Source organism: Papio anubis, chromosome 1 (assembly GCF_008728515.1).
Source record: "Papio anubis isolate 15944 chromosome 1, Panubis1.0, whole genome shotgun sequence".
In the NCBI taxonomy this organism is placed as follows: Eukaryota; Metazoa; Chordata; class Mammalia; order Primates; family Cercopithecidae; genus Papio; species Papio anubis.
In genome coordinates, this window is record NC_044976.1 from 411,599 (window position 1) to 548,135 (window position 136,537).

General features: G+C 57.8%; 6 protein-coding genes and 2 long non-coding RNA genes across 21 annotated transcripts; 4 read left to right on the forward strand and 4 right to left on the reverse strand.

Moving 5' to 3' along the window:
- The first annotated feature begins 13,474 nt into the window (after positions 1 to 13,474).
- HES4 (hes family bHLH transcription factor 4) lies at positions 13,475 to 18,413 on the forward strand. Its single transcript, XM_003918858.5, has 4 exons — positions 13,475 to 15,228; positions 15,315 to 15,410; positions 15,490 to 15,577; positions 15,671 to 18,413. Exons 1-4 carry the CDS (start codon positions 15,121 to 15,123, stop codon positions 16,042 to 16,044), a joined length of 666 nt encoding a protein of 221 aa, XP_003918907.2. The 5' UTR covers positions 13,475 to 15,120; the 3' UTR covers positions 16,045 to 18,413.
- Positions 18,414 to 32,238: 13,825 nt separating this feature from the next.
- PERM1 (PPARGC1 and ESRR induced regulator, muscle 1) lies at positions 32,239 to 37,834 on the forward strand. 2 transcript variants are annotated; one of them, XM_003918863.5, is made up of 4 exons: positions 32,239 to 32,422; positions 33,307 to 35,400; positions 36,419 to 36,544; positions 36,773 to 37,834. In XM_003918863.5, the coding sequence occupies exons 2-4, from the start codon at positions 33,450 to 33,452 to the stop codon at positions 36,856 to 36,858; spliced, it is 2,163 nt and encodes a 720-aa protein (XP_003918912.2). In that variant the 5' UTR covers positions 32,239 to 32,422; positions 33,307 to 33,449; the 3' UTR covers positions 36,859 to 37,834. The 2 variants fall into 2 exon arrangements, with proteins under 2 accessions (XP_003918912.2, XP_009197411.2); XM_009199147.4 differs by having other exon boundaries at positions 32,239 to 32,412.
- A 104-nt stretch (positions 37,835 to 37,938) lies between these two features.
- PLEKHN1 (pleckstrin homology domain containing N1) lies at positions 37,939 to 47,300 on the reverse strand. The gene is given in 16 exon segments (XM_031663466.1): positions 37,939 to 38,570; positions 38,648 to 38,696; positions 39,019 to 39,237; positions 39,430 to 39,570; positions 39,744 to 39,881; positions 40,057 to 40,206; positions 40,808 to 40,944; positions 41,084 to 41,159; positions 41,816 to 41,896; positions 42,019 to 42,150; positions 42,221 to 42,397; positions 42,399 to 42,542; positions 42,625 to 42,705; positions 42,808 to 42,954; positions 46,352 to 46,451; positions 46,536 to 47,300. Coding segments are annotated over 16 exon segments (1,989 nt in total). The 5' UTR covers positions 46,619 to 47,300; the 3' UTR covers positions 37,939 to 38,436.
- A 120-nt stretch (positions 47,301 to 47,420) lies between these two features.
- Positions 47,421 to 52,447, reverse strand: KLHL17 (kelch like family member 17). 3 transcript variants are annotated; one of them, XR_001898974.3, is made up of 12 exons: positions 52,102 to 52,447; positions 51,353 to 51,612; positions 51,155 to 51,276; positions 50,835 to 51,056; positions 50,420 to 50,536; positions 49,976 to 50,189; positions 49,640 to 49,784; positions 49,317 to 49,484; positions 48,811 to 48,899; positions 48,652 to 48,712; positions 48,289 to 48,470; positions 47,421 to 48,149 (listed from the first exon to the last, which is right to left on the reverse strand). XR_001898974.3 is itself a non-coding variant. In XM_003918855.5 (12 exons), the coding sequence occupies exons 1-12, from the start codon at positions 52,209 to 52,211 to the stop codon at positions 47,921 to 47,923; spliced, it is 1,932 nt and encodes a 643-aa protein (XP_003918904.2). In that variant the 5' UTR covers positions 52,212 to 52,440; the 3' UTR covers positions 47,421 to 47,920. The 3 variants fall into 3 exon arrangements, 2 of the variants coding, with proteins under 2 accessions (XP_003918904.2, XP_021789118.2); XM_003918855.5 differs by having other exon boundaries at positions 48,639 to 48,712; positions 52,102 to 52,440; XM_021933426.2 differs by lacking the exon at positions 50,420 to 50,536 and having other exon boundaries at positions 48,639 to 48,712; positions 52,102 to 52,441.
- Positions 52,448 to 53,596: 1,149 nt separating this feature from the next.
- Positions 53,597 to 68,938, forward strand: NOC2L (NOC2 like nucleolar associated transcriptional repressor). 2 transcript variants are annotated; one of them, XM_009199144.3, is made up of 19 exons: positions 53,597 to 53,692; positions 53,825 to 53,977; positions 55,569 to 55,743; positions 55,817 to 55,945; positions 56,540 to 56,660; positions 56,772 to 56,862; positions 58,928 to 59,006; positions 59,119 to 59,229; positions 59,716 to 59,829; positions 60,396 to 60,584; positions 60,857 to 60,996; positions 61,779 to 61,890; positions 64,570 to 64,683; positions 64,938 to 65,039; positions 66,606 to 66,749; positions 66,862 to 66,975; positions 67,518 to 67,656; positions 68,032 to 68,109; positions 68,359 to 68,938. In XM_009199144.3, exons 1-19 carry the CDS (start codon positions 53,667 to 53,669, stop codon positions 68,463 to 68,465), a joined length of 2,238 nt encoding a protein of 745 aa, XP_009197408.1. In that variant the 5' UTR covers positions 53,597 to 53,666; the 3' UTR covers positions 68,466 to 68,938. The 2 variants fall into 2 exon arrangements, with proteins under 2 accessions (XP_009197408.1, XP_009197409.1); XM_009199145.3 differs by having other exon boundaries at positions 68,032 to 68,094.
- SAMD11 (sterile alpha motif domain containing 11) lies at positions 68,575 to 88,141 on the reverse strand. 7 transcript variants are annotated; one of them, XM_031663475.1, is made up of 15 exons: positions 87,506 to 88,134; positions 86,358 to 86,449; positions 81,892 to 82,073; positions 81,165 to 81,215; positions 77,300 to 77,424; positions 74,259 to 74,348; positions 73,985 to 74,125; positions 73,352 to 73,450; positions 72,132 to 72,294; positions 71,182 to 71,297; positions 70,959 to 71,037; positions 70,377 to 70,888; positions 70,044 to 70,168; positions 69,334 to 69,444; positions 68,575 to 69,234 (listed from the first exon to the last, which is right to left on the reverse strand). In XM_031663475.1, exons 1-15 carry the CDS (start codon positions 88,020 to 88,022, stop codon positions 68,989 to 68,991), a joined length of 2,649 nt encoding a protein of 882 aa, XP_031519335.1. In that variant the 5' UTR covers positions 88,023 to 88,134; the 3' UTR covers positions 68,575 to 68,988. The 7 variants fall into 7 exon arrangements, with proteins under 7 accessions (XP_031519335.1, XP_031519334.1, XP_031519331.1 ...); XM_031663474.1 differs by having other exon boundaries at positions 68,575 to 69,444; positions 73,985 to 74,122; positions 87,506 to 88,141; XM_031663471.1 differs by having other exon boundaries at positions 68,575 to 69,444; positions 87,506 to 88,140.
- A 515-nt stretch (positions 88,142 to 88,656) lies between these two features.
- On the forward strand, positions 88,657 to 95,467 carry LOC103881261. Of its 4 annotated transcripts, none has more exons than XR_642655.4 (3): positions 88,657 to 89,194; positions 89,628 to 94,295; positions 94,622 to 95,467. It is a non-coding gene; the product is annotated as an uncharacterized LOC103881261 (long non-coding RNA). The 4 variants fall into 4 exon arrangements; XR_002519828.2 differs by lacking the exon at positions 88,657 to 89,194 and having other exon boundaries at positions 89,205 to 94,072; positions 94,202 to 94,295; XR_002519829.2 differs by lacking the exon at positions 88,657 to 89,194 and having other exon boundaries at positions 89,205 to 92,982; positions 93,422 to 94,295.
- Positions 95,468 to 104,132: 8,665 nt separating this feature from the next.
- LOC116273792 lies at positions 104,133 to 105,965 on the reverse strand. Its single transcript, XR_004182198.1, has 3 exons — positions 105,659 to 105,965; positions 104,324 to 105,400; positions 104,133 to 104,168 (listed from the first exon to the last, which is right to left on the reverse strand). It is a non-coding gene; the product is annotated as an uncharacterized LOC116273792 (long non-coding RNA).
- Between the last annotated feature and the right edge of the window lie 30,572 nt (positions 105,966 to 136,537).

Here is a 136,537-nt window from a genome sequence, read left to right on the forward strand (position 1 = left end):
CTTTTTTGTATTTTTAGTAGAGATAGGGGTCTCGCCATGTCGCCCAGGCTGGTCTCGAACTCCTGGGCTCAAGTGATCCACCTGCCTCGGCCTCTGCAAGTGCTGGGATTACAGGTGTGAGCCACTGCGCCCGGGCCTCAGACTGTTTTTTAATAAAAGAGACCTATCTTGTATTTTCTACAAAAATGAACTCTGGGACACTACTGAGAAAGTGAAAAGACAATCCACGGAATGGGAAGAAATATTTGCAAATTATCTATCTGATGAGGGCACAGCATCCAGGACATATAGAGAACTCCTACAACTCAATTAAAAAAAAAAAAAAAAAAGGCCGGGCGCAGTGGCTCAAGCCTGTAATCCCAGCACTTTGGGAGGCCGAGACGGGCGGATCACGAGGTCAGGAGATCGAGACCATCCTGGCTAACATGGTGAAACCCCGTCTCTACTAAAAATACAAAAAACTAGCCGGGCGAGGTGGCGAGCGCCTGTAGTCCCAGCTACTCGGGAGGCTGAGGCAGGAGAATGGCGTGAACCCAGGAGGCAGAGCTTGCAGTGAGCTGAGATCCGGCCACTGCACTCCAGCCTGGGGGACAGAGCGAGACTCCGTCTCAAAAAAAAAAAAAAAAAGCAACTCAACTTTCAAATGGCCAAAAGACTTCAATAGACATTTCTCCAATGACATAGCAACGGCTGTAAAGCGATGCTCAACATCATGAATTGGGGAAATGCAAATCAAAACCCCAGTGAGATGCTATTTCCTACTAGTATGACTGCAATAATAAAAATAAAGGACAGGCCGGGCACGGTGGCTCATGCCTGTAATCCCAGCACTTTGGGAGGCTGAGGCGGGCAGATCACCTAAGGTCAGGAGTTCAAGACCAGCCTGGCCAACATTTTTAGTAGAAACCCCACCTATACTAAAAATACAAAAATTAGCCGGGCGTGGTAGCACACACCTGTAATCCCAGCTACTTGGGAGACTGAGGCGGGAGAATCCCTTGAACCCAGGAGGCAGCGATTGTAGTGAGCCAAGATTGCGCCAATGTACTCCAGCCTGGGCAAGACAGTCTCAAAAAATAATATAAAATAAACATAAAGGACAGTAACAAGCATTGGAGAATACACACAGAAGTTGGAATCCTGGTACGTGCATTGCTGTTGAGAATGTAAACCGTGTGGCCACTGTGACGCTCAAAACGTCAAACAGAATTATCGGTAACCCAATAATTCCACTCCTAGGCATGTGTGCAAAAGAATTGAGAATAGGTGTTCAAATATTTGTATACAAATGTTCATGGCAGCACAGTTTACAATAAACAAGTAGTGGAAACGGAGCACACGTCCATCAGTGATGGACGGAATATTACGCAGCCATGAAAAGGACTGAGGCACTGATTCGTGTGAAAGAACCTCGAGAACATTATGCTGAGTGGAAAGAGCCAGACACAAAGGCCACAGAGTGTTGGTTCCATTCACTGCAGGGGGAACGACCAGAACTGGCAGATCCACAGCCACAGGACACCGACCCCGTTACCGGGGGCCAGGAAGGGGGAGTGGGGGGTGATTGCTCCAGAGCCACAAGCCCCTTTGGGGGTGCTAATGCTTCCGAACTCCACAGAGGTGATGGTTGGACAACGTGGTAAATAACTAAACGCCACTGGATTACATTCTTTAAAATGGTTGGTTTTATGTTATATGAATTTCACATCAATAAAAAGCAAAGGTGAAAAGGCCTCACCATACTTTCACCATTTTGTAACCCACTTCATTCATGCAACAGCGTATCATAAACATCGATCCAGGCCAGGCAGCTCATGCCTATAATCCCAGCATTTTGGGAGGCTGAGGTGGGCGGATCATTTGAGGTCAGGAGTTTGAGACCAGCCTGGGCAACAGGGTGAAACCCTGTCCCTGCAATACATAAAAAAATTGGCCGGGCGTGGTGGCTGCCACCTGTAGTCCCAGCTACTTGGGAGGCTGAGGTGGGAGGATCACTTCAACCCGGGAGGCGGAGCTTGCAGTGAGCTGTGATCGCACCGCCGCACTCCAGCCTGGGTGACAGAGCGAGACCCTGTCTCAAGGCCAAACCAAACCCAAGCAAAACAAACAAAAAACCCAGGATTTTCTATTTCTTTTTATCATTTTAGATGCCCTATTAAACATGGCATATGTTTTCTGAACGTGGTATATGTTTTCTGATTTCCTTTTTTTTTTTTTTTTGAGACGGAGTCTTGCTCTGTCGCCCAGGCTGGAGTGCAGTGGCGCAATCTCCGCTCACTGCAAGCTCCGGCCTCCGGTTCACACCATTCTCCTGCTCTTCAGCTCTCCCAAGTAGTTAGACTACAGGCTCTCTACCCGCCTGCTAGTTTTTAGGCTTTAGTAGAGAAAGGTTTCACAGTGTTAGCCAGATGGTCTGATCTCCTGATCATGATCCGGGCCTCCGCCTGGCCTCCCAAAGTGCTGGGATTACAGGTGTGAGCCACCAAGGCCCGCCCCCGCTTCTTGATTTCTTTTTTTGAGACAGAGTTCATTTGTGTGCCTCAGGTTGGCAGGAGCAGTTATCTGGAAGCCACTGCAAAGCCGCTTCTCTCGGAAAATACTTATTCTTCACCTGCCTGGTTGGGACTACAGCCCACCACCTCACCGCTAATTTTCTTGGTATTTTTAGTAGAGACGGGTTTCACCAAGGCCAGGATGGTCTCAATCTCCTGACTGATCCGCCTGCCTCTGCCTCCCAAAGTGCTGGGATTACAGGCTTGAGCCACCGCTACCGCCTCGCTTCTTGATTTCTTAATGCTGACATAATGGGTGTTGTGAATCTTCTTTTTCTTTTGGTTGGTTCATCCCATCTCTGCCAATACTCTGTTTCACAGAACCAACCCAAGGCACAGGCACCTAGGAAGGCGACCAGACCTGCAGTCACTTGCTTTAGTTCCCTGGGTTATTGAACAAAGTACCACAAACTGGGTGTTAAACTGCACATCACAGAAATGTGTTTTCTCATAGTTCTACAGGCCAAAAGCCCAAAATTCATGTGGACTAAATGACCAAGATTATCAGCCCAGGATGGTCCTCATCTCCTGACCTCATGATCCGCCCGCCTCAGCCTCCCAAAATGCTGGGATTACAGGCGTGAGCCACCTGGCCCGGGCAGATTAACTGGTTCTTTAAAGTCTGATTCATTCTTTCTACTTTCTTTGAAAATGGGTGATTTCCTAGTAAAAATACACATTAACAAAATGTACTCTAAAATAAGGAAAATTTAAATACAGCAATTAGCACAGAAAAGCTTGGAGTGACCCTTAGAGATCCCCCATTGAAAAAAGACCCCAGGGGCCGGGCGCGGTGGTTCACGCCTGTAATCCCAACACCTTGGGAGGACAAGGCGGGCAGATCACTTGAGGTCAGGAGTTTGAGAGCAGCCTTGCCAACATGGTGAAACCCCACCTCTACTAAAAACACACAAAAAATTACCTGGGCATCATGGTGCCCACCTGTAGTCCCAGCTACTTCAGAGACTGAGGCAGGAGAATCACTTGAGTCCAGGAAGGGGAGGTTGCAGTGAGTGGAGGTCGTGCCACTACACCCTAGCCTGGGCAACAGAGTGAGACTGTGTCTCAAAAAAAAGAAAAAAGAAAGAAAAAAGAAAAATACCGCAGGGCCGGGCGCAGTAGCTCACACCTGTAATCCCAGCACTTTGGGGAGGCTGAGGCTGGTGGATCACTTGAAGTCAGGGGTTCGAGACAAGCCTGAGCAATATGGTGAAACCCCGTCTCTACTAAAAATACAAAATTAGCCACATGCCTGTAATCGCAGCTACTCAGGAGGCTGAGGCAGGAGAATTGCTTGAACCCGGGAGGCAGAGGTTGCGGTGAGTCGAGATTGCGCCGCTGCACTCCAGCCTGGGCAACAAGAGCAAAACTCTGTCTCAACAAAAAAGAAAAGAAAAAATATATTCCCAATAAAACATGTTCAACTCTCCAGATCGTGGTGACATTTCCAGCTTGATATGGTCACGTAGTTGTGACCTTCAGCATAAATATGTGTGCCATCCCGCGAGCAATTCCTTACAGACCCGGCTCGGCTCTTCTCCAGCGTCTCCTTTGGGAGTTGTACCTGATTTTATTACCAGTTTTCCTCTGAATCCACTGGGGAATGGGACAATTTTGCTTTTGTTTCTTGGCCAGGAGTCACTTAATCCTAAAGTCTGGTGAGAAAACACAGCGAGAAGCAGAGTCAAGCACAGATGATGGCAATGGCAGAGCAGGGAAGGGAAGGTAGGGGAGGGGGTTCAAGCTTTTATCGTTACAGGACCTCCTGTGTCTCTATCATGCTTTGTTCCATGATCTTTGTTAATCTGTTAATGACATTGTTAGTATGTCTACACCGGCCGGGCGCGGCGGCTCACGCCTGTAATCCCAGCACTTTGGGAGGCCGCAGGCAGTGGATCAATGCAGGTCAGGAGATCGAGACCATCCTACACGGTGAAACCCCGCTCTCTACTAAAAATACAAAATTACCTGGCTGCTGTCGCAGGCTTCTGTAGTCCCAGCTACTCGGGAGGCTGGAGGCAGGAGAATGGCGTGAACCCGGGAGGCGGAGCTTGCAGCGAGCTGAGATCGCTGGCCACTGCACTCCAGCCTGGGCGATGAGCCAGACCATCCCAAAAAAAAAAAAAGTCTACACCTGCTTCCTTTACTTAATATTTGTGTGGTACGCTTCTTTCCATTGCTTGATGTTGAAACTTCCTGTGTCTTCAGGTTTCAGGTGATTCTTGTCTCTGGAAGCCACACAGAGCCAGGTTTTTGTTTTCCTTTCTTTTTTTCTTCTTCTTTTTTTTTTTTTTGAGATGGAGTTTCACCTGTTGCTCAGGTGCAGTGGTGCGACCTTGGCTCACTGCAACCTCTGCCTCCCGGTTCAAACAATTTTCCCACCAGCCTCCCAGTAGCTGGGACTACAGGCACTCCGCCACCATGCCTCACATAATTCTTTGTATTTTTAGTAGAGACAGGGTTTCACTGTGTTGGCCAGGCTGGTCTTCAACTCTTGATCTCAGGCGATCCACCTGCCTCAGCCTCCCAAAGTGCTGGGATTACAGGCGTGAGCCACTGCACCTGACGTTTTGTTTCATTTTTATTTTTTTATTTTTTATTTTTGAGATGCAGTCTCGCTGTGTCACCCAGGCTGGAGTGCAGTGGCACGATCTCGCTCACTGCAAGCTCTGCTCAGGGTTCACGCCATTCTCCTGCCTCAGCCTCCCAAGTAGCTGGGACTACAGGCATCTGCCACCACGCCCGGTGCCCGGCGAATTTTGTTGTATTTTTAGTAGAGATGGGGTTTCACCGTGTTAGCCAGGATGGTCGTTTCATTTTTATTTTTGAGACACGGTCCTGCTCTGTCACCCAGGTTGGGATGTCGCCTTATCTCAGCTCACTGCAATCTCTGCCTCCTGCGTTCAAGCAATTCTTGTGCCTCAGCCTCCCAATTAGCTGGGACTGCAGGCGCACGAAACCATGCCTGGCTTTTATTTTTTAGAGGTGGGGTCTCACTATGTTGCCCAGGCTGGTCTCAAACTCCTGGGCTCAAGCAATCCCTGGGCTCTTCCTCCCAAAGTGCTGAAATTACAGATGTGAACCACTGTGCCCTGCCTGATTGTTTGTTTGTTTGTTTGTTTGGTTTTTACCAGCCTGATAATCTTGGTCATTTAGTCCACATGAATTTTGGGCTTTTGGCCTGTAGAACTATGAGAAAACACATTTCTGTGGTGTGCAGTTAACATTTAGTTTGTGGTACTTTGTTCAGCAACCCCAGGGAACTAAAGCAAGTGACTGCAGGTCTGGTCGCCTTCCTCGGTGCCTGTGCCTTGGGTTGGTTCTGTCGAAGCAGGAAGACAACTGGCAGAGATGGGATGGAGTAACCAAAAGAAAAGGAAGGGCCGGACGCGCTGGCTCATGCCTGTAATCCTAGCACTTTGGGAGGCCAAGATGGGCGGATCACGAGGTCAGGAGATCGAGACCATCCTGGCTAACACGGTGAAACCCCGTCTCTACTAAAAATACAAAAAATTAGCCGGGTGTGGTGGCGGCGCCTGTAGTCCCAGCTACACAGGAGGCTGAGGCAGGAGAATGGCGTGAACCTGGGAGGCAGAACTTGCAGTGAGCCAAGATCGCGCCACCGCACTCCAGCCTGGGTGACAGAGCGAGACTCCATCTCAAAAAAAAAAAAAAAAGAAAAGAAAAGAAAAAAAAAAGGAAGATTCTAGCACAGTACGTCAGCGTTAAGAAATCAGGAAACAGGGGCCAGGTGCAGTGGCTCACACCTGTAATCCCAGCACTTTGGGAGGCCGAGGTGGGCAGATCCTGAGGTCAGGAGATCGAGACCATCCTGGTTAACAGAGTGAAACCCCTTCTCTACTAAAAAGTACAAAAAATTAGCCGGGCGAGGTGACGGGCGTCTGTAGTCCCAGGTACTCGGGAGGCTGAGGCAGGAGAATGGTGTGAACCTGGGAGGCGGAGCTTGCAGTGAGCCAAGATTGTTCCACTGCATTCCAGCCTGGGCGACAGAGCAAGACTCCGTCTCAAAAAAAAAAAAAAAAATTATTATTTTTTGGCTGCATGCAGTGGCTCACGCCTGTAATCCCAGCACTTTGGGAGGCCGAGGTGGGTGGATCACCTGAGGACAGGAGTTCAAGACTGGCCTGGCCAACATGGTGAAACCCCGTCTCTATGAAAAATACAAAAATTAGCTGGGTGTGGTGGCATGCACCTGTAGTTCCAGCTACTCGGGAGGCTGAGGCAGGAGAAATGCTTGAACCCAGGAGGCAGCAGTCGCAGTGAGCTGAGATCTCACCATTGCACTCCAGCCTGGGCAATAGACCAAGGCTCAAAAAAAGAAAATTATTTTTTGAGACAGGGTCTTGCCCTATCACCTCGGCTAGAGTGCAGTGATGTGATTATGGTTCACTGCAGCCATCTGGGCTCAAGTGATCCTCCCCCATTGGCCTCCCAAAGAACTGGGACGACAGGCATGAGCCACTGTGTCCAGCTTTGATTTTATTTTTAAGCCCTTTAACTATCTGGCAACAACAAAAATCGTCCCAAGACTGGTCCTCACCACTTATACCTGTGTGCCCTGGTCCAGACCACAGTAGCCCTTCACGCGGGTTTCTGTGGACACGTCCGGGTAGTCCTGCTCCCGTGCTGACCCCACAGCCTGCTTTTCACCCAGTCGCCAGGTTGATCTGCACAAAACCTCCCATGGCTCTCCTTACCTCTCAGGGCGACCAGCCAGGCCTCGGTTCCCGCATGGTGGCCTCTGGCCCCTCCCGGTGTCCCCTCCGGTCACCCCACACCTGCCCCCCATCCCAGGCTCTTGGCTCCAACGCCTGGGCCTCTGGGCCATGCCTGGCACACACATGCACGCTCTCACCCCAGCCCTTGAGACCCATCCTCAGCCCTCCATCCTCCACACATGCCCCACCATCCTCCATCCTCTAACAACCTCTGCCGGGATCTTTCTTTCTCACCAGAATGTTATTCGCTGCTACACCTGCCTTGTATGTTTAATAAAACTAAATTGTAAGATGGAAACATGTGCTGAATCTTAAGTTCCCAAACATTCTGATTTTTTCCCCCTTTCTTTTTTTTTAAATAGCAATGGGGTCTCACTAGATGCGACCACTTGCCCAGGGTGGTCTTGAACTCCTGGGCTCAAGTGATCCTCCCGCCTCGGCCTCATTCTGATTTCTTAAAAAATTCAATAATATCCTTCAGTCTTTCTCCTTAAATGATAAACCTAAATGGTTTGCTTGAGACGGAGTCTCACTCTGTCGCCAGGCTGGAGTGCAGTGGCACGATCTCGGCTCACTGCAACCTCTGCCTCCCGGGTTCAAGTGATTCTCCTGCCTCAGCCTCCCGAGTAGCTGGGATTACAGGCTCCTACCACCACCCCCAGCTAATCTTTGCATTTTTAGTAGAGAGGGAGTTTCACTATGTTGGCCAGGCTGGTCTCCAACTCCTGACCTCAGGTGATCTGCCCACCCCGGCCTCCCGAAATGCTGGGATTACAGGTGTGAGCCACTGTGCTTGGAGATAAACCTAAATGTTTTATTCAGTGTGCATTTAAATTTAGAATCTTGAGGCGCATCTGATAAAACACTCCCAAGTGTTAAAACTCTGAGTCTAATTTTTTACAATTTGAATTAGGTGTGATTGACACACAGCAAGCTACATCTATTTAATGTGTAATTTAATGAGCTCTGACGTAGGCACCTGGCACCCTGTCAAACACCGGTTTTTGTGCTTCGTCACGTCTCTACGTAATCCTCACCCGCGAAGGATCACGACAAAGCTCCCTGCAGAGCCAGGGTGATCTCAGGTGGGTGAGCCCCATCAGGGTCCGAGGCCTGGGCCAGGTGCAGGGCTGACTTGGGGCCCTGGACTTGGCTGTTGCAGGGGTCTGGCCTCACAGAGGCCAGAGGACGGGGCTCATCCATCTGGAGGAGTCTACCAGCCTTTGCACACATTCAAATCTAGACCCTTCCCCGCCTTCCCATCTGGTCAGTCACCACTCCTCAGCCACCGCCCTGGATGACATCTGATTGACTCATGGCTCCTGCTCACACGTGGCCTGTGGTCAGAGCTCGAAGGTCACTCCGACAACAGGGCTGGGCCTCCACCTGGTCCCACTGGACAGGGTAAGCTGGGAAACCCCACAGGTGTGCCACAGCACTCTGAGAAAGTCACACCGAGTCTGTGATTCCCTGTGGCCTTTCCTAAGAAGCATGGATTGCTGACGTCCGAGGCTGGGCTGATTACACAGGCAACCCCTCCCCTCCAGGTCCCACCAGGAGGAGCCTCACCCTGTCTCTCCACCTGGGACCAGGAAGGCCGAGCTGCCACCACCTGCCCTGGGTCACAGTCTCACAGTCCTGGATCCCATCTTACCGGGCTGGAGCCTCCCCACCCACTTGGCAGGCATGTCACCCCCCAGCTGCAGCCCCATGTAAGAGCCTCCTGGGAAAGCAGGACCTGGGACAGGGCAGAGGGTCCCATTCTACACAGCAGGCCCAGTGGGCCATTTACAGCCGCCTGGTGTCTGGTGGGCTTGGCTGCGGGGAGAGGGTGTGCAGGTTAGAAGCATGGCTCTGGCTGCGTCAGGGAGGACACAGTGGAGAGGCAGGCCCATGACCAGGCAGGGCTGCTGTTCCAGCCAGGGGGAGGCACCCAGCTGGTGAGGGGTCGGGGGAAGGTGGAGCCTGGTGCGCTGGACAAGAGGGACCCTCTTAGACCCAAAGGACCTGGCAGGGGATGCAGGAGCTGCACACCTTTGGGGAGCAGGGGACCCAGAAGCCCCGAGCCGGACACCCGACCCCACACGGCCACGGGCAGGGCCCCCGCGCTGGGCCACGCATGCCTCACCACCTGGTGCAGTCACCGGGTGCGAGGTCGACCCACAGCCGCCTTCGGAAAACTCCGACCCACTGGAGACCCAGGCCCAGCCGTCCTGGGGGCACCGCTGCAGGGAGCTAGGGCTTGGCCATACCAGGCTCCCTAAAGTCTCTGCCACTAAATGACACTTTCGTCCTTGCCTTCCCAGAGCCAGCAGGGCAGAAAAACCCAGGGGGTTCATCAGGTCCTGCGAGGGGAGGGCAGAGGCAGGTGGTGGAGGGGAGGGGGGGGGCAGTGCATTTTTTGACTCCTCTGGAATCTGGCTGCTGTGACCTGCTTTGGCCGAGGGAATGTGGTGGAGATTTCACTATGTGCGTTCTGGACCTCGGCCTCAAGAGACCCCAGGCTTCCACTTTGCCCTCCTGGAACGCTGGCCGTGTGCCGTGTGTTAGGAGGAAGCTGACCGAGGGTGGGGAGGATTCCAGGCTGCACGGCTCTGGCAGAGCGCCCGGCAGCCGAGGGACAGCAGCCCCGGGTGTCCAGCGTGATGCCACGTGGGCCCTTCCCAGCCAGCTAACCTTGGCCCAGGGCCGCAGCCTGTGTGAGGCCCCAGGAAGCCGCTGGCACTGCCCTGATCCCCGCTATGAGAAAAGAATAGGCAGGTGGTGCTTAAGCCACCAAGAAGGTCAGGATTCCACATGGGCTGTGGTCTGCCCACATGAACGGGAGGGAGGGAGAGTGAGGGGCAGACACAATGGCCGGCCAGATAGGCTTCCCTTGATAAGGAGAGGAGAACAGACAGAGGGGATGAGGAAGCCGCAGACGCAGGCCGTGCACAAAGACTGCAGATCTCAGGGCTGGTCGACAGCAGAGCTGGGAGCTGGGAGGCGGGCAGAGAGAGTGAAGAGGCTGGAGTGTAGAGGGGTGCAGTTGGGAGAAAGGACCCAGTGGGGTAAGTGGGGAGGGGACAGGACCCCTAAAGGAGAGGAAGTCAAAGTTGGAGAACTGCCGGTGTGGATTTTGAAGGCATGGCTGGGAGAGTGACAGGGAGCAGGTGTCCCCTCCTGCAGGAAAGGGGTGCCAATGACTTCAGCGTGGTGAGGTCTGGTCACAAAGCAGAGGTGGTTTTCATGGAAAAGGAAAGCAGTCTGGGAGTGCCAGTGAGGAAGGACAAGGGCACCGACCTCGTCCTGGTGCAGCGGAGAGAAAAGCAGCACCTGCCGGGAGCAGGAACGGGCTGGGAGGGCATCCCAGACGGGCAGGGTGGGGAGGAGACACCAGCACCATCCCGCCTGGGGACACAGCTCCCACCGCTGCTGAGAAGGCGTGCAGGTGGGGTGGGAGTGGCACCAGCCTGGCGCTCCTGCTTCTGCCTGAGTCCTAGTCTTTCTCCTGCAGCCTGGATTCCTGCGGCCCTGGCCTTCTATCACTGCAATCCCAGCAAGCACCCAGAAACAGCTCTGCGCCCGCCTCGGCTCTCCAGGAGGGAAACTCACGCCGACCCCAGCCTTGGTTCCTCGGTGGCTTTGGTCCCAGCTGCCTGAGTGCACAGCCCGCTGCCCTTGGCAGGAGTTGGGGACCACGCTGATGACTGCCTGCAGGGGGTGGCTACAGGTATCTGATGTCAGGAGCCGGCGTGTGAGGGGGGTGCTGAGGGCCACGGCGAGATGGTAGCTGCCACCTTCAGGTCAGAGGTTGGGAGGGGAGGTCACGGCCAGCACCTCGTAGGCCCTTTGGGGACACTGGCTGGGGTCATGGAGTGCGGCCACAGTGGCCTGATGTGAGGAGACCCCCCCATGAGGCTGAGGCCCCACAGGTCCAGCCTAGAAGACACCCTGGTTTTCCCCACAGGCTCCCCACTGACGTGTGAATGTCCTCATCAGTCACCCCCCTTAGCTAACACGGGGCCATGCAGATGCCCTGGGGCCACTCGCCATTTGGAGCTTGACCCACTCAGGGCCAGGAGGCTGGCTGGACTTCAGGGGTCCCAAGAAGCACCTGTTAGATGGGGAGGGGGTTGGGGAACCCGCTGAGCCTCTGCCTCTGTGGGAGGGGATCCCCGAGGGAGGGAGCAGGGGTGAGGAGGGAAGGGTCACTCTCCCTGGGTCAGGGCCCCGGCCCACCTCCACTATTCCAGTCCTGAGTGCCGCACCACAGATGACCCCAAAACAGCATGCTCAGCAACCACCCTACTGTACGCAGGTGGTCTTGGAACAGGGCACGCTGAGACCTCGGCTGGAAGCTGCTCAGGAGTCTGGAATCCGATGCTGGTTCCTCCACCGGGCCTCTCCTTGAGGCCAGGGTGGGCTCCCTCCTAGCACCGCAGCTGGGTTCCAAGAGTGACTGTCCCAGGACAGTGAGGTGCACGTGGCGTCTTCCAAGTCAGCCTCAGAAGTCATGTCTCGCCGAACTCCCCATTCTTCCTGGCTGAGGCTGTCACAGAGTCTCATGTAGAAGGCATTTCAAGGTACGGGGATGGGAGATACTGTCACGGCCATCTCTGAAAAACGCAACCTGCCTCCAACCCCGGGAGTCACCATCCCCTGCTGCAGCCCAGGGTCCACCCCCACACTCGGAGCAAGGGAACCCCAAGGCCCTCAGGAACCCTGAGGCCCCCACCACAAATCAAGGCCAGATTCGAGAGGCAGGGAGGGGACCGTCACAGGCCAAGGGCACAGACCCCGAGAGGTAGACACACAAACGGGAGCTGTCCTGTGGCCAAGATGGTGGGAGGAACACAGGCCCCGGAGACCCTGAAGTGGGCTCCCTGGCGGGGGCGGGAGTCTCTTCCTTTCCAGCAGAGCAGAGGCAAGTGCAGGTGGCCCCTCCTGCCTCTGCTCAGCGAGGATCCCGCCTGCTTCCCGGGGGGCAGGAACCCTGGCAGATGGGCACCAGTGCTCACTATGAGTTGGACACCATCAGTGGCTTTAAAAGTAGAATCTCCTGGCCAGGCGCGGTGGCTCACACCTGTAATGCCAGCACTTTGGGAAGCTGAGGCGAGTGGATCACCTGAGGTGGGGAGTTTGAGACCAGCTTGACCAACATGGAGAAACCACATCTCTACTAAAAATACAAAAATTAGCCGGGTGTGGTGGCACATGCCTGTAATCCCAGCTACTCCGGAGGCTGAGGCAGGAGAATTGCTTGAATCCGGGAGGCAGTGCTGTGGTGAGCCGAGATTGCGCCACTGCACTCCAGCCTGAGCAACAAGAGGGAAACTCCATCTCAAAAAAAAAAACCAACAAAAAGCCCCCTTTTACAGATGAGGAAACAGGTATACGGAAGGGAAGTGAGCCCATCCAACAACCAGTGAGGGGAAGATCAGCCCCAGCCACGCTTGGCAGGGAGGAGGCTCACGCCTGTAGTTCCAGCACGTTTGGAGGCCGAGGCAGGAGCATCGTCTCAGTCCAGGAGTTCGAGACCAGCCTGGGCAATACAGGGAGATCCCTGTCTCTACACACACACACACACACACACACACACACACAGAAAAGAACGATTCTCAGGCCCCTCCTTCCATCCTGAACTCCCTGCCTGTTTGGGGACTGGGGGAGGCCCAGAGCCCCCCAGAATCCCTTCCCAAGCCCAGGCCCAGAGGCTGGGGAGATTCAGGCGGGCAGCTCCCCTGGCATGACCCCCAGCAGGAGGCGGCGGCGACTGCGGCCACCGGGGGCGCTCGCGGGCTTTCCCGCCCTGGCCCAGCGCTCCCGCCGGGGAGCGGACGCGGAGGGAGGACGAGGGTGGGCGCGGGGCGGGGCCACCATCCACATCATTTCCAGGGCTGCGCGGCCGGTCCGGGCCTTTCCAGCGCCAAGGCGCGCGCAGAGGGGTCGGGGCGGGAGAGCCGGGTTCCACTGGGTGCTGCCGGAGCTTAAGTGCTCGCGGGGCCACCCCCGAGACGCCCGCCCAGCCCCCGCGGCTTTCCCCGGTCGGCGAGGGGCGTGGACAGCGTCTCCGCGGAGAGGGCGCCACCCCCGCTCCGGCCTCACAGCCCCCCGGAGGCGCGCGCCCCTGTGCCGGCGGCGAGGTGTGGGGGGCGCCGCGGGGGGACCGCGGAGGGCCAGGGTCAGCGCCGAGAAGACGGGACCTCCCCGCGTGGGCCGCAGGACTTGCTTGGGGCCAGATTAGACGTGGGGTCCGAGGGGAGGGGAGGCTTCCGGACCGAAACCCCGGGTCCAGGTGCCCCGGCAGGGACGAACCTGCCAATCAGCCGACTCCCTGGCTCAGCAAAGCTCCCCAAAAGGTTCCCCGACCCCTTCCGGGCCAGAAGCTCCCGGTTCCCGCTGGTCCAGCTGTCCCTCCCCGCTTCCCTAGACCCTGCGCCCCTTCGCACCCTGGGAATGCCACGCCCTCCCTTGAGGCTTTGCCCCTGAGGACCCCCCCACCCCGCCGAAGCCTTTGGGACTACCCGGTGGAAAGGGCTTTTCTCCCCCCAGGCCACCCACCCGATTCGGTTCTCCTACAACGGCGTGACTGCGGAGTCTGCCATCGGCCTCCTGCCCGGATTAAAAGCCCGGGAGGGTCCCCACACCCGGGCCCAGGCCCGGCTCTCCAGGGGGCTCAGGAAGCCTCAGCTGCACGGACGCGCGAGGCCGCCGGGGACCCCGAGTACCGAAAGGACCAGCGTACCCCGCAGGGGCGTTGGAAATAAAAACAGCAAACAGGAAAATAGCCACAGCCCTGTTTTACGGAACCTGCCCCTTTGCAGTTACACACATTAACAGTGACCCCTCATTTTCCGTGAACCCCACTTTGCTGCTGCCGAGTTCGCCAGAGGGACACCCGGAAGCAGGTGGCGACAAGGGCCCCATGACATCATCCCAGCAGGCTTGCGTCACCGCCCCGGGGCCCGGTGACGTCACCAGCTCGCTCGCGTCACGCGCACGTCCTGCTCCTCGTGGTCCTGCCCGGCCCGCGCCATCACCGGCCCTGCCCCGCGGGGTGACCCGTGCGCCCCTTCACCGTCCGCTGCCGCCGCCCTCCGGCCTGCCGACCCGGCTCTGCGGTTCCCAAGGCTTTCTCTAGCCCTCCGTGCCCCCGGCCGCACACCTGAGGGTGGGACCCCCGGGGGCAGAGCCGGTGTCGGGTCAAACTCGGAGGCCGAGCAGAGCCCAAACCGGGACCAGAGGGAGGGCGGGCGGAGGAAGCGAGGAGGCTCGAGACCGAGGCTCGCCCACCCCTCGGCGCCGCCGGACCCTGCGCCACTGGGGATATTTCCTTCCCGGCTTCCCGCGCCGCCGGCCCCAGCTCCGTCCCGCCCCGGCTCCCGGCCCCCTGGGCGGGAGAGCGAGCCCCGAGACTCCGCCCAGCCCCGGGGGTCCCGGTCCCCGTTCGCCCCCAGCGGCCCCTCCCGGCGCGCTGCTCGGCCCTGGCTGCAGCGGGGGGCGCGGGCTCACCCGGCCGTGGCCCCCGCGGTGTCGGAGCGGGGCGCGGGCGGGGCGGCCCCGCAAGCCTTTGTCGCCCGTGGAGGCCGCGCCGGGAGCCGAGGCGTGGCTGACAGCGGGCGGGGGAGGAGCGCGGCCGCCGATTGGCCGGCGCGAGTGTGGGAAAGAATGCGGAGCCGGGTTCACACACCCCGCGGCGGCGAGGCCTTAAATAGGGGAGCGGCCTGAAGCGCGCGCGGGCCTGGGGACGGGACCCGCCCGAGGGTCTCGGATCGCCGCGCGCTCGCCGCTCGCCCGCGGTCCCCGGCGGCGCGCTCCAGCCGGCACCGGGAGGCGCGGGGCGCACCATGGCCGCAGACACGCCGGGGAAGCCGAGCGCCTCGCCGATGGCAGGAGCGCCGGCCAGCGCCAGCCGGACCCCAGACAAGCCCCGGAGCGCGGCCGAGCACCGCAAGGTGGGGTCCCGGCCGGGCGTGAGGGGGGCGACCGGGGGGCGGGAGGGACGGAGGAACGCGGGACTCAGCCGGTGCCCGACCCGCAGTCCTCCAAGCCGGTCATGGAGAAGCGGCGCCGAGCGCGCATTAACGAGAGTCTCGCTCAGCTCAAAACCCTCATCCTGGACGCCCTCAGAAAAGAGGTAAGTCGGGGGCGAAGACCCGAGACCCGGACTCTGGGGCGCAGCTGAGCCTGGACCTCCCGCCCGTCCCCGCCCCCAGAGCTCCCGCCACTCGAAGCTGGAGAAGGCGGACATCCTGGAGATGACCGTGAGACACCTGCGGAGCCTGCGTCGCGTGCAGGTGACGGGTGAGGCGCGGGCGGCCGCGGCTTGGAGGCGACGGGAGGGCGCGGGATCCCCGGGGCCCGGCACCGACCGCCCCTCCCGTGTCGCTCCCGTAGCCGCGCTCAGCGCCGACCCCGCCGTCCTGGGCAAGTACCGCGCCGGCTTCCACGAGTGTCTGGCGGAGGTGAACCGCTTCCTGGCCGACTGCGAGGGCGTCCCGGCCGACGTGCGCTCCCGCCTGCTGGGCCACCTGGCAGCCTGCCTGCGCCAGCTGGGGCCCTCCCGCCGCCCCGCCTCGCTGCCCCCGGCTGCCCCCGCAGAGGCCCCTGCGCCCGAGGTCTACGCGGGCCGCCCGCTGCTGCCGTCTCTCGGCGGCCCCTTCCCCCTGCTCGCGCCGCCGCTGCTGCCAGGCCTGACCGGGGCGCTGCCCGCCGCCTCCAGGGCAGGGCCGCAGGGCCAGGGCGGACCCTGGAGGCCGTGGCTGCGCTGAGGCTGCGGCCCTGGGACTGCATCGGAGGCGGCGCCCGGTTCTAGGGCCGCGGCCTTTGCCGAGACTGTAGCGGAGAATACGTATTTATTATCCCAGAGGCCGCGTCACTAGTTTTCCTTCTCTGTCTTGGTGAAGAGTCGACTTTGGGAGCGACCCGCAGCCACGCCGCGCCGGGGTCCCGCCCTCCTCCCAGGGCCGCTGGCCGCAGGTGGCTGGGGGTGTCGGGCGGACCCGGGGGGCGGCTGGGGGCGGGACCGAGGGCAACCCCTCGGCTCCGCGCCCTCCCCTTCCCTCCGCAGCCTCCCTCCCCTCCGCACCCCTGCAGCCCCGCCCGCGCACGCGCCCTCTGCCCTCGCGTGGGGTTTGCCTCGCTCTGCCGTGGCGGTTGTGAGGGTTCCCCCCGGAGGCCCCGATGGGAAGCTGAATGTCCCTGAGTGCCTGGAACCTTCCCAGTGCTGGAAGGCGGTCGCGCAGCATCGCCAGGCAAGTTACTTTCTAGAGGCCCCTTTCCCGCCTCCCGGTCCCCGCACCGCGGAAGGGGGAGGCTGCGGTCCGGGGCCGCGCTGGGGTGAGGGCGGCCGCCCTTGGCCCTGAAGACCCGCGCTGGGTTCCCCTGTTAGGTGCACAGCTGCCCGTGCCCACCGCGGACCCCTCCCCCGGGTGTCTGTGCGGGGAGGGCCCGACCGGAGCGCGCGCGGGTCCGAGCTGGGCTGCGGACACTGAGTGCGGGGGCCGAGGACGTCGCTCACGAGGGCGTGGGCCCAGCCCCGGTAAGGGAGGTTCCGCCTCCCCAGTGGGTGAGGACTGGGGGCTCCTCCCTCATAGCCCTGAGCACATGCCGCTGTCGACCACCGAGTTAACCAGGCAGCGCCGGACGTACCCTGAACCACCAAGGCGGTCGCCATCCCGGGTCCTGTGTTCGGGGGGGCTCGGCGCAGTTCCAGGCACTCAGCCGAGGCAGAGGGTCCCTCTGAGCCGCGCCGAGGGCCATTTCCCAACTGGGGCTGAGTTCACCGGGGCCCACGGGAGGCGAGTGAGCCGTCCCACCAGCGCTGGCCCTCCAAGGCTCCAGTCTGTGCCTCCATCAGGAGCCCCCTGGGCCCTCCAGGACACAGCGGTGCGCAGCTTGCAGGAGCCTCGCAGTCCGGCCACCCCTGGCCCCTGGCTGCCCTGCCCCCTCCCTGAGCTCTGAGGGCCAGTGACCCTGGGCGGAGGCAGCGTTGGGCTGGGGGCCGCACCCTTGGTCCCACCAGCAGTCCTACCCCGGGGGTCCTAGTCCCAGAGGAGCCTCAAAGTAGCCCTTCTCCTCGGGAGCTTCAGACCCTGTGAGGGAGGCCTCCTCAGCAAGGGGAAGGGACCGTCTTCTTGGGGGCAGGTGGAAGCTCAGCGTGGCCAGGGGAGGGGAGCTGCTCAGAGAAGGCATCAGTGCAGAAGGGGAGGGAGGGCCTGGGGCAGCGAAGCTGGGAGTGTGGGGAGGAGCTCAGGGGCAGTTGGGGCACCCTGCAAAGTCACCCAGGCTGTGGGTCCTAAGAGGGCAGCACATGTCTCCACCAGGCCCTGGCCTCGAATGCCCTCTCCACTGTGGCTAAAGCGCCCTTCGTAGCTGCCCAGGGACCACTCCGGCTCTGGGGGAATCAGTGGGGAGGCCCTTCGCACTCTGGGTCCCTCTGTGCTCCGCACCACCCGGCCCCGGCTTCTCCCCCGACTTTCCTCCTAACCTGTCCCATCTGCCGCAGGCTTGGTGGTGTATCATCCGGGCCCAGCTGGACGGGGCTCCAGAGGGCGAGGGCCGTATGTCCGGAAGCTCTGTCCTCAGCACCCAAAACACGGAAATGGACCCACAGGGCCCTAATCCGTCCATTTGAATGACAGAGCTGGGAGGTTTGGGTTAGACTAAGGAGGTCTCAGGAAACACAGCCTGAGGGGCCGGACTGGACGGGCAACATAGGGGCTGTCCTGGGCTACCCCTCAGGCTGCCCCCTTCTCAGAGCCCCCCGCCATGGCCTCCGGGAGCCAGCCTCTGCCTACACCCAGCCAGGACGCCCGCCACAACCTGCGTCCTGTGGCCCCAGACAGGGGGTGCCCCCTCACGCAGAAGTCCTTTCTGTCTTCCCCACCGTCCAGATGTTTCCTGCCCCTCCCCGCCTCAGGTGGTGGCCGCTGGGCAGCTGGGATCTGGCCCAGTTCCCCGCCCCTGACCCTCCCCAGCGATTTTTATCTTGGCTTTTGGTTTTTTGCTGAATAATAGATGAAAGTCATCTTCTCGGTGGAGCGGGTGTGGCTGGTGGCCCCTGGTCACTTCCAGTTCATCTCCCACTGCCTCCTTGATGAAGACCGAGGGTCAATAAATGTTTGCTGAATTCCTTTGCCTCTGTGGTGTCTGGGCTTGTCTGTTGTGGGGGGATCTGGGCAACACAACTGCAGATAACAGGCTTTTGAAATCTGGAGAACCTCAGTCCCTGTGTTGACAGAAGTCTAGGCCAGGCCCGTGAAGTCCAGGCGCTGGGAAGTTAGGGATGGGGGTGGGACTGGGGCTGCCTGGAGCCCGGGCTTGTGAGAGGTGAGGCCGAACTTGCCCTCCCGGGTCCCTGTGTTCACCTGGGTCCCAGCCTCCTCTGGCTCCCCTGGCTCCAGGACTGTCTCCTCACCATGCCTGGCTGCTGCCCCACTGCCCCCTGGAACCCCGGGGCTGTACCCACCTCGGACGCAGCCAGGGCAAGGGGCCTGGGGTGGCAGTCTCCCTGATGTCCCACCGGCCCCTCCTGGCATTCACACCTCAGTGTCCTGAGGGTCCAGTGGTCTGCAGGGTCAGTGGGGTCCTGCCAAGGTGATGGGCTGAGAGTGAGACCCTGTCTCAGAAAGAGAATCAGTTGACCGTAAATGTGAAGACCTATTTCTGAACCCTCAGTTCTATTCCACCGATCAATACATCTATCCTTGTTCTATTATCAATCACACTGTCTTCTTGATGACGGTAGCTTTGCAGTAAGGTTTTTTTGTTAGGTTGGGTTTTGTTTTGTTTTGTTTAGACAGTCTCTGTCACCCAGGCTGGAGTACAGTGGCGCGATCTCGGCTCACTGCAACCTCTGCCTCCTGGGTTCAAGCCATTCTTGTGCCTCAGCTTCCCTAATAGCTGGGATTACAGGCACCCACCATCACGCCTGGCTAATTTTGTATTTTTAGTAGAGATGGGGTTTCACTTTGTTGACTAGGCTGGTCTCGAACTCCTGACCTCAAGTGATCTGCCTGTCTTGGCCTCCCAAAGTGCTGGGATTACAAGCTTGAGCCACCGCGCCCGGCCCACTCTCAGGCGTTTCTTTATGGCAGTGTGAGAACGGACTCACAGTCAGCCTATAAGCTCAGCATAGAGCGTGGAGAGAGGAAACTGGTGGGCAGAGGAAGGCGGTGGCATCTGAGCCATTGGGCTCGCTCTGACCTGGACAGGGCAACGGGTATGGGGGACCCTGGGGGTAGGGACAGGCGGAGCTGGGGCAGCTCTCCTCTTCTGGGACTGACTCCAGGTACATGTATACCAGCTGAACTTGTCCCACAGCTCACCATTCTTCTATTTTTCTGTTGCTTTTTTTTTTTTTGAGATGGAGTCTCACTCTGTTGCCCAGGCTGGAGTGCAGTGGTGTGATTGTTAAAGATGATTCTTTCCTCCATTGAATTGTCTTGGCACCCGTGTTGAAAAATCAGTTGACTGTAGGCCGAGCACAGTGGCTCATGCCTGGAATCCCAACACTTTGGGAGGCTGAGGCGGGTGGATCACCTGAGGTCAGGAATTCAAGACCAGCCTGGCCACCATGGTGAGACCCCGTCTTTACTAAAAATACAAAAATTAGCTGGGCGAGGTGGGACAGAAAAGACCTGGGGGACAGAAAAGAGGCTTAATTGGCTTGTGCTTCTACAGACTGCACAGGTAGCATGGTGCTGGCACCTGCTCAGCTTTTTTTTTTTTTTTTTTTTGAGACGGTCTTGCTCTGTTACACAGGCTGGAGTGCAGTGGCATGATTTCAGCTCACCGCAACCTCTGCCTCCTGGGTTCAAGCGATTCTCTTGCCTCAGCCTCCCAAGTAGCTGGGATTACAGGCATGCACCACCACACCAGGCTAATTTTTGCATTTTTAGTCGAGATGGGGTTTCACCATGTTGTTTAGGCTGGTCTTGAACTCCTGACCTCAAGCAATCCACTCACCTCGGCCTCCCAAAGTGTTGGGATTGCAGGCGTGAGCTGCCATGTCCAGCCCTGCTCAGCCTTGGGGGAGGCCCCAGGAGACTTCCAATCCTGGCAGAAGGAGAAGCGGGAGCAGGCGGGTCACATGGCCAGAGCAGGAGCGAGAGGGGATGGGGGGTGGGTGCCACCCACTTTTAAACACCAGATCTCCTGTGAGCTCATGTACTAACCCAAGGATTGTACCACAGGGGGTGGTGCTAAACCATTCACGAGAAACCCGCCCCATAGTCCATACCTCCCCCCAGGCCCCACCTCCAACACTGGGGATTACAGTTCAGCATGAGATTTGGGTGGGGACACAGATCCAGACCGTATCACTGACCGTGGCTTGTGCCAAACACACCAGATGGCAGGGCTGGCTGCGCTCCAGCATGGTTCCCTCTAGCTGCCAATGCCCCCAACCATGGCCTCTTAAGCCCCAGGCCCAGTGGCACCCTTGGTCTTGTCCCTCCCAGCCTGGGTCAGGGATGCTCTGCTGGCTGTGGCCAAACTTCCTCCTTCACATGCACGGGGAGGCAGCGCGAGCTGTCGGCAGAGACGCCTGGGGGCCAGGACATCATGTTGTGTGCCCATGCGCCTTCTGTTTCTCCAGTTTGGCTTTAGGAAAAGAGGAAGCTCCATCAGCATGTCCCCAGGAAGCTGGTTTGTTGGGGAAGGGGTGACAGCAGCACTCCAGGAAGCGGCCAATGAATCTACCATGCGGGATTTCGGCTGGATTTTTCCTGACTAAGCCAGGGGCTTGCTGATACCAAGCAGGCTGCAGGCAGAAGGCTTTCACTGCTTCACAAAATCCTTGGGGCAAATGCCTTCTCCATGTGGGGGCAGCGATGAAAGCACGAAGGGTCGCAGCTGATGTTACAGTGAGAGTGTCCCCCTTCCTGGCACTCAGGCAAAGACGCTTCCCAGATGATAGATAGACAAAGGGGACCCTCCCCAGATGGACACAGGGACCCTCCCAGATGATGGACACAGGACCCTCCAAGATGATGCACACAGGGACCCTCCCCAGATGATGGACACAGGACCCTTCCCAGATGATGGACACAGGACCCTCCCCAGATGATGGACACGGGGACCCTCCCAGATGGTGGACACAGAGACCTTCCCCAGATGGTGGACACGGGGACCCTCCCAGATGGTGGACACGGGGACCCTCCCCAGATGGTGGACACGGGGACCCTCCCAGATGATGGACACAGGGAACCTCCCCAGATGATGGACACAGGACCCTCCCCAGATGATGGACACAGGGACCCTCCCAGATGACGGACACACGACCCTTTGCACATGGACAGGAGGATCCCAGCAATGTTATAGATGATAGAATTCATAGACCAGGATATGAAAGCGCCTGCTACAACTTACTCCAGATAATCAAGAAGCTATTCCAGGTGTGGTTGCGAGCCTGTAGTCCCAGCTACTCAAGATGCCAAGGCCAGCCTGGGCCACAAAGTGAGATCTCATCTCTAAACAAAAACAGAAACCAGCTAGAAAAGTGGAAGCTAGAGGAAATATCGAATGTGTTAGGGACTTTGAAGGTACGAAAATCCCAACGGGGAACTTCTAGAGATGAAAATTGTGACGTGTGATTTGAGAAGTTCACTGGGTGGAAGTCCCAACAGGTTAGACACTGGGAAGGAAAACAGTAGTCAACTTGAAACTGTAACAATAAAAACTATTTAAAATAAAACATTTTACAAAACAGAGAAATAGAATGGTGAGCTGTGAGACAACGCTGAGTGGCCTCACATACGTGTAATTGGAGTTGGTCCTAGAAGAGGGGAAGAAGGTAAAATAGCTGAAGAAATAATGGCTGGAGTTATTCCGAGCTTGATGAGAACCATAAACCCAGCAGTCCAAGGAGCATCTCAGCACAAGAACCTGGATGGAGACTCCCAGAGTGTCATAATCACGTCAATAAAATGCCGTGATAAAGCAACAGTGCCCACTCCTGCCTCTTACTTTCGACATTCTAGGAAGTTCTTGCCAAAGCAATTAGGAAAGAAAATGAACTAAAAGAGGCCGGGTGCAGTGGCTCACGCCTGTAATCCCAGCACTTTGGGAGGCTGAGGCAGGCGGATCACCTGAGGTCAGGAGTTTGAGACCAGCCTGGCCAACATGGAGAAGCCCCAGCTCTACTAAAAATATAAAATTAGCCAGGTGTGGTGGCGCATGCCTGTAATCCCAGCTACTCGGGAGGCTGAGGCAGGAGAATCACTTGAACCCAGGAGGTGGAGGCTGTAGTGAGCTGAGGTCGTGCCATTGCACTCTAGCCTGGGCAATAAGAATGAAACTCCATCTCAAAAAAAAATATATATATATACACATATATATATATGTGTATATATATATATACATATATATATATATGTGTATATATATATAGAGGAAAAGAAAACAGAAAATAAAATGAAAATGAAATGAAAGGCATCCAGGGCCAGTCACAGTGGCTCACACCTGTGATCCCAGCACTTTGGGAGGCCGAGGTGGGAGAATCGCTTGAGCCCAAGAGTTCAAGACAAGCCTGAGCAACATAGTGAGACCCTGTCTCTACCAAAGGAAAAAAAGGAAAAAAATGCAAAAATTAGCCGGGCATAGTGGTGTGCACCTGCAGTCCCAGCTACTCTGCAGGCTGAGGTGGGACGATTGCTTGGGCCCAGGAGGCAGAGGTTGCAGTGAGCAGAGATTGCACCACTGCCTTCCATCCTGGGTGACAGAGTGAGATCTTGTCTCAAAAAAAAAAAAAAAAAAAAAAAGAAAGAAAAAGGAAGATGTAAAACTTTTCAGATGACATGATCTCATATGTAGAAAATCCTAAGGAAGCCACTAAAAAAATTATTAGAATGAATAAACAAGTACAGCAAGGTACAGAATTCTTGCAGGGCACAAGATGAGTATTTCAAAAATGAATTGTATTTCTTCATGGGCAACGAGCAATATAAAAATGAAACTTTATTTATTTATTTATTTATTTTTTTGAGACAGAGTCTTGCTCTGTTGCCCAGGCTGGAGTGCAGGGGCGCGATCTCGGCTCACTGCAAGCTCCACCTCCCGGGTTCACGCCATTCTCCTGCCTCAGCCTCCCGAGTAGCTGGGACCACAGGCACCCACCACCACGCCCGGCTAATTTTTGTATTTTTAGTAGAGACAGGGTTCCACCATGTTTGCCAGGATGGTCTCGAACTCCTGACCTCAAGTGATCCTCCTGCCTCGGCCTCCCAAAGTGTTGGGATTACAGGCTTGAGCCACTGCACCCGGCCTACAGTCAACTGATTTTCAACACGAGTGCCAGGACCATTTGACGGAGGAAAGAATCATCTTTAACAAACGGTGCTGAGACCCCCGAACATCTGCATGCACGTGAGGGAAGCTGCTCGCCTCATCCACATCACACACACAATAAACTCAAAATGAATGACAGGCCGGGCATGGTGGCTCACGCCGGATCGCCTGAGGTCCAGAGTTCGAGACCAACATGGTGAAACCCTGTCTCTACTACACATACAAAAATTAGCCAGCATGGTGGCAGGCGCCTGTAGTCCCAGCTACTCAGGAGGCTGAGGCAGGAGAATCGCTTGAATCTGGGAGGCAGAGGTTGCAGTGAGCCGAGATTGTGCCATTGCACTCCAGCCTGGGTGACAAGAGTGAAACTTCATGTAAAAAAAAAAAAAAAAAAAAAGGGCCAGGTGCAGTGGCTCATGCCTGTAATCCCAGCACTTTGGGAGGCTGAGGCGGGCAGATCACTTGAGGTCAGGAGTTTGAGACCAGTCTGGTCAACATGGTGAAGCCTATCTCTACTAAAAATACAAAAGGTTAGCCGGTCGTGGTGGCAGGCAGCTGTAATCCCAGCTACTCGGAAGGGTGAGGCAGGAGAATCGCTTGAACCCAGGAGGCGGAAGTTGCAGTGAGCCAAGTTCACACCACTTCACTCCAGCCTGGGAGACAGCCTGGGAGACAAGACTCAATCTCAAAAAAATAAATAAATAAATAAAATAAAACAGAATGGATGACAGACATAAGTTAAAACTATAAATCTTTTAGAAGAAAATATAGCAGTAAATTGTCATGATCTTGGGTTTGGAAAGACCTTGGGCAAAAACATTCTTAGGTGGGACACTGCAGTGGTTTGGTGTCCCCAGAAGCTCATGGGACACTGCAGTGGTTTGGTGTCCCCAGAAGCTCGTGCTGGGAGCTTGATCCCCCATGTGGAAGTGTTGAGAGGTGAGGCCTTTAAGAGGGGTTTAGGTTATGGAGGCTCTGCCCTCACGAAGAGATGAATGGTTATCGTGGGAGTGGGTTCCTCAGGGAAGGGGGGTCCAGCCCCTCCTCTTCTCCCTCTCTGTCTTCTTTGCCCTTTGCCAGGAATGACACAGCAGGAAGGACCTCATCAGACGCCAACCCCTTCATCTGGATTTCCCAGCCTCCAGAACTGTGAGAAATAAATTTCTGTTCATCATAAATTACCCAGTCTCAGATATCCTATTAGGGCAGCACAAAATAGACTAAAACAGATACCAGAAGCATAAGTGACCAAAGAAAAATATAGATAAATTAGACATCATCAAAATTTAAAACTTATGTTTCAAATGGCATTATCAAAAAGTGAAAAGACATCACATATGGGAGGAAACATTGGCAAAATATATATTGACAAGGAAATTACCCAGAATTCCAAACACAATCAACCCCGAACTCCAGAAACAATCAACCCCAAACTCCAGAAAACAATCAAGCCCGAACTCCAGAAACAATCAACTCTGAACTCCAGAAACAGTCAACCCAGAACTCCAGAAACAATCGACCCCCAACTCCAGAAACAATTGACCCCCAACTCCAGAAACAATCAACCCCGAACTCCAGAAAACAATCGACCCAGAACTCCAGAAACAATCGACCCCGAACTCCAGAAACAATCAACCCCAAACTCCAGAAAACAATCAAGCCCCGAACTCCAGAAACAATCAACCCCAGAACTCCAGAAACAATCGACTCTGAACTCCAGAAACAGTCAACCCTGAACTCTAGAAAAGGGCCAGCCCATGGATGGATGGTCAGCTGCTTTTGACAATGGTACAAAGACAATTCAGTAGAGAAAGGAAAGTCTTTTCTTTTCTTTTCTTTTTTCTTTTGAGATGGAGTCTTCCTCTGTCACCCAGGCTGGAGTGCAATGGTGCCATCTCGGCTCACTGCAACCTCTGCCTCCCGGATTCAAGCATTTTCTCCTGCCTCAGCCTCCTGAGTAGCTGAGATTACAGGTGCACACCACCACGCCCGGCTAATTTTTGTATTTTTAGTAGAGACAGGGTTTTACCATGTTGGTCTGGCTGGTCTCCAACTCCGGACCTTGTGATCCACCCACCCCAGCCTCCCAAAGTGCTGGGATTACAGGCGTGAGTCACTACACCCGGCCAGGAGTGTCTTTTCAACAGTGGTTCAAAAACAATTGGATATCCATATGCAAATAAATTAACGGATTCTTACCTCACGTCATATATACAAATTAACTAAAAATAGATCATAGCCCTAAATGCAAAATCTAACCATAAAACTTTTTGGAGAAAACTTTAAAAATCTTTGTGACCTTTAGGCAAAGATTTCTTAGATACAACACTAAAAAGAATAATACATCAACAAAAATGGGCAAATTAGACTTCATTAAAATAACTTCTCTTTTTCTTTTTTCTTTTTCTTTTTTTTTTTTTTTTGAGACAGAGTCTTGCTCTGTCGCCCGGGCTGGAGTGCGGTGGCCGGATCTTAGCTCACTGCAAGCTCCGCCTCCCGGGTTCACGCCATTCTCCTGCCTCAGCCTCCTGAGTAGCTGGGACTACAGGCGCCCGCCACCTCGCCCGGCTAGTTTTTTGTATTTTTTGTAGAGACGGGGTTTCACCGGGTTAGCCAGGATGGTCTCGATCTCCTGACCTCGTGATCCACCTGTCTCGGCCTCCCAAAGTGCTGGGATTACAGGCTTGAGCCACCACGTCCGGCCCTCTTTTTCTTTTTTAAAAAAATTTTATGTATCCTCGTTGTTAAGCATGAACTGTTTTTCAAAAGACAATGCTAAAAAAATGAAAAGGCTGGGCACAGTGGCTCTTGCCTATAATCCCAGCACTTTGGGAGGCTGAGGTGGGTGGATCACCTGAGGTCAGGAATTTAAGACCAGCCTGGCCAACAGGGCGAAACCCTGTCTCTACTAAAAATACAAAAATTATCCGGGTGTGGTGGTGGGTGCCTATAGTCTTAGCTACTCAGAAGGCTGAGGCAGGAGAATCACTTGAACCCGGGAGGAGAAGGTTGCAGTGAGCTGAGATCACGCCATTGTACTCCAGCCTGGGCGACAGAGCAAGACGCCATCTCAAACAAAGAAAAGAAAAGACAAACCATAGGCTGGAAGAAAATAAATCACATATCTGATAAAAGACTTACATGCAGAATATATAAAGAACTCTGGGCTGGGTGCAGTGGCTCATACCTCTACTCCCAGCACTTTGGGAGACTGAGATGGGTGGATCACCTCAGGTCAGGAGTTTGAGACCAGCCTGGCTAATATGGTGAAACCCCATTTCTACTAAAAACACAAAAAACTTAGTGGGAGGGCGTGGTGGCGGTGCCTGTAGTCCCAGCTACTCAGGGGGCTGAGGCAGGAGAACTGCTTGAACCTGGGAGGCAGAGGTTGCAGTGAGCTGAGATTGTGCCACTACACCCCAGCTTGGGCAACAAGAGTGAAACTCTCAAAAAAAAAAAAGAATTCTGCAAACTCAAAAATAAGAAAAAACAACCTGATTTTTATTTCTAATTTAATTTTTTGTAGAGACAGGGTTTTGCCATGTTGCCCTGGCAGGTCTCAAACTCCTGGCCTCAAGCAATCCACCTGCCTCAGCCTCCCAAAGTGCTAGAATTACAGGTGTGAGCCACAGCACCAGGCCACAACCTAACTTTTAAAATGGACAAAATAGGCTAGCCACAGTGGCTCACACCTGTAATCCCAGCACTTTGGGAGGCCAAGGCAGGCAGATCACTTGAGGTCAGGAGTTTGAGACCAACCTGGTCAATATGGTGAAACCCCGTCCCTACTAAAAATACAAAATTTAGCCAGGTGTGGTGTCAGGCACCTGTAATCCCAGCTACTCGGGAGGCTGAGGTGGGAGAATCGCTTGAACCCGGGGGGTGGAAGTTGCAATGAGCCAAGATCTCATCACTTTACTCCAGCCTGGGCAACAGAGCGAGACTTTGTCTCAAATAAAATAAAATGGACAAAATAGCTGATCAATCTTTTTACCAAAGAAGATATATGGATAACAAATGCACATGTGAGAAGATGCCCGGTGTTATTCACTGTTAGGGAAATGCAAATTAAAACCAGAATGAGCGCCTTCTGGAATGACTGAATTACAAAGCTTTCCGCGCTGACAGCGGGCGAGGACACGGAGCCTGGAACCTCTAGTGGGAATAAATAATTCTACAACCACACTGGAAGATGGTTTGGCAGTTTCTCAAAAAGTTAAATATATACCTATCACATGACCCAGCCACTCCAATTCTGAGTATGTACTCAAGAGAAAGGAAAGCTGTGTCTACACTGCCACCCCCACGTATCTGAGACAGGTCTGACTCCATTCGGAAAGCTGGTTTTGCCGGCCAGGCGCGGCGGCTCACGCCTGTAATTCCAGCACTTTGGGAGGCCAAAGTGGGTGGATCACGAGGTCAGGAGATCGAGACCATCCTGGCTAACACAGTGGAACTCCGTCTCTACTAAAAATACAGAATAAATTAGCCAGGCGCGGTGGCGGGCGTCTGTAGTCCCAGCTATTCGGGAGGCTGAGGCAGGAGAATGGCGTGAACCTGGGAGGCGGAGCTTGCAATGAGCCGAGATCACACCACTGCACTCCAACCTGGGCGACAGAGGGAGAATCTGTCTCAAAAAAAAAAAAAAAAAGAAAGTTGATTTTGCCAAGGTTAAGGACGTGCCCATGACACAGCCTCAGGAGGTCCTGACGACACGTGCCCAAGGTGGCTGGGTACGCTGGGTTTTCTACATTTCAGGAAGACACGAGACTTCAATAATATGCGAGTAATATGTGTAAGATGTATATTGGTTCAGTCCCGAGAGGCGAGACAATTTGAAGAGGGGAGACGGCTTCCAGGTCACAGGTGGTAAAACAAAGGGTCGCATTCTTTTGTGTCTGATTAGCCTTTCCAAAGAAAGCCATCGGATGTTCATTGATCTCAGTGAGCAGAGCAGAGGAATGGCTTGGAATTCTGTCCCTCCTGTGTCTGCAGGGAATTTCCCTGTGAACACATCCTGAGGGAGTTAGGCAGCTTTTTTATTTTTTAAAATCTTAGCTGTCTTTTTAAAGACTAGAACAGAAGGCTGGTTGGCCCTAAGCAGTTGCCAGCTTGACTCTTCCGTTTGGCTCAGTGATTTGGGGGATCCCAAGATTCATTTTCCTTTCACACTGCGAACACTTGTACACAAATGTTCATGGCAGTTTTACCTGTGAGAGCCCCAAACTAGAAATAATCCAAATGTCCTTCAACAGAGGAATGGATACAGAAATTGCAGTGTATCCAGCAATGGAACACTTTTTATAAAAAGTAACAATGAGCATACACCACAGTGTGGGTGGGCGTCTAAGAAACGCTGTCACCGAGGACAGGCGTGTCCTACTCTTCTGTCCTGTACAAAGGAGGGCCCAGTGGATGATTCTAGCCAGCGCGACTTACTATGCCGGAACAGTAGATTCGTGGTTGCCTGAGTGTGGGAAGGGAAAGGGAAAGAATCACCAAGGGGCTGAAGGAACATTTGGGAGTGTCGGAGATGTTTGTGGGGGCTCCCAGGGGTATACGTGTCCAAACCTAGCAAACTGCACACTTTAAATAGTTGAAGTGGGCCGGGCGTGGTGGCTCACGCCTGTCATCCAGCACTTTGGGGGGCCAAGACGGGCAGGTCACTTGAGGTCAGGAGTTTGAGACCAGCCTGGCTAACATGGCAAAACCCCATCTCTACTAAAAATACAAAAATTCTCCTGACATGGTGGCGGGCGCCTGTAGTCCCAGCTACTTGAGAGGCTGAGGCAGGGGAATCACTGGAACCTGGGAGGCGGAGGCTGCAGTGAGCCGAGATGGAGCCACTACACTCCAGCCTGGGCGACAGCGTGGGACTCCATCTCAGACAGTAAATAAATAAATACTTGGAGTGTATTACGTGTTAATTATACTTCAATAAAGCTATAAAAACTGAAAAGGAGGCCGGGCTTGGCGATGGGGCCTGTGGTCCCAGCTACTCGGAAGGCTGAGGCGGGAGGATCACTCGAGCCTGGGAGGTCGAGGCTGCAGGGAGCTGGGATGGCGCCGCTGCACTCCAGCCTGGGCGACACAGTGAAACCCGGTCTCGCTCCCTGACTGCCGCAGGGTCCAGGGCTTCCACCAGGGCTACGTGGCTTCAGGAAGGGGAGCCTAGTAATCCCCCAAGAGGCGCCCTTCTCGCCCCCTGCCCGCCCAGACGAGGGGCAGGGCCCGGGACCCCCTGACCAGGGCAGGAGCCGCAGAGCCAACCCCGTCCCTGCGCAGTGGGGGCCTGGTGCCCTCTGGTGGCCGCTGGGGGCACAGCATGCCCCGTCCTCCCAGGGGACTCGGCCGGGCAGGCCCGGGGGCTCCTCTCTGCCTCCACCATAGACCTGGGTTCTTCTTCCTCCCCGGCCTGAAGGGTGCTGCTGCCTGAAGTGGAGGGGGGCCCTGGCTATTCCTCATCCTACAGCTGCCATCCCCCTGCCGCTCCCACCAGGAAGGTTCATACTGGGCTGGAGCGCAGAGAAGGGCTTCCGGCTGAAGCCTCAGGCCAGCTCCACTGATAGCTGGTGTGAAAAGGCCTCAGGGTAGGGCCCTTCCCTGCGCAGCCCTAGACCTCCTCCCACAGCTCCCTGCCTTGCCATGGGCCTCCCTGCCTTTCCTGTCCCAAGCCCCAAAGCCTTCTCATCTCGTGATGGTCCACGTGGGCCTGGATGCCCACCCAGGATGTGGTGCTGGATCAGCTGGGCGTCCACGTGAAGACAGAGAGGAGCCCCGTGCCCCCCACCTCCCACCGTCCACAAAAGTCAACGCCAGGTGTGTGGCAGAGCCGAGCGTGAAAGGCAACACAATGAAGTTTTTTTTTTAAATGAAGGAATAGACCAGGTGTGGTGGCTCATGCCTGTAATCCCAGCACTGTGGGAGGCGGAGACGGGTGGATCACGAGGTCAGGAGATTGAGACCAGCCTGGCTAACACAGTGAACCCTGTCTCTACTAAAAATACAAAAAAAAATTAGCCAGGCATGGTGGCGGGCGCCTATAGTCCCAGCTACTCCGGAGGCTGAGACAGGAGAATGGCGTGAACCTGGGAGGCGGAGGTTGCAGTGAGCCGAGATCGCACCACTGTACTCCAGCCTGGGTGACAGAGTGAGACTCTGTGTCAACAACAACAACAACAAAAAAAAAAAAAAAAAAAAGAGGGAATAGGCCAGACGTGGTGGCCCACACCTGTAATCCCAGCACTTTGGGAGGCCGAGGTGGGCGGATCACCTGAGGTCAGGAGTTTGAGAGCAGCCTGGGAAACATGGAGAAACCCCGTCTCTACTAGAAACACAAAATTAGCCGGGTGTGGTGGCGCCTGTCTGTAATCCCAGCTACTCAGGAGGCTGAGGCAGGAGAATCTCTTCAACCTGGGAGGCGGAGGTTGCAGTGAGCTGAGATTTTGCCATTTCACATCAGCCTGGGCAACAAGAGTGAAACTCCGTCTCAAACAAACAAGCAAACAAAGGTACCGTTAAGAGGGTGGAAAGTGGAGGCAGAGAGGGAGAAGATTCCCCAGTACAAGAGTTCAATGAAGAGCTCGTCCAAAGGAGGAGGCACAGGGAGGCGGCCAGAGCCGAGAGGCGCCGCCCAGAAGCAGACGTGCAGCTCCCGCACAACTCCAGCCTCGCCTGGCGAACGGGGCGGCACCTTCTGACGCTGACCCCACGCGTCCTGGAAATGCGAGAGGTTTGCTGAAAGGAGCGTTTCCAGACATTCACGGCCACACCGCGTGTGGTAGCTGCAAACTGGAAATTACCCACATCACCACCCACGGGAAACGGCACAGCCGCGTGTGGCATTCACGCAGGACAGCCTCGTCCGCACGGCAGCTGTCTCCCGAGCGCAGCGTGGACCCGAGGACGCAGACGCAGAAAGGGATGCAGGGTGCGATTCCACTTGTGAAAGCTCAGGTCAGGCTGGCCCTGGGTGGCGGGACGCCGTGTCCTGCGGCCTTGTGGTAGCTACTGTCTGGAAAAGCATCGTGTGGCACCAGGCGGCACTTTCCGCACGCCCAGCTCTCGCTGCCACCCCTCACAGTGCAGGCCCCAGTCTCCTAGTCCTGTGCCCTGGACTCCCAAGAACTTCCGGGTCCAAACCCCTCCTTAGAGAGATCCCTGGCCCCCCCAGCCACCCCTCTCCCTACTTCCTTCTCGGGAGAGCTGCCGTCTGAGCTGAGCTCATCTGCCTGTTAGATTGGATGTTTATTGTCGGATCTCTTGCCCTGTCTTCTTGTCCCCTGGCTCGGAACCGGCCTGGGAATGGGCACCGTGAACCCCAAGGTCAGGACAGCCTGGAGGGTGCAGCTGAGCAGAGGGTGCAGCTGGGCATGGGGACACCTGACCCTGACGCTCCCTGGCTGTGTGGCTACACAGGCCACTCACCTTCACATGAGCCCCGGAGGTCAGGACAGGGAGGCACAAGCCCTGGCCAGGACACAGAGGCCATCTCAAAAGCAGGCCAGGAACATTCCAGGGGTGGCAGGGAGGGCAGGTCTGAGGTTTCACTGTGGGTGGCGGAAGCACGGGAACTGAGCGGTGCTGCCTGCAGGTCAGCGTCGTCCGGCCTGTGTCTGACCTCACCTCCGCCCGGCTCCGTGCCAGGAAGTCGTTCTCACGTACTGTAGCTGGAGGGCCCTCAAATGCCATCTATTTGTGGCCTGGACCCTGATGGCTGGCACAAGTCACGTGTGAGACCACAGGGACGTGGTATTTTTGGCACGGGGGTGGAGCCTGTCCAGCCAGCCTAGCACCATGCCGCCCTGGGATGGGCAGCTCAGACCCCCAGCTTGGCCGCCAGGACCCAGGTAGGACAAGGTCAGCTGCTTGCTCCTAACCCAAGGGGTCCCAATGGCAACAACCCCCACAGAGGTTTCTCCAGAGACCAGAGAGGAGGGCGAAGGTCAGTGGGCAGGAAGCCACCATCCCTGGCCTCCGTCTCAGGACTCTGTCCCTGCCAAAGGGACTTCCTACCCCCTGGGTCCAGAGGGGCTGACCTGAGGCCGAGGTCAGTAGGGATAGACCCGACAGCTGGCTAGGCTCTCCTTGCTTCTCTGAGATGGGGCAAAGGAAGGCACCCTGAGCAGCCAGGCAGGCCTGGGTTGTGCTGCAGACCTCGAGGACGGCCTGAGGTGGTTGCTGGGTCAAGAGACCCATTGCACCCTGCACCTCCTGCCCAGGCTCTCCCTGCTGACCGGGGCCAGCTCTGGTGAGCACCACCTGGAGCTCAGAGAATAGCCTGGCCCAGCCAATGCGATCGGAAGGTCATCACCGAGGGCTGGGTACCTGCTGGGCCCTGCAAACCTCTCCTGTGGCCGGCTGCCAGCTGGGGCGCCCTAGGATGGCCCAGGGCCACCCGCCTCCCGAGCGCACTGGTCCCATTGGGTGGACCCTGAAAGGTGCTTTGCCGTGTAAAGTCAGCTCTGGCAGAAGGTGGAGGAAGTGAGGCCGCCCCAGCTAAGGTGTGATGGGAAACTGAGCGTTCGACCCTGAGGGCGGCTGGTTTTATAACTTCACTGGTAGAAAATCATCCTAGATTCTAGAAACGTAACACACTATGTGATATAATCATCACACAGCTATCATTTGGGGTGCGTTGGGAATTAGGGTCATGGGAGCTGGGGATCTTCTAACTTGGAAATCGTCACCACTACGTTTGAGGGAAGCGCGACCCTCCCCTCGAGATGTTCTCTTCCTTTCAGGGCCCAGATGGAGCCCCGAGGCGGTGGAACCCCCGGGTCTCGTGCGGCAGGAGCCGCATGTGCAGTGTAGTGCCTGGGGCCTGAACGCACGAAGACCCCACTGGACCCATTCTGCTACCCTCCAGTGCCTCTGCTGACCCCACATGGAAAATTTCCAGTACAGCGTCCAGCTGAGTGACCAGGACTGGGCTGAGTTCTCAGCCACCGCCGATGAGTGTGGCCTCCTGCAGGCTGGCCTGGCCTCTGGGGACGAGCCCTTGTCCAGTGACATTGACCAAGGGGACAGCAGTGGCAGCAGTCCCCCCAGGCCCCCGCCTCTCCCAACTGGGCAGACAGCTGCAGGAGGGCGGAGCTGGCGGGGCTGCGAGGGGGAGGACGTGGCCACACAGCAGCTGGTCAGCAGGTCTCTGTGTGAGCCTGTCTTGGCCCTGGGGACCGGTCAGCAGACACCCAGCACGTCCACACGGGCAGAGGCTCCACCGTCCCTCGGCCCCGGCGCCAGCCCTCCCGGCCAGTGCTCATCCTGCCCTGGTCCGGCGTCTTCTGGAGACCAGATGCAGAGGCTTCTGCAGGGCCCTGCCCCACGGCCCCCTGGTGAGCCCCCTCGGAGTCCCAAGTCCCCTGGCCACAGCACTGGCTCCCAGAGGCCCCCCGATAGCCCTGGAGGCCCACCACGGAGCCCCAGCCGGAAGAAGAGGCGAGCTGTGGGTGCCAAGGGGGGTGGGCACGCAGGGGCCTCTACCTCTGCCTGGACGGGCTCCCCGCTGCTCCCCGCGGCCAGTCCTGAGACGGCAAAGCTGACGGCCAAAGCCAGGCAGGAGGAGCTGGGGCCAGGCCCTACAGGAGCTCCTGAGCCAGGGCCAGATTTGGGCCTATCTACACCCGTCCCTGTGACTGAGCAAGGCACAGACCAGATCAGAACCCCTCCCCGAGCTGAGCTGCACACGGGGTCCACACCTGCCCAGGAAGCCCACCCAGATGTCTCATGGGCTAAGTCAGACCTGGCTGTGTCCACACCTGCCTCTGAGCCACAACCTGACACGGCTGTGTCCACACTGACTTCTGAGCCTCAGTCCAGTGTGGCCCTGTCTACACCCGTCTCCACGCTGCAACCTGACATGGACACGGTTGTGTCCACACCTGCCTCCGAGCATGGCCTGGACATGGCCTTGCCGACAGCAGGCCCAGTGGCTAAGCTAGAGGTGGCTTCATCTCCACCTGTCTCAGAGGCTGTGCCGAGGGTGACCAAGTCCAGCAGGCTTGTGTCTACCCCTGTTCCCACAGCTGATGCCGCTGGCCCCGCCTGGTCTCCCACCCGCAGAGCTGGGCCTGATGTGGAGACAGAGGTGGTTGTGTCTGCGCCCTCAGCAGGGGCCCCTGGATACCGCTCTGGGGAGCCCACACTGGGTCTCACCCAAATCCCCAAGAAGAAGAAAGTGCGCTTCTCCGTGGCTGGGCCCGGCCCCAACAAGCCAGGCCCAGGAGAGGCCTCAGGCCTAGCCCCATCGGCCACAGCCAGGCCCTCAGCTCCCCGGACAGCAACTGGGGGCCACGGGGGGCCCGGAGCCTGGGATGCTGTGGCCGTCGGTCCCCGGCCCCACCAGCCTCGGATCCTCAAGCACCTGCCTCGCCCCCCTCCCTCTGCCGTGATGAGGGCCCGGCCCGGGCGCAGCTTTGCCGTGACCCTCCCGGAGGCCTACGAGTTCTTCTTCTGTGACACCATCGAGGAGGACGGGGATGCTGAGGCGGCAGCAGCCGGTCAGGATCCGGCAGGCATCCAGTGGCCGGACATGTGCGAATTCTTCTTCCAAGACACTGGAGCCCAGAGGCCAAGGCAGCGGGGGTCCCCGGCGCCACTCCCAAGAGCTGATCCTATACCGGCCCCCGTACCTGGAGACCCTGTGCCCATCTCCATCCCTGAGGTCTATGAACACTTCTTCGGGGATGACAGGCTTGAGGGCGTGCTAGGGCCGGCTGTCCTGCCCCAGCTGCAGGCCCCGGAGCCTCCCAGATCGGCCTTCCAGGGCGCGGGGCCGGGGACCCCCCTCAAGCCAGCCACAGTAGAGCGGCTCCACCTGGCTCTTAGGCGGGCAGGTACGTGTTCTCGGATCCCCGTCCAGGTCCCAGGCAAACACTGTCCAGGGAGCTTGGCCAGGGAGGGGGCCACTGGGGAGGGGCAGGCAGGGCTCAGGTCATCTCCTGGCAGGGGAGCCTGGGGGCCAGCCCCCAGTCACCCCAGGACACAGTCCAGACGGGGCGGCCCAGGCCAGGCGCCCGGGCTGTTCAGGGGGCTGGCTCTGCACTGGCCGTTGCCCTGTGTTCAGGCCCAGGGGACGACAGCGTCCCTCCCCCAGCCTCTGGCAGGGTTCCCGCCCCGGCCTCGCTGCCTTCAGGGTCAGGCATCTGCGAGGCGACATCTCACACTCATCTCCTCTGGGAGATGCTTCACAGACCAGAAAACGGGGGCTCCACGGGCAGGTGGCCCCCGGGGCAGGCAGTTCCCGGGAAGACGTGTCCAGGACAAATGTCTCTTACGACAGACATGTCCCAGGGTGGGTGTGTCTAGGACAGGCGGTTCCCAGGGCGGGCGTGTGCGGGGCAGGCAGTTCCCGGGGTTGGGGGCGGTTCCAGGATTGTGGGGAGGCGGTTCCCGGGATTGGGGGAAATGGACCCGGGGTTGGGAGAGCGGTTCCAGGGTTGGGGGAGGCGGTTCCAGGGTTGTAGGGGAGGCGGTTCCCAGGATTGGGGGAGAGGCAGTTCAGGATTGGAGGGCAGGCGGTTCCAGGATTGAAGTTCCAGGATTGTGGGGAAGTTCCAGGATTGGGGGGCGGTTCCAGGGTTGGGGAGGCGGTTCCAGGGTTGGGGAGGCGGGTTTGGGATTATGGGGGAGGCGGATCCCAGGATTGGGGGGGAGGCGGTTCCAGGGTTGGGGGGAGTGAGGTTTGTTGGGGGAAGGCGGTTCCAGGAGGTTGAGGGAGGGTCAGGATTGGGGAGAGCAGTTCGAAGGAGGTTGGGGGAGGCAGTTCCGGGTTGGGGCGGTGCAGGCAGTTCCGGGTGGGCATGTGCGGGGCCGTCTCTAAGTGCAGGCGTGGGGCTTGAGCTTCTCTCCTAGCGGAGCTCCGGGGGCCTGTCCCGTCATTTGCCTTCAGCCAGAATGACATGTGCCTGGTGTTTGTAGCCCTTGCCACCTGGGCTGTGAGGACATCAGATCTGCACACCCCAGACGCTTGGAAAACAGGTTCGGGTGCTGGGGGCAGAGGGAGCTGTGGCTAGAAGCCAGACCGAGGGGCACTGGCAGGACGAGGGGTGCATGGGGGCCCCAGGGCTCTCCCCTGACCTGCTCCTCCCAGGCTGAGCCGCAGCCCTGGCCGCACCGGCCTAGCCCGCCCTTTGAGGGCTGGGTCTTGCGGGCAGACGGTGGTCACAGCCAAGCTGGCCCTCAGGAGACCCTGTGCTTCTCTTGCAGTCTTGCTGGCCAACATCGGCACCATCTCTGCCATCCGCTACTTCCGCCGGCAGGTGGGGCAAGAGCGCCACAGCCCCAGCTCCTAGGAGCCAGGCCCGGGCCAGGGAGATGCGGGATGAGGAGACGACCACAGGCACCCAGGACGGGACGAGGTGCCACCCTTGCCCGAGCCCTCTGACCCCTGTCTTCTACGGTGTCCAGGAGGGGGGCGTGTCCTGGTGCTGCTCCCTCGGACTCACCTGAGGATCCAGCCAGTGGCCACGGCCACTCCCCACGCCTGGGAGGGAAGGTGCTAAAGTCTGGGTGGGTGGAGGGAGCCAGGTGGCTGGATAGGAGGGTGGCCAGATTCACAGATGAGAACACAGGGCATTCGGTTAATTTCAGACACGCAATAGTGGGGAGGTCATTTTACTAAGAAGTTATTTGTTGTTTATCTGAAATCACATTTAACCACACCCTGCATTTCTTCCGGGATGCAGTGGGGGCTGAGTGGCAGGGCAGGACTTGGACCCTGGAGGGGTCTGAGCAGCGAGAGGCTGTGGCTGGAGCTTTGGGCAAACGGAGGGGCGAGGACACAGGGCGGCCTCCTCACAGGTGGGCCGGGCTGCCAAGGGCTCCAAGGCCCATCACTCTTGATCCTCAAGGGACTGTGGCCGAGGCCTCTCTGAGCTCTGGCCTGAGACAGTGAAGGCAGCCCGGCGGCCCCTGCAGGGTGGGGGTCTGTGGCAGAGCTGTGCGCCCCTCCCTGGGAAGCCCTGGGTGCAGGTGCAGAGGGAGAATTTGTCGGCATCAGACGGAGGGCTGGGCTCCTGGGGTTGTCCCGGCGGCTCCTGTGGGGCAGCTGGGGGCCCACGGCCAAGGGGAGTCAGAGACGAGTTGGGAAGGTCGGTGAGGGGCCGAAGGTGGCAGAGGAAGGGGGCTGCCTGGCTGGGTGCCAGGTGGGGGTCCCCGGGTGGGGGTCCTGCCAAGGCAGTGTGTGCAGGGCCCTCAAGACTGTGGGAGATCCTGGCTGCTGAGCGGAGAACACGTGTACGTGGCACCAATAAAATTCTTTCTTTTCTTTTTCTTTCTTCTTTTCCTCGTTCTCTCTCTCTTTCCTTCTCTTCTCTTCTCTCTCTTCTCTCTTTTCTCTTTTTGTTCTTTCTCATCCGGTGGTGTCAGCATCTCCCGTGCTGCCCTATGGCGCATGCCCAGGCCATGCAAGGACCCACCCGCCCTCCTCCTTGGGACACCCTGGCCAGTGCTCCTCACACCTTGCTGACCTGTGACCCTCATGCCCTCTGACCTCACATACTCTGACCCTGCTGACCTTTCTCTTTCCTCTGACCTTCACGCCCATGTCGCCCCCCTCCCACTCCCAGTGAGTCTCACCCCGACTCCTGGCGAGCTGAGCTGAGGGCCGACCCTGTGGATGGCCAGGACCTCCCTGACCTGTGACCCACCTCGCCAGCCAGGGCATCCTTGGGGTGAGCCCTTCCTGCCCCTCCCTGCCCCAGCTGCTGGCACTGAGGAGCAGGAACCGAGGGACAGGCTCTGAACTGAGGGCCCCGGAGACCCCCTGATCACAGGGTTCAGACCCTGACTTGTAATTTGAAGTGGGTTAGAGGGGCGGGTACCCTGGAGCTTGGTGAGGGTGGTCCTGAGAGCCGGCCTCACCGTGGCCATCAGATCCACTGCACCAGACCCGCACTGGCCTCAGGCCCTCCAAGCTGGGGGCACTTCCGGTGGGAGGAAGACAAAGTCTCGTCCCAGAGGTGGTCGTAGCCGGGGCCCTGGCTCCTCCTGGAGGACCAGCCATCTAGTAGGGAAGGCAGAGATGTGTCAGCCTGTGGCAGGCAACAGGCACTCACCCCAGGAGGCAGGACCCTCACTCACCTGTCAGAGGCAGCCGGGATTCAGGCAAACCTTCCCTGGCAGAGGAGACCTGGGAAGCCCAAACCGCCAGTCTGAGAGCCAGGTACAGCCCCAGGCAGGGAGCTTGGAGACGGCCGGTCGATGTGCAGACCCCCACCCCCCGGGTTGGCATCACCCACGTCCCCCTGCTCTCCCTCCCCAGTCCCGTCTCCCCACCTCCCTGCTGGCGCCCCGGTCTCCATCTGCCCCTGTCCTCCTGTTTCTCTCCCGGTCTCCATCTGCCCCCGTCCTCCTGTTTCCCTCCCTGTTCCCTCAGAGTCCCAGGAGGCCCCACACCAGCGCCCCCAGCACCCCGGAGCGCAGGGCACACTGGCGTGAGGACTGCTACTCACAAGCTGAGGGGAGTCTGGGGGCTGCGGCCCCCCGTCCTTGGCTGAGCCCCGGTGTCTCTGAGAGGCTCTGGACTGCAGGACTCCCTTCTTGGAGAGCAAGTGGGGGCCCGAGGGGCCAGAGGAGCTGGAGCCGGGGTCAGAGGCAGGCACAGACACAGGCACCAAGGGCAGTGGGCTCAAGGGCACAGGTCCAGGTGAGCTCTGCATGGCACTGAGGAACTGCCAGGAGAACCTGGGCTGGGGCCTCAGTGGCATCCAGGGACCCCCAGAACCTCAACCTCCCATCAGAGCCTGAACAGACCTCAGGCTCGGGGCAGCCCCAGACCCCAGGCCGAGAGGCACGGTCTAGACCTCCCCAACCTCAGGCTGCAGGCACCTCCCGCCCTTTCTGTCGCCCAGCAGGGGCCTGACCTCCTTCAGGCCCCGGACATCGGTGACCCTGCGGTGGGAGGTGGCGGGGGGCGTGTAGGGGTCAGCATAGAGGGGTGAGTGTGAAGTTTCCGAAGCGTGGTCAGGGGCGTCTGGGCTGTTCTCCAGGCTCAGCCTGTTCAGCTGCAGGGCAGAGGTGGGAGAGATGGGCTTCTTGGCTAGAAGCAGCCTAGGCCACCCCTTCTCTGTGCAAGACACCTCTGGGTGGCGCCAGGACAACTAGGCCCAGAGACAGAGGCCAGTGGTGCGGAATGGTGGGAACCAGGCCAGGGGCTGGGTGGGTGTGCTGGGCCCACCTGGGTCAGGTCCAGGTGCAGTGGGGTGGCAGGGCCGCGGCCCTCTGCCCGGGCCTTGCTCCTGGGTGACCGGCTGCTGCTACGTCTCAGCTCAGTCCTCCGTCGGCCAATGCTGGTGCGGTCAGAGTTGGCCTGGTCCTGTGGGGACCACAAACCTTCCACAGAGAGCCCCTTGGCCCCTCTCCTGTGCAACTCTCTGAGGCTGCAAGGGGCTCCCTCCAGTCTGAGTTCCCCTGACGAACCAGGGTCCCCAACACACACTTACCCGACAGTCTTCTGCCCCACTTTCATCTGCCACCCCGTAAGCACTCACCGGTGTGTGCTGGGAGGAGCAGCCCACAGTGGATGGCACTGAGGACTCAGGCAAGGAGTGGCTGGTGCGTGTGGAGGGGGGCACCAGGCACCCCGAGTCCCAGCTGGTCCGTCCGCCTGAGGACAGTGAGCCTCGGCTGCTGCCCGTAACCTGGGTGGGCAGTGAGTGGGGGTGAGTGAGGGCTGGACCCCCTCCCCACCTGCCCCTGCCTGGACATACCCTGCTGCCCCTGCTTTTTTCTTTTTGGGACAGAGTCTTGTTCTGTCTCCCAGGCCGAAGTGCAGTGGCACAATCTCGGCTCACTGCAACCTCTGCCTCCCAGGTCAAGCGATTCTCATGCCTCAGCCTCCTGAGTAGCTGGGATTACAGGGGTGCATCACCACGCCTGGCTAATTATTTGTTTGTTTGTTTTGAGACGGAGTCTCTCTGTGTCACCGAGGCTGGAGTGCGGTGGCGAGATCTCGGCTCACTGCAAGCTCCGCCTCCCGGGTTCACACCATTCTCCTGCCTCAGCCTCGGAGTAGCTGGGACTACAGGCGCCGCCACCTCACCCGGCTAGTTTTTTGTATTTTTTAGTAGAGACGGGGTTTCACCATGTTAGCCAGGATGGTTTCGATATCCTGACCTCATGATCCACCCGCCTCGGCCTCCCAAAGTGCTGGGATTACAGGCTTGAGCCACCGCGCCCGGTCTGCTGCCCCATTTTTACCACTGCCCAGGACCTGGGCTGTGGGGCCTGCTGATGCCTCACCTGCAGCCCTGGGAAGCTCTTGGCGCCAGGCAGCGGCGGGGCCCCCTCCCTGTGGGTGACGGCACGAAGGCACAGCAGCCAGTGGCTGTAGTCCTCGTAGCTGGCGCACACCACGCGGATGGTGTTGATGAGGGGGCCTGGCACACAGACGCTGTGAGGGGCTGGCAGGGTGGGGTGTATCCCTCAGCACCCCCACTAAAGAGCCGGGGGTCCCCCAGGCTCCCGCCCCACCATGGCCTGGCCAGGCAGGAGGCAGAACTGGGGTCAGGGCCCCACCTTCGATCAGGAAGGAGTGGATCTGCTTCTCCTTCTCCTCCAGGTTGACGTGGACCGCACGGAGTGGGAGCTCCCCCTGTGGGGGCGGAGACTGAGGGCCAGGCCTTTGTGCGGGCAGCCCCGGGGCCCCGCCTGGCTTCGTCCCACCCTCGTGCCCTCCAGAGCTTGGCTGGGTACTTGGAGAGCTGGGCACCGAGGCCACCACCCTGAGGGAGGCCAGTGGGTCCCATCTGTCCTGGGGCCACTGCTAGCCCTGGCGGGGGGACCTTCGCTGGCTAGGGGCAGACACACAAAGCCGCAGGACTGGCCTCCTGGGGTCCCCAGAGAGGAAGTTGGGCCGGGGAAACCACAGGGAGGGCCCTGTGTTTGTTCCTCAGTGATTGAAGGTTACCATGAGTGCACACCCCCATCCCGGTGCCTGCCCTGGAGGACACAGGCACACACACGTGTGCACACACACCCCTCACGGGCAGGCACACACGAGGGAGTCCCCAGGAGGGGCTCTCAGCCCCGTGCTGCCTGCCCCAAGGTGACGGTCAAGAACCTCAGGGTGAGAAGCTCAGGGTGGGCAGGGGCTCCTCCACGTCACGGGGAGACCAGACTGACCAGGACTGCGGGCCTCGTGCTCTGTCTCAACAGGCCCCGAAATACAGGTTCCTCCTGCACGGCCGCCCCCTTCCACCCCGACACAGGTGCCTCCCTGGGGCGGGCCCACAGTGGGGAGGGGCCCACCTTGAAGCAAAGCTCGTCCAGCTCCTCGGAGAAAATGGCCAGGGACGTCGGGTACAGGACCAAGAGCCGGTCCCACTGCTCCTGAGTGGGGGGCGTCAAACGATGCAGGGGCTGAGCTGCTGTGCACCCAGGGCCAGTCCCTGCCCTACCCAGCACCCTGCACCCCTCCCGTCCCCCTACAGCCCCATGCACCTCCCACCCACCTGTGCGGGCAGGTGCTGCAGCTTGACCCTTGAGGCACAGACAGCGCTGCCGCCGGGTTCGTGCCCTGACGCCGTCCGCAACCGGGTTAGGCGGCGTTGCAGAGTCCAGGGGAGCTCGTCTCCACAGGACCCCTGTGAGGAGGAGGTCAGAGCAGGCTGCGAGGATCTGGGTGGGGAGGGGCGTGGGGTCCCTGGCACTGACCTGTGGCGGTGCCGAGTGGCAGTGTTGCAGCCCCCCAAGGAGGGCCGTCTGCTTCTCCAGGTGGTAAAGCCAGCGGTCCAGCTCGGCCCGGCTGGGGCAGAGCACCAGGAGGGGTGCGGGCAGCGGGCCTGCGGGCGGGGCAGAGAGGGCACACACATACACACACATGCCCCACAGCCCACAGGGCAGGCCCCTCTCCAAGTCCTGGGTCACGAGTGCCTCTGGGGGCCCGGGGAGCATCCCAAACACCTGTGATCTGGAAGGCGTGCTCTCGGGACCCCTCCACCAGGCAGACGCTCAGCTCCGTCAGTGGTAACAGCCCCTGCCAGGCACAGGGTAGGAGCTTCAGGGATCCACGGAGGGAAGGGTGGCCATGGCCCCACCCCCACCGCCCACTGCCTCACCTGAAAGGTGAGTCCTTCCGAGCCGTGGGCCTGGAAGTACAGGTGGGCGGGGAACAGCTCCAGGTAGCAGTCGCTGACATCCTGCGCAGGCAGCAGGGTCGTCAGTGCAGGGTCTGGGGAGCCCCAGGCTGGTGGGGATGCTGCACCCGGAGCGTGCTCCCCCCAGCCCGGCCCGGCACCCACCTGGCTGTGCTGGAACTGCAGCTGGACCTTGGCGTAATGTACAACCTTTCCCAGGTTCCTCACAGGCACCCTCCGCCGCGCCTTCTTGAACACACTCAGGAACGGCTGCTCGAGGTTTCCTCGCTGGTTCTGCAGGTCCAGGATGTCCTAGGAGGAGCAGCGCTCAGGGGAGGGGCCTCGCCTGAGCCCCTCACCCCCTCTGCTGGCATCCACACAGCTACAGGACTATAGGCATGGTCTGCCTGTGCACAGCCACCCAACACATATGTGAAGAACAGCCTCCCCCAGGCATAGAAACTGCACACTCAGCCTCTCCACAGGAAAAGTCATGGCAGAACTTACACACACACGTGCATACATATATGCATACATGCACGTTTGCATACACGTACATGCACACACCCCCGATATGTGCACATACAGGCAACATGCATGTATCCATATATGCACGCACACACATACACATGCATACATGCACATATGCATACACATACACATAGACACACACATGCCACACAATACAGACACATACAGACGCATACACACATGTACCCACACACGTCCACACACATTCACGCATATGCATGGATACACACGTGCACACATATGCACTTGCACACATACACACAGATGCATACATGTCCACACACAGAGACATACACCAAAACACACATATATACACATACACGTGTCACGTGCACATATACACATGTGTGCACACATATACACATGTACACACATGCATGCACTGCACACATACACATGTACACATGCGCACACATACACAATGCACACCTATACACGTGTACACACATGCACACATATGCATACATACACACATGCACATGTACACTTGCACACACATGCACACATGTGCATACATGCATACACATCCACACACCAATACACCAACACATGTATACACATACACGTGTGCACACATGTGTGCACATGCATATACACATGCATACACACACATGCATGCACACATACACAGTGCACAAATACGTGCACACACACGCACATATACACATGTGCATACACACGCACACATACACATACACACTTGTGCACACACTCATGTGCGTGCATACACACACACAGACACACTTCCCCACACAGAGCTAGAGCTGCCTGGTCTAGTGGTAGACATGGTGAGATTTGAACTCAGTGGATTAAATCCTATCTTCATTATTTCCTAAGCTGTGTAACATGTCTTTGGTTATTCAACCTCTGAAGCCTTGTTAGAAGAATTTGGGGGTGTCTGGGTAACACTCAAAACCCTCCTACGTCTCCAGTATTGGCTGGTAAACGTTTAACACCTGGTTCTACAAAAAACAGACACAGAAACACACCAATGCCCTGATTTGTAACGTTTGTCAATTTCCTCAGTGTCAATGTTCTCAGCGCCGCCCATTTCCAGCCCCCAGCCTGAAAGATGTGAGGAGATTTCTGGGGTCGATCCCCTGAGTGTGTGCTGGCCGCTTGCTCAGGTGACAGCCGGGTCCTGGCAGTGCCCCGAGGGGTCAGACCCCCGCTCTCCGGCCACTGCATGTGCTCTTCCCGCTTTGGGACCGCTCAGCCCCAACCCCCTTCCTTACCCACTTAGCAGCTTTGCTCAGACATCACCTGCTCCAAGGGGCTTTTTCTGAAAGCCCCTCTAAAATTCCAGCCTTCCCTGATCCTCTGCACCCATCCCCTCTGTTTTTCTCCTTAGCACCAACCCCACCCTTCTCACTGGATCTTCTATTTATTTGCCCCGTCGTCTGTCTCTGCCGTGGGAATGGGAGCACCGTGAGAACAGGGGTTGTCTATTCCGTTCACTTCTGTGTCCCCAGAGCCTAAGACAGGGCCTGGGACGTGCTGTGGGTATCACTGCATGTGCTGAGAGGGGAGGGGAATCCACATCCATGCCACATTTAGCCAATCCTGGCACAGTCCTCTACAAATGCAGGCTTTGATCACCAGGCTAGAGATCAGAAAGGGGACGGGTGTGAACCTGGGGCTGGAGAGCTCTGTGATCCACAGGCTCAGGGGCAAGTGGGAAGGTGTCCTGCTCCCTCTAGGAGCTGGCAAGGGCTACCTGCAGCGCTGCTGTGCCCTGGCCAAGCTTAGCTGCCCCTGAGAAGGCCCAGGAATGTGAACAGACAGACGAATCGGCTTTCCCGGCCTCCTGCCTTTGGGTGGGGCCTCCTGTACCCACACCCAGCGTGGGAACTGATGCCAGGTAGGCACCCATGAAAAATAGGCCACAGACCAGGAAGGGCTACACAGCTAGCTCTGCAGCCCAGCTCAGCCTCGGGGCCCCAGGGAGGACTCAGCTTGGAGCCGGCAGAGCCAGCTCACAGCACTGGGTGCAGAGCCCAGGCACAGGGCAGAGGAGCACTGGCTCCAGGACTGGCCCCGAGCTCCTCCCCCAGCCCCATTTCCTGAGGCTCAGCGGGTTCCCTCTCTGGCTACCATGTCCTGGCAAGGGAGGACCACTAGGGCCACCCACCACACCTCATAGGACCCCACCAGGGTCCCACTGCATGTCCTGGGCCTGGACAGAGAGGGTAGCGTCTGAGATGCAGCCAAAGGGACCCCACTCCTAGGCCAGCCTGGCTCCCTCTGCCTGCCCACTCCTCTGAGGCAGTGTGGTTTCCGAAACCAGCACCTGTTGTCTGCAGGGAACCCTGAAACTCTGCAGGTCAGGAGAGGGTATGGCACGAGCCTCCTGCCTGGCGGGGGCATGTTGGTGAAGGGGTCTGCACGGCCACACCAGCTGGAGTGCAGGGCAGGGGTCCTCTCCCCCAGACGCTCCTAGGGCCTGCACATAGCATCCAGGCTGCCTGACAGGGGTGCAGTGGGGGCTCCTGTCTGCCCTGAAGCCAGGTTCCTCCTCCTGTTCCCTCAACCCAGCACCAGGCACATCTGAAAGGGGATGGGCATCTACCCTGTGAAGACTCTTAGTCCTACGGAGGCCTGGGCGGGGGGATGGGCATGGGGGTTCTTCTGCTCCTTCCACGGACAGGTGGCCTAGTGTGTGCTCGGGAGATGCCTCCTTGCTGCGTGGCCTTGGCAGGCTGGGAGGAGGCCCGTGCGTGCACAGAGGGGTTGCTGTGGACCGGGCCGCCGTACCCAGCAGCAGCTTCCTGCGGGACACTCCGGGAAAAACAGGCCGCGTAGGTGGCCGGCTGGCTCACTGCTCACCTGAGGCCCCTTACTGTCAAGTGACACGACCAGCACGACCCCAGCCCCACTGCAGCGACAGAGACGCGTGCGCCGGTCCCCTGCGGGAGGAGGTCCCGGGAGGCCCCGCCCGCGGCCCGCCCCGCCCAGCTCGCTCCCGACTGACTCAGTCCTGCGTCGCGGTTTCGCTCTCCGCTCAGACTTTCGGCCGGATGAGCTCCCCAGGGCGGGGCAGTCAGCGTCCGCTCCTCACCTAAGGGGGTCTGAATCCCCCCGGGCCGAGGGGAAGACCCTGAACTGCACGGACACGCGGCACACACGCCCGGGCAGAGCCACGCGCCCAGACCCCAGCCACCGCGTGCGCCGCGCTCACCGTGCCCGGGATGTAGTGGAAGAGCTTGTTGGCGGCGGCGTCCCCGCTTCGAGCAGCCTCGGGGCCCAGCAGGCCAGCCGGCATCCGTGCGCCGTCCTCTCTGGGGACAAGGCAAGGGAGCTCGTGGCCCCGAAGCAGGTGGGGGAGCCCTGTGCCCAGGTGGCCACATCCACACCCCGCTCACCTGTTTCCCTTCAGTGAGGGCTTTCTGGAGAAGGAGGCCCGGAGCCTCCTGGGGGCCTGAGGGACACAGTGGCTGTTCCCCATGGCCAGAGTCGTGCAGGTCGGCAAGTCTGGGTCCCTGTCCACAGCCTCCTGCCCCCGCCTCCCACAGGCAGGCGGGGCTCTGGGACGTCCCACCCGTCACCCAGGGCTGGGCGGGGGTGGAGCCTTTCTGGAAGAGGCCTGGCCCCTACCTGAGCCGTCCAGGTCTCTGCCCTGGGCCCTCCACACCGAGGGGCCAGCCTTGGGGTGATCTCCCCTCTGGCCCAGACAAGGCCTCCAGTGTGCAAGGGGCACCCCACTTGCCTGTGCTCAGGCTTTGTGAACTCGGGGCCACCTTCCAGCACCCCCCCAACAATGTGCACACACATCCTGTTTCCATCTAAACCCTGGCCAGCCTGAGTCACCGGTGACTGCAGGGAGGGCTGAGGCAGGAATTCCAGCGTAGGAGACAGCGGCCAGAGCCACCCCAGCCTCCCCTCCTGCCTGGGCTCCCTCACCACAGACCCGTCAGGGTCCTCAAGGCTTAAGGGGACTCTGGAAGGCCACGTGCCACCTAGGCGGCCAGGACAGTCAGCATACGCAGGGGCAGTGCTGTCCTCCCCCACCGCACCCCCAGAGCCCAAGACGTGGCAGGAACCTCAGCCTCAGGACCCAGCCCAGGCAAACCCCACCTACAGCGGGAGGGACTCCATGGCCCCCACCCTCCCTGGATGCACAGCTCTGCCTTGTAGCCCCCAGACACCGGTGCAGCATCTCAGGCCACCCGCCCATGCCCCTCACCCTGGACCCCCAGATAGGACCCAAAGTTGCGCAGCTGCCCCACAAGCCAGAGAGATGCTCAGCCTGAGGAGCCCAGAAATGTGTTTATTGTTCAAGTTGGGCTTGTATTGCTGTGTGGGGCCCGAGTGCACACGTGTGCACCCACTACAAGATCCAGGGAAGACGGCACAAAGCAGACGACGACAGGAAGGACACCTGCTCCCTACCCTTCCCGGGACCCCGCCGTGTGCAAAATTCGAGCTGGGGTCTGCAGCTGCTTAGAAAGCCCCAGGGCCTCTGGCTCCGCGGCCTGCAGGGTCTGAGCAGGTAATGGCCCTGGGGCAGCGAGGCCCCCACCTGGTCACTCCCGGCTGCCCGCCATGCAGGCAGTGGAGGGGAGGACGGGCGGCCGCAGCACTGCTCACCCCTCAATAAATAAGATAAATAACTAAATAAATAAACAACTAAATATAGACACGAAGGAATGGACGCAGAGACGTGAACAGAAGATGCAAGATGTCCCTGGTGGGGGCCACGGCCCCCTTAAGGCATGTGGGAGGCTGCAGGCCTCTGGGGGTGGGGGGGTCAGAGGCTGGTGGAGGACACGGACAGCGTGGGCGAGGACGGCGGCGGGAAGTTGAGCAGCTCCAGCACCGCCACGCCCACACTGCTACGCCGTGTGAACATGCAGGACGCGGCCACCCACTTGTTGGTCCTCGGGTTGTACTTCTCGATGGAATTGAGGCTGGAGCTACCATCGTTACCCCCCACGGCGTACAGCCATCCATCCATGGCCACCAGGTCGTGTGTGCTCCTGGGGGGCAGGCGGGGTGAGCCCCTGGCTGCAGGAAGGGGTGCGGGGGGAGGGGCCGCGCCACGAGAAGCAGTGGGGGCGGGACATGCCCACTGAAGTGGGGAAAACCCCCTCCCCGCAGCACAGCCCCACTGCGGACCTGCGGATGTTCATCGGCGCCACGCTCTCCCAGGCTCCAGCCTTGGGGCTGTATCTCTCTACCGAGTTGAGGCAGCTGGTCCCGTCGTTGCCCCCTGCCACGTACAGGGCACCCTCCAGCACGGCCACACCTGCTGAGCTGCGTCGGCTTAGCATGGACGCCACGGACGACCAAGCGTTCACCTGGGGGCGAGGGTGTGGGCTGGAGGCAGACCCGCCACAGGCATCCCTCCCCTGCCGCAGCCCCAACGCCAGCGTGGGGTGTCAGGAATGGGTGGGATGTGGGTGACCAGAGAGGGGAGGGCCCCGCAGCGCACAGGAGGGGGTGGCCAGGAGGGGTGCACTATGCACCTGGGGCTCATACTTCTCCACAGTGGCCAGGTGTGAGGAGCTGTCGTAGCCGCCCACGGCATACAGGTTCCCATCTGCGGAAAGTCAACATGCCCGTGGCACTCCTGCTGGCAGTGGGGTCTCCAGGGTGGGGGAAGGCGGGGACTCCCCCCAGGCAGGCCCCATCACCCACCAAGCGTGGCCACTCGCACATAGCGCCTCCGGGTGCTCATGGCAGCGACGGATGTCCACGTTCCGGTCAGGGGATCGTAGCGTTCGGCACTGTGGGCACCAGGACCGCCACAGCTCAATAGAGACAGAAAGGCGTCCTGGCCCCAGGACCTGCCCTCCCCAGCAGAACGGCCGAAATCTTACCCTAGGAGCCACAGAGACTCAGACCGCAAAGTCCTACCAGCCAGGACCCGCTGGTGGGCACAGGCCCCTGGCTGCCTGGAAAAGCCTGGGCGTACACCCACCTGGGCCCAGCCTCTGGACTGGAGATAAGGATCCCAGAAAAGAAAAGGGACTGGGGCAGCAAAGCCAGTTCAGGCCCAATGTGGCCGTGGCCTGGGGTGAAGCGGCCTCGCAGATCACCCCCTTTAACACCCCGTCAGATACGACCTCCATGATGGTGACACAAACTCGCCTCTTGCGAGGTGGACCCTACAAAGCCACTGGGGCCCCAACCCCAATTACTACCTGTTCAGGCAGGAGGCCCCGTCATAGCCGCCAGCCGAGTACAGGAGTCCGTGCAAGGCGGCCACACCCAGGCAGCTTCGCCTCGTGCCCATGGACACCTCCGGCTGCCACGTGTTAGTCACGGGATCGTAGGACTCCACGGTAGCCAGGTCTGAGGTCCCGTCATAGCTAGCAGAATTAACCCACTGCAGGTCAAGACTGGCCTGGCGGGCATGCGCCAGGCCCGACCCCAGTCCAGCCTCCAGGCTTACCCGCCCACGGCATACAGCCGGTCCCCATGGGGCACACACCAGACCTGACCCAAGTCCAGCCTCCGGGCTTACCCGCCCACAGCATACAGCCGGTTCCCCACCGCAGCCACTCCCACCCGGGCCCGGCGCGTGGACATGGAGGCCACCACGTGCCAGCGGTCGGTGCGCGTGTCATAGGCCTCACAGTCTCCGTGGATGGCAAACAGGCTCCCACCGCCTGGGGAGGGCAGGTGGAGACGGGACTCGTGAGTGGATCCCACTGCTGGGCCACACCCCGGGCTCCTGGAGAGGCCCCTGGATGGAGGGGCGGAGGGGCAGGTCAGGACCTGACCGGCACAGGTGGGGTGGGCTTGTGCTGGGGGGGAGCAGAAGGCACAGGGCAGGAAGGAAAGGGGCGGGGAGCCATACCCACAGCAAAAAGCACAGGCCCGGCCCCCTCACAGCGCCGGGGCCGTGTGCGGCTGGTGCCTAGGACGCCCCTCTGCTCGGGCAGCAGGTGGAACTTCAGGGCCTCGATGAGAAGGTCCTTGCAGTCAGGGTGGTGCCTCACCAGGCTCTCGGCATCCACGTGGCCCAGCAGGAAGTCGCGGCTCAGTAGAGGCAGCCGCACACACTTCATGAGCTGGGGCGCAGGGAACACTACGCTCAGGCGGGACCCTCGGGTACACTGGGCCCCAGGGCTGAGACAACCCCCCAGATGCCCGTACCACCTGTGTGACGGGTTCTTCTTCAGACAGGGTGGGCACCATCCCCACGGAATCCCTGAACTCGGGAAAGATCAGGGCGCACCAGGCCCTCAGCCACCTGCGTGCCCTCCTGGACGCTATGGGAGCCCCCGGGGCCGGGCCTCACCCGTGGGACATGCTGCCTGCGGGCGTCCACGTCATGTTTCACCCAGCTCAGGACTGCTCGGTAGACCTCCTCCTCCGAAGGCACGTTCAGGCTGTCACTAGAGACCAGTTCCAGCACCTGGGGGTGGAGGTCCTCAGACCTGAGATCTGGGGAGGGTCCTGTGGGCCCAGGGAGCCCTGAAGATGCCTAGGAGGAGGGTTAGGGGCTGGGGGCTGAGTGTTCATACTGGGAGGGGCTGAGCAGAGTCAGGAGCCACAGACGAGGCTCCTGGGGGGCCTCGATCCAGGAGGGTCTTGGGGATGCACAGCAGGCACTAAGGATTGTGAGCAGGGCTGCATCAGGACAAAATGGGGTCGGGAGTCAAAAGCAAAAACGGGTGGGGTGGAGGGCGCCGGCTGGGCCCACCAGCTGTTACCTGTTTCAGGGGCAGCAGCATAAACTCTTCGGTCTTGGCCACGTCCACGAAGTGCTGCAGCACGTACCTGTGGGCGGCCTTGAGCAGGTCGCTGCAGGAGTGCGCATCGGCAAAGCCCCGGATGCCCAGGCAGTTGGAGGGGTCGAGCTGACTCAGCAGGAACTTGCAGCAGGCGTCTCGGACGCCATTCAGCTGCAGGAGGCTGGCGGCTGGGAGCAGAGTCTACGGGGCACCGAGATGCGGGTGAGGGAGGCACAAGGTGGAGGGCAGCGGGATCTGGCTGAGAGGACTTCACCGGGGCCCAGGGGAGGCAGCCTCACCTGCACGTTGCCCTCGCCCACCACGATCTCAGCCGTGTACGCAAACTGCACCAGCTGGTCCAAGGCCTGAGGGTCGATGTCGTGCAGCGTCACGTGGGTCTGGCGGCTCTCGCTCATCTCATCTGTGGGGACAGCGTGTCAGAGGGGCTGACCCGAGGGACCCACGGAGTCCCCAGGGCCGCGCAGGCGGGTACTTGCTTGTAAACATGGCGTGGAAGTACGGGCTGCAGGAGGCCAACACCACTTTGTGTGCACGGATCTCCTTGGCGGCCACGTGCAGGACGATGTCGCACAGGAGGCCGCGCTGGCGCATGCGGCTCATGGCCACGAAGGCGTCGTGGTAGTGCCGCTTGGAGTTGTGGGCCACGCTGTGGCCCTCGCGGCTCAGCAGCTGCACGGCTCCCTCCATGGGGGCTGCGGGCCGAGCCTGCCGGGGCCGCGTGCGCTCTGCCTCGGGGCTGCAGGGGGCGGGCGGGTCAGGCTTCGCCCCGCTGGCGCTGCCCGCCCGCCCTGGTTGCCCTGGAGACTCTGGGCCGTGCCCGGGCAGCCCGCGGGGACCCAGCCCCTGGTGCGACGGGGGCGCCGGCAGCCCTCGCCTGACCTCCGCCAAGGACCCCCGCCCCGCGCGCGCCGTGTCCAGGCCTGCGCTGCGCCCCTGCTCCCCCGGGCGTCGTCAGAGCCCCGCGCCCGGCCCCGCTCCCCGGCGCCCCCACGAGCTCAGCTCCTCGGCGTTCCCAGCCGCCCTCTCGGGCCCGCAGCGGGAGCGGCGACCTGGGAGCGCGGGGCGCCGGTGGGGACGCTACTCCGGGCCGACCCCGCTCCGCACCCGGGTCCCGACCTCCCCGGGCCCCCGGGAGCGGCCCCCGCCCCTTCTGCGAGCGGACGCGAGGGCGGGGGCCGGGCAGGTCCCGAGGCCGCCCCCCGCGCCCCGACCCCCGCCCACTCACGCCGGCGGCTGCGGCGGTGGCGGCGGCGGCGGCGCCTCGAGCCCAGGCCCCGGGCTGCCGTGCTCCGGGCTCTGCGTCCTGCCGGCCGGGCGCTCGCTGCGGGGCTGCATTCGGCTGCCGGACCCGCCGCCGATTCGCGGAGGACGCGCGGGCGAACCGAGGCGGAGACTGCCGGAGGGCTGCTCGGCGGTGGCGGCCCGCTCGCGTCGCTCAGTCCCGCCGCTCCCGCCCGCAGCCGCTGTTTCTCGGCGCCGCCCGCCCCGCCTCCCGAGAGGCTTCGGGGACTAGATGTTGGACGCCGATCCTTCCAGCGTCGCGCCCTGGGTTCGCCGCCTCCTCCGAGAAGGCCCCTAAAGGCCCCACCCTCATCCTCCTCCAAGAAGCCCCCCCAGGGCCCGCCATCCTCCTCCGGGGAAGCCCCCGGGCCTCCGCCCTCCCTCCCTCCCTCCCGGGAGGCCCCAGGCCTCGCCCGCCTTCTCCTCCGGGAAGCCCCCAGGGCCCGCCATCCTCACCTCCCAGGAGTCCCAGGCTCACTCCTCCTCCTCCAGGGAAGGCCCCTGAGGCCTGCCCGCCCTTCCTCCTAAGAGCCCCAGGCCCTTGTCTCCTCCAGGAAGCCCCAGGCCTCGCCCTCCTCCTCCTCCGAGAAGCTCCCCAGGCCTCACTCTCCTCTGAGGCCCCAAGCCCTCGCCCTCCTCCTCCCCAGAGCCATCCCGCCCCTCTCGACCCCTAACTTGCTCTCCTCCCAGGAGGCTTGAGGCTGCCTTTCAGAGGCTGACTAGGACCCCGAGGCCACTCCGCCTTCGTCCCTCACTCGCCCCTTCAGCGCCAGGGCTGGGGGAGCCGCGCCCTGCGCCCCAGGAAGGAGCCCCTGTCGTGGTCTGGCTGTCCAGGCCCGCGGACGCTGGTGTCAGGCTGGTAGCAGGGAGGAAGGCGCCGGTCTCCCCACCGCCTTCACCCAGTGCGGCGTCCCCGGGAAGGGCCGCAGAAGAGCCGCCGTCGGCGTCCAGAGGGCCGTGGACGGGGAGCTCCCTGCGCGGTGTTCGTGGCGCTGGCCCGGTCTCCGCGGATCGGGCGAAGCCAGCCCGGCCTTCGGGTCGTCCGTCTTTTGTCGAGTTGGCGACATCAGTGCGGTTCCCACCGCCCCTCGCGTTTCCTACTGGACCCTCGGCTTTTTATTGTTGATTCGTGGGAGCTCTTTGCATAGGGGCCCCGCCGTCGCAGTCTGGCGTCCTCGCAGGCGCGTGCCCTCGGAGCGCCGGGTGGGCTGCGGGCGCGACGGGACACCTGGCCTCTCTTCCCTGGGGCGGACACCGGCGTCGCCGCGTCCTGCTGAGCCGGGCGCCGAGCGGGAGGCGCATCGGGGCTCCACCTGGGCTGCCCGCACCGTGCACGCGAACGCGCCCTCCCGCCCGGAGACAGCAGGCGCAGCGGTCGGAGAACCGTAGAACCACTCGACTGGGCGTGGCGCGGCGGGGCGGGGAACGGGGCGGGGCCTGGGCGGCGGAAGTGCGCCGCAGCGCGGCATTCTGGGGCCGGAAGTAGGGCGCACGCTGTGGACTGGTGTCATGGCAGCTCCCCGGAGCCGCAAGAGGTAAGCAGCGGGTCCGAGGGCCGCCTCTGCCTCTCGGTGGGTGTTTGTATCCAAGGGGCTTTTCTTGCTCCTCTCAGCGGGGCTGGGGCGAGCTGCTCCTGCGGGCAGCTGTGACTCCTGCGTGACCCGCAGGCGCCTGGCGGAGCTGACGGTGGACGAGTTCCTAGCTTCGGGCTTTGACTCCGAGTCCGAATCCGAGTCCGAAAACTCCCCAGAAGCGGACACGCGGGAGACACGCGAGGCTGCCCGGAGTCCGGATGAGCCGGGCGGGAGTCCCTCGGCCAGGTGAGTGGGGACAGGGGTGAGCAGAACCTCCTGGCTCGCCCTGGCCCACCCCGCCGCAAGTTTGCTGACCTCGCCTGGGGTCTCAGGGTCAAGGCGTAAGGACCTCCGACCTCTACCCCCAGTCCCTTCAGCTTAACTTACTGTTTCATCCGTTGTTTACTGAGCTCCTGCCCCGTGCCGAACCCTGTCCTATGTATGTCTTGCGAGCGTATGTTGGTGAGTTCTGCAAACGTCTCTTCGCGATCTGGGAGAGCTCTCGCGGTCTTGGGTAAAATCACCGCCTGCAGTTCAGTGGAAGAGATAAGTGCTGGGGAGGGAAAGGAGAGACAGGCTGGAGAGAGAATTGCCAGGGGAGCCGAGTTGCTCTGTTAGAAGGAGCGGAGGCTGGGCGCTGTGGCTCACACCTGTAATGCCAGCACTTTGGGAGGCCCAGGCGGGCAGATCACCTGAAGTCAGGAATTCGAGACCAGCCTGACCAACATGGAGAAATCTCGTCTCTACTAAAAATACAGACATTAGCCGGGCGTGGTGGGTGCCTGTAATCCCAATTACTCGGCAGGCTGAGGCAGGAGAATCGCTTGAATTCAGGAGGTGGAGGTTGCAGTAAGCCGAGATGGCACCATTGCATTCCAGCCTGGGCAACAGAGTGAGACTCCATCTCAAAAAGAAAAAAGAAAGAAACCCAAAAATACAAAAATTAGCTGGGCATGGTGACACGCACCTGTAGTCTTAGCTACTTGGGAGGCTGAGGCAGGAGAATCGCTTGAACCTGGGAGGCGGAGGTTGTGGTGAGTGGAGATTGCACCACTGCACTCCAGCCTGGGCGACAGTGAGATTCCATCTCAGAAAAAGAAAAGAAAAGAAAAGTGGAGGTGACTGAAAAGATGATGTCTGAATAAAGACCTTAAGTGAGGAGGCCACGCAGGCAGTAGGGGGAGCATGTCTTGGATTTCAGGTAGCAGAAACAGTAAAGGCCATGCGGTGAGAGCATTTGGGGAGGGTACAGAGGTAAACGTGGTGGCTATGGCAGGAGTGAGCGGGTGAGTAGGAGCAGATGAGCCCGGAAGGGTGATGAAGAGCCAGGGGCCGTAGACTGTCCTAAGGTTACCTTGTAAAACAGGAAGTTACTTCTGGGTTTGAGCGGTGGAGTGCCTTGTAGGTGGCAAGGGTGGAAACGGAGAGACTTTTATGTTAACTGAGAGTTGAACTCTGGTGGTTTGAGAGGAGGCGTGAACAGTTTTGAAGGTGTTGCTAATGAGATCTGATGACAAGTTGCGTGCTGGGTATTAGAGACAGAGGTTTGCCTTTAGTCTGAGTCCCTGGAAGGGTGAAGCTACCAACAGCCAGAATAGAGCATGGCACAGGTGCAACAAGTCCAGGGAAGACCATGGCTGGGGGTCCTGTGTATTGGATTTGAGCGTACGTTGTAGAGGCTGTTGGAGAGATGGGACTGCCAAAAACATGCCTCCTGGCAATCCTCCTGCCTTGCTTGTTGGTGACTCTCGTGAATGGAGCAGACTAACCCTGTAGGCCACTCCCCACCCCCTCTACTTCCACTTTCTACTGGGGTTGCTGACTTGTGCCTTCTCAGCCGGCGTAAAGGCGGTGCCTCTGAGCACAAGGACCAGCTGTCTCGGCTGAAGGACAGAGACCCCGAGTTCTACAAGTTCCTGCAGGAGAATGACCAGAGCCTGCTAAACTTCAGCGACTCAGACAGCTCTGAGGAGGAGGGGGAGCCGTTCCACGCCCTGCCGGATGTGCTGGAGGTGAGGGCATGGGCCGAACCAGGAGGGCACTTGTGGCCTCTACACCCTCCTTCAGCTCAGCCTTTCTGTGCAGGAAGCCAGTGAGGAGGAGGATGGAGCAGAGGAGGGGGAAGATGGGGACAGAGTCCCCAGAGGACTGAAGGGGAAGAATTGTGTTCCTGTGACACTCGCCATGGTTGAGAGATGGAAGCAGGCAGCAAAGGTGAGCAGCAGCGAGGGGTGGGCAGCTGGGTGCCCTAGGCAGGAATCTGGCCTTGCCTGACTTGGGGTGCCTGAGGCTGTGCTGGTGGGAGGAGCTCTTCTCCACGCAGGGGACACTGGAGTCCTCTTCAGCGCAGGTCACTACGCCTTGATCCCGCTGCTTGCTTGATTGCCCCAGGACTGTGTGTTCACCTTTGGGTAGATTCCAGGGGCTCTGTCGGCACCTGGCTCCCCAGAATCTGCCCCACTGTGGGTGGGATGGACTGTCTGTGCCTTTGTTGGCTGGGGGAGCTGGGGTGCTTCTGAGCCTCTCTCAGTGGTTTTTCTAGGGACAAGGATAGGGAGAGCTCCAGATACCACCTGGATACCACCAGAACCAGCCCGTTCCCTGGGGCTCCTGAGCCAGACTCCCTCCCCTTCCCAGAGAATTCTAGACTTGGTTTCCATTTTTGTTATCCGTATGGGGCTCTGTGGGCCCCCCCCCACCTCTGCCCTGTGTCTGAGGGTGAGGCTGCCTTTCTCTGAGGCCGCCGTTTCCACTCTGCCCAGTGCAGTCTTGGCTCCCCTGACGCCCCTGGTACTCTTGCTCCTTCAGCAACGCCTCACTCCAAAGCTGTTCCATGAGGTGGTACAGGCGTTCCGAGCAGCTGTGGCCACCACCCAAGGGGACCGGGAAAGTGATGAGGCCAACAAATTCCAGGTCACGGACAGTGCTGGTGAGCTGGGGGGACCCTGGCATCCAGGCTGGTGAGCTTGAGGGGACCCTGGCATCCAGGCTGTCTGTTGTGTTCTGTATCCCATGAGTACATCCAGCCTTTTCATTGCAGTGTTCAATGCTCTGGTCACTTTCTGCATCAGAGACCTTATTGGCTGTCTCCAGAAGCTGCTGTTTGGAAAGGCGGCAAAGGACAGCAGCAGGTAAGAGGGGAGGGAGTGAAAGGGGGATTGGGACTACACACAGGAGAAGCCAGAGGCCTTGTGGCCAGGACAGAGATGTGGTGACAGAGCCAGGCTCTTCTCGGGGACCCTGAGAAGGCAACGAGGCATGAGGGACCCTTGGGAGAGGCTGGGCACTTGGGGCGGTTGGAGTGGCGCCACCTTCTTTCCTTCCTGAAGAGGAAAGTTCTCTGCTCAGAGTCTCAGGAGGTTTGGATGTGCGGCTGCCTTTGCGCTTAGAATTTCCCAGGTTAGGAGGTTAGGGTGCTTGCTCTCTTCCCCTTCGTAAGGCCTTGGAAGTTCTATCCATGCTCCTTGACCTCTGCACTGTGACTGGCCTGTTTCCTGCAGCTGCATGTATCTGTAGACAGGGGCCTCATCAATGCTGAGAACCTGAGGGCCTCAACTTCCCCCTTAGAGGAAGGCTGGGCAGAGAAGGCCGTGGAAGGTTTTCAGAGAGAGATGTACAGCCAAGCATTTGGTAGAGCATGGGTCACATTGGGGTTCCAGGGGCCGTGCAGCCATGTAACCTTGAGGCAGTGGAGGCCTAGAGTTGAAATTGCCCCAAGACACCTTCCAGAGGAAGAAAGGAGACCCAAGGGAGAGGTCTCGCCATCAGCACCTCGGGGGCAGGAGACAGCGGCTCAGGAGACGGGCACTGTTGCTGGTAGTCGTGGTCGGGGCTGGGCGGATCGAGCAGAGCTGTGTCCACATGGAGGCAGTGCTGTCCGAAGGGGACGGGGAAGCTGGCAGATGGGGTGGAGGACAGGCAGTGATTGGGGGACAGCAAGCAGCCTGAGCCACTAGGTCAGGAACCCCTGTCAAGGCAGCAGCTGTGCCAGAGGGAGTCAGGCCGTGGGGGAGCAGCAGCAGGTGCCCAGCAGCCAGTGTCAACACAGGTGTGAGGAGGGTTGAGGACAGGGGGGCCTTTCTGGGGCCCTGCCTTTGTCCTTCCCGTGCTTCAGCAGATTTTAGTGAGCGCCTACTGCATGGGTTCTGGTAAATGGTTTTTTTTTTTTCGCTTATGAGACAGAGTCTTGCTATGTTGCCCAGGCTGGAATGCAGTGGTCTGACCACAGCTCACTGCGACACCTACCTCCTGGATTCTCCCACCTTAGCCTGCAGGCGTGGATGATATTTTGTATATTTTTGTAGAGACAGGGTCCCACTATAAGAAACCAGGCTGGTCTCAAACTCTGGGCTCGAGTTTGATACACTCTGCCTGCTTCCTAAAGTGCAGTGACTACTGGCATGAGCCTCCACACCTGTCCTCTGATTTTCTTTTCTTTTCTTTTCTTTTTTTTTGAGGCGGAGTCTTTCACTCTGTCGCTTCATAGGCTGGAGTGCAGTGGGCACTATCTCAGCTCACTGCAAGCTCCGCCCCTGGTTCGCTACTTATTCTGCCTCTCAGCTCCTATAGTTGGGATCTGAGAAGCCCGCCACCTCCTCAAGCACTTTTTGTATTTTTAGTAGAGACGGGGTTTCACTGTGTTAGCCAGGATGGTCTCGATCTCCTGACCTCGTGATCCGCCCGCCTCGGCCTCCCAAAGTGCAGGGATTACAGGCGTGAGCCACCGCGCCCGGCCTGATTTTCTTTTCTTTGTGCAGCAAATGTGGGCGAAAGGAAACCAGCCTGCGGCAGTTGGTGGTGCCTGGCAGACCCCAGAGGCACCGAGTACCAGCTGCTGGGCTTAGGGGCCTCATGTGATCTCGTGGGGATATGATCAAGGGGACTTAGAAAAGGTTTATGTCTGAGAGATGGAGCTGGAGGCTGGGACTTCTGGGGACTCTCAGGGAGGCGGCCAACCCTGGGCCAGGACAGACAGGAGTTCATGGCCACTGAAGGAGGGGCTAGTGCCCTTGAGAGGGTCCTGCTAAGCCCCTGTGTCCGTCCAGCTGTAAGGTCCCTGAGCTTTCTCGAGAGGAGAGATGGGAGTCTCTGCAGAGTTGTGGAGGCTGCGCTGGCCAGGACACGTGCCAAGACGCTGAGCAGCCTTGCGTCCAAGCCATGGGGCTTCCCAGACAGGGATGGGTGGTTTCTCTGCAGGATGCTGCAGCCGTCCAGCAGCCCGCTCTGGGGGAAGCTCCGTGTGGACATCAAGGCGTACCTGGGCTCGGTCATACAGGTGCTGTTCTGGTGGGGAGGGCACAGGGGCCTGGCTGTATCTGGTGGTCCAGCCCTTTTTTGTATCCCAGAATGTGTGGGTTTGGGGCTTCACTGTCTCCTCCTGCCCCTAGCTGGTGTCCTGTCTGGCGGAGACGACGGTGTTGGCGGCCGTACTGCAGCACATCAGCGTGCTGGTGCCCTGCTTCCTGACCTTCCCCAAGCAGTGCCGCATGCTGCTCAAGGTGGGCGGCCCAGTCCCCTCTCTGTCTGTCATGGGGTCGGGGCCCACGCGGCTGCCCCCACCACATCCCACTCCTGACCAGGGCACAGGTGGTGCCCACGCTCCACTGGCTCCACTTGGCTAGCAAGGCCGCAGAAGCACCTGGCCCCCACCCCCACCTGGGGTTTCCATCTCAGGCAGCCCCCACCTGCCTGGGCAGCATGGCTCAGTCTGTGAGCAAAGCCACGTGAGCTATTCTTTTCCCGGTGTGATTTCACATACAGTGGCGTGTCTGACATAAGCTTTTGTGGTCCTCTTCTCACGAGGAGCAAGCGCGCCTGCTCTGTGTTTACTTCTGTAACTGAGCTCCTAACTCACAGCTCCCTCGTGCTTTGGGAAGAGCTGGTGGCCACGGGAGCTTTTGCCTGGTTGGGGAGGGCTGTGCTGGCCCTGGGGCATCCCAGCTGAGGAGGCTGGGGGGCCAGCAGTGATGTCTGACCTTCTGCAGAGAATGGTGGTCATATGGAGCACTGGGGAGGAGTCCCTGCGGGTGCTGGCGTTCCTGGTCCTCAGCAGAATCTGCCGGCACAAGAAGGCCACTTTCCTCGGCCCCGTCCTCAAGGTAGTGGGGGGCCCTGCATCTGTGTCTCTCAGCGTCTGCTTTGGAAATCTCAGCCTGAGGCGGGGGAGGCTGCCTTGGTGGTGCCCCTCACTGGGCCCTGCACTGCGGCTCTGAGCAGACCTGGGCCCTTGGACCACAAATGTCTTACAGAGCATCTGGGGGTGGTGGGCAGGGAAGAGAGCCCTCAGCCTTCTCAGGGCCCCACCTGGACCCTGCTTCACACAACTTCCCCAGGTGAGGGCCTCCCTGGCTGGAGGAGGACACTGGGTGTTGGCATCTGAGGCCATGGTCAGGGTACAGTCCTGCCCGTCCCCCAGCCGTGGGTGGCCTGCATGTGGGGACCCTCAGCCCCCAGACAGGCCCAGTGTGCAGCAGGAGCTTGTGCCCCACCTCCTCCCAGGCCTGAGGCTGGTGGGCACATGGGGGTGGGGGCTGTGCGAGGGGCTACGGCTCTTCCTTGAGGCCCAGCTCTGAGGGAAAGGCCCAGGGGTTCACAGGGGGCCTGGAGTGGGCGGTGGAGGTGCATGGCCCTGATCCCAGGTGGCTCTGACTGGGTCCCTCCGCAGCAAATGTACATCACGTATGTGAGGAACTGCAAGTTCACCTCGCCTGGTGCCCTCCCCTTCATCAGTTTCATGCAGCGGACCCTGACAGAGCTGCTGGCCCTGGAGCCGGGTGTGGCCTACCAGCACGCCTTCCTCTACGTCCGCCAGCTCGCCATACACCTGCGCAACGCCATGACCACCCGTAAGAAGGTGTGTGGTGGGCCCTTCCAGGCTCATGCTGGGCATGGGGTGGGGCAGCCCAGGTGCTTGACCCAAGGCAGGGCCTGGGGCCTCCCCGAAGCCCGCCTTTTGGAGACAGCCGAGCACCTCGGTGCAGTCGGTCCTCGCAGGTCGGGCAAGGGTGGATGGGTTGAGACCCCGCGTGCAAGGTGAGGAAATGATTCCTGTGCCAGCCCAGGAGGAATGTGCGTCAGCCCGGCCGGTCAGCCTGGCCAGTGGCTGACGTGGTTCTCTCTGATCAGGAAACGTACCAGTCTGTATACAACTGGCAGTACGTGCACTGCCTCTACCTGTGGTGCCGGGTCCTGAGCACTCTGGGCCCCAGCGAAGCTCTCCAGCCCTTGGTCTACCCCCTTGCCCAGGTCATCATTGGCTGTATCAAGTGAGTTGTGGGGTGGGCAGGGCTATCCAGGAGGCTCAGGAGAAGCAAATTTGCTGGGACTGTGTGGGCAGTACCTCTGGCGTTCAGGGCCCTGGGGCCTGAGTCTGTGTCCTGGCTGTCCCTGAGGAAGGGCTGGGGTCCCTGTACCTGCTACAGGGAGATGCACTGGATTCTGGAGAGCTGGGCTGGTGGGCCCCTGTGACATGAGCTCCTCCAGCAGCAGTTTAGCTGCCTCGGGTGCCACCCAGCGTGTGTTCTGGGGGCTTGTGTGCAGTTTACAGTGAGTTTGGTTCATTACGTGGGGTTTATGGGTGGAGCACATCTGATGCAGTGAGCTGCATTTTGGGTGTGAGCACTCAGGAGGGTCCGGGCAGGGTAGGGGCTGCAGCAGGAAAAGGTGGGAGCGGCACTTTGGCCGGATGCTTTTGTGGCCTCTTTGGCCAGGAGGGGGCGTCTGTCTGGCTGAGCCTTAGAAACTCAAGGCTGGGAAGGGAGGTGGGAGGTCGAAGGGAAGAAGCAGGAAAGCAGGAATGGAGAGGAGAGGAGGCGGGAACAGATGAGACCCCTGGCACCGTGTTAACATGAAGTTAAGCTGAAAGCTGGGTAAGGTGCCTGCAGCCCCACAGCTGAGCAAGAGGTGCAGGTCCCCTGGGGTTCAGACTTGCCTTGCCCTGCTTGAGGGATCTGATGCCAGTGAGCGGGGAGGGGGTCCAAGACGGCAGCGGGAGGGGCAGGGGTTGCCAGAGCTGGGGCCTCTGCTCACTCGGCCTTCCCACCCCCAGGCTCATCCCCACTGCTCGCTTCTACCCACTGCGAATGCACTGCATCCGTGCCCTGACGTTGCTCTCAGGGAGCTCGGGGGCCTTCATCCCAGTGCTGCCTTTCATCTTGGAGGTGAGTGGGGCTATGGTGGGTGTGCGGCCCCTCTGCCTGCTCCTGTGGGGAGCATCTGCCACTCAGGGTGTCTGTGCTGAGTTGTCCCGCGACCTCCCGGAGCCCTGGCCGCCTCCTTGTCACGGTGTCCTGAGGACGGTGCTCCTCCGCGAGCTGGGGGCAGTGTTGGTCCTTGTCACCGGTGTCCTGAGGACGGTGCTCCTCCGCGAGCCAGGGGCAGCGTTGGTCCTTGTCACGGGTGTCCTGAGGATGGTGCTCCTCCGCAAGCCGGGGGCAGTATTGGGGGACGGGGGCCTCTGGAGATGAAAACAGCTGCTGCTCGGGCTGCGCTTGAGGATGCCAGGCCCTGACCCTATAGGTGCTTGCCCAAGACGAGTTGGCAGGAGAGTGGGGCCAAAACCCCAGTCTGATTGCTGAACTGTACACTCTGCAAGGCTCTGCCCCGACAGTTGTGTGCATGTGTATGTATTTGTATGGGGGGGTGTGTACATCTGTGGGTGAGTGCGTTTGTGTCTGTGCGTGCATGCATGTGTGTGAGTGCACCATCTGTGTGCACATGCGTGTGCAAATCTGTGCGCATATCGGTCCATGTGTGCATGTTTCCATATGTGCATGTGTGTGTGCATGTGTATGCATGAATGCCTGTGTGCTTGCAGGTATGTGCGTACGTATACCTGTGTGCATGCGTGTCTGCGTGTATCTGTGCACGTACCTTTGTACACGTGCATCTGTGTGCATGCATGCTGCGTGTGTATGCCTTTGTGTACCTGTATGCATGCACATGCATCTGCGTGTGTGGACCTGTGTGTGCACCTTTGTGCATGCATGCGTATGTGTGTGCACCATCTGTGGGTGCATGCATGTGCGTCTATGTGTGTGTACCTGTGTGCATGCATTTGCATATGTATACTGTGCGTGTGTGCACCTATGCGTATCTGTGTGTACCTGTGTGTGTGCTCCTGGTTGCATGCATGTGCGTCTGCGTGTGTGCGCCTGTTCATGTGTGAGCCTGTGCGTATCTGTGCGTGTATCTGTGTGTGTGCACCTGTATGCTTGTACATGTGTCTGCATGTGTGTACCTGTGCATGTGTGCACTTGTGCATACCTATGCGTGTACCTGTGCATGTGTGCACCTGTGTGCATGCACATGCGTCTGTATATACTTGTGTGCATGCATCTTTGCATGTACACGTGCCACTCAGGTAGGGAAAAGTTGGAGTCTGAAGTTTCGACATTCAGTGGGTGGGTTAGGCCCCAGCCCACCATAAATTTAGGACTTCACGATGTCCACTTTGTTTATCTAATTAGTTCTCAGCCTCTTGAAGGCCCAGAGTCATGTCACAGCTGCTTTGGGGGCTGGGTCTCCAGGTTGCCAGGTCCAGAAGGTATGGAAGCCCCAGGCACGTCCTGATTCCCCTTCCACCGAGGCAGGGATGCTGAACATCTTTAGGAAGCCACGTTCACTTCTACGGCAGCCAGCGGTGGTCTCTGACTGCCCAGCCGTTGGCCTGGCCCCTGTGTGTGCAGGCCTCCAGCTCTGCTGCCCAGCTCCAGGCATGTTTTGTGTCCGTCCGCTCTGCTCAGTCTCCCCGGCGGCGTGCTTTCTTGCTCTCTTGCAGTGTCTGTTTCTTCACCTCTGCACTGCTCTGGTTCACTGCAGCCGCACCCCGCAGGCCCCTCTCATGCAGGGATGCAGGCGTCTCCTCTCCGGAAAAAGCAAACCCTAAAGGCTAAAGCAAAGCCCTCAGTTGTAGGCTGTGCCCGCCCTTCCCCAGTGCCTGGGCAGGAAGCCAGTCGCCCGCCCATACTTCGGCCCAGGCTAGAGAAGGGCAGTGCCCTCCCAGGGCGTTTTTCCATCTGGACCTGAGCTCAGCTGTCTGGCAGCCACTCCTGCTGAGTGGGGTCTCTTGCTGGGACCTCCACCCTTGGGCCCCCCATAACCTTCTGTTCTCTGGGTACCTCAGCATGTACCCTGAATCTCCATGGTTCACAGCCTGAGGGCCCCTGTGTGAGGGGTCTCCTGGTGGTTGGGGAGGGGTCACAAGACTAAGAGGCGGGGCTAGACTCCTTCTCCTGGCATGTTCTATGGGGGTGTACAGCCTGTGGCTTCTGTGGAGGATGTGGGAGGGGGCCCCCCCAGGCCTCTCTCCATCCCTTCCTATGTTCGGCACTCCTCGCTGTTGCTGCTGCATCCTCTGGTTACTCAGGACAGAGCCCTGTGTGGCGCTGCCGTGCTGAGGGCCAGGATGGGCCTCAGTGCCACGTTGTCGGGAATGGGGGCTGTCCTGTACTCTGTGTGGCAGGGACCTCTAGGTCTCCAGACGCAGGTCCTCAGTGCTTCCCAGGATTCTGGGAAAGGACCCGTGTTCCTGATCCTGCCCTGCTGACCAGAACCCCACTCAGGGACACAGCAGGCCGTGGAGGCCACGGGGCTGGGACCATGCCTAGCTGCCCATCTCTGGTCACAGCTTGGGTCTCCTCGTGCTGAAGCCTGAGGACCAGGGTGACTAGGTCCAGGCAGGTGCGGGACTGAGGGGACAAGGGGGACCAAGGTGCAGCCAGGCGCGGGGCCGAGGGGACCGGGGGACCAGGCGTGGGGCCCAGGGGATCGGGGGACCAGGGTGCAGCCAGGGTAACCAGGCACAGGGCCAAGATAGCCTGACACGGCCCTCGGGCCAGATGTTCCAGCAGGTCGACTTCAACAAGAAGCCGGGGCGCATGAGCTCCAAGCCCATCAACTTCTCTGTGATCCTGAAGCTGTCCAATGTCAACCTTCAGGAGAAGGCCTACCGGGTGAGGCTGGCCTCCTGGGGAGGGGCCTGGGCAGTTCCCAGGGTGGGGTTGGGGGTGCTGAGGTGAATGGGAGGGGGCTGGCATCCTCCGAGTTCAAGTATGGACCTTCATGGTCTATCAGGGCTGGGGGCCCAGGGCCCTGTCTTGCAGTCCCTGCTCTGGAGATGAGGCTGACCTGATAGCCTGAGTGGAGGGGACTGAGTGCCAGCCCCTGCTTCTCCCTAACGCACTGAGTCCTCTCCCCTGCTCCTCAGGACGGCCTGGTGGAGCAGCTGTACGACCTCACCCTGGAGTACCTGCACAGTCAGGCACACTGCATCGGCTTCCCGGAGCTGGCGCTGCCCGTGGTCCTGCAGGTGTGTGTTCTGCCCACACCTGCTTGTGGCCGACTCACCCTGTCTTGTAATGGGCCCGGCTGCCCCGGGCTGGTAGAGGTGTCTTTGTCCCGGGTACCTGGGGCCGGGGCAGAGCCCGACTGGTGTAGAGGCTCCATGCTGGCAGCCCCCACCCCGGGCCCCCGTGGAGGGGCTGATGGGGAGCCTGTGGGTGTCCTTGGGGGCCATGGGACTCTGACAAGGGGTTCTAAGCCATTTAGGTTTGCGGGCAGGCTTGGGCAGCAGGCTGAGGACCCTGGGAGTACAACAGCCTCCTCCCAGAGGGGAGCCACAAGGCTGATCTTCACTTCGGGGTTGGGACTGAGTGTGCCGACCCTGGCTCAGGCTGGTGCCCTGACCGCACACTTCCCCGGGCCATCCCGGGTGTGGGGAGTGGGTGGAGTGGCTTCTCAGTGGCTGCAAGGCCCGGCCTGCCTCGCCAAATGCCCCAAGTCAGCCTCACCGTAGGCCGGAGGAGGGCGGAGGAGGGGCTTGTCCTTGTTCTCAGAAGGTCCTTCGGGGTCCACGGGAGGCCTGTTTGCTCTCAGCCCTGATGTTTCCAGCCTCGGAGGCCTGTGCCCAAAGGGAGGGGTGGAGGCCCTGATGTCTGGCCCTGGTAGCTAGAATCAGATGTGCCAATTACAGGTTTGTGGGGAGGAGGGGTCTGCCCACCTGAGCCACAACTGGTCAGAGGCTCATCAAGATACAGGGGTGTGTGTGTGTGTGTACTCAGTCACACATGGCCACACACACGTGTCACGTGTCACAGGCACAGAGCCGGGACCCCCTTTCCGGGGGCACTCAGAGCAGGGGCCTCAGTCTGTGTTCCTCCCGTGTCTTCTTGTGTGGCGATGCCCGGCATTGGGGCATCTCTGCTTCTGGACTCCAGGGCCCAGGGTTGGGTCTGGAATAGGGGTCAGAAAATGTTTCCGGTAAGGGGCCAAATGGTGAACATTGCTTCCCACAGATGTTCAGCTGCGCAGGCAGCTGCAGGAGCCATGCAGTGGACACACCAGTGAAACTATTTTATTATTATTATTTTTTGAGATGAAGTCTCACTGTGTTGCCCAGGCTGGAGTGTAATGGTGCGATCTCGGCTCACTGCAACCTCCACCTCCTGGGCTCAAGCAATTCACCAGCCTCAGCCTCCGGAGTAGCTGGGTTTACCGGCACCCACCACCACACCTGGCTATTTTTGGTATTTTAGTAGAGACGGGGTTTTGCCATGTTGGTCAGGCTGGTTTTGAACTCTTGACCTCAGGTGATCCACCCGCCTCAGCCTCCCAAAGTGCTGGGATTACAAGCGTGAGCCACCGCGCCCGGCATAAAACTTTATTTCCCGAGGTGGCGGCGGGCAGCGTTGGCCCAGAGGGTGGGGTGACTCTGCCTCTGCCACCCCAGCCGCAACACCTATGCACTTGAGCCCTGAGATTGAGTTCCCTCCTGGGGTATCCCCGTGGCCACCACGCGTGGTTCTGCACGGGACCTGGGCCAGCTGTGCACATGGAGCAGCCCTGGGCTTCAGTGGCTGACCCCTCCCTTCCACAGCTGAAGTCCTTCCTCCGGGAGTGCAAGGTGGCCAACTACTGCCGGCAGGTGCAGCAGCTGCTTGGGAAGGTGCAGGAGAACTCGGAGCACATCTGCAGCCGCCGCCAGAGGGTTTCCTTTGGCGTGTCTGACCAGCAGGCAGTGGTTAGTGGAACCTGGGGGGTAGTGCCACCTGAGGGCACCTGCCAGGGGTGTAGCTGGGGTGTGGGGGTTTGCCCAGGGTAAGGCATGACCCTGAACTCCCCCAACCCCCCAGGAAGCCTGGGAGAAGCTGACCCGGGAAGAGGGGACCCCCCTGACCTGGTACTACAGCCACTGGCGCAAGCTGCGTGACCGGGAGATCCAGCTGGAGATCAGTGGAAAAGAGCGGGTGCGGCTTGGGAGGGGCCTGGGGTGTGGTGTGACTTGCTGGGTTTTCAGATCTAGCTCATGGACTGTGACTTGAGACTTTGTGGCCAGGGTGAGGGTTTGGAAACAGTGCTAGGCGGCCGGGGCCATGGCGCTGGGCTGCGCTGTCAGGGCAGTGCCCAGATGATTCAACTTGGAGAGGGGGTAGGTGTTGCAGAACTGACCAGAGCCAGGTGTTTCCAGAGAGGGGAAGCCCGGGGCTGCACTGGGTTGGGGAGGCCACACCCCCTCAGGCCTGATGGGCTGGGGACTCTGGGCAGGTGGAGTGGCTGGACTGACGTTGCCACCCCGGCTGGCAGGTGGCGAGAAGCAGGAAGGGCTCTGCCTTTGACCTTGGACATGGGGTGGGTAACCTGGAGGATGGCTTTGTGCTGATTGGGGAACAGAGAGGGGACTAGAAATTGGCCACACGGTCTTGGTGGTGGGTCTGGCGATGCCTGGCCCAGCTGTGGCCGTCAGCCCCTGCCCTCTCCCACCTGAGCCCCTGGCTCTTTGGTCTTCCAGATGGAAGACCTGAACTTCCCTGAGATCAAACGAAGGAAGGTGGCTGACAGGAAGGATGAGGACAGGAAGGAATTTAAAGACCTCTTTGACCTGAACAGCTCTGAAGAGGACGACGACACTGAGGGCTTCTCAGAGAGAGGTGGGGCCTGTGTGGTGCTTCCAAGGGAAGGATTGGCCTGGAGGGCTCTGCTGGACTTCCCAGAGCCACGAGGGCCATCTGTACCCACCCTGCGGGACTCACCAGTCTCTGGCCCAGCTGGGGCCAACCTCCGTGTTCCCAGGCTTCTGGTGCTAGTGACCCTCGAAGTAAAGGCCTACTGGGATTGGTAACCCTGTCCCCAGGCCTGTGACCTCCCAGTTCCTCCCCAGGGCTCCTCTCCACCTACTTGAAGTCAGCGGAGGGAAGGGCGGGCATCCAGGCAGGGTTGTGAGCCTGGCCACCCTCCTGCCCCCGCTGTGACTTTGCTGGACCCTGTGGGTGGGAGTCACATGGGCTCTGCTCCTTGTTCCTCAGGGATACTGGGGCCCCTGAGCACTCGGCATGGAGTGGAAGAGGATGAGGAGGACGACTCGGAGGGTGAATGGTCTTGGGGTGAGGGGGTGTGGCCCTGTGATCCCATCTGGCGGGAGGGCAGAGCATGACCGGGGCGGGGAGGTGGGCGGGGGGCTCGGGGCCAGGCTTTCCCCTCCCTGGGGAGGCCAAATGCTCTATTCTCTCGGAGCCAGCAACAGCGGCAGGGCTAAATTAATTAGTGCCGTGATTAATTAGTGATGAGTAACCTCCAAGGCTGGCTTCTTCCTGATAAAGCGGAATTTATGTGGCCTCCATCTCTCCCCACAGATGGAGACCCAGACGCAGAGGCGGGGCTGGCCCCTGGGGAGCTGCAGCAGCTGGCCCAGGGGCCGGAGGATGAGCTGGAGGCTCTGCAGCTCTCAGAAGAGGACTAAGGCAGCCCATCTGGGGGCCTGCAGGGGCTGCCGTGCTGGTGGCCAGTGTTCCCACCTCTCTGGCAGTCAGGCCCAGAGGCTGGCGTCTGTGCAGCTGGGGGAGGCAGTAGACAGGGGACAGGCTTTATTTTTCAGCATGGAAGACCAAACGGACTGAGAGCTGTGCTGGGCTGGCGTGGCTGCTGAAGCCCCACAGCTCTGGGCTGAAGCCAGCTCCGCGCGGGAGACGATGACCCTGATGTCAGGAGACTAGACCAGTCCTAGTTCCAAGGGGAGGCCTGCAGACCCCTGGCCCCTTCCACCACCTCTGCCCTCCATCTGCAGACCTCGGCCGCACCAGGCTCTACATTCACTCCCCCAAGTCTTTGGAAATTTCCTCCTTTCCTTTGAAGTCACATTTTCCTTCAAAATTTTTTGTTTTGCATCCAAAACCAAAAGAAATAAAGCTGTGGGAGGCAGGGCCATTGTAGTGAGTGGTGGCTCCTGCAGATTTGTGTGGCCCCACCCCGTACCCCCGGCCACCTCAACACAGAGGCTGGGAAGGGTCAGGGGCCCCTGGAAGTAGAGCCAAAGTCCCATTCTCCTGCTTGGGTGAAGCTCGACCAGCAAGGGTGTGGCCCCCTCCATAGGGGGACGTGGCCATCTTGGGGGACAAGGGCTGCTCTCCTGTGCCGAGTTCTCGCTCCGGGGCCCGTAGGGTTGGTGGCTGCAGTGGCAGAGCCACAGGGAAGCTGGCCATGTAGAAGACTCGGCCCAGGCGCCTGGCCACCTGCAGAGAGAGGGCCTGGTGGGGGCTGGCGCACACCCACCCAGAGCTTTCTGCCCAGCTGTGGTCTGGAGATCCTGACCTCACTCCCCCGCAGCTCACCTGGGCCCGGATCTTAAGGGCGGGCCCCAGCTTCAGCCCCATGGTGCTCAGCAGGTGCTCCTCCGTCAGCAGTGGCAGGGTCTCCCCGTCGATCCCCTGCTCCCTGAAGACCTGGAAGAGAGGGTGGGTCAGGACCCGGGTGCCTGCTTCATCCTCCAGCCCAGGAAAGCCAAGGAGAACTGTTTGTGCAGCTCACAGAATTTTTTTTTTTTTTTTTTTTGGAGACGGAGTCTCGCTCTGTCGCCCAGGCTGGAGTGCAGTGGCCAGATCTCAGCTCACTGCAAGCTCCGCCTCCTGGGTTTACGCCATTCTGCCTCAGCCTCCCGAGTAGCTGGGACTACAGGCGCCCGCCACCTCGCCCGGCTAGTTTTTTGTATTTCTTAATAGAGACGGGGTTTCACCCTGTTAGCCAGGATGGTCTCGATCTCCTGACCTCGTGATCCGCCCGTCTCGGCCTCCCAAAGTGCTGGGATTACAGGCTTGAGCCACCGCGCCCGGCCAGAAATTTTTTTAAATGATCTGTTGGGTTTGAGTCGGTGTCAGGCAAAAGACACCTGGCAAAAAAAGGTGGGGTTCATAGCCCTGTCCCTGCCACGCGCTGCTTTTAGGGAGGGAGAGGACGTCGGGGAATAGCCCTACCCCACCATGCTTTCCAGGGAAGAAGTGAGTGTCAGCTCCAGTCCTGCCCCGGGGAATGGCCCCCCCCTTACCCGAGTGTACTCTCCGCAGCCAGACAGGCCCCCCACGAAGTTGCAGACATCATCCACGGTCCATTTGCTGACGTCCTCGGGGGCTGGGGCCTCCTCCCCATCCACGGAGAGTCCCCCTACGGCGCCTAAGTTGTGGGGCACGTTACTAGAGCTCTGGCTGGCTTTCCAATACCCGCCCGTCTCCTGACCTTCGTGTGCCCCAATTGCTCAGATGTAGGATGGGAACCTAAGTGGGATTTTCCTCCCCACGGCCCCCCCTCCCCCAAGACCCTTCCACAGGCGGCCTGCCAGTCCTGTGGCCTCTGGAAGGATCTAGAGTGTGGGGGTGCCCACCTGTGTGAAAGTAGGGGCTGACGGCATAGGGGAAGCCCAGGGGCAGCGGAGGGGGCAGTGTGGACCCTGAGAAAAGCCCCTTCCCCTCGGCGCCGGCCCCTCCAGCTGGAGCTTGGCCCGGAGTGGGCCCCCGGCACCCAGCAGCTGCCGCCTCGGGGTCCTCTCCGTCCGAGTCTTTGGGCGGCTCGTCCTCCGAGCCATCTTGTGCCCAGAGCCTAGCCCCCGTCATCTCTTTGGACTCGCTGGGCCGGGCCGAGGCAGAGCCGGGACCCCCTTTCCGGGGGGCTCGCCGGGCAGAGTCCCGGGACGGGGTGGGGGGTCCGGAGCCCGGGGGCCCCTGGGGGGGCAGGGCCAGCAATGGCGCCGCGCCGTGGTTCAGCACCAGCAGGGCCCCGCGCCGCTGCAGCTCCTCGGCGCCGTCGTTGGGGCGCAGGGCGGCCTCGGGCGCCAGCAGCTGTGGGCGCACGCCCTCCAGCTCCTTCTGCCGCAGGAGGTCGGCGGGCAGCTCCAGCCTGGGCCGGGGGCAGACGCGGGTCAGCCGCCTCCCGGGCTGCGCGGGCCCGCCCGCCTCCCCGCACCTACCGGGCCAGGTTTTGCTTCCGCAGGAGCTCCTGCTGCCGGGCGAACATCTCCGCCTGGGCTGGGGGCAGGAAGCCGTAGCCTGGTGGGGAGGGGACAACGCGGGGTCGGGGGTCCGAGTCCGCCCTTCGCAGCCCCCGACCCCGTCCGTCTCGGTCCGACAGGGGCAGGGACGGGTCCGCGGAACTCCACGCGGATCCCAAGGGACGCGCACCCACCTCCTCACCTGGGGTCTGGCACAGAGCCGAGGGCACCCCCAGGAAGGGGGGCCTGAGGTGGGGGCCCAGGGCGATGTGAGGGGCATTCTGGGGCGACAGCAAGGGGGGCGGCTGCGGCAGCTCCCTGTGGACGGCAGCGCAATGAGCGGCGCCCCCCCCCCCCCCCCCTTCCCGTAAAGGCCCCGGCGCCCCTCCCCCGCCGCCTCCGCTAATTGCCGGCCCCGCGGGCGGTCGATGCGTAGCTCGTTACGGCCCCAGGTCGCGCGCCATCCCCGCCCCCGCCGGCGGCGCCAATTAATCTCGGCGGCGGCGCGGAGGCGCTGACCCGGCGGGCGGCGGCGGCTGCAGCGGTAATTACTGCGCGGGGCGCCGGCCCCGCCTGCTCCCCTCCCCTGCGGACCCGAGCGGCGGGGGAAGCGGGGGCGTCATTAGCCGCAATCCGGGCGGCGGTGGAGGCAGCTGCAGACGCCGGGCTCAGCGGCCGGGCGGGGACTCGGTCTTCAGGCGGCCCCTCCCTTCTCCAGGACCCCCGCCCCCGCCCCGCCCTGTCTCCTGGACCCCAGAAACCCGGGTCTGTGCCGGAGGCCTTGTCTGTGCCGGGAACAGATCCGGCGCCGGCGTCTGAATTTGAGCGCCAGCCAGGACCCTCTCCGCCTCCAGCTCTGAGTCCTCTGGCCAACCCCTCCCGACTGACCCCGGGGTTCCAGCCTTGGAGCTCTCCCCTTCTCTGGCTTCTCCTCCAGGGAACCCCCGGACCGGCCTCAGCCTCTCTCACGCACCCCAGTGGCGCCCTCAACACTGCAGCCCAGAGCGGTGTCACCCCCGAAACGCTCTGCCCGGACCCGAACCTAGACCTGAACACAGTGCTTGGCACACTCGGGGCGCGTGCTGGTGGCTGAGAGCGTGGGGTGCGGGTCGTACCCCAGAAAGAAGCAGAGAATGGCAGCCACCCCAGTACCTCTCCGAGAAGGACGGGGCGACAGCTGGGGCGGCGCCCTCCCGGTGCTGAGCCAGGCCCTGCTTCCGACGCTGACCTGCCGCGGAGGAGGGCAGGTGGGCTTCCAGGCCACTGGGGCCCCTCAGAGCTGAAGCTGCCACCTCCTGCCGGACCCTCAGGAGATCTGGGTGGGGGACAACAGCAGTGACCCCCCGGCTATTCGCCCCCCTTCCCCAGCCCGCGTCCTAGCGTAGAACACGGAGGTGGGGAAGTAACCGCAGCACTCGGCCGCGTTCGGCCCCGGGCTGGTTTCGGGCACGGGACAGGAGGATGGGCGGCCACAGGGCCGGGGCGGCAGACAAGATGCTGGGCGGGGAAGTGTCGGGAAAGGCTCTTGCCCGAAGAGCAGCCGGGAGCCTGGAGGCCGCTGGCCTGAGAGGCGGTGAGCCTTGCGGGGAGGGGGCTGTGCAGAGGCCCCGAGGACACAGCGCCTGCGGGGCAGCGAGAGAGTCCAGCAGAGCCAGCCAGGGCTGACCGCCCAGGGGACCCCCCTCCTCGGTGGGAGGCAAGAAACTCTGAGGTCCCCATAGTAGACACGGCCGGCCAGAGCTTGTCACAACGGCAAGGCAGCGCCCGTGCACGCACGCCACGCTAGCACAGGGGTCGCCCAGTCCCGGCTGCGCAGGGTCACTGTCCCGCGTGGCCACACTCGCCCCAATGCGCACGCAGCGCCCGCGTCTAAGGCGCCGCCTCCCACGTCTCTCGGCCTCTCCCTCCCGCCCAGGCCCGGGCCTCCCGAGTCCCCGCGGCCCCCACTGTGCAGGCTCCGCCAGCTCCACCGCCGCCTGTTTATAAATTAATTACCCGAAAGCGGAGGTGGGTCCCGCCCCGGGCCGGGTGCCAGCCCGCAGAGCCCAGCCGGCGCGGCCGCCCGCATCGATCCCAGCGGGGCCCAGCGCCCCCGCGCTCGCGGCCGGGGTTATTTACAGCCGGCTCCGCGGCGGGGCGGGGGCGGGGGCGGCGGCGCGGCCTGATTGACAGCGCGCTCCCCGGCGGCCGGCGCCCCCTCCCCCGCGCGGCCAGCAGAGCGGCCCCAGGCAGAGCAGGGAAAGCAATTAAAAAGGAGGATTTTTAAATTATTAACATTTGGTGAATTATTCAGGCTCTTGGTGCCTGAGCTGCCCTGGGGGACGGTGCCTGGTGTGAGGAATCCTGCCTCCTTTCCCGGCGCCCCCACCCACCTCTAGCCCGAAAAGCCAAGCTCCCCTGCCAGGCGGGCGGCTGGGGCCTGGGAGGCTGAGTGCAGCAGGCGGGAGGTCCGACTGCATCCCGGAGTGACCCTGGAGAACGTCATGAGGTGGGGTGGACAGGGTCAGAGCCGACCCGAGGGAAGGGGCAGCCCCTCAAGCGGGAGTCTCTTCAGCACTTGGGGAGTCCTGGTGGCAAAATGCCCGCTGCACCCAGCCCGGCCGTGCTGCTCACTGCCCCTCCCCAGGCTCCCGGGGCAGGCATCTGGCAGGTCAGCGTCCCCCGGCTGGAGAGACAACTCACAGACTACAGGGTCCAGGAGCTCTCCTCCGGGGGTGCTGCTGAAATGCCCACCGTCCACCCTCACCTGGTCCACCCCAGACTCCATTTCTCCATATATAAAATGTGAGTCACCCATGAGCCTGGGGGCCTGGAGGACATGGAGGTGTGGCCCGCCCCCGGGGGCATGGGGCAAGACGTGTGGCAGAGGGTCCCTCCAGGGACCTGCATCCAGCCTGGCCTTGGAGTCAGCAGAGCCTCAGCAACAGGAATGGCCGAGCACACGTAGGTGGGGAAGTGATGAGGGCTCATTCCTGGGGGGGGATCATGCCAGGGTGGGTCCTCACCGTGGCTGGGGAGGCCCAGGTGGTAGAGGCGCTGAGGGTCCTCAAAGGTGCTGGCCTCGCTCAGCGCCGACACCAGCCGACGGTAGTGGTCCTCCGGGGCCATGTTGGGCCCCAGCTCTGGCGGCAGCAGCAGTGCTTCTACTGGGGAGGACCCGGGGTGAGAGGCTTCTCCAGGCACTGCCGAGGAACCCCCCCTCTAGAGCCCCTGCTTGAGGTCCAGGGACCCTTGGGGACTGCCCCCTCCCCTGGTGACCTGTAAGAGACACGCTCTTACCTTGGGGGGATTCGCTTCGTGCCCTCTTCTCCGAAGAGCAGTCGCTGCTGATATGGGGGGAGCGGCCCAGCCTCTTGCCCAACAGGTCACCTGCGGGAGGGTAGTGAGTGCCTACCTGCATCTCAAGGAGTGGAAGGGGGACCCAGCCCCTGCTCCAGCTCAGCCTGGACAGCACCCACCATCTCTCAGGGGGCCCTTGGTCCTGGTGAGTACACGCCTGTCCAGCCCTGGGAGCCCCAGCCTTCAGCGCAGAGGACATCACCCTGGCTGTGGTGGGGCAGGGGCCCAGGAGAGCCCTGACACTGGCCTTGGTGCTGGTGCATGTGTGCAGAAGAGATCCACAGCAGGCACCCAGCTGCCCCACCTGCCAGCCTAGCTTCTTGTGCAGTTAATGAGCCCCCCCTCATCCCCCTGGAGGAGAATAAAAAGCTTTTGATTGGACTGGGCAGCACCTTCCCCTCCTGGACAGGGGTGAGGGCAGGCTGTGCAGGGTCACATGCCAGCGTGGGGTAGGACAAGCCGGGAAGGACCTCACACCTGACCGCTTCCTGCTCTGTGAGTCACTGGCCTGTGGGCCCCCCAGGCCACCTTGAGGCCCTTCCACTCCCAGGCCTCCTACTTGGTCATACCCATCCCTGCCCCTAGAAGGCCCAAGTCCTCCTCTCTGGCCCAGTCCTGCCTGAGCTAGCACCCTAGTGTGGCTGTCACGTCCTGTCCACCTGCCCAGCCAGGCTCTGGGCTCTTGGGGTGCACCTCCCAGTAGCCTCACCCACCTCCTCAGCCAGGAGGCCAGCCCAGCAGGTGGCAGAGGGGAGGCCCAGGCCAGGCCCAGCCCACTCTCCTGAGGTCCTCCCTTGGGTTCTGCTGACCACACCCATTCCAGACCATACCATCCATGTACCCATCTCCGACCTACCCCAAGCTCCTCCCAAGCCCCTGACTCCACGCCCTGGGGGTCTCCCGGGCCAGCCAGTGCCTCCGACCCTGGCCCCTCCTCATCCTCATGTGGCCTCTAGGTGGGTGGGGTGAGGGGCCACCCCCCTGTGACCCAAGACCTCCATGAGGCCTAGGCAGTGGGGCTCCCAAGCCCGTCCCCCCACAAGCCCTGCCGTCAGCTCCAGGCCTAATTCTTTTTTCTTATTCCCTTAATCTGTCATTTTTATCAGGCTGGGGAAGTGCGGTGGCCACACCGATCAATCCCACATTACAGCTGACAGAGCGGTGCTAATAACTTATTGATCCTGGCCCGGCCGCTGTCAGGCCCGGCCCCAGAGACAGGGTCAGTCCCATGGCCTGGTCCAGGGTCCCCGCCTCAGTGACAGATTGGGCGGCTGGGCCCCGTGGGTGGCGGGGGGCACCTGGCCACGCACGGATCCAGGGATGTGCCAGAGCTCGATGGGCTGGGAGGAGTGGGCCAAGGCTGGAGGAGCCTGGCCCTTTTCCGCACCTGCTGCCTGGCCCACCATGCACATGCCCTCAGGGTTAGCAAGGCCTCTCACTTCCTGACCATCAGTTTTCCATTTTACACGTGGAAACTCCCCTTTCCGTTCATGTGGGGGGCTAAGGCCTCCTCATAGCCTGGGGGAGGTGACTGGGTGGGGGAGTCGGGGAAGGGGGCCTGCCAGGAGACCGCAGGAAGGCCGATGAGGCCACGCTCGCTCCTCACTTGTGGACCCCAGCGGTCTCACAGAGGCAGATGCAAGACCTGCTCTGAGTCCCTCGCAGCCCAGGGCCCAGGGAGGTGCAGCTCAGCGGGAGGGCCCGGGCTGGGAACAGCATAGATGTGTGGTTTCTGGGGTCACAGAAAGGGAGAAGAGGTGAACGCCCCCTCCAAGAGGAAGCTCCAGGGAGCGAGCCAGGCCCTGACACGGAGTGTGCGTGGGAGACCTGGACACTGGTCACAGGACACACGGGCCCTGTAGAGCCTAGGAGCCTGGAAGTGCATGAACACGCCCTGACTCCGTGGGTGAGACCTGCCGGGCAGCCCCCATCACGTGCACCCCACAGGACCGCAGACACACACATGTCTGCACACGCACACGCGTGTACCTGAGGAGGTCTCCCTGTATGAGGGCACAGAGGGAGGGCCTGCTGGCTCAGAATATCTCAATCACTGTGGGGCTCCCTCAGCTCTGCCAATCGATGGGGCAATTAGATTTTATCAACCGCCTCTCAGCTGTCCTCCACGCGGCATCAGAAGCTGCCCCCACCCAGTCCCACAAAGGCATTCCCAGGCGCACAGAACGCGGACGGGGGACACAGATGGGGGCGGCCTCCCCCACCCCACCTTCCCAAGAGATGCAGGCCCTGCTGGGAACACCCCTGCCCGGGGTCCACAGGGCCTCAGGGGTGACCCCCTCCTTTCACGGCCTGCCCTGGGGCTGAGGCTCTGCTGTGCCCCTCTCTACAGCAGTGCCCTCTGAGGGGGGCCTGGGTCCCCAAACTGCCCCCTCCCTCTGAGGTCCTGTGCCAGGTTCCCCTTATCCCCCCACAACTGTGACCAGGCAGCAGCACCTCCCTCAGACACCGGATCCCTTCCCTCCCGGACCCCCTTCCCTCCCGGACCCCCTTTCCTCCCGGAGCCCTAGGAGGCGGGACCGGGAACCCCCTTTCCTCCCCGAGCCCTAGAAGGCGGGACCAGGGACCCCCTTTCCTCCCGGAGCCCTAGGAGGCGGGACCAGTCAGGCGTGCGCTGCACGGTTCTGTGGGAGTGAGTGCATTCCTCCAGGGTGTGCATTTCTGAACCTCTGAGGCCACGCCTACGTCTGCTCTGTGAAGAGGGGGTGGCAGGGCCCCGGCCACTCCAAGCCCACCCCAGCGGCAGCCACAGTGGAGGCAGCCACAGCGGAGCCACCGCCTCTGCCTCCTGTCTGCCCCGCTGGCTGGGATTAACACAATTACCATCACATGCAGCCCCGGGGGACAGGCCGCTCCTCCTGCCTCTCTGGCTGCCTGCCAAGGCTGCTGGTGCTGAGTGGAGACGCCACTGTCCTCTGGCCCCACAGCCCCGACCCCGCCCTCAGGCCCCCTGTGCTCCTCACCTGCAGGTCCCAGGCCGATCTCCAGGCTGCCTCTCTGGAATTCACAGCGGCTCTGATGCTCGGGCATCACGAGGTGGCGGCTGCGGTGGATGCTGGATATGAGGGTGGGAAGGTTGCCGTCCTGGCTGCAGAACGAGAGCGGGAAAGGCTGACCCCGTGGGCAGCTGCGAGAGGCTGGAGCCCAGCCTGGGCACAGGGAGTGCCTAGCTCTGCGTGTGATCGTGGGGACGACCTCTGAGTGCCGCGTGGCTGTGCCCACACCTCGGCATGTGGCCTGTGATGCCACTGTGTGCACACCCACGGAGCAAGCCAAAGCGACACAGAACCTGGCACTGGGACCCCACTGCTGCTCTGTGTGGAGCACCAGCGGCTCTGGCTTCACGCCCTCCGGAGGGAATCACACTGTTACCTCACTCCCTGCCTCAAAGGGGGTCGAGGGGCCCACCAGGCAGAGGGACCCCACACGGGAAGAGGCTGGTCTGCACAGGGGCAGTCGCAGGACAGGCCCCAGGAGAGGACAAGCCACATGCGAGCTGCCAGCCCCTTGGTCATGAATTTCGGTGAAAACTTGCAACCATTCCCTGACCCCCGGTTTCTGCACACGAGGAAACTGAAGCCCAGAGCACAGTCCTGTGGCTGATGCACACACACAGAGCACCAGCAGACACATGCAGCTTGCACCAGGCACCAGGGCTGTGTGCTCCGACCTCCCACTGTCCCCCAAGCAGGTGTGGGCTTGGAATCAACATGCATTTAACTCTTTTGTTCCCTCGTTTCTCCTCTTCTTGCTAATTCAGCCGAATCCCACATCCACAGAGTCCCAGAGAGCAATGGGAGGATCTGTGTGGAGCACGGCTCTCCACCCCTTCCCGGTTCCGTGAGCCTCTCCCCAGGTCAGCAGAGAAGGGGCTCAGGGTCCAGGCGCCGCTCCCCAAGCAGCATTCCTGCAGCGCAGCCCCTGCCCACCTGTAACGGAGCAGCCTCCTGGCGCAGTGACCTGGGAGCCAACGCTAAACCTCGTTAAATAGCCCCCAGCCCCCCTGACCTGGGCTGGCTGGAGCTGGGCTAATCCAGGGCTGCCCCTAAGCCGAGCACCAAAGACTCCCAGGCTGGGCTCTCAAGCCTTCCAGGAGACCCAGATGCCGGCTCTCTCCCCACCCCCACCGGCCCCCAGTGGGAACGCAAGCCCCCACCCCAGGCACACAGGAGGGCAGCTGGGTGGGAGTAAGTACTTTATGGGATTAATCGGCAGCGAGTCTCATCCCTTCCATGATCCTAATCGATGCGGGGGTGTCAGGAGAGGACTGCTGGCCTCAGCATGGGGTGGGGGCCGAGGGCTGGCCTGGCAGCAGCCACAGCTGCCGTGGAGTTCTCCCCAGGGGTCCCCCCTCTGGTGTCCCCGGGACGCCTGCAGGAGGAGAACTAGCTTCCCAGAGACTCCAGAGGGTGGGGGCTGGCTGTGAGCCCTGAGCCTGGCGCCCAGAAGGAAAGTGAGGGAGGGCCTGACAGCTGGGTGGAGGGGCTGTGGCTGGGCAGGGGCACCTGGTGGGGAACTGGGTGCCACCCGCCTTCCCCACTCCTGGTCTCTACCTTGGAGTTTACTCCCGAGGCTCTGACACAGCCTGGCCTGGCCCAGCCCCTGAAAACCTGTTCTGGTCACTTGGCCACTCAGTGAACCAATTATGCCAGTTTTATGTAAAGAAACACGCCCTGGACGTGTCAGAGCGGAGACGCAGGAACCTGGCCCGGGGCACATCAACACATGGTCCTCGAACCACAGAATGCCCTCTGCACCCTCCTTCGCACAAGGGACAAAGTCCCTGAGGGTCTCTGTGGTGGGGCCGGGCCGCAGGTCAGGAGGTGGGGAAGCTGGGAGACGCAGTCAGGGCCAGGGCAGGAGGTGCAGGAAGGAGAAGGTGATGGGGAGGCCAGAGCCTGGCAGGTGTGACCCCAGTTCCCCAGGCAGGGGCCTCCCGCCACCGCCCCTCAGTGATGACCACACAGTCCAGCCCTTGCCCATTTTTCCACCAGCTCAGGGGCCCAGGAGAGAGGGGCCAAGCCCCCGCCTGCAAACAAAGGCTTGAGGAGCATCTGCCAGCCCTGGTTCCTGAGGCAGAGGAGGATGGCCTGGGGCTCTGCGGGCTCCAAAAGGCAGGTGGTCACTGCAGAGCCAGCCAGACAGAGGGACAGGGATGGAAGGACAGACGGACAGATGGGTGGAGACCAATGGATGGGAGCAAATGAACACACAGATGGAGGTGGCCTGGCCACAGAGGCACCTGTGGGTGCCCGCACAGGTTCTGTGGGAGCCCGCAGAGGCAGACGGACCCAGGGACAGGCCGAAAGAAACACAGACACGGCCTGGGGCCAATGTGGCCGCTGGGTTCAGGGACCACCACCCACTCTGACCAGACACCAGGGTCAGGTCCACAGACGGGGGTTTAGTCCACTCAGACGTGCTGCGCCTTCTCCTTCGGGGACCCCAGCACGCCCTCCCCTCTGACCGAAATCTCGCCCTTGGGAGATTCAGAAACTCATTCTAGCCCCTTCTAGGGCCCATGCAGGATGGAAGACGGCCTCTTCCTAGGGCACCCCAGGCTGCCAGCCGTCAGTGCTGCTGAGGGTCACTGCATTCCCGAGGCCAGGTGGACAGAGGAGGGGCTGCAGGCAGGAGGAGCCGTTACTGGAGCGGGGGGAACCGCGGCAGGGTTTCCCTGCAGGCCTCACTGACAAATTTATTCTGTAGTGTCCCAAGTAAAAGGCTCATAAAATGTCATCAATGTTCATGACAGTTCATAAAAATGATCAGTTGAGCTGGCAACCCCAAAATGAGGTGGAAATAAGTTTAAAGATGTTTTTATTGTAATTCGGCTCTGAGATTCAGACATCCTCAGAGACATAAATAACACACCTGGCGTGGAGCCAGGACCTGCAGGTCCCCCTGGGCCCTCACGGCTCTGGCCCCGGGAAGCTGGCTTTGCAGCGGACACCCCCTTCCTGCCTTGCTGCCCTGGAAGCCACAGGGTAAGACCTGACCCCACTGACAGAATCCACAGCTGGGCTCTGTTCACAGACTGACCACCCGCTTCCCCCTGGAGCCAGGAACCCGGGTCCCCCAACTGCCTTGACCTCTTCCCTGGGGCTCTTCATTTTCATCTCCTTCCCACATCCTGGAATCGCACCCGCTACTGTCCTGCTTCCAGAGCCTGAATCCAATCCCCCGTCTGCCAGGAGGGCCTCCGAGGGACCTTCTCCACACGCACACCTGGTCACTGCCCCGCGCAAGAACTTCCAGGGGCTCCCCACCTAGAGGACCGCGCCCACAGGCCCAGCATCCGCGAGCCTTCAGCATCCAACTGAGCCACAGCTGCCAGGTTCACTCCTCCTCCCTCCTACACGCCCTTCCCTGTTCCTCCACTCTCTGCAGACATCCCCTCGCCTTAGTGAGCTCCTACACATCCTTCAAGGCCCCACTCACACACCCTTCTCACCTCCTGGTGGGTCTGTAGCAGGGTGGGAAGGGGGGAGGTGACAGCCTCATTTTTGGGCTCAAATGGCCAGTCTCACATGGGAGGAAGTGCACGCCAACTCGAGGGCCGGGCTACCCAGAACTCACACCTGTGCTGCTGCCGACATCTACCTCTGACTGGGCCTGGGGTCCCTCAGTCTCAACTGGGTGCGACACTGTCTGCCTCCCGGGCTGGGGGACAACCTTGCAGCACACGTCAAACCTGGCAGACGCTCAGCCAGCATCAGCTCACGCTATCTGAGACAGGGGACAGCAGCCAGCAGGCCACGGCAGGGATGGGAGGGAGGGAGGGAGGGGAGTCACGGTCCCCTCTTACATGCACAGCACGGCTCCTACCTGCAGGCCGTCTCTCGGAAAGAGATGTTCAGGTCCCAGTGGGTGTGGACTCTGCAGGAAGGGAAGCAGAAGGTCCATGTTGCTCTGGAGGCCCCTGACCCCAGCCTCAGCACAGCAGACCTGTCTCGGGTCAGTGCCCTGCTGGGTCACAGCCCTGGGCAGTGAACGAGGGCGGCTGCTGTGCCCAGCACCATCTGCTACTGGCTCAACGTGCTGGGGTCTCCTGCCAGGAGAGGCCCATGGACCAGTTCCTGCCTCAGCAGACACAGACGTCAGGAGAACAGAACCGAGGCCCCTTCTCCCTCCGGCTTGTTGCACTCAGAGGAGCCCTGGCGTTCTACAGCAGGTAGGGGCCGAGGCTGCTTCCGCACAGTCAGTCATGAGCCTGAATGGAGCTCCTTGTTGCTGGAGCTGCTCTGGCCAGACTGGGACCCGGTCAGCAGGGGTAGCTGGAGCGTCGGCCCAGGCAGGTGTAGACCTCTGGGTCCCAACTGCTGCCAACCTGCCTCCTACAAGTGAGCCCCGCAGAGCAGAGGTGGAAGGGGACACCAGACGGGGCAGATGAAGAAACAGCTCCTGCCTGCGACCCACACAGGACCCCAAAAAGACCAGCATCCGAGGGAAGTGTGGGAGGCCAGTGTGGACGCTCTCATCTGAGCAGCTGAAGGCCGGAAGCTCCAACCCCATCTGAGCCTTGTGCCTTCCTGTCCGGCCCTGGTCCAAGTACCTTCTCTTCATGATACGGATGTGCGGGCCATCCTCCTGCTTCAAGCCTGGCCGCCGCCCACAGGTGGGACCACTCCCGTCGCTGTCACCATCGCTGGCAGAGAAGCTGGGAGTCCGCTCCTTCTTCAGGCTCCGGGCAGCAGGCAGGGCGACTGTCCTCTTGTCTGCCAGCCGCCCCCGGTTCTGGTGGGGCAGGAGGACAGGCTCGCACCCCAGGCCCAGCCCCAGGCACAGCGGAGGTGCCCTCGGAGCAGCCATCCTCCCTCCACCCACCTCCAGGATGGGCCAGGAGCCACAGCTGGCCAGAGACCCAGAGGAGAGCTGAGAGATGGGGCCTCAGTTGGGCATCCCCCTACAGACGACGCCCACTGGCTCAGCCCTCCTCTGCCCACCCCACCACAGCCCTTGAGAATGCTGGAGGGTCCTGGCCAACTCCAGGGCGAGTCGGGGCCCCCGTCCCGCGCTTGTGTGCCCCTCACTCCCAGCTCCCTTCTTAGGGGCCCCGCGTGTCTCCTGGGATCTGCTTGTGGCCTGGGGCTGGTTCTAGTGGGCGTGCACTCAAGTGCACATGTTACCTCCGTGTATCTGGCTGCCAGTCCCACCCATATTTTGTGAACCTTCTGCCCCACCACACCCTGCCACCGACGCCAATGTTGACAAGCGAATGCCCTTTTCTGTTTCATCAGCGCCACGCACAGCCCAGCTCAGGGGCAGCTGCAGCCGGGCGCAAGGCAACTGGCAACTGTCTGAGCTGAACCCTCGCAGACTGCAGGCCTGGGGCTCACAGGTCACCAGACGAGGAGCCCTGACCAGCCCAGGTCCTCTGTTCCACCAGCCCTGCCTGGCATCTTTCACATGGCTTCTTCTTCCCATCTCCCTTGCACCCACGGAACAAGTGTGTGGAGCGGTGGGTGCCTCGGGTGGGAGCACAGACGTGCCCCGTGTGGTCCCTGCAGAGCACAGCTGAGCCCCAAGCTCACGCACACACGCGGCGGACACGCCTGTACCACCCTGCACAGCACACTCGCTCTGGCCCAGCCCCAGGCCCTTCTGGACTCCTCCAGTGTTTTTAGGTCCTGCCACCCCCAGGGGAAAAAGGAAAGTTATTGATTATTTTCCAGTGGGCGGGAGGCTTTTTAAAATGTAGTAACAGGCTGCTGGCTTCAGGAGGTGGCAGAGCCCTTGAGAGCATCTGACTGACTCCCTCTCCTCCGTTCAGTCACCAGGGCCTCCTTGGACTTCCTCCCTCCCAATGCCAAAACGCAGCCCGGAGCTTGGGGATGAAGGTGTTAGGAGGGTGTCCTCCTCAGACCTAGAACCACCATCACCTTCAAACACACAGCCCCAGCACCAGCTCAGTTTGGGCAGTGCCCCCTCCTCAAGGGTCTGGAAGCTGGAGCATCCCCCAACCCAGGCCGAAGCCCCCGTCCCCCTCACCGGCCACTGGGCCTGCGCTGAGTCCCCTCCTTTCTCTCCACAACAGCTCAGTGGGAAAACCCAGCACTGCTGGGCAGGGGGTGGGGCATGGGGTCCGCGCCCCTGTTAAGACCTCCTGCTCCTGGCCCCGGCTGCCCCTAACACCAATAATGACCACAGCTATGCCAAGGCTGGGGAGGGTGCAGTGCCTGTCTGCCCAGGCCTCCGCGTGTCAGCTGGAGCTCGGGGCTCACTTCAGCAGCCATAGCCTGTCCGGGGTGTGCTGTGCTGGGAAGTCTCAGCTCTGCCCTTCTGCAGCCCAAGCACCAGGGCTTAGGAGCTCTGACAGCCTCTCCTCTCCCACCTCCCTTCTTTTGAGACTGAGTCTCACTCTGTAGCCCAGGTTAGAGTGCAGTGGCCGGATCTCAGCTTCACTGTAAGCTCCAGCCTCGGCTCATCACGCCATTCTCCGCCTCAGCCTCCCGAGTAGCTGGGACTACAGGCTACCGCCCGCCTTCCGCTAGTTTTTGTATTTCTAGACGGGTTTCACTGTGTTAGGCCAGGATGGTCTCTCATCTCCTGACTCCTCGCGGATCCACCCGTCTCGCCTCCCAAAGTGCTGGGATTACAGGCTTGAGCCACCGCTACCGCCTCTTTTTTTGAGACGGAGTCTCTGTCGCCCCAGGCTGGAGTGCAGGTGCACCGCTCACTGCAAGCTCCACCTTCCGGGTTCACACCACTCTCCTGCCTCAGTCTCCTGAGTAGCTGGGACTACAGGCATCACCACCTCGCCCGGCTAATTTTTTGTATTTTTAGTAGAGATGGGGTTTCACCGTGTTAGCCAGGATGGTCTCTGATCTCCTGGACCTCATGATCCGCTTCCGGGCCCTGCCTCCCAAAGTGCTGAGATTACAGGCGTGAGCCACCGCGCCCAGCCTCCCACCTCCCTTCTTTTGAGAAGAAGACACAATGCTTTTCTCTCTGCTTCTTGTCTGTGGAATGGGAAGAGAAGGAAGCAAGGACCAGAAGACTGCCCTTTGGAAGGAGGCCAGGGCTGGCTGGCTGGGAATGGGGCCCAGGCTGTATGCCAGCCTCAGCCCCGTGATGCACAGAGTCGGGCGTGGGGACACACTGGCACCCCAGCCACACCCCAAGGCACCTGGAGGGCAGGTCTGGGGTGGCTGATGGGGGTGCTGAGGACCAGGACAGCTTCCCTGGCACCCGCCCTGCCCAAGGACAGAACATACCTCCTCCACACTACAGACCTCGGCCAGCCCACCCCAGTTCCACAGCACACAGATCTGAAAACTCAGCCTCTGACAGCACCTCCTCTTGGGAGGTGCTTGGCCTGCAGGGCCCCTGTGCAGGGTCCCCAAGGCACATACACACTCATATTCTGCCCTGGAGTTTCCGTGACCATGAGGTACACATACCTGTGGACCTGGCATGGGGCTTGGGGGAGACAGCCTCTGAGTGAGAAACGTGGGGGTTGGAAAGAAGGGGTCCCTGGAGCTGCTTCCTAGGGGAAGGGTGTGGGACAGGCCTGGGAGGGACTGGCAGAGGCAGGCCTGGATCTGAGCCATCCCTCATGCAGGGCAGGAACCTGGGAGCCCCAGGTGGGGGGGCATCTCCTGGCTGTGGCCCTGGGTTGGGAAGAGATGCACGCCCACTGAAGCAGTGTCAGAAGAGACTGATGCTGGGCTCAGGCTGCCTGCTCCCCACTCCTGTGGGCGGCCTCAAGGGGGCCGCTCCCATCCAGAGACCCAAGGCTAGCCAGTGGGCTGCCCAGAGGAGCCCTCTCCAGCACCAGCTGCTTGAAAGGAGGGAACTGGGCCTCTTGCCCTGGGTAGGTCTGTGACAGCAGGCAGGGGGCTGCCAGCTGTCTGCACACTTGCCTGGGAACTCTGTGAGCTGCCTGCCTGTGCGTGCAGATCCGTGTCGGACTGTGTGTCAGGTGGGCACATGGGTGAAGTGCAGCTGTGTCCCCTTCCCCTGCCCAAATGCTATATGTCTGAGGGACCAGCTGTCTTCACAGGTGTGTCTGCAGCCTCCCAGCGCCCAGGCTACCAAGCACTCGGCTACCAAGCACTCGCAGCTCACAGGCCCCTGGGGTATCCCCTCCCCCATCCTCTCAGGCCCGAAGCAGGCAAGCAGAGGCGGCCACTCAGGCCCACTTTGCACCTGTGCCTCTCCTACCCTTTCCTGGAAGAAGGGGCTCCTGAGTGCACCAGGAACTGCAGCCCCTACCCCCAGCAGCCATGGCCCTAGTTGGCTCCAAATTGGTCCTTCCCAACAGGCAATCTTCGTTTTCACATCAAGCCTCCAACCCTCGCTGCCCAACTAGGGGGCTGGAGGCTGGGTGGGGGGTGCAGGTGCCTCCCTGAGCAGAAGGGAGCTCCCAGCATCCCAGTCTCTCCTGCCTGCTCCCTCAGTGAGGGTGTCCATAGCTGTCTATCCTGGGTTGGGGCCTTGAACTAGCCTCCGGCTCCAGTTCTCTGGACACCAAAGGCCCACACTGGAAAGACTGTCCCTGGCTAGCCTCTGTGTCCCTAAGACACACTTTGACATCCAGGCCCTTGCACCCTGGCCTTCAGCACCCCAGAGACACAAGTCACTCACACCCAAGCCTGTAGCTCCCCAAAATGCTGTCATACCCAGAATCACACCTCACCAGCTGGGCCAGAGAACACAGTGACCCCCAAAATGTGACAGGGCATAGTGCCAGGCCCACGTTGAATTACTCCTCCCAGAGAGAAGACCCTGACCCAGGACTCGAGGAGAAGCAGCTCCAAGGCACCCAAGGGGAGGCTCTAGGACAGGCACGAGCCCCCTGTCTCCACACTGGGAGGGGGCTCGGGTGCCCAACGACTCCTCCCCCTGTCCAAGTACAAGGGCTGGGAGAACACGAAGTAAAGCCCCTTCCCTCCGCCCTGCGAAGGCTCCCTCCAGCACACCCACAGGGGTGAAGTGAGGACTCTCGATCCTGAAAACCGCAGGGACAAGCTCCGCAGGGGGAGTAACTCCCAGCCCCAACCGAGCCCCGCATCTCACCACCGGGGAGGATATTCGGCAGCCCGGGCAGTCGCAGATCGGAGGATGCACCTGCAGGATCCCCTTGGACATAAGCGTCTTCAGACTCTTCCCTGCGAGCAGAGGCGAGGCAGACCCTGTGAGGGCGCGGCACGCTTCTGGGCGCAGTCGGCGGCAGGGCCAGTCCCCCCTTCCCGTCTCCTGGGCGAAATACCCCCCGACCCCCCACACCCACCTCGGCCCGACTTCCCAGCCCGCTTCCCGCCCCACCCTCGCGAACGCGGCAGGGATCTGCTGGGCTCTGCAACTCCAGCCCGGGAGCAGCGCCCTCCCCCGACGAAGGGCCTGGGCGTCCCCACCCGGCGCCCCTCCTCCCGCGCTCCACCCTTTCCCCGGTCCCGAGGGAGCCGCAGGCCGGGCCCAGAAAGGCTGCGTCCCGGAGCGGTGAGCGGCGCCGTCGGGACCCTCGGCCTGCGCGGCAGGAGGCGGCGGTCACCGCGGAGCCACGCACCGCTCAGGTCCCGAACTTTTTAACTCCTCGCGGCGCCTGGCGCTCACCTCGCCCCGTGTCCCGGCTCAGGCGCCCCCGCGTCGCACCCTTGGGGCCAGGCGCCCGCAGGCGCCAAAACAGGCCGCGTGTCCTGGCACCGCCGCTCGGGCTCCGCGCGCGCCCCCACCCCGCCCCGCAGCCTCCCGCGCCGCGCGATCGCACCCGGCCGCACGTGCGCCCCTCCACGCCCCCCAACCCTGGGCTCCGCGCCCTCCCAACCCGCCTCCTGCCGGCTCTCTCGAGTTCCCGTAAACTTGTTTTGGGGCTTCAGGCCCAGGAGCCTTGCAGAGACCTTCCGAGCGGAGGGGGCGGCCCGCGAGCCCCAAGCGCTGTGGCCCAAGCTGGAGGGAGGTGCAGCGGGGGGCGCTCTGCCCGGGTCCACCGAGGCCTCCGCGCGCGGCGGGTGTGTCCCCGCGCAGCCCTGGAGCTGCAGCGCCCCCTCGGCCGAGCCGGAGGCTCCCGGGTGTCCGAGTCGGGTAGGGGGTGGGGTCGGGGCCCGCAGGTCCCCGGGGAGCGAAGGGAGGGACGGCGGCGGCCCGCGCCCCCACGGGTGTCAGAGTCGGGTTGGGGTGGGGTCGGGGCCCGCGGGTCCCGGCAGCGAAGGGAGGGGCGGCGGCACCTTTGTGGCGGATGCTGCGCTTCCAGTCCTTGGCGGTCTCGCGGCCGCTGACGAACTGGAACTCGTTGGGCGTGAGCCACTCGCCGCGGTGGCGGATGGACGGGCCCTTGCTGCCCTGGCAGAGTTTGCGCACGTAGAGCAGCGCGCGGTTGGCGCCGCACTCCACCTCGATGCACGGCTCGCCGTTGTCCAGCAGCGGCTGGAAATCCGGGGCCGCGGCCGCGGTGGCCGAGAAGCGCTCGAGGGCCAGCGGGTCCCTGGGCAGGTGCAAGTGCGGGGCGGCCTCGTGCAGGCTGAGGTAGGCGCGCGGGGGGCGGAGCGGCGGGGCCAGCAGAGCCTCGTAGCCGGCGGCCGAGGCGGGCAAAGAGGCGGCCGGGGGGAGGGCCGCCGCCGCGGGCAGTGGCGCCAGGTAGCCCGGCAGCGGCGGCAGCGGCAGCGCGGCCAGGGTCGGGTGGAACGTGGCCAGAGCCAGGGCCAGGTCCTCGCGGCCCGGGAACTCCTTCTTGACCGCCGGCATGGCGCCCCGGTGGCTTCGCAGCCCCGCTCCCCGCCGGCGGCAGCAACTTACTCCGGCCCGGGCGGAGTTGGGTCGCGGGGGCCGGGGAGGCGCCTGGCCGCGCGCCCACCCCGTCCGCTACTGCGCCCCGGCGCCTGCAGCCGCCGCCTCCGCGCCGCCCGCCAGGCCTCCCCGGACTGCTGCCCAGACGGCCGGCGGGGCCTCGGCGGCCCGAGACATGGAGCTGCCGGAGCCGCTACCGATCCCGGATCAACTCGCCGAGCGCCGCAGCTCCCGGGCCTTGGGGCTCCGCGGGGCGTCCGGAGTCCCGCGCCCCGGCCACCTGCGCCCGCGCCCGGGGAAGACCCGCGCCCGGCTCGCCGACCCACCCTCCAGGCCGAGCCCGGCAGCGAGGAGCCGCGGAGTCCCCGCCCCGCCCGGGGGTCCCAAGCCCCCGCCCCGCCGCCCGGGCCGCGTCAGCCGTGCACCCGCGTCCACTGGCGCGCGCCCGCCCGGCGGGGACTTGGGAGACTCCGCCGCCGCCGCCGCCGCCGCCACAACTTGGCCCATTTAAACGGCCCCGGCGCGGCGGGCGGCGCGGGCTCCCGCGGGGGGTGCGTGACGGCCGACTCGGGGCATCCGGCGGCGGCAGCGGGACGGGGCTGCGGCCCCCGGCGCTATCCCGAGTACCGAGTCACTGGGACGGCTGGAATCCGGGACTCCGCGCGGGACTGGGATGGGCTGGGCCGGTCGCGGACCGGGCTCCTCTCGGAGGGAGGGAGCCGGGGGCTGCTCGCCGCGGTGTGAGCCTGCGCCCGCGGCTCTGGGGCTTTGCACAGCGAATCTGATGGTGGGCGTTGGTGTCCGGGAGGGCGTGGTGGTCTCTGCACCTGCAGGGAACGAGGCTGTGGATTTGTAGTGTGCGGCCTGGGCAAAGTGCTCTGTGAGTGACAGGGCAGCACCTCCCCGCGCGTTCCTGCCCCTTCCTATGCACTTGACAGGAGTGAGTTCGCCTGAGCCAGCGAGTTCCTTTTTAGTCTTTTGCAGGTGAGGACGCTGAGACAGAAAGGTCAAGTAACGCTCCTGAAGTCACACAGCTGTTTCAAATGCGCAGTGTCTCACGCCAGGACGGCGCCAGGGCCATGGGGTGGGGCAAGAGCTTCCTGTCACCCCACAGCCCCCAGCAGGAAGGCGTTAGTCAGGGTGGGGGTGGGGGACAGGGGGCTGGCAGGGTGCACGCCCTCCCACACCACCACCTCCTCCCAGATCAGCCCCCCTGAGCGTAAACCTGACCCCGGGTGACCACGCTGGGCTCCCTCACCTTATCTCACCAGAGGCTTCTACTGGCCCCCCAGCCCACCCGCGGAGCGAGATCTGGGCCAATGGTGCTCTGCTCAGACAAGGAGCATGCCCAGAAGCCTCCCCTCCCATCCTGGCCCCTTTCTGTGGGGGCTCCTTGGTCTTTTGGGGTCTGAGGGGCCAGGTGGGAGTGTGGGTGTGGCTGTGAGTGACCCTTCCTTACATGGCCACCCTTGGTGCTATCAACCTCTCTGCATCCCTGACCCCAGACGTGGCTGCCAGCGAGTTCCTGTGTCTTCCTCCCCTGAAGTCTGTGTCTTCTCTCAGGTCCGATGCCATGTGGAAAGTCCACTCCTGGGGCCAGCTGGAGGCCACGTGGACTGACCGTGAGCGCCCACTGTCCGCAGCCCTGACCCTACTGCCCGTGTGCGGGCTACTAGATTCACCTGCACCTCACCCTCCTTCTAGGTTCGCCTGCACCTGACTCCCTGATGCTCACACAGCGATTTGGGGAGGGAGGCTGGGGAGGCGCAGGTCCGCATGGCAGTGCCTCTCTGGGTCTGAGGCCCTTGGGCCAGGCTCTCCTCTGACCTGGGCCAGCAGAGGGGCCTGCTTTCCCTTCCAAGAGCCCTCCCCTGTTCACCAGTGTCTCACCATGCTCAGGCCCGCAGTGCGGTTAAGGAGGGGCCTGGGGCTGGCCCTGGGTTTCTGGCTGGGTGTGGGAGCCCACCCGGGCCCTGCAGCCTAACCTCCAGCCTACAGTCTGGCTCCACCTGTCTCTGGAGGACCCGGGTGTTTTCCTGAAAAGACCCTGACTGGGTCCAAAGCTGGAGGCACCCCCCATCCTCACCGTCCACTCCCTGATGTTCTGGAGGCCCCTCCAGGGGCTGGGTGAGGAGGCCTTCCCCACCACCTCCTTGTCTTCCTGGGAAACAGGTACCTGTTCGGAGGCCACTTTCCCACATGACCAGGCCTCTTCACCCCCAGCATCATCCTTCTCCGTGGGGCTGTGCCCCTTCCTTGGTCCTGTCCACTCACACACTCATATCCTGTGTCCACTCACACACACCTGTGTCCCATGCCCACACCCGTGTCCGTGTCCATGCTCACACCTGTTCTGTGTCCACTCCCACCCGTGTCCACTAGCACACTGTGTCCACTCCCACACCTGTATCTCGTGTCCACTTTCACATCTGTGTTGTGTCCACTCGCTCACACATGTACTGTCCGCGCCCACTCACACATGTGCTGTATCCACTCGCTCACAGCTGTGTCTCGTGTCCACTGGTTCACACCTGTCCCGAGTTCACTCATGCACCTGTGTCCCGTGTCTGCTCATGCACTCGTGTGATGCGTCCACTCACTCACCTATGTCCGCTGGCTCACACCTGTCCCTTCTTCACTTGCGCACCTGTGTTGCGTGTCCTGTGTCTGCTTGCACATCTGTGTGATGTGTCCACTCGCTCACACCTGTCCCGTGTCCTCCACTCGCACACCTGTGTCCCGTGTCCACTCACACACCTGTCTTGGTCTGGGACACCTGGGTCCCACTCTCCCCTGCACTCCTCAGGCCGGCGGCAGAGGCCAGAAGAATGGAGTTTTGTTGCTAGAATCATCCCGAGCAAGGCAGGGACGTGGCGGTGTGGACTCCACTGCCCCTCCTCCTGCCCACCGAGCCCCGCCTGCCTGGGCCTTGGTGCCTCTGTCGCTGCTCCGGGTCCCCCTGCTGGGGCCCCTCCGCCGCTGGGCTGAGGCTGGAGCCGCTGCCTCCCGCCAGAGGGAGGAGGTCATAAATAACCCTGGGGCTGCCGGAGCAGACGGTGACCCCAGACGTCCTGGGGGAGTGTGGGGGCGCCAGGGGCTGCTGCCCCAGCCCGCACGCCGCCTCCACCATCCGGGAGTGCCTGCCCAGGCTCCCCAGCATTTCTGTTAGATTGCCTCTCATCCATCCCCTCATCAATCAGTCAACCATTGATTGAGCCCAGATGTGGTACAGCCCCAGCCAGAGAGGACCCAGAGGTGGGGTGGGGAGGAGAGAGATGGGGAAGCCGAGTCCGGGGCCACAGGTGCAGCCAGGAGGTGCAGGTGAGCAGCGCTCAGGCCAGCCCGTCAGCCTCAGTCCTGAGTTTACTTCTGGTGATGGAGGGAGATACGCAGAAAAGATCCTGCAGCCCGCAGGTGTGGCACAGCTGACCTCGGGCCAAGGATGCACAGCTGTGTGTGTGCCTGGCCTCCAGCAAGGGCACGCGTGCTCAGAAGCACAGGTGTGCCCACATCCTGCATGCCTGTGTGTGGCGCAGCAGCTCCAGACTCACGCGCACGACACGCACGCAGCACAGACAGACCCTCCCATGGCCACAGGGACAACGGTGCAGACAGGATGTGCACTGCCCTCCAAGGCCGGTGCGCAACACAGACCCAGGGCCTGCGGGCACCCGCACCACACAGACGCAGGCACACATGATCCCCAGCCAAGGCGGCCTGCCCAGTGCCAGGGCTCAGTCCTGGTGCTGTTGGACAGAAAGGCTAACCCAGGAGGTCAGGGGTTGTGGTAAATCAGCTGCGCTCCCTCAGATGCTCCTGCAGAAGCAGCCAGGACCTCAGGAACGCACCTGCTCCTGGTCAGACAGGAGGAGCCGCTGCACTTCAACCTGCCCGCGCCTTTGGGTGCCGTGAGCTGGCTGCGCGCCACGTCGTTTCGAGGACATAAGAAGGTGTTTCCAAGTCCAGTCTGTCCACCGACCTGAACCTTTACCACTGAAAGAACAAAGGGGTGGGGCCCGAGGGACCCTTCCCTGCCCTCCCATGGTGTGTGGTCAGGGATGCTCCTGCAGACACACACAGGTGGGCTCTGACTGCCAGATCGCAGGGGTGGTGCTGTGGTCCTCACCTGCCATGTCACCAGAGTGCTGACACTCACACCGGAGACAGTGCTAGGCCCGGCACATCACAGCCAATTCCTCTATAAATGATGCAGAAGCCCCAGCACCCTGAGGCAAAGGGAAGCAATAGAATTCTCCAGAGCCTGAAGGAAGTGGGAGGGTCTGTCCCAGTGAATGCACTCGGCCAATTCCTCCCTGTCCTCCCCCTGCCATCGCTGCCGGCCTGCAGCCTGGACCTGGCCTGGGTTGTGGAGGGGATCAGAGGATGCAGCGGCCGCCTGCTGGGTGCACGTGGGCCTAGGTGGTCCTCAGCCCTCAGCCCTTATGGCAGGAGCCCCCGAAGCACTGCTGTGGCACCCTCTCTGACATTGGGCCAGGGAGACGCTGGGAGCCGGGTGCAGAGCCAGGGCCCAGCACGCAGGCCTTGGGCTCCAGCCCGTCCCCCACATCTGGAATGTGCCAGCAGGGCCCAGTGTGAGAGAAGAGCGGATCCCTACGTGAGTAAGGGTGGAGGGATGGTGCCTCTGCCGTGGCCATGGTGCCGCCGTCCACATCAGCTCTCTCTCAGCACAGATCCTGTGTGAAGGCCTCAGGGACCACGATCTTCGTTCTGAGGGCCCTAGCAGGTCGGGCTCCTGCTGTGCTGGCTCCACATTGACTAGCTGGTGGGCTTGGCGGGTCTGTGGTCACAGAGAGACCAGAACCCGCATAACAGGCCCGATGAGGATGCCAGGCTGCACTGACCCCCGAGCTTCAGAGGAGAGGGGCACCAGCTGGGAGCCCTGCACAGACAGCCTCAGGTGCAAGAAGCCGGAGCCCAGGGCAGCTGGGGAGGGGTGGGGTGTGGTGGCTGGAAGTTACTGTTCTCAGACCCAGCTCTGAGACCCTCTCCAACTGCATGGGGGGTCCAGGCTGGACCCCAGATGTGACTGTGTATGTGCTGGGATGGGAGCCCCCTGAGAGCAGGGCTTTTGTTAATTCACCAACAATCTCACACGCCTGGCACGAGACAGGTGCTCAGGCCGTGAAGACCACATACACGGGGTCCTCCACTGTGTCCAGGGGAGGGTGGGCCCTGCTCGCAGCCAGACTGGGTATAGCCCTGGGTGGGCTCTGGGGCTCGCCCAGGGCAGCTCAGCCTCCTAGTCCTGGGCAGCCCTGCTGCCTGCCTGCTCCCTCCACTCCTACCACCTGCCCAGGTGGGACTCTGCCTGCTTTCTTGTCCCCGGTGCTTTGTAGGAGTTGGACCACAGGTATCCTCTTCATCAGAGGGAGAAGAGCTCACAACCTGGGAGAACTCCAGGCCTGGCCCAGTGAAGACGTCCTTATCTTCAGCAGACGTTGCCCAGTGCAAAGGGAGGCCAGCCTCAGGAGGCACGGACGGTGGCGTAGCATCCGTCCGAAGGCCCTGCCTGCAGCACGGGATGCCACAGAGGTCCCCTGTGACACAGCCTCATGGGGCAGGCAGGGGTGGCAGCTGCTCCTGCGTGAAGAGGCAGATGCAAACCCACGGTGTGGCCTCTGGGGTCCCACATCCCAGGTAGAGAGTGACCCAGGTCGCTGGCATCTGTGCCATCTCTGCTCCACTGACCACTCATGGGGGTCCTGGAGATCCTGACACCAGTGGCCGGGGAGCAGCAGCCCAGGCACAGGCCCCAGTGCACACTCAGATCCCATAGGTGTGTGCACACGGCCTTGCCCCGAGGCCTGGGTGCTGTATGAGGGCCAGGACGCTAACACAGCGGAGGATGCCCACACGTGAGCTGCGCTGGGTTTCCTTGTACCTAAATGGGATATGCAGGGTTCCACTGTGCAGTTGCTGTGTATTTTAGGATCTCATCCCCGTGTGCCCCAGCAGGACCACAGCTGTGACCGGCTGCTGCAGAAGGGGTAGGTGGGTTGAGAGCCCACTGGCAGGGTCACTGGGGGCAGCAGGCGCTCTGTCCGCACTGATTTCTGTGTCACATTAGGGATTTTCAGGGCGGCAAGCTCAGGTGTTTTACTGTTTCCCATGTCAAGTCCAGCTCCAGACTGACTTTCTGAGGTCACAGACGGAGCCTCACCCCATCCAAGGTGATGTCCTGGACTCCCAGTGTGTTCCCCAGAGGGCAGGGTGAGTGCGTGGCATCCTTCTGGCGGGCGTGGGCGCCTCTGTGGACCTGGCGTGAGGCTTCTCTGTTTCTGAGTCTCCTATGGACCATCTGTCTTCTGTGTGGCTGCTGAGGGATCACACTGGGGTGACCCTGCAGGTGGCTGAATGAGAACAGGACCCCCATGCTGCACAGCCCTGCATGACCCCGGGGGTGGCCCCAGAAGCGGGTGGGCAAGGCTGGGTGGCAGGGATTGGCTGAGATCCTATGAAGAGCCCAAGGGCAGCGGCCAGGCTTGAGCCCAAGGTGCAGGGGAAGGCGGCAATGCCCGGGTCCCTTTCTTCGCCAGGTACCTGGGGCCCAGCCTGGGCGGCAGGAGGGACTCAGCCCCTCGCCCAGGCAGGAAGGCTCCCAAGCAGAGGCCCCTCCCTCGTGCACTCCCCAGCCCCCACCTGCGGCACTGGGACTGGGACTAATAAAACACCCACCTCGCAGAAGACAGCTTTATCTTGTTGATCGGAAGTCTGCCAGCCCAATTTATGATGGAACATAAGATCTCCAAATCTGAATTTATGCGCTGTAGCGTAACGAGAGGTCAATGAGATTAAACGGGGGCTCAGGAGAGGACCAGCGCCAGGCTCACTCGAGGCGCTGCACAGAAAACCCACAGCCAGAGCCCCTGGGCCCGGCCCAGGCAAGACCAGAAAAGGAGGGGGCAGGTGGGAGACCAGCCTGGGGCTCCAGGGAAGGCCACGGGATGGAGGCAGGAGAGCCAGCTGGCCTGGGGCAACCCTGGGATGGCTCCTGGATGGAGGAGAGCAGAGGGGTGACGAGGGTTCCCTCAGGGCTGGGGAGCCTTCTCCTGGTCTCAGACCCACCCCCCTTCAGCTGCCAAACCCTGGGCACCCCTGATTCTGAGGACAGTTGGGAACCTGCCCTGAGGCTGGTTCAAGGACAGAGCTCTGACCCTGGCCCAGGGCTGCTTTGGTGCCCATGAACTCTGCTTCTGGCTCAGAGCAGTTCCCTGCACCCCTTCCTGAGCCCTCTGTCCTCTGGAACCCGTGGGCAGGGCGAGGGACCAGTGCTCTGTCTGGGTGGGGGCCTGGGCTCCCAGCCAGCACAAGGCTGAGCTTAGGGCAGACCCTGACTTCAGAATTTATACAAATAAACGCAATGAAAAGTGCTGGCAGCCTGATCTGATTACAGAGTCATTCATTCTCTGGTCGTTAATAATTTGTGCAATAAAGGACTGTGGCCGCTCAGTGCGGGGGAGGCTGTGGCCCAGCCTTCCCTCGGCGCCGGCCCCTGGAGCTGGAAGCATAAATTATTAGTTTCTTATCGCTGGGGCTGCCATCACTCATGCTGCCAGGGCCTGGTGGGAGCTGGTGGCTGTTCTGCTGCCCGCCAGGGCAGGCTCTCAGCCGTTGCCTGGGGCCCTTTGTCACCCCCACCCTGGCCCCCAGGTGTGGGAGCCCCCGAGCCTGGTCAGGCCTGGAGGCTGCTGCGGAACCAGCAACTTGCTGGAAGCCGGAAAAAGGTGGGGCTTTAGTGCTTGTCCTCAGACCCTCCAGGTAACCAAAGCCAAATCACTCCCGGTTGGAAACGCAACCTCACACACCTGGCCACAGCACGGACACTCACAGCAGCAGCCCACAGGGCCCCTTGCCCAGACCCTGACCAGGGGAAGAGACGGTTGTCTGGGTTCGTCAGTCCTCCGGGTGTGGCAGGGCCCCTCTGGGTGGGACTCAGCACCTGTACCTGGGAGCCCAGATGAGGGAGTGGGGGCAGGAACAGCGCTCACGCTGTCTCCCTGTGTCCAGGCGGGCAGGTGTAGGGCACCTCCCGCCCTCTCCCGCCCTCTCCCGCCCTCACACGCCTGCTGCAGGGGTTCCCTGTCCCACCCCAAAAGGGAGAAGCCGAGGCTGAGGCAAGGTTGGAAAATTGGGGTGGGGACTCTGGAATCCAGACATCCCGACAGAGGATGCAGGACGAGTCGGGGCGTGAGTGCAGGGTAAACTCATGGGCGTGAACTCTCTGATGTGCCTCCTGGGCTCAACTTCCCCTTTCTGGAGGGCTGGGGTCCCAGAACCTTGCCTTGAATTCGTGAGGATGGTGGGACCTGGAGGGTAGGTGGCGCAGAGGGCGTGAGGCCTCACCCCAGGACGCTGTGCCCATTTCTGGCTGTGCAGCCTTGGGAAGCCTTCTGACTTCTCTGAACCTCAACCTGTAAAATGGCAATGAGAATGAAACAAGATGAAATTAACATGCACTGAGCATGTGAGGTGGGGCAGAGACAGCCGCCCCGCCGCTGGTGAGGTCCTCACGGCATCTGGTCCTGGAGCCCACAAAGCCCCTTGCAGAGACTGCTCTACCCACGTGCAAGTGTTTCACCCTCTTCCCACGGGTGACCCCAGCTCGGCTGCATGTGTTTTTGCTCAGAACGTCCCCACCTGTGTCCCACCTGCCCTCCGGCTTCGGGAGCACTGGGCGCAGTGGTGGCAGGTGCCTCGGTGGCAGGTGCCTCGGTGCCCTGCGGACTTGCCGGTCGTCTGTCACTTCCGAGTCGGCTCCATTGTTTGGTCCTCTTTCTATCCTGGGTTGCGTTTTCCTGCTTCCTTGCATGCCTGGTGATTTTTGAATGGGTGATTTTGAACAGGGATTGTGAATTTTGTTGGGTGCTGACTATTTTTGGAAATACTCACTTTGCTCAGGACTCCAGGAAGTTACTTGGAAGCTGTTTGGTCCTTTGGAGTCTTGCTTTTAAGCCCTGCTAGGAGGACCAAGGCAGCATTTAGTCTGGGGCTGACTGTGCCCTCCTTTACCAGGGCACGGCCCTGCTTGCTGCTCTGCCCAGGAGCTGAGGTGCCCCAGCCAGGCTGGTGGACCACGGACCTTCCACGGTCCTGGTGGGCTCCGGCCATGGTTCCCTCTGGTGATCTCGGGTGGTTCTTTCTTCGCCTTTTGTTGTTTCTTTTTTTCTTGTTCTTTCTTCTTCTTTTTTTTTTTTTTTTTGAGGCAGAGTTTTGCTCTTGTTGCCCAGGCTGCGGTGCAATGGCGCGATCTTGGCTCACCATAACCTCTGCCTCCCGGGTTCAAGTGATTCTCCTGCCTCAGCCTCCCGAGTAGCTGGAATTACAGGCATGCACCACCACGCCGGGCTAATTTTGTATTTTTTTTAGTAGAGATGGGGTTTCTCCATGTTGGTCAGGCTGGTCTTGAACTCCCGACCTCAGGTGATTCTCCTGCCTCGGCCTCCCACAGTGCTGGGATTACAGGCGTGAGCCACTGCACCCGGCCTTCTAGTTTCCTTTCATGTGAAAATGCTCACTGGGGCTCACTCTCACCTACTCTTGTCTCACACCTCAGCCTCCCCAGACTCCCAGCTTGGTCTCCTCCCCTGAAGGAGACCCCTGAACACACCTGGGTCCCCATGCCTGCACCATAGCCCGGACACTCGGGGCAGTGAGCGGGGCGGTGAGCAGGGCATTCGCAGGGCTCTGCCTCCATTGTTCCCCAGCCTTGCTCACCTGGTGACCCTGGTAGGGGGGTCTGGCTGCTCCCTCTTGCCTGGATGTCTGTCCCCACTGGTGACCCTGGTGGGGGGGTCTGGCTGCTCCCTCCTGCCTGGACGTCTGTCCCCACTGGTGTGCTCACGACAGTGCCCTGCGGGGCTCTTGCAGGTGTTTTCTAAGGGGCCTGGGTGGGGCCTGGGCAACCTGCTGGACAACAGATCCCCTCAACCCATCCCCTGCCAACCTAGCTCAGCCCTGAGCTCCTGGCAAGGGATGAGACAGCCTGAACTTCAGCCCGGGGGGGTGCGGGGGCTGCCATCGGGGGCCTGCTGCTCCCTGTGCACCGAAGGTGGGTCACCTGTTTCTTCCTCCAGGACCTCAGGCTTCCCATTACCCAGGGTGGTGGCCCCACTGCGGGGGCCAGGACAGGGGTGGAGGGTGGATGGCACTCCCACTGTGAATGCCCTGGATGGGTCCTTTCCTCTCCAAAGGCTTCGTCACCAGGGCCCAGGTGACAGGAGGCTGTCATTGTGAAAGAAATTTAATCTTGGAAAACCCTCAGGAGAGCAGTGAAGCCTCAGGATGCTGGATTTGTTACCCGGAAGTGCACTCTGGGCTGGGGCAGCAGCCGCGGTCATAACACGTGTGCCACATCAGGAGACCCGTCTGGCAATGTGTGGCAGGCTGGCAGCACCTGGCTTTGGCTTGCTTGGAATGGACGTTGGAGCAAGTGGCCCGGTCTCAGCCTGACACTGCCCGGCACTGCCACTGTCAGGGTGGGGGGTGGTCTCCATGGCAGGCTCAGGGTGGGGGTGTCTCCAGGGCGGGCTCGGGGTGGGGGGTGGTCTCCAGGGCGGGCTCGGGGTTGGGGGTGGTCTCCGGGGGGGGCTGGGGGGGGGGGGGGTCTCCGGGGGGGGCTCGGGGTTGGGGGTGGTCTCCAGCGCCTTCGGGTTGAAGGAGCATATGGTACATGGTCTCAAGCAGGCCCCAGGATCCCTGACCCACAGGCAGGCCCAGGCCTTGGCTCACAGCCCACATATGAGCAGGCAGATGAGATCAGGACGGGGTGGACCAGAGCAGGCAGGGGGTGGTTTTCTCTGTTTGAGGGGCAGCCTGCACCCAGAGGCTCCAATGGGCGTGTTTTGAGGGGGCAGGTGAATCTCTTCACCAGAGGCTCCCCGGGGACAGGGCCCGTTCCAAAGGCCACCTCTCTCAGTGCAGCCAGCAGCAGGGCAGAGCTCTGGGGACCCCAAGCTGGAGGCCCACACGGGCGGGAGACACTGCCTCTGGCCACCCCTGGGGAGCCAGAGTGTAGAGTCACTCACAGCGTGGCTCCCTCCCTGCCAGGCACAGTCCACAGAGGCAGCTGCTTTGGGAAGTTTGGTGCCAGACACCGCCAAGCCTCTGCCTGGGGCATCTCCTCCCGCACCCTTCGCTGTCTGAAAGGGCAGCTCTCCTGAGCCAGGCCTGCGCCATCTCCTTTAGGCTCCTGCAGTTCCTCCGTCGCCTCCACACTGCCCCAAGCAGGGGTGTTGGATCTGTCATTTCCTGACATTAACCATTAAGCTGGGTCTCCACCGTCTGCAGGATGAACACACATTTCATCATTTCTCTGATTCCTTCAACCGTCACTGAGCCTATCTCTGTGCCAGGCGCAGAGCTGCAGACCCAGGAAGACAGTGGTGAGCAGTTCACACAGCCCTTCTTCCTGGTGTGGAGTGCAGGAAAGGAAGCCTGCGCCTGGGGTGTGCAGACTCACCTTCTGCCAAAGCCTCCTGAGCCGCGCAGTTCAGGAAGGGGCAACCGCCCTCACCCCAGAGCAGCCTTTGCACTTTGGCCTTCCTTCACGTAGACACCAGTCCCCTCTGTCTAATTCTTTTCATCCTTGGTGCCAATTTCAAATGCCACTTCCTCCATGAAGCCTCCCTGGATCCCTCCAGTCAGAATGAGTCCATTGTCCTTGAGCTTTTGAACCCACATCCTGGCATTTCCAGAACTGGGCGTGCTGGCTGACACAGGAACCCTGTCTTCATAACTGGACTGTAGGTCCCACAGGGGTCTCATCTCTGCTCCAGGGGCCAGCCGGCACTCAGGAGGTCTTGGAAAAAGTGTCCCAATGGCTCAGCACTTTACAGTCAACATCTCAGATGACCCTGCAGCCACTGTGAGGTGGGTGCTGGTTCCACCTCCTGCACAGGTGCCAGCTGGCAGGTGGTGGAGGAGGTTTGAGGCCTGATCCTCTGGACCTCTGTGGTTTAATCAAAGGAGCCCACAGCTGCTCTGGGCCACGGCTCCTCCAGAGCTCATCACTGTGACTATTCATTAACCCCTTAGTTATCAGCTAGGACTTCGCAGAGATTCCCGGGCTGCAAGTGAAAGCAAGCAGGGGATCCAGGAGCACCTGGAGGAGGCGCTGGGTGCTGTCCAGCTGCCTGGGCCTGAGCTGAGAGCTGCTGATCTCTGGACATCTTAAGGTCCAGGGCTGCCAAAGGCTGCTTTGTCCTGCGGACGCACGGCCATGGGTGTACTACGTGTTCGGTCACTGACAATGTAAAGCTCCTTATTCTCGGTTTCATCCTCTGGAAAAATGGGGATAAAATACTTGGCTTGTACAATTGATACATTCTAGATGTTGACCAGCAGATAGTGGTTGCCCAATAAATTGCAAACACGATTGTTTTTGATGATTTTTATTACTGAAAATCTACACACTATACAAATCCAGCATTTAATCTAGAGAGTCTGCCCCACATGTGCCCCCAGGAGCTGCCTGCTTCCCTCCCTCTGCACCAGGCTGAGCTCCCAGACACCCCATCTTCCCTGCACCCCTCTCTGTGGCTTCCCCGCTCTTCTCATTCCTCCTGGCGACACACCTTCTCCACTCTGCCACCTGCCTAGCGCCCACCTGGGCCACCACATCCGGACCCCACATCCCAGATGGCCTCCCTCAGCCCCCAGGCCCCCTGAGCACAAGCACACAGAATCGTGCCCACGCGTGCTTTTACCAAGGGCACACATCAGACACATACAAATCCACTGACTTGCCCTTACCAGGCTGCGCGTGAGCACAAAGGCACAGCTCACCAGGTTTCTCTGGCCCAGGCCTGGGAACCCTGAGCGGGGAGCCCCACCCCACGCCGCGTGCTGGCTCTAGACTGGTGCCATTTATCACCGGCCTAGGATGAGTAATTTCATCGTGAACACAGTTCAGGGTGATAGATGAGCGAGTGGGGGCAGGTGATCGCCGTGCTGTCTGCCCACCCCAGAGGGAGGCTGGAAGGAGACTCCTGCCTGTTTCTAACAGGATGGTGGCCCAGGAGGGGCATGTGGAGGGAGGAGCCCCTGTCAGGGAGGCTGGCACAGCCAGAGTGGGGCAGGGAGGCAGAGGTCGCAGGCCTGGTCTCATCCATGTCCCGGGCCTTGTGAGGACCATGAGGCAGAGCCCACGCAGGGAGACGCGGCCATCCCCCAAATCCTGCTCAGGGCTGAGGTCCCAGGGGCCCTATGCTGTAGGAGGATGGGGACAAGCAGGTGTGCGGCTCCTGTGTCCACATAGAAGAAAAGGAGAGTTTCCGCTGAACACCGCCACCATCCTTTCCCGGAGTCCTAACCTCACCTCTGGGTCACAGTCAAGCTCTGTGAATTGACATCTTTTCTTTTTTTTTTTTTTTTTTTTTGAGACGGAGTCTCGCTGTGTCGCCCAGGCTGGAGTGCAGTGGCGCGATCTCGGCTCACTGCAAGCTCCGCCTCCCGGGTTCACGCCATTCTCCCGCCTCAGCCTCCCAGTAGCTGGGACTACAGGCGTCCGCCACCACGCCCGGCTAGTTTTTTGTATTTTTAGTAGAGACGGGGTTTCACCATGTTAGCCAGGATGGTCTCGATCTCCTGACCTCGTGATCCACCCGCCTCGGCCTCCCAAAGTGCTGGGATTACAGGCTTGAGCCACCGCGCCCGGCCTACATCTTTTCAACAGTGCTGGCCTCACTGCAGGTGCAGCTACACTGCCCACAACAAGGAAGACTTTATCTGCTGACCAGGCACATGTGCAGTGGCAGGGCTGGGCCTTCTGGAGCCTCTACCACACTGTGGCCTGCCCAGCTGCCCACAGGACTGAGGGCCTGGCAGCCTGGCAGGCATGCCCACCTCTAAAGTCCCCGGCCTCAGTGGGGAGGCTGAGGGCAGGCACAGGGCGCCCAGGGGATGAGCCCATCGCTGTCTGTCTGTTCAGGGCCTGCCAGGTTCCTCCGCCCGGGAGGGAGCCTGAGGGGCCTGGCTGGTTACCAGACACTCCCCTAGCTGCTCAACCAGGACCCCTCCAGATGCCACGGCAAGCTCCCCCAGGTGTCACAAAGAGTCCCAGGCCCCTCAGGGTGAGGTCGACCAGTCCCCCCACCCCCAGCAATTGATCAAAGCAGGGGTCCCACCCCAGCTCCAGGGACCAGGCAGGTCGGGACGACAGAGGCAGCCCCGGGAGACCCCGCTGGGGCCGGGAGGGGCCACCCGGGCTGGCGGCGCCGTCAGGCACCCGCAGTCACTGCGGCTGACAGGAGATGGGGGCCCCCCCTCCGCGGGCGCGGCCCCGGGGCCGCCGTGGGCAGCAGAGGCGCCAGGGCGTCCGGGAAGTCTGGGCCCGCAGCTGCCCCCGGGTCCTGCGCGCGCCGAGCCAATCCTGAGCCAGTCGCGCCCCGGCCAACCCCCCACCCCCATCCCCGCCGTAACCCTTCCCTCTCCGCAGCGGGCCCGGTGCTGGCGCCGTGCGGGGGGTCCCGGGTCTCTGCTCAGGCAGAGGCGGAGCTGCGGGTCCCAGCGCCAGGACCAGCCCAGCCGCGCCGCCGCCCTGGACGCCGCCCCCGCACACGACCCCCACCCGTGCCAGGCCCACCCTTGGTCCTTCCTCCGGGCCTTGGAGATAGCAGTGATGACACCAAAAACGGCCGCCGCATTTACGAGCATCAGTGCACCCAGGGGCCTGATCCAGGGCCCTTCATGAATCCCTGTGGCCCAGGAAATGGGCTGAACAGAATCCCACCTGCTGCAGGGCCCTCCCTTCCCCTGCCCCCTCATTCCCTCCCTCCTGGCTTCTCCTCCCTTTGCAGACACACTGCACACAGGCCTCATTCCCTTCCCTTCCCCTCCCCTGAACCACACCTTGTCCCCCTCCCCTCCCACCTTTCAGGAAAACTTCCAAAGAATTGGCTGTGGCGGACACCCTATCTTTCTGGCTCTGTGACCTTCCCCTTCCAGCTCCTGCCCCCACCAGCCTGCACCCCTGTTCTGACAGGCCGTCTGCACCTCTCGGTGCCTGCCCTCCTGACCACTCTCCTGTGGGCCCGGCCTGTTCCACGCCTTCTGTCCATGAACCTGCTGTCCACGTTGTGCTGCCCTCCAGCTTGGCCACACTGGTTCCTGCTGCCTGCAGCTTCCATTCTAATAGGCGTGGGGCGGATTGCAAACAAATCAACTAACGAATACATAAGAAAGGTAGGGTGATTGTCACTGTAAGAAAGGTAGGGTGATTGTCACTGTAAGAAAGGTAGGGTGATTGTCACTGGGTCAGTGCCTGCTGGGTAAGGCCCCATCCTGACAGGTGACCTGTGAGCCTAGATCCTTCAGGTGGAAGGAGCGGCCTGGAAAGTCCCAGGGGGGATTGGCGAGCAGGGGGCAGGGAGCGGGTGATGGGCCCTCCTCCCAGGTCGGGGAGGGTCTGCACTCTCTTGCCTGGTCTGAAGGACTGGGCAGGAGGGAGGTGAAGAGGGTGTTTCTTAGCCCTGCGGGATCCCCTTGGAGAGGAAGTTTTCCTGAAAAAGGGAGGGTCCCATGGAGGAAGAGTCAACTCCAGATGCTCCCTAAGCCCAGAGAACATGGATTCCAGGAGGTAAAATCAGGTGCGCCCACAGCCTCACCTCTCCTCCTTGTCCCTTGAGGGTGGGCCAGTGACCCCAGCCCTTCTGGCCAGTGCAAGAGGCCACAGGGCCTGACATTCACATCATGGAAAGAAGACTTTCTTTTCTTTTCTTTCTTTTTGAGACAGAGTCTCCCTCTGTTGCCCAGGCTGGAGTGCAGTGGTGTGATCTCGGCTCACTGCAATCTCCATCTCTTGGGTTCAAGCGATTCTCTCACCTCAGCCTCTCCAGTAGCTGGGATTACGGGCGTGCACTAGCACGCCATGCTAATTTTTGTATTTTTAGTAGAGAGATGAGGTTTTGCCATGTTGGCCAGGCTGGTCTTGAACTCCTGACCTCAAATGATCCACCCACCTTGGCCTCCCAAAGTGCTGGGATTATAGGCGTGAGCCACCACGTCCAGTCAATTTTTTTTTTAAGATAGGGTCTTGCTCTGCCACCCAGGCTGACATGCAGTGGTACAGTCTTGGCTCCCTGCATTCTGGGAAAGGAGAGTGTAACAGGACTTTAAGGAACGAAGCCTTTCAATGGCCGGAGAGACAGAAAAGTCTTAGACAGAAAAGTCTTAGGGAGGCAGGGGAAAATGAGAGACCTCAGAGCCAGGCTCCCAGGACCGCGGCGGCTCAGCCTTCTCACCGGTGGAGGTGCACCCAGCCCATGCTCCCTGCACGTCGGGCGGCATCGGGTGTGGGTGAATGAGTGTGCTTCAGGGGAGGTGAAGCAGACTCTGGCACTGGCTGTTCTGTCTGTGGCTAAGGAGCGTGCCCAGAACGTGTGCAGCCTGCAGGGGTGGCAGGACAGCAGCTGCAGAGACACCTCCTGTGCTGCCCTCAGGGCAGGCTCCAGCCTCTCTTCCCGGCTCCTGTGCACTTCCGGTGGGGGCCGGCTGAGTTGAAGGGGAGAGGTGGCTGAGTTTCCAGCGTGTCCTAGCCAGCTCCCCTTCGTGACCCCAGAGACCACCTTGCTCAGAGAGCTGCCCAGGGAGCTGCTGACTAGGGACCCCCACAGTTTTGCTGAGTGAGAAAGGGCTGAGGGTGAGAAGCAGGCAGGTGTGAAAGCCAGAGGGCATCTCTGGTTGCACACAGGATGTTCTCACCTCCAGCAGGAGAATAGCAGAGCCCAAGGGACTAAACATGGAAGAAGGTGAAATACCCAACCAAGGCCAGAGGCCACGGTCCTGGTTAGGAAAGCTGGAGGCCCTGGCAGACGCAGTGGAGACACCTGGGCAGATATTCCTGAGTCTCCAGACTCTTCCCGGAGCCTCCGAGCCTGTGAAATCAGCTCCTCCTTGGGCACTGGGCCTGGGAAAAGGCCAGCTCAACGGCACATGCTGGGCTGCTGCAGGACACAGCTAGTCCTGGCAAGAGGGCAGGTAGGGTGGGGGGCTTTGACCCAAGAAGATGGCCCTGGGCTGCTCCCGGGGCTGCCCCTGAGGTGACTGAGCATGCTAAAGGCCAAGGTCTACCGTGGAGGCAGGGGTTGAAGCTCCAGGAGGCCCAGAAGGAGTGGGGCCAGCCTGGCAGCAGGCCAAGGGCAAGAGTGCCTGGTGGTGTGGATCTGGGTGGGGGCTTGGTGGGCTGGGTCAAGGGCAGGGCTGGGGGCCAGAGGGGTCCTACCCATGGTTCAGGGAGATGGGAGATGGGCTCAGTGAGGATTTCAGACGTGGGTCTTCATGGTCTCCTGGGGGGTGGAGGAAGCTGGTCGTGGTGGAGCCTGGGTGAGGGCAGAGGTGGGGAGAAAGGCGGAGGTGGAGGAGCCTGGAGGGAGGGGAAGCCATAGGCCACACCCTAGAAGACCCTGCTCCAGACCGGGGTGCGGTGGGCCCTGCAGCCAGCTTGACTTATTTATTCTTTTGAGATGAAACTCACATAACAAAATTAATGACGTTAAAGCAAACAATTTAGTGGCATTTAGTGCTTTCACCCTGTCCTGCAACCCTGACCTCCACCTCCTCTCAGAACACGTCCTCACCCTAAAGGGAACCAAATACATTAAGCAGTCGGTCCCTGTTGCCTTCTCTCTCCAGCTCTGGCAACCACGATGTCTTTTCTGTATCTGTGGATTCCCTGTTCGGGACATTTTCACGTTTCCCAGGCTCGTCTCTGTCGCAGCGAGTGCCTGGGGATGATGTTCGCGCTGCGCACTGGGCCTCGCTTTGCTGGGAGCGTTCGCCGCCTGCATTTGCCTGAGGCGTCTTCAGCTCTCCGGGGACTGCGCCCGGGAGGGGAATTTCTGGGCCTGTGGGAATTCCGTGCTCACCTTTCTGAGGAAGCTGCTTTTGCACTTGCCGCACCTTGTGCCCATGCACGAGGGGGTCCAAGGCCTCCCCCTCCTCGGCGCTCTCTTCTGCTCTTTCAGCCCACAGCCATTCCCAGGATGTGCCTGGCTGGGTTTATGTCTGTTTTCTCGGTGAACGTGTGCGGGGGTTTCCGGGACAGGTGGAGACAGCAGTGAGGAATCGGCGGACGCCCGGGGGCCCCCTCTCTGGGTGCCCTCCCAGGGTTCCCTGGGACGCGGCGGGGTTGGGAGGGGGCCCAACAGCCTCCCCCAACGAACGCCCCCCAACCGCCCCCCCCCCGCCACGAACGCCCCCCAACAGCCCCCCGCCACGAACGCCCAACAGCCCCCCGCCACGAACGCCCCCACCGCAACGCCCCCAACAGCCCCCCCGCCACGAACGCCCAACAGCCCCCCGCCACGAACGCCTCACCAGCCCCCCTGCGGCCAGAACGCCCAACAGCCCCCCCGCCACGAACAACGCCCCCCCAACAGCCCTTCTGCCACGAACGTCCCCATCGTCCCCTCACGCCGAACGCCCTCAACAGCCCCCACGACCAGCCCCTCTGCCACGAACGCCCCATCGAACGTCTCTAACGCCCACGATGTTCAATATTCTCTGCGGTTTACCGGACCGTTCTCATCATTCCTCGCGGTTCCTCCTATTCCCCGAGACCTCGACCTCCGTTCTCACCTGCGTTCTCCCTTTCTACTGTCGTCCCTTGCAGCGTCCGCACCCTTGAACTACAATTTCTGCGACAGATCCTTCCTGAACGAGTTTTGACTTTGTCCAAAGACCCTGAGGCGCCTACTGCAGACGGTTGCTGCCGTCCTGGCCGCGCCGGTCTTTGTGTTCGCGTTTCCACCGCGAGGTCGCGGGAGGCGGCGGCGCGAGGGGCTGTGGCGCCCCTGCGCGGAGCAGGCCTGCGCCGGGCGCTGCTGAAGCGGCCACGCGCGGAGGAGGCGGGCACCGCGCGAGAGGCCACGCGGGACTGCGGGAGGGGAGGGGGCGCAAGCCGGGACAGTGGCCTGACCGACCCCGCGGCTTTGAGGAGGCCCCGGCGCTCACTCCCCTGACCCCCGGCGTCCCACCCTGCGTGTCCAAGGGCTGCCACCCGCCTCGGATGTCAGCCCCACCCTCCACACCACCTCGGCTGCGTCCTGGGCTCTACACCGGCTGGGGTGCAGGACTCGCTTCTAATAAGAACGGCAGGACCAGGACGACCAGGACCCCGGGCCCCTGGGGCTCGCGTTGTCCTCTGCACTGGCCCCTTCAATCCCCCGACCCTCCGCCCCAGGCCTCCCATCCTCCACTCTGACTGCAGCAGGAACCTCGTGGGATGAGCACGTGGAGGGAGCTCCCTGGGATGCTGGGCTGGGCACAACCACAGGGGCCCACGGCCCCTACGCTGACCTTCCGGAGCTCCCTCGGCAGCCACCCTGGAGGTCCAGAGACACCCGGGCTCGGCCTGATGGGAACAGAGCTGCCCCGACCTTGTCCCGGTGGGTCTCTCTGTAGGGTTCCCAGGACTGCCTTCTAGACCCCTTCCCTGCTGGGGTCTGACAGCGGGGTGGACAGCCTTGCCCAGCCTCAGGGCCGTGCAGCGCCAGGGGTAACTGTGGCTGTCCTTGCACTGCTGCGCCTAGGGCTGCCCTAAGGAAACGCACTGGGTCTCAAGGCTGGGGCTGCCTCCATGGATGCAGAGGGCCCACTGGGGGACTTGAACTTCCGTGGCTTTTGGTATCTGTGGGGATCCTGGAACCAGTCCCCCACAGATACTGAGGTACTGAGAGATGACGGTACCACAAACTGGGTGGGTTAAAGAGAAATTAAAATTCTCACAGTTCTAGAGGCTGGAAGGAAGTCTGGGATCAAGGTGTGAGCTGGCCTTTTTCTGGCGAGGGCTCATACCTGACTTGCAGACGGCTGCCCGCTCTGTCCTCACACGACCGACACAGAGAGTGGGTGCTTTGGTGCCTCTTTCATAAGGACAGTAATTCTATCGGATCAGGCCCCACTCCTACGGCCTCATTTGACCTTAATAACTTCCTTAGAGGGCCTGTTGAACACTCGTTCAATGAACCAGTTGGTGAAAAAGATCACAGTCACACAAGCTAACCTGCAGCACACACCACGCAGTAGTGGGGAGGTGGTGCCGACTCAAAGTGTGTGTCCCCCCGCCCCAAATTCCTGTGCTGAAGCCCTAACCCCGGGGACCTCAGGATGTGGCTGTTTGGAGATGGGGTCTTCAATGAGGCCATTAAGGTTAAATGGGATCATGAGGCGGGCCCTGATACAATCTGACTGGTAGCCTCATAAGAGGAGATGAGGATCTGGGGAGAAGACGGTGTCCACAAGCCAAGGAGAGGCCTCTGGAGAAGCCAGCCAGTGAACACTGTGACCGCGGACCTCCAGTCCCCAGAATTAGCAAATAAACGCTTGCCGCAGACGCCGCGCAGCCGGTGGTGCTGTGTTATGGCGGCGGCACTGACTAGCAGAGGGCAACTCTGCCGCCCATCACGCCGGGCCTGAATCCGGGCCCCCTCGCACCCTCACCGCCGGGCTTGCATCCTGGGACTCCTCTCCCCGCTCACGCCGGGCCTGCATCCCGGGCCCCCTTCCCCCCTCACGCGGGGCCTGCATCCCGGGCCCCCTTCCCCCATCACGCTGAGCCTGCATCCCGGGCCCCCTCGCCGGTACACACTGGGCCTGCATCCCGGGCCTCCCCCCTCACACATGAACACGCTCTTTATCCAAACCCAGTTTACCTTTCAAAGGAGGAATCTTTTATTTTATTTTATTTTATTTTTTTGAGACGGAGTCTTGCTCTGTCGCCCAGGCTGGAGTGCAGTGGCATTATCTCGCCTCACTGCAAGCTCCACCTCCCGGGTTCACGCCATTCTCCTGCCTCAGCCTCCCCTTGCCTCAGCCTCCCGAGTAGCTGGGACTACAGGCGCCCGCCACCACGCCCGGCTAATTTTTTGTATTTTTAATAGAGACGGGGTTTCACCATGTTAACCAGGATGGTCTCGATCTCCTGACCTCGTGATCCGCCTGCCTCGGTCTCCTAAAGTACTGGGATTACAGGCTTGAGCCACCGCGCCCGGCCAAAGGAGGGATCTTGAACCTGGATTGACTTACTAGAGCTCAGGTGAGAGCGGATTATTATTACTATATGTGTGTATATATATATATATATTTTTTTTTTTTTTTTTTGAGACAGAGTTTCACTCTCGTTGCCCAGGTTGGAGTGCAATGGTGCCATCTGGGCTCACCACAGGCTGCGCCTCCTGGGTTCATGTGATTCTGTCTCAGCCTCCTGAGTAGCTCGGATTACAGGCACCACCACGCCCAGCTAATTTTTTGTATTTTTAGTAGAGACGGGGTTTCACCATGTTGGTCAGGCTGGTCTCGAACTCCTGACCTCAGGTGATCCGCCTGCCTCAGCCTCCCAAAGTGCTGGGATTACAGGCGTGAGCCACCGCGCCCGGCCTATGATTACTATTAATTAGCACCACAAACCCACTTCCTCTCCTGTCTGGGAGCCCAACCTAGGTTCTCCTTCTAGGGAGTGCAGGGCATTGTGGGCTGGAGCATCGGTCAGTGGCCGTCCTTCCCCTGAAATGAGGACCCAGGAGATGAGCAGGGGGTGCTCTGTCCACTTCCAGATTTTGGGCTCTGTGTTGGGAGACACCCAGGAGTTGCCCCTCCTGGAGGTCACTCTGAATGCTCCTGAGCCATTCAGTCCCATGGCACCTCCGGAGGGGAAGTCACCGTCCTGGGGCCGCTACGTCACCTGGTGTCACACCCACCTCCAGCCGCCTCGCTCCCTCGGCCCGGGGTCTAGCATGAAGACTGGCTTCAAGATGAGGTGCTCATGGGCACCTCCCCCAGAGGCACACTGCACCCTGACGTTTCTTGGTAAACAGGGTTGCCTGCATTTCATGCCTAGTTTGTATTAACCAATTAAATTCATATTTTAAACATTTTGCATAACTGGAAATGTATTCCAAAATGTTTCGCTTTTGACATAGTTTTGTGAAAAGGTGAAAACAGAACATGCTTGTGTACACACATGCATACATGTCTGTGCACACACGCATGAACACGCATGCCTTCGTGGAGGTAGGTAAGCATGTAGTCAGCACTCCCCAGAGCAGCCCTCGAGTGTCTGCTGTGTGGGCATTAGGAAAGGGAGGAGCAGGCGGGGTGGCTGTTGTCACCCTGAGTGTCAGGGAGTTCTCAATGTGGCTCCCACGTTGAGAACGCATGTTGCAAATGCGTCATCTGTTCTGTGAGTGACACACACTCTCTCCACAAACTCCAGCCTGGCTCCTCGAGTCCTCCTTTGGGCAAAGCCCCGTCTTTGGTCTGTGAAGACTTGGACAAAATAGCAACATAGTTTCTCACAGCCCAAGGGTCTGCCATCGCCACATGCCCACCTGAGCGAAATGAAGGCTGAGGAAGAAACTCCTGTTCTGACACCTGAGGAGACACCCGGGCAGCTGCCAACCAGGTGGGCTGCGTGCACATGGACCAACCCCTGCCCACCTCCACTGAGCCCTGGTTTCCCTCTTCTCTCGTATTCTCTGTTTTCACTTTACACAAACTCTTTTGTGTGTGTGTGTGTGTGTAAACACAGGGTCTCACTCTCATTGCCCAGGCTGGAGTGCAGTGGTGCAATCTTGGCTCACTACTGCCTCGACCTCCCAGCTCCAGAGATCCTCCCACCTCAGCCTCTCAAGTAGCTGCAACTACAGGCATGCGCCACCACACCCGGCTAATTTTTGTGTTTTTGGTAGAGATGGTGCTTTACCGTGTTACCCAGGCTGGTCTCCGACTCCTGAGCTCAAGTGATCCACCAGTCTTGGCCTTCATCAGTGCTGGGATTGCAGGTGTGAGCCACCGTGCCCAGCCTACTAAATAAACTCTTTTAAAAGAGGGGTTTTGGATTCAGAAAACAATTGAGAAGATGGAACAGAGTTTACAAATGCCTGGCACCCAGTTACGCTGGTACGGACGTCTTACATTAGCGTGACGCTTGTTCCAACTACTTGTTACAACGAATGCTCCAATATTGATGGATTCTTAACTAAAGGCCACGTTTTATTCAGATTTTCTTAGTTTTTACGTCACATCCGTTTCTTTTCCAGGATCCCAAGATATATTCCATTTAGTAGTCAAGTCTCTTTAGGTTCCTAAACTGTGAGTTTTTCAGACTTTCCTTGTTTCCATGGCCTTGGCAGTTTTGAGGAGGGCTAGTCAGGTATTTTGGAGAATGTTCCTCCATTAGGGTTTGTGTATTTTCCTCACGATCATACTGAGGTTCTGGGTTTTTTGGGGAGAAAGACCCAGAGTCAAGTGTGCAGAGTTCAAGGGATTACTGCTGATGTTGATCCTGGTCCATCTTCATCCACCACTGATCTCCACTCTGCACTCCTGAGAAGGAGGTCCCTGCCATGAGCAGTGGTAGAGAGGTGGGGAGTTAGGCTGGATCTCCTCGGGAGTGGAGCCTCCACATAGGTTATTTAGAACTCTGCCGCACTGGAGAGTTGTCTGTTCTCCCCCATGATGGATATTTAACCAATCACGTTTACATATCGGGATGGACTCAAGTTCTTTTTAAAATGCAGGGTGAGGTGGGGGCAGGGAGGCCTGTGAGGGGCAGGGTCACCTGTCGCTGTGAGGAGGGTGCTGTTTGTGTGTGCGACGCTGTGTGTGGGAGGCCTTGGGCCTGGGATGGTGTGGAAGGGTCAGCGCAGGAGTCTGAGTGGGCCCTTGGGCCGGCATCCCTGGCCTCAGCCAGTGGGACCAGCCCCTGCTCACTTGCCTAGATTTTATCTCCAGCATCTCCTTTATCCTCACTCCTCACACCTGTTTGGTCTGCCATCCCACCCCATCCCTGCATCCCACCCTGTTTCAGCCAGTGTCCCACTTCCTGGGCCAGTACTCGTCCCCTTGCAGGTGGGGTGCACGTGCTGAGCCATCAGTGGCCCTGTCTGGCCACAGCGTGGGCCTCTGTGAGCCGTGGGATGAGCCAGGCTGCCTGGGGCCTGGGGGACAGCGGGGCAGGACTGCAGCTGACGATGCAACACTGTTGTGCTAAACATCTTCTGACTTTTTTCAGAAGAAGCCAGAAATCCAGATTTTTAAAACATGGAATCTCCGTAATTGCCCTTTCAGAATCAGCATCCTGGCGTGCCAGGCTCATCCTGGGTCTCCCAGCGATTTCCTCCTTCATCCCCCATGCCAGGCTCATTCTGGGTCTCCCAGCAATTTCCTCCTTCATCCCCCATGCCAGGCTCGTCCTGGGTCTCCAAGCGATTTTCCCCTTCGTCCCCCACTCTCTCTGATGTCCCCGAAACCCGTTGAACACCTGAACTGATGTGTGGGCCGCTCGTCCCCGTATCTGCCACGGGGCTCTGTGCCACTGCTCAGGCCCACGTTATTGGACTGCAGACCTGGGGTGAGCGCCCCTCACCCAGCACTGATTTGGATCCATCTGTGGACGTTGTGTCTCAGCATTTAGGAGTATTCCGTGCAGGCACCCCCATTCTGGTTTGCTTATTCCCTCATCGTGGGCCAGAAGGTGCCCCCAACTCCCAGGATCTCAAGCAAAGCGGAACTGAGCGCCCCCAAGCGAAGCGGAACTGAGCGCCCCCACAGCTGTTCCCTCGCAGTCCCAGAGGCGGCCTGGAGTGGGCCGTGTCACAGGGTCATGAACACTTCACGTTGCCAAGTGCCCGCAGGGTGCGTTGTGGAAGACGCCCATCCGCTCACCAGCCCCCAGCGGTGCCTCAGGACCTCCACCTGCTACGTGCTTGCCGACCGCGGTGTACATACAAGGCGTACAGTGGTGTGTGTCTTTTGTTTTTTAATGTATTCAGTTGGAAGAGTTTAAATGTTGAAATAAGAATGACTTAACATCAGTTACTGTCGGGAACAGGCTCCCCAAAATCTGGCCATAAACTGGCTCCAAAACTGGCCATAAACAAAATCTCTGCAGCACTGTGACATGTTCATGGCGGCCATAACGCCCACACTGGAAGGTTGTGGGTTTACCAGAAAAACCACAAACAATAGCATGAGCGATCTGCGCCTTAAGGGCACGTTCCTGCAGATAACTAGCCAGACCCACCCCTTTATTTCAGCCCATCCCTTCGTTTCCCATAAGGGATACTTTTAATTGATCGAATATCTATAGAAACAATGCCAATGACTGGCTTGCTATTAATAAATATGTGGGTAAATCTCTGTTCCGGGCTTTCAGCTCTGAAGGCTGCGAGACCCCTGATTTCCCACTTCATACCTCTATATTTCTGTGTGTGTGTCTTTAATTCCTCTAGCGCTGCTGGGTTAGGGTCTCCCCGGCCGAGCTGGTCTTGGCAGGTTACTTTGCCATCACTGGAAGAGTCATCACGTGCTCATCCAGAAGGGACTCTACTCACAATTGCTTCGGAAAGGTTTTTTCCTGAGAGGAACACGGCACAAGTAAAGGAAGTGTTTTCGGCATTTTGATGACCTGCATCCATGAGTGTGCCGTAAAATGCTGAAATAGTTAGACCTAGGACAACCTCTATGATGCTAAACGTTTACACCTAGCACAGCCTCTATGATCGCAGATGGAGCCGTTACACTCGTTCTTATCACAGCAGATTTCATCCTGGTACCGAAACACTTCACTTCCTTGCAGTTTTAGAATCGGAAAGGACGTCTGCCATCCACATGCTCTAGCAGCTGTGCGAGTGGTAAGACATACAGCGTGGAAGGATGTTTTAACTTCTGTTCTGGAAATTTGTGGTTTTGCCACTCTCTTGACACAGCTGACAAAACAATCCGTGTCTTAGGCTTAGCTGTGACATGTGCTGGTTTCAATCTGCCTTTTCATCATTGTCCATATTGAATGACAATTTCAATTCTGACAACTTCCACATGTTGCACAAGTAACCCCAAAAAGCTTTTTCGTTGTTTAATAAACGTCCATGTTCAGAAAATTAAATGCAGAATTTACATGTGTGTTCTGACATTTAAATTTCTATATATGTTTTGGCATTTAGGGGTTCCAATAAATAGCTAATAATAGCTTAGCCAGGCCTGGTAGTGCGTGTCTGTCATCCCAGCTACTTGGAAGGCTGAGGCAGGAGAATCTCTTGAGCCTGGGAACTCAAGGCTGCAGTGAGCTCTTTTTGTGTCACTGCACTCAGCCTGGGAGACAGAACAAGACGCTGCTTCTAAAAAAAAAAAAAAAAAAAAAGCAATCACTGCCAGACAGGAAAAGACTAGATTTGATCATCTTACAACTGGGCCAGTGTGACTTTCACTTTCACTCCCTAGTCCAAGTTTGTCACTGACCACAGACAGGGTTGAACTGCTGAAAGGATTGGAAATTTGTGAACTAACAATACATTTGTCAACCTCAATAATAAACAGAGAGAGGGGCCAGTCACAGTGGCTCACACCTGTAATCCTAGCACTTTGGGATTACAAGATGGACAGATCACTTGAGGTCTGGAGTTTGAGACCAGTCTGGCCAATATGGTGAAACCCCATCTCTACTAAAAATATGAAAATTAGCCGGGCGTGGTGGTGGGCACTTGTAGTCCCAGCTGCTCGGGAGGCTGAGGGAGGAGAATCACTTGAACCCAGGAAGCGGAGCTTGCAGTGAGCCATGATCGTCCCACTGACTCCAGCCTGGGCGACAGAGCGAGACTCTGTCCCAAAAGAAAAAAAGAAAAAGAATTTGGGGCAAGTCCAGTGAATAAAGCGAAAGCAAGTTAACTAGGAAAGTAAAGGAATAAAAGCACGGCTGCTCCATAGGGTGAGTGGCAAGAGCAGTGGCCTGGGCTGCTTGACCGAGCGCACTTATGGTTATTTCTTGATCATATGTTAACAAGGGGTGGACTATCCATGAGTTTTTGGGGAAAGGGGCAGGCAGTTCCCGGAAATGAGGGTTCCTCCCCCTTTTACTTTTATTTTATTATTTTATGTATTTATTTATTTATTGTGAGACAAAGTCTCACTCTGTCACCCAGGCTAGAGTGCAGTGGCACAATCTCGGCTCACTGCAGCCTCCACTTCCTGGGTTCAAGCAATTCTCCTGCCTCAGCCTTCTGAGTAGCTGGGATTACAGGCGCCGCCACCACGCCCGGCTAATTTTTTGTATTTTTAGTAGAGATGGGGTTTCGCTATGTTGGCCAGGCTGGTCTCGAACTCCTGACCTCAAATGATCTGCCTGCTTTGGCTTCCCAAAGTGCTGTGATTACAGGTGTGAGCCACCACGCCCTGCCTCCTCCCTCTTTTAGACCCTATAGGGTAACTTCCCGATGCTGCCATGGCAGCTGTAAACTGCCCTGGCACTGTGGGCGTGTCTCTCTCATGCTAGTGTGTTACAATGAGCACATGCTGAGCGAGGAGGCTGCTGTCTTGGTTTTGGTGGGTTTGGACCGGCTTCTTTACCTCATCCCATTTTATCAGCAGAGTCTTTGTGACCTGTATCTTGTGCCAACCAACCTCCTATTTCATCCCGTGACTAAGAATGCCTGTCCTTGTGGTGTGAGAAACAAACGCACCCCTCCAAACCCAAACAATGGACTCAGAGAGCCAGAGAACAGAGCGAGTGGGAGTTTTAGTGACGGTCCTGCAGGATCGGATGTTTGATGAACAGGCACACCCAACATCGTTGTAACAAGCAGCTTATCCCCTAGTGTGCAGGTCCCTCCCCCGGTTCCTCATAGGCTGAGTACTACCAGGTCACAGTCCTCCCGGACGTCACCTATTGGTTGTCGGGCAGGGGCTTTAGGTGTTTTCTTGAGGGTGGTCTTGCTGCATTTTGTTGCAGCCCACAATGCATTGCAATCCCAGTCAGCTCAGGGTCTCTTCAAGTCCTTGACTTAGGACCTAAGTAGCTGGGCAGGCTGATAAGAACAGACAAAACCGGCTATTTTGCAGACTAGTAAACTTTTATTTTAGACTAAGCTTTTTTGGTTTGGGTGAGGGCAGCTGAGGGGGGTGGGCGACAAGCAGGCCTCGGCCATCCAAGCAGGGGCCTAGTCTTTCCTGTCTCTCCTGTAGTCTGCTCACCTAAAGCCGATTCAAGGCACTTTGTTTACATTATTCTCTTCATTGGGAATGCAGCTGTGAGCCGCGAATGTCTGAGACAGGTCTCAGTTAATTTAGAAAATTGATTTTGCTAACGTTGAGGATGCACGCCCATGAGGACACGGCTCAGGAGGTGCTGATAACATGTGCCCGAGGTGGTAAGGGTACGGCTTGGTTTTTGGTTTGTCTGTTTTTTTGAGATGGAGTCTCACTGTCAGGCTGGAGTGCAGTGTCACGATGTCGGCTCACTGCAACTTCCACCTCCCGGGTTCAAGCGATTCTCCTGTCTCAGCCTCCCAAGTAGCCGGGACCACAGGCGCCCACCACCATGTCTGGCCAATTTTTGTATTTTCAGTAGAGACAGGGTTTCACCATGTTGGCCAGGCTGTCGAACTTCTGACCTTAAGTGATTCACCTGCCATGGCCTCTGAAAGTGCTGGGATTACAGGCACAGCTCGGTTTTATACATTTTAGGGAGACATGAGACATCAATCAATATATGTAAGATGCACGTTGGTTCCATCCAGAACGGCAGGACTCGAAGCAGGGAGGGGCTTCCCGGTCACAGGTGGATAAGAGACAAATGGTCGCCTTGAGTTTTTGATTAGCATCTCCCAGAGGAGGCGGTCGGATGTGCATCTCTCTCAGTGAGCAGAGGGGTGATTTCGAATGCAATGGGAGGCAGGTTTGCCCAAGCGGGAGGTGTACCTTGGGGTCTGAGCATGGTGGGGACTGTGAGCACAGTGGGGGTGCGAGCTCGGTGGGGGAGGTGTGCACATGGTGGTGTGAGCACAGCAGAGGGTGTGTATGTGGGGGTGTCGGCGCGGCGGCGGGGTGGGGGCTGTGCTTGTGGGACTGTGAGTGTGGGGTGGGGTGCGAGTGTGAGGTTGTGTGGTACACACAGGTCCTGCACATCCCCGCCAGGATCCACTGAGCAGGAGGAGTGAGGGGCCCTGTTTGGCAAGAGCGGTTCCAGGGGAGATGGCTGCATCGGCAAGGGGTGCCCAGCCTCACTCCTGGGCCCTGGAGAGGGGCTAGGCACCCCCCTGCCTGTGCGTCCATCTCTGCATTCAGCTCTCTGTGGCCTCAGGGCTGGAATCTGTGCTGAGCAGATGATTTGAGGTCTGGGCAGGGGGCTGCACCCCCACCCCGCACCTCCCCCAGGCGAGGGTCCAGGTCCAGGTTTCTGTGGGAACAAGCCAGGTCCCTGGAGGTCAGGTGACTGGAGAAAGTGGAGGGCCGGAGGTTCCCAGCCCACCTACAGGTCTCCCAGCAGGGCCCACCGTGGAGGGCAGGGCCACCCCCAGGTGGATGAACAGAGTGCGGATAGGGGTGAAGACCACCGCGGAGTGGGGAAGGGGCCCGCCTGGAGGACGAGACCCCAGGGCCGGAGAAGAGTTGAGAACGCGTCTCCTCAGGGTCACCAGTGCCTGGGGCTGCTCTTTGGCACCTCTAGGAGCACAGGGAGGAGGTTGGAGCAGGACCATGAGGTTGAAGGCCTTGAGTTTCTAACTGTGGGCTTCGAGGTTGGCCTCAGCTTTGTGATGTGAGGAAACAAGAACCCATCCTTCCTACCCCTCTGTGCCATTGCTGGATTGGAGTTTATACATTTTTTTTTTTTTTTTTTTTTTTGAGACAGAGTCTCCCTCTCTCGCCCAGGCTGGAGCGCAGTGGCGCGATCTCGACTCACTGCAAGCTCTGCCTGCCGGGTTCACGCCATTCTCCTGCCTCAGCCTCCCGAGTAGCTGGGACTACAGGCGCCGCCACCACAGCCGGCTAATTTTTTGTATTTTTCGGTAGAGACGGGGTTTCACCGTGTTAGCCAGGATGGTCTCGATCTCCTGACCTCGTGATCCGCCCGTCTCGTCTTCCCAAAGTGCTGGGATTACAGGCGTGAGCCACCGCGCCTGGCAAGTGCCCTGGTTTCAAAAGGCAGATGGCCAAGGGGAGCGTGGGGCTGGCGGAGGCAAAGGCTCTTCACTGCAGTTTTGGGTTGGGCTTTTAATTTAACCCAAGAACATATCTCAACCTAACGAATAATTCAGCCCTCAACAGCACCTCAAATCTGCTATGGCTTTGCACCACAGCAGCAAGAATGTTTAATATCTAATAGATTAAAATTTCATTAAAAAAATTCGTATCCTGGCTAACACGGTGAAACCGCGTCTCTACTAAAAATACAAAAGTCAGCCGGGCGCGGTGGCGGGCGCCTGTAATCCCAGCTACTCGGGAGGCTGAGGCAGGAGAATCGCTTGAACCCGGGAGGTGGAGGTTGTGGTGAGCCGAGATCGCACCACTGCACTGCAGCCTGGGCGACAGAGCGAGACTCCATCTCAAAAAAATAAATAAATAAATAAATAAATAAAATAAAGATTCTTGCAGTTCTTGCAGCCACCCGCCTGTTGTAAAGTTAACCCATCACTTGTGCTGTTAATACTTGACCATATGCTTAATTGGAAACCTAGAGCCAAAGACAGAAACTGAACCTTCACCCCCAAATGAAAACAAAACAACAGGAGTGACCTGGGGTTTACGGCGTAAGGGTTAGGCCAAGGCTCGTATGAGGGGAAACGGGAGGAGGACGCGGGGCTGCTGGAAGCAGAGCTGAGTGACAGCACACGTTCCGCGGGGTAGACGTCTGCGCAGTGCGGTGGAGACCAGGAAGGGCTCCTGTGGATTCCTGCGCAGTCTGGAGGCCCCAGATTTCTCCTGGGTGGATCCAAGAACTGGGAGCTGAGGGAGGAGGCCATTCCCGACACCCCGGCTGTAGGAGCTCCTCATGGACGGCGAGAATGGCGAGCGGTAGGAGGCTGCCTGCTGGGCATAGCCTGGAGATGGGTCAGCCGGTCTCTCTGACCCGCCCTCATCTTCCTCCCGGCCTCTGGTCACCTCCCGCTTGCCGAGCATGAACTTAAAGGGCTTGTTTCTGTCCCGGGAGGAATCAACTTTCTTTCCGTCTTCAAGCATCCTGGGGCCGTGCTCCACACAGGTCTGCCCGTGCTCGGGGAAGGGGCTCCCGCCTCCCGGGGGTGGTCTCCACTCTGCTGCCATGGTGCAGCGCAGTGGGTGGTGTGGATGAGAGGTACCTGGCGGTGGCTCCACTGCTCTGCCTCCATTTTTCTTATTCTTTATTGATCTAACAGAACTACGTACAAAATAATAGTAACATTGTACTCTCTTTTGTGTGCACACACGCATTTGCTTACATATAAGCGAAATGAACAGCTACTATGGTAAAAGGCATGGCAGGGTTAGAGGGAGTAATTTGGATGGTTTTGTTATAGGGCAGTCACATTATCCATCAGATGGGATAGTGTTACTGGAAAGTGGACTTGAATGAGTTGTAAACTCGAGGTCAACCACTAAAAGAACAAAAAAGTGTAACTGCAAAAAAATACGCTAAGAAAGAAGAGAAAATAGAATAATATAAAATGCCCAGTTAATACTACTACAAGAGGCAAAAAATGTGTGGAAGACAAAAGTAAAAACAAAGAACAAGGGTAATAAATAGAAAACAGTAACAAATGTGGTACAGATTAATCCAACTATATCAATAATCACTTTGAACATCAACAGTCTAAATGTACCAGTTAAAAGACAGACTGGCTCACGCCTGTAATCCCAGCACTTTGGGAGGCCGAGGCGGGTGGATCACCTGAGGTCAGGAGCTCAAGACCAGCCTGACCAACATGGAGAAACCCCGTCTCTACTAAAAATACAAAATTAGTCGGGCGCGGTGGCGGGTGCCTGTAATCCCAGCTACTTGGGAGGCTGAGGCAGGATACGTGCTTGAACCCGGGAGGCGGAGGCTGCAGTGAGCCGATATTGCTACCATTGCTCTCCAGCCTGGGCAACAAGAGCGAAACTCCGTCTCAAAAAAAAAACCAACAAAAGATTAAAAAAAGACCCCCACCCTTGTCTAGACTGTGCGTTTCAGTCTCACCCCAGGGGGATCCTGGTTGGGTTAGAACCCTGCATCTGGTTTGAGTTCAAATCCTAAAGAATAAAGTGAATAAAGGCTGCAGTCACTGAGATACTCAATCTGGTCTGGTTCTGGCTTTTGTGTGTCTATCTGTATTTTTGGTCTAAAATATTTGGCCCAAGAGAGGTTAAAGGCTGTGATGGTCTCAACGAAAGCCTTGTGAGATCTCTAGTTTATCTGTGTGCTCAGTTGGAACAAAGAGACTCCATAAACTAGAAAAACCTACAGAAAATGGCACACATGAAGAATTTAGAACAACTCCTGTTTGCTCTTCTGTCCACCTCCCTCTCTCACTCCTTCTGCCTTTGCTGTGGTCCCATGGTGCTCCTGTCTTTCTGGGGACCTGAGGTTCAGTGTAGGAGTGAAGTCCACGATTTTAAAAAGTCTTCATGTCTCTGCTTTTTAACTCTGCCTGCTTTGCTGAACCCTTATAATGAGAAATAAGCCATTCAGAATAGAAACAACAGGGCATCAGAAAACCAATCCAGGCAGCGCTCCGGCAAGTACCGCCCTAGAGGGGAAGGAAATTTCACGTTGCAAAGGCCAAAATGAGAAGCTCTGACCTTAAGGTTGCTAGGTTTTCTGGGACTAGAGCTAGCTATATATTGTGGACCATTCTAGACACACACACACACACACACACACATTTTTTTTGAGACAGAGTCTTGCTCTGTTGCCCAGGCTGGAGTGCAGTGGTACAATCTCAGCTCGCTGCAACCTCTGCCTCCCACGTTTGAGCGATTCTCTTGCCTCAGTCTCCTGAGTAGCTGCGATTATAGGTGTGCACCACCACGCCCTGCTAATTTTTGTGTTTTTAGTAGAGACAGGGTTTTTCCACGTTGGCCAGGCCGGTCTTGAACTCCCGGCCTCAAGTGATCCTCCTGCCTCAGCCTCCCAAAGTGTTGGGATTACAGGCGTGAGCCACCACACCTGGCCTCTAGTGCACACTTTAAACCTGATGGCCAAATTACGTGAAAGAAAATTCAGAACTCAAATAGTTTCTATTTTTAAAAACCCTAAAATGAAAAAGTCTCAGTTCTTTTGCCTATCTATTTTTTTTTCCCTGCCTACTTTGAGTCTGCTGACTTGTCTGCTGGTGTTGAGATGAAACTTAATGTCTGTGGTGTTACTGATTCAAGGTTACTTGGCTGAAGAGAAACAAAAAAATGAAACAATTCTTCATTTTTATTTTTTTAATCTTTTTGAGACAAGGTCTCACCCTCAGGTCTCACTCTGTTCCCCAGGCTGGAGTGCAGTAGTGGGATCATAGCTCACTGTTACCTCAACCTCCCAGGCTCAAGCAATCCTCCTGCCTCATCCTCTCCAGTAGCTGGGACAATAGGCATGCACCACATGCCTGGTAATTTTTTATCTTATTCCTAGCGGAGATGGGATCTCACTATGTTGCTCAGGCTGATCTCAAACTCCTGAGCTCAAGTGATCCTCTTGCTTCAGTCTCCCAGAGTGCTGGGATTACAGGCATGAGCCACTGTACCCGATGAAAGAGTGCTTTTATAAATAAAAATAATTTAAAAAGTATTGATAAAATAAAAACAGAAATGTATTCAGAATTGTCAGCATACATTTTTGACTGTGTTTTATATTTACATTTGCTAGATATTTTAAGGTGTTAGGGTTTGGCATAAAGGTTATAAAGCTGTAAACACAGGAAAAAAAAGAATATTTGTTTATGTGATTTTTTAAATATGTAAGACCAATTTAATACGGTTTGTTGAACAAAAATAATGGAATTTTCTGAGTTATTGGCAAAATACCCGTGTATTTAACTTTGAAGTCCTCACACGTGAACATCTGATATTCGCAGGCTATAAAATGGTTAACAAGAAAATAACCTAAAAATGATGACTAGCTTTGTCTAATATCTGTTCTCACAAATACTCTAAACTGTTAAAAACAAGTAAATGTAAATGGATAAAGGTCTATACAAGACATTGTAATGTATTTTTGAAATGGTTTTGAGACAGTGTCTCTGTCTGTCACCCAGGCTGAAGTGCAGTGGCGTGTCACAGCTCACTGCAACCTTGACCTCCTGGGCTCAAGGGATCCTCCCACCTCAGCCTCCCAAGTAGTTGTAATTACAGGCATGCTCCACCATCCTCAGCTAATTTTTATTTATTTTTTTGTAGAGTCAGCATCTCACCACTTTGCTCAGGCTGGTCTCATGATACTCCTGCCGTGGACTCCTAAAGTGTTGGGATTACAGGTGTGAGCCACCATGCCCAGCCTATTTTTGAAATTTTAGTTATGTTAAATTAAATAATAGACACTCATTAAATATCTGGGTTATTTCCAATTTAAAAACTTATGTTTTAGCCCGGGCATGGTGGCTCACGCCTGTAATCCCAGCACTTTGGGAGGCTGAGGTGGGCAGATCACCTGAGGTCAGGAGCTCAAGACCAGCTTGACCAACATGGTGAAACCCTGTCTCTACTAAAAATACAAAAAATTATCTGGGTGTGGTGGCGGCGCCTGTAGTCCCAGCTACTCGGGAGGCCGAGGCAGCAGAATTGCTTGAACCTGGGAGGCGGAGGTTGCGGTGAGCTGAGATTACACCACTGCGCTCCAGCCTGGGCGACAGAGCGAAACTCTATCTTGAAAAAATATGTTTCAGGAAAACACATTTCTAAATTATGAAATTATTCTCATCTGTAAGATACTGCTGTATGACAGACAACTCAAGCTTTCTTGCTGCTTAGGTTTTTTATTAAAATACGGGTTACTAAGTGTTAATACTGTGATAGATATATGTGATGAAGGCTACTAGATACAAGAGAAACAATTCTGCATGCAAAATGTACACAGGTTTTTGTTTCAGAGAAAGTGAATTTGCTTAGAGATTTTTAAGGATTATTTTAAATTGAAGGAATAAAAAATGATAGATAAACCTAAATGTGTATAAAAAGTTGGGAAAGATGGAAACATTATACAAGGTTATTAAAAGTTTATGTCAATCTTACCTCGAGGTCAAAACTGATTGAGATTAGATAGATTGTTTATAAAGTTTATTTAAATTAGCTGCAATATTAAAAACAGTGATACAAAACTAAAAATTTTGGTTAAAACAACAAGGTTTTCTTTTTTTTTTTTTTTTTTTTTTTGAGACGGAGTCTCGCTCTGTCGCCCAGGCTGGAGTGCAGTGGCCGGATCTCAGCTCACTGCAAGCTCCGCCTCCCGGGTTCACGCCATTCTCCTGCCTCAGCCTCCCGAGTAGCTGGGACTACAGGCGCCCGCCACTTCGCCCGGCTAGTTTTTTGTATTTTTAGTAGAGACGGGGTTTCACTGTGTTAGCCAGGATGGTCTCGATCTCCTGACCTCGTGATCCGCCCGTCTCGGCCTCCCAAAGTGCTGGGATTACAGGCTTGAGCCACCGCGCCCAGCCAACAACAAGGTTTTCTAAAAGTATTTATTTGCTCTTAATAAGAGGTAATAAATGTTGACTTTTAATCCTGAAATCTGTTACTATAAAGAACTTTTCAGATTTGTATATCAGAAGTTCAACTTTTCCTGTACTTTCATATTACTCATGATTCACAGGTGACATCATCGTCTTCTGTTCTTTCTTGAGAAGGAATAGGCTTGGCTGGGATGATAACTCCTTCAGCTTTTTCGTCAGGTCTAATTTTGTGCTCTCGGCTGAATTACGTCATGGAACCAGGAAACTCCCCATGCTACCACCGAGCTGTGGATCCCCACTGCTCTGCGTTCTGGTTCTCCTGTTTACATTCCTCTGTATTAAGCTCACTCATGACCCTGCACACTCTTTCTATGTCTAAATTCAAGTCCCCTTGTCGTCGGGTTTGACTTCCAAGTGATTTAAATTGGCTTCCCCTAGGAAGACACACTTATACCACAGAAGGTTTTGCCCTTTAAATGACTGGCCTGTAATAAAGATTTTAGGTTTTATCAAGATAATCCATGTGTTGCCTTTATTTATTTATTTATTTATTTTTTATTACTTGGGAAAAGAGCGTTTTCAGTTTTCACATCCATGTAACCTTCTATGTTGCTTTGGATGTCTTTTGGTTGTCACGCTATTTAAATGAACGACGGTTATTTAAAAATGATGTGGGGCTGTGTGCAGCGGCTCACGCCTGTAATCCCAGCACTTTGGGAGGCCAAGGTGGGTGGATCACTTGAGCCCAGGAGTTCAAGTCCAGTCTCGGCAAAATGGCAAAACCCCATCTCTACTAAAAATACAAAACTAGCTAGGTGTGGTGGCACGTGCCCGTAGTCCTGGCTACTTGGGAGGCTAAGGTGGAGGATCACCTGAGCCTGGGAGGTTGAGGCTGCAGTGAGCCATGATTGCACCACTGCACTCCAGCCTGGGTAACAGGGTGAGACTGTCTCAAAAAAATAATAAAATTAAAAAAAAAAAAACAACTGTCATTCTGTTTTGGTCAAATGTTTTTAATTTTCTGACACCTTTGCTAAAACTTAGTTGATAACATTGTGTGGGAAGCATTGCCAAAAAGTAAGTAACACTAAATCTCTCTCTTGTTTTTTTTTCCTGAGACGGAATCTTGCCCTGTCACCCAGGCTGGAGTGCAGTGGCGTGACCTCAGTTCACTGCAACCTCTGCTCCAAGGTTCAAACGATTCTCCTGCCTCTGCCTCCCAAGTAGCCGGGACTACAGACATGTGCCACCACACCTGGCTAATTTTGTACTTTTAGTAGAGACAAGGTTTCGCCACGTTGGCCAGGCTGGTGTTGAACTCCTGACCTCAGGTGATCTGTCCAATTTGGCCTCCCAAAGTGCTGGGATGACAGGCCTGAGCCACCGTGCCCGGCCTCAATCTTCTTTTGGTTACATTTATTTGTATGTTATTAATATAAATGTTATAAACATTATATAAATTTATAAAAATCTAATATGGTATCAGTCATAATTTTGATGATGTTAAATCCTTTCTAAAGTTGTATGTGTATAGATATAATATTAATATAAATATTCTAAAGATTATCTAAAATTTGTAGAAGTCTAATGGATCTGATGTGTTGCTGCCAGTCATGATTCTGGCTGTTATCTTAAAATGCTGCATATAACAGAAATAACTAAATTTTCTTGCCAGTTGAGAACTTTCACTGGATTTTAACCAAAGGCTAGTCTAAGTTTTTGTCATCCACGGTGATTGTTTAAAGTTCTTCTCTAAAACCTTTTACAGGCCGGGTGCGGTGGCGGGTGCGGTGCTGGGCGCGGTGCCTCGTGCGTCTAAAAATCCTAGCACTTTGCAAGGCCGAGGTGGGTGAATTGCTTGAACTCAGAAGTTTGAGAGCAGCCTGGGCAACATGGTGAAACCCTATCTCTACAAAAATACAAAAATTAGCCAGGCGTGGTGGTGCATGCCTATGGTCCCAGCTACTTGGGAGGCTGGGGTAGGAGGATGGCTTGAGTTGGGGAGGGAGAGATTGCTGTGAGCCAAGATTATGCCACTGCACTCCATCCTGAGTGACACAGTCAGACCATGTCGGGGGGAGGGGGGGAAGCCTTTACAGTCAGCTATCATCTAAATTACTTTTAATGGAAAGGACTCTGACGAGTCTTAAATATGGTTTCTGATCACTTTGGAGATCACTGGACTAAGAAAATCTTCCAGGACTCTAAAAAGCTGAATGAGAATTGCTATTTGAAATCAAGCAGAACAAGATTTAGTTACGTGGGAATGAACTTATAAAAGATGAAAAAGATTTTATTCATGTCCCTTTCATTGGAAACATTGTTGATTCTCTTTATGTTTTGTTTTCCGAAGAAAATTTTTTCTTTTCAGCTATTTTTAACTTACAATACATTAGATAAACTATCTTGTGAACAAAAATTTGAGCCATTTATCTGTCTCTCTAACTGATTTCTCCAGAATTCAGAAGCCATTTGTGAGCGTTCTTAAATTATGGCTATATAATTATTTGCATAAGTTCAATACGAATCTGTTTTTGGTAACAGGATTCAATTGGAGACACTGTTTATTTTACCAAGGCTTTAACTCGAATGGCATATTTTCAGATACAACCATACTTTCCTCAACTTTAAGGAACTGAGGTTGACTTTATAGCACCAATACAAAGCCCCTTAGAATGACTGGCCTGGTGTCTTGTCTACAAGGGTCCTTTACAAAGTTGCTGTCCTTGTGGTAAGAAGTACAGAATGTCACTTTCTGACAGGCTCAGGAACCTCAAGATATCTGGGGACCTTGAGAAGAGAGGTCTAGGCTGGTACGATGTCCGAACAGGAACAGCTCCGGCCTGCAGCTCCCAGTGAGATCAATGCAGAAGGCGAGTGATTCCTGCATTTCCAACTGAGCCTCTGCTGGTGATACCCAGGCAAACAGGGTCTGGAGTGGACCTCCAGCAAACTCCAGCAGACCTGCAGCAGAGGGGCCTGACTGTTAGAAAGAAAACTAACAAACAGAAAGGAATATGATTAACATCACCAACATCAAAGACCAAAGGTAGATAAATCCACAAAGATGGGGAGAAACCAGTGCAAAAAGGCTGAAAACTCCAAAAGCCAGAATGCCTCTTCTCCTTCAAAGGACCACAACTCCTTGCCAGCAAGGAAACAAAACTGGACAGAGAATGAGTTTGACGAATTCACAGAAGTAGCCTTCAGAAGGTGGGTAATAACAAACTCCTCCGAGCTAAAGGAGCATGTTCTAACCCAATGCAAGCAAGCTAAGAACCTGGAAAAAGGTTAGATGAATTGCTAACTAGAATAACCAGTTTAGAGAAGAGCATGAATGACCTGGTGGAGCTGAAAAACACAGCATGAGAACTTCGTGAAGCGTACACAAGTATCAATAGCCAAATCAACCAAGCAGAAGAAAGGATATCAGAGATTGAAGACCAACTCAATGAAATAAAGCAAGAAGACGACATTAGAGAAAAAAGAGTGAAAAGAAATGAACAAAGCCTCCAAGAAATAGAGGACTATGTGAAAAGACTGAATCTATGTTTGATTGGTGTACCTGAAAGTGACAGGGAGAATGGAACCAAGTTGGAAAACACCCTTTAGGATATTATCCAGGAGAACTTCCCTGACCTAGCAAGATGGGCCAACTTGCAAATTCAGGAAATACAGAGAACACCACAAAGGTATTCCTTGAGAAGAGCAAACCCAAGACACATAATTGTCAGATTCACCAAGGTTGAAATGAAGGAAAGAATGTTAAGGGCAGCTGGAGAGAAAGGTCGGGTTACCCACAAAGGGAAGCCCATCAGACTAACAGCGGATCTCTCTGCAGAAACCCTACAAGCCGGAAGAGAGTGGAGGCCAATATTCAACTTTCCTAAAGAAAATAATTTTCAACCCAGAATTTCATATCCAGCCAAACTAAGCTTCATAAGCAAAGGAGAAATAAAATCCTTTATAGAAAAGCAAATGCTGAGAGATTTTTGTCACCACCAGGCCTGGCTTACAAGAGCTCCTGAAGGAAGCACTAAACATGGAAAGGAACAACTGGTACTAGTCACTGCAAAAACATACCAAATTGTAAAATCCATCGACACTATCTATGAAGAAACTGCATCAACTAATGGGCAAAATAACCAGCTAGTATCATAATGACAGGATCAAATGCACACATAACAATATTAACCTTAAATGTAAATGGGCTAAATGCCCCCATTTAAAAGACACAGACTGGCAAATTGGATAGAGTCAAGACCCATTGATGTGCTGTATTCAGGAGACCCATCTCATGTGCAAAGACATGCATAGGCTCAAAATAAAGTGATGGAGGAAGATTTACCAAGCAAGTGGAAAGCAGAAAAAAGCAAGGGTTGCAATCCTAGTCTCTGATAAAACAGACTTTAAGCCAACAAAGATCAAAAGAGACAATGAAGGCCATTACATAATGGTAAAGGGATCAATGCAACAAGAAGAACTAACTATCCTAGATATATATGCACCCAATACAGGAGCACCCAGATTCATAAAGCAAGTTCTTAAAGACCTACAAAGAGACTTAGACTCCCACACAATAATAATGGGAGACTTTAACACCCCACTGTCAACATTAGACAGATCAATGAGACATAAGGTTAACAAGGATATCCAGGACTTGAACTCAGCTCTGCACCAAGCAGACCTAATAGACATCTACAGAACTCTCCACCCCAAATCAACAGAATATACCTTCTTCTTAGCACCACATCACACTTATTCTAAAACTGACCACATAACTGGAAACACTCCTCAGCAAATGCAAAAGAACGGAAGTCATAACAAACAGTCTCTCAGACCACAGTGCAATCAAATTAAGACTCAGGATTAAGAAACTCACCCAAAATCACACAACTACCTGGAAACTGAGCAACCAGCTCCTGAACGACTACTGGGTAAATAATGAAATGAAGGCAGAAATAAAGATGTTCTTTGAAACCAGTGAGAACAAAGACACAACGTACCAGAATCTCTGGGACACATTTAAAGCAGTGTGTAGATGGAAATTTCTAACACTAAATGCCCATAAGAGAAAGCAGGAAAGATCTAAAATTGACACCTTAACATCACGATTAAAATAACTAGAGAAGTAAGAGCAAACAAATTCAAAAGCTACCAGAAGACAAGACATAAATAAGATCAGAGCAGAACTGAAGGAGACAGAGACACAAAAAACTCTTCAAAAAATCAATGAATCCAGGAGCTGGTTTTTTTGAAAAGATGAACAAAATAGACCGCTAGCCAGACTAATAAAGAAGAAAAGAGAGAAAAATCAAATAGATGCAATAAAAAATGATAAAGGGGATATCACCACCAATCCCACAGAAATACAAATTACCATCAGAGAATACTATAAACACCTCTATGCAAATAAACTAGAAAATCTAGAAGAAATGGATAAATTCCTGGACACATACACCCTCCCAAGACTAAACCAGGAAGAAGTCAAATTCCTGAATAGACCAATAGTAAGTTCTGAAATTGAGGCTGTAATTAATAGCCTACCAACCAAAAAAAGTCCAGGACCAGACAGATTCACAGCCGAATTCTACCAGGGGTACAAAGAGGAGCTGGTACCATTCCTTCTGAAACTATTCCAAACAACAGAAAAAGAGGGAATCCTCCCTAACTCATTTTATGAGGCCAGCATCATCTTGATACCAAAACCTGGCAGGGACACAACAAAAAAAGAGAATTTTAGGCCAATATCCCTGATAAACATTGATGCAGAAATCCTCAGTAAAATACTGGCAAACTGAATCCAGCAGCACATCAAAAAGCTTGTCCACCACGATCAAGGTGGGTTCAACATATGCAAATCAACAAATGTAATCCATCACATAAACGGAACCAATGACAAAAACTACATGATTATCTCAATAGATGCAGAAAAGGCCTTCGACAAAATTCAACAGCCCTTCATGCTAAAAACCTCAATAAACTAAGTATTGATGGAACGTATCTCAAAATAATAGGTGCTATTTATGACAAACCCACAGCCAATAACATACTGAATGCGCAAAACCTGGAAGCATTCCCTTTGAAAATCAGCACAACACAAGGATGCCCTCTCTCACTACTCCTATTCAACATAGTATTGGAAGTTCTGGCCAGGGCAATCAGGCAAGAGAAAGAAATAAAGGGTATTCAATTAGGAAAAGAGGAAGTCAAATTGTCTCTGTTTGCAGATGACATGATTGTATATTTAGAAAACCCCATCGTCTCAGCCCAAAATCTCCTTAAGCTGATAAGCAACTTCAGCAAAGTTTCAGGATACAAAATCCATGTGCAAAAATCACAAGCATTCCTATACACCAATAACAGACAGAGAGCCAAACTATGAGTGAACTCCCACTCACAATTGCTACAAAAAGAATGAAATACCTAGGAATACAACTTACAAGGATGTGAAGGACCTCTTCAAGGAGAACTACAAACTACTGCTCAAGGAAATAAGAGAGGACACAAACAAACGAAAAAACATTCCATGCTCATAGATAGGAAGAATGAATATTGTGAAAATGGCCATACTGCCCAAAGTAATTTATAGATTCACTGCTATCCCCATCAAACTACCATTGACTTTCTTCACAGAATTGGAAAAAAATACTTTAAATTTCATATGGAATCAAAAAAGAGCCCAAATAGCCAAGACAATCCTAAGCAAAAAGAACAACAAAGCTGGAAGCGTCGTGCTACCTGACTTCAAACTATACTACAAGGCCATAGTAACCAAAACAGCATGGTACTGGTACCAAAAACAGATATATAGATCAAAGGAACAGAACAGAAGCCTCAGAAATAACACCACACATCTACAACCATCTGATCTTTGACAAACCTGACAAAAACAAGCAATGGGGAGAGGATTCCCTATTTAATAAACGGTGTTGGGAAAACTGGCTAGCCATAGGCAGAAAGCTGAAACTGGATCCCTTCCTTACACCTTATACAAAAATTAACTCAAGATGGATTAAAGACTTAAACGTAAGACCTAAAGCCATAAAAACCCTAGAGGAAAACTGAGGCAATACCATTTAGGACATAGGCAGGGGCAAAGACTTCATGACTAAAACACCAAAAACATTGGCAACAAAAGCCAAAATTGACAAATGGGACCTAATTAAACTAAAGAGCTTCTGGACAGCAAAAGAAACTATCAGAGTGAACGGGCAACCTACAAAATGGGAGAAAATTTTTGCAATCTATCCATCTGACAAAGGGCTAATATTCAGAATCTACAAAGAACTTAAACAAATTTACAAGAAAAAACAACAACCCCATCAAAAAGTGGGCAAAGGATGTGAACAGACACTTCTCAAAAGAAGACAACTATGCAGCCAACAAACATATGAAAAAATGATCATCACTAGTCATTAGAGAAATGCAAATCAAAACCACAATGAGATACCATCTTACGCCAGTTAGAATGGCGATCATTAAAAAGTCAGGAAACAACAGATACTGGAGAGGGTGTGGAGAAACAGGAATGCTTTTACACTTTTTACACTGTGGGAGTGTAAATTAGTTCAACCATTGTGGAAGACAGTGTGGAGATTCCTCAAGGATCTAGAACTAGAAATACCACTTGGCCCAGCAATCCCATTCTGGGTATATACCCAAAGGATTATAAATCATTCTACTATAAATACACATGTGCACATGTATGTTTATTGCAGGACTGTTCACAACAGCAAAGACTTGGAACCAACCCACATGCCCATCAGTGAGACTGGATAAAGAAAATGTGGCACATAGACACCATGGAGTACTATGCAGCCATAAAAACAGATGAGTTCATGTCCTTTGCAGGGACATGGATGAAGCTGGAAACCATCATTCTCAGCAACTAACACAAGAACAGGAAAGCAAAGACCGCATGTTCTCACTCATAAGTGGGAGTTGAACAATGAGAACACATGGACACAGGGAGGGGAACATCACACACTAGGGCCTATTGGGAGGTGGGGGTTGGGGGAGGGATAGCATTAGGAGAAATACCTAATATAGGTGACGGGTTGATGGGTGGGTGCAGCAAACCACCACGGCACATGTATACCTATGTAACAAACCTGCACGTTCTGCACATGTACCCCAGAACTTAAAGTATAATAAAAAAAAGGTAGGTTTTTACAAAAAGTATTACAGACACAGTCTGATGGCAAATCTTTGACGTGGCTAGCCTTGAGACTTTTAAAAGTCTAAGATTCCTTATTAAAAAGTTCCAACAAAGCCAATTTTAAGAAGCCTATATGGCTGCACTTTATTCAAATAATCAGGCCAGGTATGTTAAGACTAAAACTTATTTTGCACACACATTGGTCCTACTATGATTTGTCTTTGATAAAAATGAGGGACTAGAGAGAGAAAACTTATGTTCCAAAAGAAAACTATGACATATACTATTAGATTCCAACCCTGATCATTGTTTTTGAGTTTTTATTATTTGCCTGAATCCTGGCTGAATCCTGAATTATTTCCTGGCTCCAAGTGTCCCTTAGTGAACCTGGATATAATGTATTTTAAAAACTTGTTTTAGCCTGTCAGGAATGAGATGTATTTTTGAAGGACTGCTTAAACTAGCAATTACAATTCTATTATTATGATTATAGAATTTCAGGTTTTCTCTTCCTTCTTGTCAAGGTCTTCACCTGATGTTTGTCTCATTAAAAAAAAAATCAGACTGATTACGCTCTACTCAAGACTGAAAACACATACTTTAACCTGTCTCTGTTACCAGTAAACCAAAGCCTTAACTTTCAGAATCTGTCAGGGACCCTGTGTGGTCCCTAGATCAACCACCCATGGGCTTACGAATGTGCTGACAGCTGGCATATGAGAGGTGATTGTCTAGTAGGTTATGTGGCTCTCCCTCTTTCTAACTCCAATGTTATTGAACACTGAACTAGTTCATCAAAATTACTTTCCAGGATTAGACAAACTGTACCTGCAAACCAAGGAGACGGATTTTGGCCTATGTTTGGGAGAAGTCTCTTGCAATGGTGGGGAGTAACCTCTCATGAACTTATAATTAGAAATCCGTCAACCACTCTAGGTAACTTAGCAAATGAAGTTGCTGAAGCCATAGCTACCAAACAAATATCTTTAGACTCTTGAGCCAGGATAGTCACGGATGACAGAATAACTTTGGGCTACAGAGTGGTGGAACCGGGAGAAATTCATATGGCAGCTAGCTAACGTATCATGTTGTGTTTAGACCCATACGTCTTCTGAAACTGAAACACATGTAAGACGACACGTGAATTAATTACGACAAATCCTGGGGAAGAGGCTGAAAGAGCTGGAACACAAACAGGGCTGAGACATGCCCCTTGCTCGCCACATTGTGGGCAAAGAGAAGGCAGGAAGAGCTGCGGCCCTTTGGGGAGCCCAGACCTGGGAGCTCCCCCAGCCAGGGCTGTGATTCCCTCTTTGGGGCCCTGTGGTTCCTGGTATCTCCAAGCGTCTGGGTGCTACTGTGTTCCCAGCATGCCAGCTGCAGAAGCTGTTTGCAGTGCCCCGGTCCAGCCACAGCCTTGTGGAGAGCTGGCGCCCGTGTTGGCACCTGGAGCTACCTGCCCCACTGCAGCAGCCAGCAGGTCTGACTGCACAGTGGCCAGACCCCATGCGCACTCACAACCCCCTTGCCACTCCACGTAGTCTCCCTTGGCAGGCATGGGATCTGACCTGGTAGCACGAGCTGAGCACAGCCTGCCAGGCTGAGTGGGCAGAATGAGCCCAGTAGGCCCAAGCAAAACCCAGGCCAAGGTGCCGCCAGCCATAGAGGTTTTTGTCCAGAAAAGTGACACCCCAAAGATCCCATAACACCGCTACTCTTCCTAGCCTCTGGAAACTCTTTCTACTCTCTGTCTTGATGAGTTCAATTGTTTTAATTTTCGGCTCCTACAAATGAGTGAGAACATGCAAAGTCTGTCTTTCTGTGCCTGGCTCATTGTACTTAACATAATGTCCTCCAGTTCCATCCATGTTGTTGCAAATGATGGGGTCTTATTCTTTTTCATGGCTGGAGAGTACTCCATTGTGTATATGTCCCACATTTTCTTTATCCCTTCATCTGTTGGGGCACACTTAGGTTGCTTCCAAATCTTGGCTATTATGAATAGTGCTGAAATAAATATAGGAATGCACATATCTCTTTGATATACTAATTTTCCCTCCCTTGGGTATATACCCAGCAGTGGGATTGCTGGATCATATGATAGCCCTATTTTTAATTTTTTGAGGGACCTCCATATTGTTCTCCACAGTGAATGTACCGACTTATGTTCCCACCAACAGAGTAAGAGGTCTCCCTTTTCTCCCATTCTGCAAGCATTTGCTGTTGCCTGTCTTTCGGATAAAAGCCATTTTAATGGGGTGAGATGGTATCTCATTGTAGTTTTGGTTTGAATTTCTCTGATGATCAATGATATTGAGCATCTTTTCATATACCTATTTGACATTTATATATCTTCTTTTTTGTTTTTGCTTGTTTTCTGAGACAGGGTCTCACTCTGTCACCCAGGTTGGAGTGCAATGGCATGATCATGGCGTACTGTAGTTTTGACTGCCAGGGCTCAAGCAATCCTCCCACCTCAGCCTCCTGAGTAGCTGGGACTGCAGGCATACATCACCATGCCCAGGGAGTTTTTAAAATTCTTTGCTATGTTGTTCAGGTTGGTCTTGAACTCCTGGGCTCAAGGGGTCCACCTGCCTTGGCTCCTCAAAGTGCTGGAATTACAGGTGTGAGCCACTGCGCCTGACCTGTATGCCTTCTTTTGAGAAATGTCCATTCAGATCTAAATAATTGGATTATAAGTTTTTTTTCTTATAGAGTTGTTTGAGCTCCTTATATATTCTGGTTACTAATCCCTTATCAGATATATAGTTTGCAAATATTTTCTTCCATTCTGTGGATTTTCTTTTCACGTTTTGTTTTCTTTACTATGCAGAAGCTTTTGAACTTGATGTGATACCACTTGTTCATTATTGCTTTGGTTGCCTGAGGTTTTGGAGTATGACTCAAGAAATCCATGCCCAGACCAATTTCCTGGAGAGTTTCCCTAATGTTTTCTTTCAGTAGACTCATGTCTTTGATTTAAGTCTTTAATCCATTTGGATTTGATTTTTGTATACAGGGCAAGAGAGGGTTCTAGTTTAATTATTCTGCCAATGACTTTGGGAGGCTGAGGTGGGCGGATCATGAGGGCAGGGGATCGAGACCATCCTAGCTAACATGGTGAAACTCCGTCTTTACTAAACACACACACACACACACACACACAGAAAATTAGCTGGGTGTGCTGGCGGGCGCCTGTAGTCCCAGCTACTTGGGAGGCTGAGGAGGAGAATGGCTTGAACCCGAGAGGTGGAGCTTGCAGTGAGCCCAGATGGCGCCACTGCACTCCAGCCTGGGCAACAGAGTGAGACTCCGTCTCAAAAAAAAAAAAAAAAAAAAAAAATTATTCTGCCAATGAATATCCAGTTTTCCCAGCACAATTTATTGAAGAGATTGTCCTCTCCCCCATGTATATTCTTGGCACCTTCATTGAAAATGAGTTAGTTGTAAATGTATGGATTTATTTCTGGGTTCTCTATTCTGTTCCATTGGTCTATGTGTCTGTTTTATGGCAGTACCATGCTATTTTGTTTACAATTGCTCTGTAGTATAATTTAAAGTCAGGTAATGTGATCCTTGCAGTTTTGTTCTTTTTGCTCAGGACAGCTTTGGGTATTCTGGGTCTTTTATGGTTTCATATAAATTTTAGGATTTTTTTTTTTCTATTTCTGTGAAGAGTGCTATTAGTATTTCAATAGGGATTGCATTGAATCTGTAGATTGCTTTGTGAAGTGTGGGTATTTTAACAATATCTACTCTTCCAATCAAGGAATACGGACTATCTTTCCATTTTTTTGGTGTCCTCTTCAATTTTTTTGCATCACTGTTTTATAGTTTTCATTGTAGAGATCTTTCACTTCATTTATTACGTTTATTCCTATTTTATTTCATTTGTAGCTATTGTAAATGGGATTACTTCCTTGATTTTTTTTTTAGATTGTTCATTTTTGGCATTAAGAAATGCTACTGATTTTTGTAGTTTGATTTCCTGTGACTCTGAATTTGTTGATCAGTTCTAATAGTTTTTTGGTGGAGTCCTTAGGTTTTTCCAAATATAAGATCAAATCATCTGCAAACAAGAAAAAAATAATCATTTTACTTCTTTCAAATTTGGATTCCAATTTCCAATTTTACTTCTTTCCTTTTATTGTTCTTCTCTTGTCTGAATTGCTGTAGCTAGGACTTCCAGTACTATGTTGAGTAACAGTGTTGGAAGTGGACATTCTTATCTTGTTCCAGATCTCAGAAGGAAGGCTTTCAGTTTTTCCCTGTTCGGGATGATACTGGCTGTGGGTCTGCTGCATATGGTTTTTATTGTGCTGTGGTATGTTCCTTCTATGTCTAGTTTTTTTAAGGGTTTCTTTTTATCATAGGGATGCTGGATTTTATTAAAAGCTTTCAGCATCAATTGAAATCATCATATGGTTTTTGTCCTTCATTCTGTTGATGTGGTGTATCACACTGATTGATTGACATGTGTTGAACCATTTGCTGCCATCCTTGGGATAAATCCCACTTAGACATGATGAATGGTCTTTTTAACGTGTTGTTGAATTTGGTTTTTGCTAGTATTGGAGATTTCTGGATCAATGTTTATCAGTGATATTGACCTGTAGTTTCTTTGGTTTTAGTTTCAGGGTAATAGTAGCCTCATAGAATGAGTTTGGAAATACAACAGCCTTCTCTGTTTTCTGGAATAGTTTGAGTAGGATTGATAGTAATTCTTCCTTAGATGTTTGGTAAAATTAATCAGTGAAGCCACTGGATCCAGAAGACCAAGGTTTTATCATGCAGATGAAGCCACTGGGTCGCAGGCCTCAGAGAAAATAGATTGTAAATGTTTCTTATTACACTTGAGGTCTGTGTTGATGTTAATGCTGGAGGGGTATAATGAGGCATCTCCAACCCCCTCTTTC

Excerpts from the sequence above, each read along its gene's own strand:
- HES4 (XM_003918858.5), top strand. The coding sequence starts at position 15,121 with ATGGCCGCAGACACGCCGGGGAAGCCGAGCGCCTCGCCGATGGCAGGA. Across the intron at positions 15,229-15,314 it reads GCGCGGCCGAGCACCGCAAG|TCCTCCAAGCCGGTCATGGA; the intron begins GTGGGGTCCCGG and ends CCCGACCCGCAG. Across the intron at positions 15,578-15,670 it reads GCGTCGCGTGCAGGTGACGG|CCGCGCTCAGCGCCGACCCC; the intron begins GTGAGGCGCGGG and ends TCGCTCCCGTAG.
- PERM1 (XM_003918863.5), top strand. The coding sequence starts at position 33,450 with ATGGAAAATTTCCAGTACAGCGTCCAGCTGAGTGACCAGGACTGGGCT. Across the intron at positions 35,401-36,418 it reads CCTGGCTCTTAGGCGGGCAG|CGGAGCTCCGGGGGCCTGTC; the intron begins GTACGTGTTCTC and ends CTTCTCTCCTAG. Across the intron at positions 36,545-36,772 it reads CCCAGACGCTTGGAAAACAG|TCTTGCTGGCCAACATCGGC; the intron begins GTTCGGGTGCTG and ends CTTCTCTTGCAG.
- KLHL17 (XM_003918855.5), bottom strand. The coding sequence starts at position 52,211 with ATGCAGCCCCGCAGCGAGCGCCCGGCCGGCAGGACGCAGAGCCCGGAG. Across the intron at positions 50,537-50,834 it reads TGCTGCTGCCCCTGAAACAG|GTGCTGGAACTGGTCTCTAG; the intron begins GTAACAGCTGGT and ends CTCCACCCCCAG. Across the intron at positions 48,471-48,638 it reads TGGAGAAGTATGAGCCCCAG|GTGAACGCTTGGTCGTCCGT; the intron begins GTGCATAGTGCA and ends CCTCGCCCCCAG.
- NOC2L (XM_009199144.3), top strand. The coding sequence starts at position 53,667 with ATGGCAGCTCCCCGGAGCCGCAAGAG. Across the intron at positions 67,657-68,031 it reads TGAGGGCTTCTCAGAGAGAG|GGATACTGGGGCCCCTGAGC; the intron begins GTGGGGCCTGTG and ends CTTGTTCCTCAG. Across the intron at positions 68,110-68,358 it reads GGAGGGTGAATGGTCTTGGG|ATGGAGACCCAGACGCAGAG; the intron begins GTGAGGGGGTGT and ends CTCTCCCCACAG.
- SAMD11 (XM_031663471.1), bottom strand. The coding sequence starts at position 88,022 with ATGCCGGCGGTCAAGAAGGAGTTCCCGGGCCGCGAGGACCTGGCCCTG. Across the intron at positions 82,074-86,357 it reads GCCGAATATCCTCCCCGGTG|AACCGGGGGCGGCTGGCAGA; the intron begins GTGAGATGCGGG and ends CTGCCCCACCAG. Across the intron at positions 74,349-77,299 it reads GATCGGCCTGGGACCTGCAG|GTGACCTGTTGGGCAAGAGG; the intron begins GTGAGGAGCACA and ends ACCCTCCCGCAG.